This window comes from Engystomops pustulosus, chromosome 2 (assembly GCF_040894005.1).
Source record: "Engystomops pustulosus chromosome 2, aEngPut4.maternal, whole genome shotgun sequence".
In the NCBI taxonomy this organism is placed as follows: Eukaryota; Metazoa; Chordata; class Amphibia; order Anura; family Leptodactylidae; genus Engystomops; species Engystomops pustulosus.
In genome coordinates this window covers 195,941,752-196,085,930 of record NC_092412.1, presented here as the reverse complement: position 1 = coordinate 196,085,930, position 144,179 = coordinate 195,941,752, and the positions used below count along the sequence as shown (strand labels likewise).

Sequence of the window (144,179 nt, the reverse complement as noted above, 5' to 3'; positions counted from 1 at the left end):
TGGCTCCCCATCCACTCCCGTCTGAACCCCGCTCCGCTAACGTACCCCCCCTCCAGGCTCTCGGCTCCCTGCTCCCCCTGCCCCTGCTCAAGGTCCAGGCTCCCTCGCCCCCCCCCCCGCTCCCGGGTCTTGACCGACCCGCTCCCGGCTCCCTCACCGCGCCACCGCCGCTGCAGGATAAGGAACAGAACTTTCCAAGAACACAACAGAGAGGTAAGGTTACTTTATCTTTGCATTATTTATCTTTGCAACCATGAACGTGGCATGGTTGTTGGTGCCAGAAGGGCTGGTCTGAGTATTTAAGAAACTGCTGATCTACTGGGATTTTCACGCACAACCATCTCTAGGGTTTAAAGAGAATGGTCCGAAAAAGAAAAAACATCCAGGGAGCAGCAGCTCTGTGGGCGGAAATGCCTTGTTGATGCCAGAGGTCAGAGCCGAATGGGCAGACTGGTTCGAGCTGATAGAAAGACAACAGTGACTCAAATCGCCACCCGTTACAACCAAGGTAGGCAGAAGAGCATCTCTGAACGCACAGTACGTCGAACTTTGAGGCAGATGGGCTACAGCAGCAGAAGACCACACCGAGTGCCACTCCTTTCAGTTAAGAACAGGAAACTGAGGCTACAATTTGCACAAGCTCATCGAAATTGGACAGTAGAAGATTGGAAAAACGTTGCCTGGTCTAATGAGTCTCGATTTCTGCTGCGACATTCGGATGGTAGGGTCAGAATTTGGCATCAACAACATGAAAGCATGGATCTATCCTGCCTTGTATCAACGGTTCAGGCTGGTGGTGGTGGTGTCATGACTGCACATCCATGATGCAAATCTCCCGTTCCACCACATCCCAAAGATGCTCTATTGGATTGAGATCTGGTGACTGTGGAGGCCATTTGAATACAGTGAACTCATTGTCATGTTCAAGAAACCAGTCTGAGATGATTCCAGCTTTCTGACATGGCGCATTATCCTGCTGAAAGTAGCCATCAGATGTTGGGTACATTGTGGTCATAAAGGGATGGACATGGTCAGCAAAAATACTCAGGTAGGCTGTGGCGTTGCAACGATGCTCAATTGGTACCAAGGGGCCCAAAGAGTGCCAAGAAAATATTCCCCACACCATGACACCACCACCACCAGCCTGAACCATTGATACAAGGCAGGATGGATCCATGCTTTCATGTTGTTGATGCCAAATTCTGACCCTATCATCCGAATGTCGCAGCAGAAATCGAGACTCATCAGACCAGGCAACGTTTTTCCAATCTTCTACTACTTCTACTTCTACTGCTGCTGTAGCCCATCTGCCTCAAAGTTCGACGTACTGTGCGTTCAGAGATGCTCTTCTGCCTACCTTGGTTGTAACGGGTGGCGATTTGAGTCACTGTTGCCTTTCTATCAGCTCGAACCAGTCTGCCCATTCTCCTCTGACCTCTGCCATCAACAAGGCATTTCTGCCCACAGAACTTCCGCTCACTGGATGTTTTTTTTTTCCGGACCATTCTCTGTAAACCGTAGAGATGGTTGTCCGTAAAAATCCCAGTAGATCAGCAGTTTCTGAAATACTCAGACCAGCCCTTCTGGCACCCACAACCATGCCACGTTCAAAGGCACTCAAATCACCTTTCTTCCACATACTGATGCTCGGTTTGAACTGCAGGAGATTGTCTTGACCATGTCTACATGCCTAAAAGCACTGAGTTGCCGCCATGTGATTGGCTGATTAGAAATTAAGTGTTAACGAGCAGTTGGACAGGTGTACCTAATAAAGTGGCCGGGGTGTGTATATATATATGTATGTGTGTGTGTGTATGTATTGTGAGACACTGAAGGGGTTAACTGTGGATGGGCGGTATGTTTCCCCTAGGTTTTGCTATTATGCAAGGCCTTAGTGCTGAGGTTTGTGTCCAGCACCTTGGACACAGGTGATGGGAGCAGCCCAATCAGTCTTTTTTTTAAACCGCTCAGCAGAGCTGGAAGGGTTGTCTCTCTCTGCAAGGAGGCTGGAGAGCACACAGCCCTGACCTCTGTGCCTGGAGCAGCCAAGTGATTTTGTATAGTGGTGAGTTAGTGAATACCTGTATAGTTAGCACCCTGACGGGTAGGATTTTTGTTTGTTTAATGCCTGAATGTAAAGGCTGTTTTATTTTGCTGCTACAATAAACGCAGGCGAGACCTGTTTTGGACTGTACCTTGGTGTCACTGTCTTGAACTGCATCACAGCACCCCGCTACCACGGTCTCTACTGGGCCAAATCCCCACATATGGTGCTTCGGATTGCGGGCAGTTCAAAAGACACACACCTGAAAGGCTCACTACATCCTGCAACATTGCATGGCCTGGGTGAAAGCAGCAGGCAAATTGCAGGATAAAGCCAAGATGGAGGACTTTATTAAATACCTGCAAGGGGAGGCCAGAGCTAATCGGCAGCAGCAGCAGGCCATGCTCCAGCAGCAGGAGGAGAGGTCCCGCCAGCAGCAGGCCATGCTCCAGCAGCAGGAGGAGAGGTCCCGCCAGCAGCAGGAAGAATCCCAGGCTAATCGACAGCTGCAGCAAGCCATGCTCCAGCAGCAGGAGGAGAGGTACCGACAGCAGCAAGCCATGCTCCAGCAACAGCAGGCAGAGTCCCGAGCCATGCTCCAGCAACAGCAGGAAGAGTCCCGAGCCATGTTCCAGCTGATGATGGAAAAGTTTTCTGGCGTTATGGCAGCACCGCAAGCGACGACTACTGAGGGGTCCCATACTGGTTTGCAAGGGTACCCGGTTGTCCAGCATTCCGCACGGGCTGCAGTGCAGAAGGCTTTACAAAAGATGACGGCGACCGACGACGTGGAGGCTTATCTCACTGTGTTCGAGCGAGTAGCTGAGCGAGAGGAGTTACCAGCTGAGCAGTGGGCAGATGTCCTGGCGCCGTTCCTGACAGGCGAATCGCAGAAGGCCTACTACGACCTGAGTGAAACGGAGGCCCGTGAGTACCCCCAGCTAAAGGCGGAGATTCTGGCTCGTCTTGGGGTCACCGTTCAAGTTCGTTCCAGCTGGGTCCACCAGTGGGCATACTCTGAAAAACTACCTCCCAAATGCATGACCTGATCCATCTTGTCCGGAAGTGGCTACAACCCGATGACTGCACCCCAGCACAGATGGTCGAGAGAGTGGTTCTTGACAAGTTCACCCGTTCTCTGCCCTCTCGGCTCCAGCGGTGGGTTGGACAGGCCGGTCCCACAAATGCTGAGGAACTTGTGTCCCTAGTAGAGAGATATCGGGCTACGGAGGATCTTCTACTTATCCCTCCCACACGAAGCAGTGCCAGTGACAAGGCCATTAAACCATCTGGTAGGACTGCTACTGCAGAAAAAGGGAAACAAGTCAGGTTGGGAGGGGGTACACTGGGGGGCTTGGATACACAGAAACCCAGTGAGGCTCGTGACAGAGGTCATGGCCGTATCCAGTGCTGGCGATGCCAAGAAATGGGCCATATTGCTGCCAACTGTCCCCTGTCAGTGGAGCCAATGGACTGCAACCAGACCCGGCGAATGTCACTGTTTGCCCGGCCGGTTCTGGCTGCCGAGTCAGTCACGGATGCAGAACCCCAAGTGTGTATGGTCACAATCGGTGGTCACACGGTGAAAGCCTTGCTAGACTCAGGGAGTCTGGTTACCCTGGTGCGGGGAACTTTGGTTGATCCTAGACTGTACAGTGGGCGTAAAGTGGGAGTGTTGTGTATACATGGGGACACTCGCGAATATCCCACTGCTGTCATCAACCTACATACACCTTGTGGTACTATTACCCATGAAGTGGGGGTGGTGGGGGCCCTGTTTCATGAGGCTATTATCGGCAGAGACTTACCAGTGTTTTGGGACCTCTGGAGACGAAGACCCACCTCAGGTGCTGTTGCAGATAATGGACGTCAGGTATGTCCGGCCTTGGCCCCTGAACCCTTTGAGGCCGATGTACCCACACCAGCAGTAGGGGTGACCCCATGTGATGAATTGTCTCCCCTAGAGGTCCTAGCTGGTGAGGTCGAGGGCCACGAGGAGGTGGCCGACATGCCGGACCTTGAGTTTTCCCGTGAGAATTTTGGGGCTGCACAGCTACAGGACCCTACCTTGTTTAAAGCACGGGAGAATGTTAAGGTGATAAATGGGGTACTCCAAATACCAGGGGCTGACAAAATATACCCCCGAATGGTGATTGTTGGGGAGCTGTTGTACAGGGTCGACCAGATACGGGGTGAGGAGGTTGAGCAACTTGTAGTACCCCAATCTCACCGTAGGCTGGTGCTAGAGTTGGCACACAAACATGTGCTGGGAGGGCACTTAGGTGCTGAGAAAACCCGGGAGAGGATCCTGCAGAGATTTTTCTGGCCCGGGGTGTGGGAGGAGGTAAACCGGTGTTGTAGCTCCTGCCCCGAGTGTCAACTTACTGCCCCGGTGTCCCACTTCAGGAGTCCTTTGGTCCCGCTACCAATCATAGAGGTGCCATTTGAACGGATTGCAATGGATCTGGTTGGCCCCATAGTAAAATCCTCAAGGGGGCACCAATACATCCTGGTTATCCTGGACTACGCTACGCGGTATCCCGAGGCGATTCCATTAAGGAACACCTCCTCCAAAAATATTGCTAGGGAGCTGTTCCAGGTATTCTCACGCACAGGCCTCCCCAAGGAAATCTTGACTGACCAGGGTACCCCATTCATGTCTAGGGTAATGAAGGAGATGTGTAAGTTACTGCAGGTTAAACAACTCCGCACCTCTGTGTATCATCCTCAGACAGATGGCCTAGTCGAGAGGTTTAACAAGACCTTGAAGGGGATGCTAAAGAGGGTGGTCAGCAAGGATGGGAAGGACTGGGATTGTTTGTTGCCCTATTTGATGTTTGCCATACGTGAAGTTCCCCAGTCCTCCACGGGTTTCTCACCCTTTGAGCTGTTATATGGCCGTTCCCCACGTGGGCTTTTGGATATAGCCAAGGAGACCTGGGAACAGGAGAGGACCCCCCACCGTAGTGTGATAGAACATGTCTCCCTTATGCAGGACCGCATAGCGGCAGTAATGCCCCTTGTAAAGGAGCACATGACAAGGGCACAAGAGGCCCAGTCTAGGGTCTACAATAGGTCAGCCAGACTCAGGACCTTTAACCCAGGCGACAGAGTGCTAGTTCTGGTGCCCACCGTTGAGAGCAAGTTCTTGGCAAAATGGCAAGGACCATATGAGGTCATGGAGAAAGTAGGTGAGGTAACCTACAAGGTATCTCAGCCGGGGAGGAGGAAACCCGAACAGATATACCACGTGAACCTCCTAAAGCCATGGAGGGAAAGAGAGTCCCTGATGGCCGTGGGAGTAGAAAAAGCGTCTGTCCCCAAGAAGGGGACACCGGAGGTAGGTGTACCCGATGCCAAGGTGCCTGAAGTACGGATCTCGGAGTCCCTCTCCAGGGCCCAGATTCAGGAAGCGAAGGAGTTTGTGCTCCGAAATGTGGATGTGTTCTCTAAGTTACCGGGACGTACTTCAGTCATCAAGCATGATATCATAACCGAACCCCACATCCGGGTACGCCAAAAACCCTACCGGGTCCCTGAAGCGCGCCGGCTTGCCATATCCGAAGAAGTCAGGCAGATGTTAGACCTGGGGGTTATCGAGGAGTCTAAAAGTGACTGGTCGAGTCCTATTGTGTTGATTCCTAAACCTGATGGTTCCCTACGGTTCTGCAATGACTTTAGGAAGTTGAACGAGGTGTCCAAATTTGATTCTTATCCCATGCCCAGGGTTGACGAGTTGATAGAACGACTTGGACAGGCTAGATTCTTCTCCACCCTTGACCTGACGAAAGGGTATTGGCAGGTACCCCTTACTGACAGGGCCAAAGAGAAGACCGCTTTTGTTACTCCTGATGGGCTTTTTCAGTACGTGGTACTCCCCTTTGGGCTACATGGGGCTCCCGCCACATTCCAGAGGTTAATGGATCTCGTGCTAAAACCTCACCGGAGATATGCCTCGGCCTATCTGGATGACATCATAGTTTATAGCAGGGGTCCCCAAACTTTTAGCATAGGGGGCCGTTCACTGTCCCTCTCAGACCATTGGAGGGCCGGATAAATAGCGGTACATTTGACCACATCCGTAATACACTGGGCCACCCCTCAATTAATTATTTAAAATACTGCACCCCCTTGTGAACTATTTTATATATTGGCCAATTAATTAATTCATTGCGTCAATTAATTATTAAATATACTGGGACACCTCTCCATTAATTATTTCCCATGCTGCCCCCGCCCCATTAATTACCAGACTGTCTCCCACCATTAGTTATTTTATATGTCCCCCCACCATTAATTATTTTATATGTCCCCCGCCACCATAAGTTATTTTATATACCCCCACCATTAGTTATTTTATATACCCCCCCACCATTAGTTGTTTTATATGCCCCCCCATTAGTTATTTTATATACCCCCCCACTATTAGTTCTTTTATATGTCCCCCCCACCATTAGTTGTTTTATATGTTCCCCCTCACCATTAGTGATTTTATATGCCCCCCCATTAGTTATTTTATATACCCCCCACCATTAGTTGTTTTATATGTCCCCCCACCATTAGTTGTTTTATATGTCCCCCCGCATCATTAGTTGTTTTATATGTCCCCCCGCATCATTAGTTGTTTTATATTCCCCACCCCCACCATTAGTTGTTTTATATGTCCCCCCCCCCCACCATTAGTGATTTTATATGCCCCCCCAGTAGTTATTTTATATACCCCCCACTATTGGTTGTTTTATATGTCCCCCCCACCATTAGTGATTTTATATACCCCCCACCTTTTTTTTTTTTTTTATGTTGCTCCTATAATGCATTGTTTCATATATTAGGGTCCCCTGGCCGGCACAATAATTTTATTTTAAAAAAATAAAAAATCCTACACTGCGTCTTCTTTCTTCTTGCGGCTGTCGAACAGAAAAAGGTGCGCAGCCGCGTGATGACGTCATCACGCGGCCGCGCATGCAATTTCAAAGAGCGATGTGCGCCGGGGTGGTTTTCCGGCCACATCGCTCCACCTGCAATAATAGTGCTCGAGCGGCCGGAAACGGCCGCATCGAGCACTATACAGTGACGGGCAGGAGCTTCCTGTCCGGATGGACGGAAGCCCCTGCCTGACTGCCGGTGGCCGCGGCCGGATGTGATGGGGGCGGCAAAGAAACGGTCCCGCGGGCCGTAGTTTGGGGACCCCTGGTTTATAGTAACGATTGGGAGAGTCACCTGGCCAAGGTGCAAGCAGTGGTAGACTCCCTGAGGGCAGCAGGGTTGACAGCGAACCCCCAAAAATGTGCACTGGGTCTGGAAGAGGCCCGTTACCTGGGGTACCGTATTGGGCGAGGTGTCATCAAACCCCAAGTAAATAAAGTGGAGGCGATCCAGCAGTGGCCACGACCTATGAGCAAGAAGCAAGTGAGGGCTTTCCTAGGCATAGTGGGCTATTATCGCCGATTTATCCCCGATTTTGCTACCATAGCGGCACCCCTGACTGACCTGACCAAGGGTAGCAGGGCGGTGATGGTAAAGTGGAGTGAAGAGGCTGAGGGGGCGTTTCAGCGACTTAAGACGGTTTTGTGCGAATCACCCCTGACTTCACCAAGACTTTTATTGTGCAGACTGACGCTTCTGACGTGGGCTTAGGGGCTGTCCTGTCCCAAGTAGTGGAGGGTGAGGAACATCCCGTGACATTCCTGAGCCGCAAGCTCACACCTCCTGAGAAGAACTATAGCATCATTGAGAGGGAGTGCTTGGCGATAAAATGGGCTCTGGAATCCCTGAGGTATTACTTAGTAGGGCGACAGTTTACACTAGTGACCGATCACTCTCCCCTCACCTGGATGAGTCAGGCCAAAGAGAGGAACGCCAGGGTCACAAGGTGGTTCCTAATGTTACAAAATTTCAAGTTCACGGTAGAACATCGAGCAGGAAAGCTGCATGGGAATGCCGATGCCCTGTCTCGTACCCACTGCCTGATGGCCAAAAGTGTTCGCCCCCACAGGGTCAAACAGAGGGGGAGGGTATGTGAGACACTGAAGGGGTTAACTGTGGATGGGCGGTATGTTTCCCCTAGGTTTTGCTATTATGCAAGGCCTTAGTGCTGAGGTTTGTGTCCAGCACCTTGGACACAGGTGATGGGAGCAGCCTAATCAGTCTTTTTTTTAAACCGCTCAGCAGAGCTGGAAGTGTTGTCTCTCTCTGGAAGGAGGCTGGAGAGCACACAGCCCTGACCTCTGTGCCTGGAGCAGCCAAGTGATTTTGTATAGTGGTGAGTTAGTGAATACCTGTATAGTTAGCACCCTGACGGGTAGGATTTTTGTTTGTTTAATGCCTGAATGTAAAGGCTGTTTTATTTTGCTGCTACAATAAACGCAGACGAGACCTGTTTTGGACTGTACCTTGGTGTCACTGTCTTGAACTGCATCACAGCACCCCGCTACCACGGTCTCTACTGGGCCAAATCCCCACAGTATATATATATATATATATATATATATATATATATATATATATATGTATGTGTGTGTGTATATATGTGAATATATGTTTGTGTGTTTATATGCTGTATGTATATGCAGCATTTGTGATATTTATCAGGGCTTCTATTTTGTACTACATGGCGGTACTCCGTATCTATTTTATACTACTTGGTAGCACACTGGATGTATTTTATAGTACATGGTGATATGCTGTATGCATTTTATAGTACATGACGATACGCTGTATGCATTTTATACCACATGGCGGCACGCTGGATGCATTTTATACCACATGGCGGTACACTGTATGCATTTTATACTAAATGGCCGCAAGCTGTATGCATTATATACTACACGGTGATATGCTGTATGCATTTTATACTACATGGTGGCACGCTGTATGCATTTTATACTACATGGCTGTATGCTGTATGTATTTTATACTACATGGTGGTACTCTGTATGCATTTTATACTACATGGTGGCACGCTGTATGCATTTTATACTACATGGTGGTACACTGTATGAATTTTATTCTACATCGCGATACGCTGTATGCATTTTATACTACATAGTGATACGCTATATACATTTTATACTACATGGCAGCACGCTGTAGGCATTTTATACTTCATGGCGGTACAATGTATGCATTTTATTCTACACTCCCCGATATCTTACATATATGGGCGCGGGGGGGGGGGGGCGTCTCTCTATGGCTGGCTTCAGACAACAGACAGGCTTGGTACAACCCTGCCTACTGGGCATAAGAAAAAACTTGATCAAATTTGTGGCTCCAACCTTCCAGAGAACTCAATGGGGAAGATTTACTTACCCGGTCCATTCGTGATCCAGCGGCGAGTTCTCTGCGGAGGATTCGGGTCCGGCCGGGATTCACTGAGGTAGTTCATCCCGATGTCCACTAGGTGTCGGAGTGCACTGAACTTCACCGTCCTACGCTGGGTGCAGGTAAGCGACACTTTTTTTAAAAAAATGCAGCGGTTTTTCCAAATCCGTCAGGTTTTTTTACAGCCATGCCCCCATTTCCGTCACGTGCATGCCGGCGCCGATGCGCCACAATCCGATCGCATGCGCCAAAATTCCGGGGCAATTCAGGGAAAATTGGCGCAACTTGGAAATATTCAGATAACCGGTCGGAAAAACGAGATTCGCGCCCTTAGTAAATGACCCCCAATGAGTTCTGTGAAAAAAAACAAATGAGACATTTGCCTCCCCACCCCTGTCAGCATCCTCATTTTATCATCGGAGCATCAATATCCACCCCAGCAGCCCTATTGTTTTGCTTCAACCTCATACTCTCCCCATGTCTGGTTTTTGACATGATCTCCACAAACTCAGGCCCTCTCAACAAAGGGAGATGCAGGAGGGTTCTGGTCCTTCAACATCAGCTCCGTTTACAGTGCATCCACTATGGTCAGTGTTGTGGTGATGGCAGTTACACATCATTACTATGGTAACAGAGCAAGAAAACCTGTTAGATCATCACTGGGAGCAGGGCATAAGAGGGGGGAGGAGTTACTGAGAACTAAAGGATCATGGAACTTGTAGTTTCCAGTGGCGGCCATCTTAGTGATAACTCCGCCTTCTTTAGAGAGGCCATAAATTTGGTAAATCATAAAATCAAATTATTTAAGCTCCGTTTTGTGACTAATGACATTGAGTATTGTTGTATTCATTTATTTATATCATCATGGGTTTTTGCGTCAGACGTTCATATTCCCGGAATACCCCTTTAAGTATAAGCAGAGTTTAGTTTTTGTATCTTGAGTAAATACGGTATCTGTTTTATTTTTTGGGAAAAAAGCTTATGTCGAGCCCTTGTTGTCATATTGGAATTGTGGCGTTTTATTTTTTTCCATTTTCAAATGGAAATTGTCACAGGTGCCCCCGCGACCCACACCCGGGGTCATGGGCGCAGCTATGCCTTCCTGCGGCCCCCGGCTCCCCTCTGTGCCTTACATGCCCTGCACCTGCAGCCTTGGGCACGCGTGCGCCGGCACTCAATGATTTAAAGAGCCAGCGCACCACTAATTGGTGCTGGCCATTTTAGGAAACTGATATAAGCTGGCCTCTCCCAGCATTCCCCACCGGATCTTCATGCTATTGCCCATGAGAAAGCTGTTCCCTGTGCCTCATGCTTGTGTTTCGATTTCCTGTTGTGAACCTGGACCTGTTCTTGACTTCACTCCTCTGCTGCCAGCCCTGACCTCACATCATTGCCGCCTGCCTTGACCATCTGCCTGTCCCCTACTACAAGATTGCCTGGTGATTCTGTACCTCGACCTGCTGCCACTGCGAACAATTTGCCCCTGTGGAACGACCTGGTGGTACCATACCGCAGCAAGACCAACCTGCTTTGCGGCGGACTCTGGTGAAGATTGGGTGCCACTTAGATTCTGGTCCCAGGTTTCGGCTTGTGTCATTGTCCGTGGTGGTCCAGGGGGTTCACTAACCCCGAGCCTTGACAGCAATAATGTACCATATATACTTGTGTATAAGCCGAGTTTTTCAGCACAAAAAATGTGCTGAAAAATGTCCCCTCGGCTTATACACGAGTCTATTACAAAAAAAAAATGCACTCACTTAAAAAAAAAAACTTATATACTCACCCTCCGATGTCAGCGCGTCCCGTCTTCTTTCTTCTCCGCAGCTCCTCTTCTTTCTTCTCTCATGGACATGGCCATGTTTTCTTCCTGGCCGCGCATACTATGACATCAGCAGCGGCCTGCTAGAAGAAAACATGGCCGCGTCCATGAGAGAAGTAAGAAGAGGAGCTGCGGAGAAGAAAGAGGACAGGACGCGCTGACATTGGGGAGGCGCACTGACATCGGAGGGTGAGTATACAAGTTTATTTTTTTAAGTGCTGTGGGGGCTGGCTGTATTCTACTAGGGGCAGGCTGTATTCTACTGGGGGCAGGCTGTATTCCACTAGGGATAGGCTGTATACTACTAGGGGCAGGCTGTATACTACTGGGGGCTGGCAGGCTGTATACTACATGGGGGCTGGCAGGCTGTATACTACTGGGGGCTGGCAGGCTGTATACTACTGGGGGCTGGCAGGCTGTATACTACTGGGGGCTGGCAGGCTGTATACTACTGGGGGCTGGCAGGCTGTATACTACTGGGGGCTGGCAGGTTGTATACTGCTGGGGGCTAGCAGGCTGTATACTACTGGGGGCTGGCAGGCTGTATACTGCTGGGGGCTGGCAGGCTGTATACTACTGGGGGCTGGCTGGATGTATACTACTGGGGGCTGGCAGGCTGTATACTACTGGGGGCTGGCAGGCTGTATACTACTAAAGGCTGGCAGACTGTATACTACATGGGGGCTGGCAGGCTGTATACTACATGGGGGCAGGCTGGCTGTATACTACATGGGGGCAGGCTTGCTGTATACTACATGGGGGCAGGCTGGCTGTATGCTGCTAGGGGCTGGCTTGCTGTATACTACAGGGGACTGGCTGGCTATATACTGGGGGGGGGGGGGGGTCTGTGACCAATGCATTTCCCACCCTCGGCTTTTCCCAGTTTTTGGTGGTAAAACTAGGGGTCTCAGCTTATACTCGGGTCGGCTTATACTCGAATATATACGGTAGTATTTGGTGAATTAATCAAACACTGGTTGTTTTTTTTTTTTTTTAATCCATGGTTATTATTTGCCTAAAATCAAAATATTTGCATATACCTAAAACCTTGCCTTTTGAATTCAAGAGGTCTTGGCTTATGTTGTTTATATTTTGAAAAACGTCTTTTGATAATATACTCAGTTTTTTGTATTGGAAAAAAGAAGTTTGAAACAAAAAAAAAAAACTAATTGTAAGCTTGCAACCCACGTCAATGGGCCTCATGCTTGTCCATAAGTCCACATGTACCAAAAAATTAGCAATGAACAAAGCAATTAATATAATTTTAAAACCAATAGGTGTCATTTGTTATTGCCACCATCTGTCCAGGAATGGCCCCCTCTGGTGGCATGAAGTATGCTGCATTTTGGGTTTAATCTAGGCGGATGTTTTCAGCCGATACTGTCTCTTGCAAATCTGTATCTGATGGATCCTAACAAAATTGTGCAAAAAATAATGCAAGCCTGAATTACTAGCTTGGCAATGTTAGGATTTAGCTGGATGGAGAATAGGAACACCCATCACTTGCTGCTTTAAAGAAACCAAAGGCACGCTCCACATACCGTTGCACAGGTGTGAGATGGTAGTTAAAGATGCTCCTCCGCCTCTGCGCACCAAGCTACGACAAGGAAATGGTCACAGCACATGGTGGGAAAGACCGAATCCTTCATGAGCATGAAAGCCATAAGGGGCCAGGGGACCCTGTGACGCAGGCAAAAAACTGCAACAATTCCGCTCACCCATTGTGGAAGCCTAGAAGACTGCACCTGCAAAACTCCCATATCACCAATATCAACAATTGTAAACCTATGGTCACAATCACATGGAAGGTAGGCCCCTCAGTTATAACATCAAGCAACTGCGAAAATCATTCCCACTCTTTTCACTGTATTATTATTGTTAATTGGCAATAGAAGGTCATTATAATATAACGCTAGCTCATAGACAGACACATTTTTGTAATTAAACATAAAGTAAATCTATTTCAATGTATGCAATGTTTCCAAAAGACTGCACTGAACTATTGCCTGGATAAAGTCACCATAAAACATGCTGTGCTAAAACATGGAAATAATAGCTGCATGTGCTGTAATTCATAAATAACCTACCACTGTTTAAAGCTATATTCACCTTAAGAGAGAACATGTCAAATAAACTAACCTGTACTAACTAAACATATCTTTAAAGCCTGCTATTATTAAGCAGTACAGCTGTATTACCCTTTGGCTATAAAGTTTCACAGTCCATTCCTAAAGTTGACTCAACATCTATGCATATTCATGTTCTTACAGCTCAGCTCCAGCTTCCTGACCTGACAAGGGACATGCTTTAATTTCACTGACCTGCTGAAGAGAAATCAACTCCCTCACTCTCTTCAGCGAGTCACACAGTTTCATTCCTGTGCGAAGAGGGAATGAGCTGGAGTTGTGGCAGAGTATGGAGGTCATGAATATGCCCAGACTTGGCTCAAAGGAAAGATGATGATGTGACTCACATACAGGCATTGGGAGGAACAATGTAAAGATAGTTGCTTATGAAAAACTGCTGTATAATATCAGTTTTCAAAGATATGTGTAGTTAGGTTCCCCTTAATGCTGCTGGGTAGTTCCCTTAAGGTGAATAGAGCTTTAATTAACTTTAATCTTCAAATAAATACAGTGGAAGGGCTCTTTGGGGCATCTATAGAGCCCCTGTAGTCTGCAGGGCTCAGGTACTTACATGTCCCCCTAGAGCACATCTCCCCCCTCCCCCCTTCCCCCTGCTCCTTCTGTACTCTTGCCTCCTCCCTCTACTTGCTGTAATTTCAGCACAGGCAGAACATTCTTTGTGCTGCTGTGAGTTTATAGCAGGAAGAGAGAGGGGGGAGTGCAGAAGGAGTAGGGATGAGGAACTCCGCTGATGCCCCAGAGCCCTTCTACTTAATTTACATGAAGATTAAGGTTAATTTTTTAACAACTACAGGAGCAGTGCTCCTAATGAACTTATAGCTGTATTCACCCTGCTGGGGGCTACCCGGTAGCATAAAGGATGAATACAGCTGTAATGCCAGTGGTAGATTTCCTTGAATACTTGATTATGATTGATTTTAAACACTGTGATCATAATGTTTAATATGTCAGAGCTGATGGAAATATGCTTCACCTATCTAGTGTTTTTTAGTTAAAGATTTTGATATATTCCTACCATTTTGTCGGAAATAGATAAGGGAGCACTATAGTACATATTGTCTAGTTCTACCCAGCAGCTTCATGCATTCATTGACATCTTGGTGTTCTTGCGATCAATGGGATTCACAGAGGCAGTGACTTGCTGATTGAACGATACATCTTGCTAAGACCTATGATTGTAGAGAACATAACAATTCTTCAAATCCTTTTTTCTGAAATGAACTCTTTGAGGAAGCAGAATGAGCATGCATGTCCAGATTTACTGACAGGATGAACATGCTCGTCCTGCAGATCATTACTTATAGTCCATGCGTAATCAGCAGCAGTAAACTGATATACAAGCTTCTTCTGTATCTGTACTGAACAAAGAAATCTCAATTCATGCAAGGTCAACATTAACTGTGGCATCTAAGGAGTAAGACACAGCAAAGGGTTTCCCTCTATCGTGATTGCTGGGTGCGGTGGGGCTTCCACAGAAGCAGATCAGCCTTAGGTTGAGTCTAATAGGCCGAATATTAGCATGAAAATAACTTTAGTACTGCCATACAGAAATGTTATGGTAAAATATAGGGATCATGCTATTGCATAAAGGGAAGCTGTCATGTGGGTATAGGTCTATAAGCCACCATCAACCTATGCAACTATGCAGATCAATGGCCAAATCACAATAAAGTTCTTCTATTCTAGGAGATTTAGCATTGTGCATCAAAAGATCTTTGAATGATATATCAAAAGGACCTGTAAGGAGTCATGGGGACAAAGAAGAGTCTTGCTAGGTTGTCCACTACTGGCTTGTCCAACAGATTGGGTTTATTTACTAAGGGTTGCGCTGCTCACTTTCGTTGGACTGTGCGCCTTTTTCGTGGATTACATGGCTTGCACAGGTATTTAACAAGTGTCTGCGCTGGGATTTTGGTGCACACCATCATTTTTTGGCGCAGCTGCCTTCCATGAGACACAATTTAGGCGGCGTGTCATCGGACAACCCAACTGATTCGGACTGAGCGCGGGATTTAACTTTCAAATTGTGTTGCAAGCCCAAGCACTTACAAGCGCCACTCAGGGGCGCACCTGCCATGAGGCGAGTTGAGAATCTCGCCTCAGGCGGCGCGCCACCTGCAGGACGAGGGGCGGCATTGTGCGCCCGGCCGTCCATGCTACCATCCGCCAGTCTGCCTATGCTGCCGCTGGAACCCCCACCCGTGCTGCCGCCAACCGGACCTTGCTGCCGCCCGCCGGCCTGTCCTGCCGTCCACCTGACCACCATCCCAGGCTGACACCCCCTCTGCTCTATTCCGCTCCGCTCCCCCCCTCTCCTCCACTCTGCTCCGTTCCGCTCCCTCTGTCCCGTTCATATCCGCTCTCCCCCTCCTCTGCTCCGCCCCCCCTCTCCTCCACTCTGCTCCGCTCCTTCTGTCCCTTACATCTCCACTTCCTCCACTCTGCTCCGTTCCGCTACCTCTGTCCCGTTCATATCCGCTCTCCCCCTCCTCCGCTCGGCTCCCCCTTCTCCTCCACTCCGCTCCTTCTGTCCCTTTCATCTCCGCTTCCTCCGCTATGCTCCGCTCCGTCCTCCCCCCTCCTCCGCTCCGTCCTCCCCCCCTCCTCCACTCTGCTCCGCTCCCGGCCTCCTCCGCTCCGCTCCCCCCTCCTCCGCTCGGCTCCCCCTGCTCTCTTTCATCTCCGCTTCCTCCGCTATGCTCCGCTCCGTCCTCCCCCCCCCTCCTCCGCTCCGTCCTCCCCCTCTCCTCCACTCTGCTCCGCTCCCCCCCTCCTCCGCTCCGTCCTCCCCCTCTCCTCCACTCTGCTCCGCTCCCCACCTCCTCCGCTCCGTCCTCCCCCCCTCCTCCGCTCCGTCCTCGCCCTCTCCTCCACTCTGCTCCGCTCCCCCCCTCCTCCGCTCGGCTCCCCCTTCTTCTCCACTCTGCTCCGCTCCTTCTGTCCCTTTCATCTCCGCTTCCTCCGCTATGCTCCGCTCCGTCCTCCCCCCCTCCTCCGCTCCGTCCTCCCCCTCTCCTTCGCTCCATCCTCCCCCTCTCCTCCGCTCGGCTCCCCCCCTCCTCCGCTCGGCTCCCCCTTCTCCTCCACTCTGCTCCGCTCCTTCTGTCCCTTTCATCTCCGCTTCCTCCGCTATGCTCCGATCCGTCCTCCCCCCCTCCTCCGCTCAGTCCTCCCCCTCTCCTCCACTCTGCTCCGCTCCCGGCCTCCTCCGCTCCGCTCCCCCCCTCCTCCGTTCAGATCCCCCCCCCTTGTACGCCCAAGCCCCCCCCTCCCCCGCTCCTGGAGAACCTTCCTGGAAAATAAAAGAAAATAAAGTAAGTTTATCTGTTTATATGTATGTGATTTGTGTATGTAATGTATATGTATATGTATATGTATGTCATGTGTCTATGTATGTGTGTATATGTGTATATGTATGTCATGTGTGTATGTAATGTATATATATATATATATATATATATATATGTATATGTATGTGATGTGTCTATGTATGTGTGTATATGTGTATATGTATGTGTATATGTATGTCAAGTGTGTATGTAATGTATATATGTATGTGTATATGTTTGTGTACATGTATGTGATTTGTGTATGTAATGTATATATGTATGTGTATATGTTTGTGTACATGTATGTGATTTGTGTATGTAATGTGTATATGTATGTGATTTGTGTATGTAATGTGTATATGTATGTGATTTGTATGTGTATATGTATGTGATGTGTATGTGTATATGTACGTGTTTATATGTGTATATATGTATTCCGTATGCATTTTATACTACATGGTGGCACGTTGTATGCGGTTTATTCTACATGGCGATACGCTACATGCATTTTATACTATGTGGCGATATGCTGTATGTATTTTATACTACATGGCGATATGCTGTATGTATTTTATACTACATGGCGATATGCTGTATGCATTATATACTACATGGCGATATGCTGTATGCATTATATACTACATGGCGATATTCTGTATGCATGTTATACTACATGGCGATATGCTGTATGCATTTTATACCACATGGCGATATTCTGTATTCATTTTATACTACATGGCGATATGCTGTATGCATTATATAGTACATGGCGATATTCTGTATGCATGTTATACTACATGGTGATATGCCATATGCATTATATAGTACATGGCGATATTCTGTATGCATGTTATACTACATGGCGATATGCTGTATACATTTTATACTACATGGTGGTACGCTGTATGTATTTTACACTACATGGCAATATTCTGTATGTATTTTTTACTACATGCCGTATACGCTGTATGAATTTTACACTACATAGCAATATGATGTATGTATTTTATACTACATGGGGGGGGGGGTGCTGTATGCATTTTATACTACATGGGGGGACGCTGTATGTATTTTATACCACATGGCAATATTCTGTATGCATTTTATACTACATGGTGGTACGCTCTATGCATTTAATACTACATGGCGGTATGCTGTATGCATTTTATACTACATGGTGGTATGCTGTATGCATTTTATACTACATGGCGGCATGCTGTATGCATTAAATACTACAGGGCGGTACTCTGTATGCATTTTATACTACATGGCGGCATGCTGTATGCATTAAATACTACAGGGCGGTATTCTGTATGCATTTTTGCATTGCTTTATTTTCACACCAAACCAATATGATGGATCTGGTCCTGACACTCCCTGAAATATTACATATATGGGCGTGGGGGGGGGGCGTCTCTCTATGGCTCGCCTCAGGCAGCAGACAGGCTTGGTACACCCCTGGCGCCACTAAAAAGAATGTGAACTCTGTCGGACCTGAGTGGGGAAGTGACACATGCAGGATATCGGGCGCACGATCTTAGCGGATCGCGACATTGCACTTTCAGTGAACTCCGGGAATGGGTTAAGTAAATGTGCCCCAATTTGTGCCATATCCAGTTTTTCCATTAAAATAATAAATACTTATTTTAGAGTAGGCAACCTGTTTAGAAACATTCAAGAGATAATAAAAGTGATAACTACAAAGAAAAAAGAATGTAAAACAATTTTCACGCACAGTATGAGTTTGGAAACTTGGAAAAAATGATTTTCAATCTTGCAAAACACCAGTGTATCTGAATGTAAAAGATTCAAGATGTTTTGAAAATAAGCCAAGATATAGCTGAAAGCCATCTGGAGAACCAAACTTTATGGCAGAAAAATGTATTAACTACATATTTCACTGTTTTACGCTGACAAAATAAGTGAATTCCACTTAAAATGTTCTATTCAGATTGTACAATACTATTGTGAAAAAGCACTGGACGATGGGGTACTTGGATAATAAGATGTATTAATGTGCCAACCTTATGTGTATAGTACAGATGAATGCAATTCTGTAGCTGCTCTCTGCATAAATTACATAAAAGATACGCTGTGGTCCTAGAGCTGCTCTGAACCCCTAGTACAGTGATGGCAAACCTTTTAGAGACCGAGTGCCCAAACTACAACAAAGACCCGCTTATTTATCGCAAAGTGCCAACACAGAAATTTAATTAGTGATTTATACTCCCTTCTCTGTCACAGTTTTCATTGATACCAGCACCTGAGGCACCAATAAAGCAGAAAAAAGTCCCAGGTCGAGCTGTCACTTTAATATAGCTCTGTGCACAGCAATTCCTGGGCTGTCTGGGACTGCAGGAAGGTACCTGGAGTCATCTCTGGTGAGTGCCCACAGAAAGGGCTCCGAGTGCCACCTCTGGCACCAGTGCCATAGGTTAGCCATCACTGCCCTAGTACATATGTATGCTCAGTTGGTTTAAATGTGACTAAATATGGAGAGAGGTGTTGAATGTTGAACAATGTTGAATTGTAGCGTACCACTCATGTACTGTACAAGGTCAAACAAGACCCTACATAGTACCAGAGGATCCTAATGCAGCGTGATGGGGTGTGGAAGAGAGTGAAAGTAATAGAGAGGATGATGCGGGTAGTGATAGCAAAGTCTGTAGGTTTCTAGGTTTCTCTCTACCATGATTATAGTGCTGAGCTCTGGATTAAGGGGATGCAATGAGTGACAGGGTGAGAGTGGTGCTGTTACCTGCAGGATGGCTGGGCCTTGTGGTGCATCGCAGCCTTACTCACTGACCTGTTATAGTCTCAGGTGGACACAAGGCTTACACAGAAATGGACTACTCTCTCCATGTAATCTCTCTCTCTGTCTTCTGGGGGGCTCTGTAGAGGTGTTAGTGGTGGCTGCACTGATGTTTGTGGTGGTCAGCGATGTGGACCAAAGTAGTTCCCCCTGGGGCGAACCCCTTATACTGCTGTCTGGCAAGATGGCCTATGATGATGGTGCAATGTGGATGGACCAGACAAGAGGATGCCAAGGAGGTTACTATAACTCTTTTACAGGCACTTGCACAGTCCAGTTACATACAGGCGGTCACCTACTTAAGAATACCCCACTTACAGACGACCCCTAGTTAAAGACGAACCCCTCTGCCCACTGTGACCTCTGGTGAAGCTCTCTGGATACTTTACTATAGTCCCAGGCTGCAATGATCAGCTGTAAGGTGTCTATTACGAAGCTTAATCCTTGATCCCATTACAGCAAAAAAAAAATTGAAACTCCAATTGTCATTAGGGCAAAAAAAATATTTGTATGGACAATTACCACTTACATACAAATACCTATGTTGTATGTAACCCGAGACTGCCTGTATAGGGGAGATTTATCAGTGCTTCTAAGCCAGTTTTCTACGTCACCTTCACGCCATGTGAGCGTGGAGGGGGCATGAAGTGACGCAGCTGCCTGCAAACAACTCTGCAAATATTCAGCTCCACTTATCGACGAGGGGTTCTGACTGAGGTATCTCAGACCCTCCGTTTTTGTGATCTGTGGGGGTCTCATCACTGAGACCCCACCAATCAGCATGTTAGATCCTATTCTGTGGATACGGCCTAACTTGTTTCCCAGAAAACTCCTCTAAGATGTGCGGATAAGAGATAAATAACTGACTGCTGAGAGTCAAGAAGAGTTGAGGTTTCAGGGGTAGTGTATCCCTTATCTTCTCTTCTGTAGTATGCTTTTTGTGTTATATTAAAGATCTCATCTTTCAGATCACATCATGTTTGTGGTTCTAATAACCACGGAAATGGAGATAGGGACATCTAAATTGAATTATTGTTCTCTAATGAGGCATTTAAATGTAAACTTTCAACAGATTTTAGCCAATTAAACTTCTAGCACCCTCAAGTAGGATATGACATGTAATTTCTTGCATTCTATCTTTTATGTGAAATCTCACCCTATCTTTTCCTCCAAAGCCATGTGAATGAGCAGAGAAGAGTCATATTTTGCCTGAGTTGAGTAAAGTTTAGTGGTTGTAGGGGGATTGTCAGTTGAGATGTAGAAATATGCTTTGTCATTTTAAAGATAAGAATCACATAAGATTTGTGGTTCTGCGAGCTACAGAGCCAGGAGGTTAAAAAAGGAGGAATTGAATCTTTAGCTGAAGCTCAAATTTGCTAATATGTCTTTAACTGCTTGTTTCTCTTCCCCCTGCAGCCACTTAACTTGACTAAGCTTAAAAGCAAGATGTAACGCTTCTCTGCTCATTTTCATATTGCTCTGGTGGTTGGAGATTTCACGGAAAAGAGGGAATTCTAAAAAGGACATATCAAACACTACATGAGGGGAACTAGTAGTTTAATGGGGTAAAATCTGGTGACAGGTTCCCTTTAAACTTTAAAGGAAATCAACCATTATAAAAAAGGAAAAAACACCTACACATCCTCATCTACTCTCCTCTTTATCCTGGCGTTTGTTTTTGCTAATTTTGACATGCCGGAATCACCTAAAAAAGAGAATTTTTTTAGGTGAGAAAGTAGGCCTGGCTGCTAATTATTTATCCCCTGATTGACGCCACCTCTCTCTCCAACAGGTGTGAATGATTAGCAGCCCGGAACGCTGGACATCGCTCCCCTGTGTTCGGGTCTGCTTTTCATAAGTCTGCTTTTCAAGATGAATGAAGGCAAGGGCTGAGATCGGGGTGAAGAGGTGAGTAGGTGAGTATCTGTAGTGTTTATTACTTTTATTAAATGGTTGATTTTCTTTAATCCTGACAACCCATTTGCTTTTAGTTCAGACAAAATAAAAGCATGTTTTTTATCAAATGTATATTTTTTTTTTAGATATACAGTACTTCCAAAAATCATTCTCAGAATTTACATTTTAGACATAACCTATGCTATAACATACATTTATTGGTAGAACACTTCTCTTAAAATACGTCCCTTGAGATATCCTTACCAATTTGCAGCAGGCAGTGTGTAAGCCTATTTGAAACTGTAGTAGGTGAGAGGTGTTATGCTGTAATTTGTAGTGATAGAGTCCTGGAATATATTAAGATTTGTTTACCATGCACAGTCATTTCTCATGTGATGTTTAAAAGTCTAGTCAGACGCTGGAAGAAACGCACAGTAATTTACCTTGAGCAGCAATTTTCACAGCAGAACTTGCTAGTTTAGAGAAATAGCTCTGGGGTGAATATAGGAAATAGAATAATACGCTGTTATATGGGATTGCATACAAATTGTTGAGTTGGCAAGAGTAAATGCAGTTTATGGGAATAAAACATGTGGATCTGGTCTGTGCATTTTATATCTTTTGATCTTTAGTCCTTTTGGATTATGGACAGATGAAACGATAAAAACAGAACAAGATAAAAGTATGAATAAGATTGGGTGTAAATAGCTATTTTAATAGTATATTAAAGGAAATTCTATCCGAAGAGGTCTACGCTGTGTCATATTGTTACGTTGATAAGTTAGTTCATGCATGTAAGAACATGGAATAATCAACCTTACATTCTATCAGCCCTGGCATAGGGAGAGAGGAAAAAAATGAAATAGAATTCCTGGTGTTTATTCATAATGTTAATAAATTGTCAACATTTATCAAATGTTAAGTTACCTGCTTAAAAAAAAAGTTTTCCGTAACAGTGGAATTAAAACAAGACTCGCCATAACCCAAAGATACTTTCTGTAGGATTTTGTTTTGCAACCATGTTTCAGTGCAATAATATAAAGTATATATTAATGCATTGTGGAAGATTTGGCCCAGTAGAGTCTGAGGTAGCGGGGTTTTGTGATGCAGTTCAAGACAGTGACACCAAGGTACAGTCCAAAACAGGTCTTGCCTGCATTTATTTCATCAGCAGGAACAAAATAAAACAGCCTTCACATTCAGGCATCAAAACAAATAATATCCTACCCGTCTGGGTGGTAACTATACAGAGATTCTCTAACTCACCACTAACACAAAAGACTTTGCTGCTCCAGGCACAGAGGTCAGGACTGTGTGCTCTCCAGCCTCCTTTCAGAGAGACAACGCTCTCAGCTCTGCTCAGCAGCTTTATGCAGCCTAATTAGGCTGCTACCACCACCTGTGTCCAAGGTGCTGGACAACACAACCTCAGCATTAGGGCCTTGCATAGTAGGAAACCCAGGGGAAACATACCACCCATCCACAGTTAACCCCTTCAGTGTCTCACAGCATGTATAGACATATAGATCCTCCTTGAACGAGGACAATCGGAAAATCACTATTTTACATATAAAAAAAAAATGAGAATTCCAATTACTCTCCATCTCTACCAAACAATCTTCTTTCCAAAGGCTCACCTCTGTAAACTAGATTGAGCAGCTGTCCCCACACTCCACCTCACCAGTTTTCCTCAGGTTTTCCTTAAATATTTTATATTGTCAGTTATGATTGACATCACAGCTAACATCCATTTGGATTGACTGGGAGATGCCTTAAATCCATTATGGGGAAGCCTATCTCCCTTCCGTCACAGGATTCAGCTTTTGGTAAACTTATGAATCAATTATGCTCATCTCCACCACCTATTGTTAGCATTAGTCAATAACATCCCCTATATGTGGGCAGGTACTCTAGTTTCTCTATCGATTCCAGACTCACATCAAAGCTCTCATATAAATCAATAGGTATATCAAGAAAATATTCACTGGGGTGTGCATTTTTCTGTATTTACAGTCATATGGAAAAATACTGTAGACATATACAATAGGAGAATCATCTGGGATATGCGCCAATCATACATGTGTGAAGTGCACCTAAGTGCACAGCAGCTGTGGATTGGGATGGTAATAGAAAACAGATAGATCTTCAATTATTGCCACATCAGCAATCCATAAATAAGAAGCCCCCTCACTGTTCTTGTCCATGGCTTCTGTGCTCCTGTAGGGTGTGCTGGCCCTTTGATAAACTCTTAACCTGGAAGACGGCTTCCAGCCAATCTCCTGCACATGTCGGCTATTTAATATGGCTTCTCTTACAGAAATATGTATCAGCAAAAGTTGTCTAGATTTCTAGGTCTTGTGAAGGATATTGTCTTCATTCATTCTCATGTTCATTTTCTTCCATTTTTTGATGACAGTAGTTCATCTGAATACAATATGCTGGCGATCATACTGCCATGCTCATTCAAGTTGATGTGGTTACAATCAAACATCTTTAAGGTTTCCTTTTTTACGTTGAAATGGTGATTGATAGCACTTTTACCAATCGAATGCATGGTGGCTCGTGATATTTGGCCCAATAATTGAATTGCTTATAGGTCTGTAAGAAGAATTGAGTGTTGCCTGATCTTGGTAACAGGTTGCAAAGAATGAATCCTCGGAGAACCACTTCCTAGTGATACTGAAGTTTAGGGGGAAAAAACATGGTCATGTGTGTGATCTGTTGGGTGCTCTCTCTAAATAGGACACCTACATGATAAGAAGGTGCACCAGTGACGAATATTTTTGTGTCATTTATTGTCAGAACCTAAAGATTTTAGTGACTCTGATATAGATACTTGGGAATTATTAAACTGTGTACTTATAAACTTTAATGCAGGACGCTGAAATGTTTCCACCTTAACAAACTAACATCCAATTACATTGCTCTTCATTTTTTTTCTTCTGTTAAACTATGACACACTGCACTTGGCTTAAGATACAGAACATCTGGAAACCAAATGTTCCTTTGTATAAATAAGAGCAGGATCAGAAAGTGAGTCCCATAGTGTGTGCCAGGATCACAGACAACATGATGCTGTTACTGCTTTGTGTGCTGCTCCAGTTGGTGGTTGCAACATGGGCACAATATGATTATTATTACTCCCAGCAAGACTACGCAAATGATGATCAGTGGGTTAACCTTTTTAGACAAGGATTTAATTTTCAGTGCCCTCATGGACAGGTAGTGGTTGCCATAAGAAGTACATTTAGCAAAAAAGATGGATCAGATAGAAGATGGAATTATGGGTGTATGCCGACCCCTCATGAACTTGGACAACCTACAGAATGTTGGTGGGAAGATATCAACAGAGCTGGACTGGAATGGTAAGAAACAATTACACAGTAAATGTGCACTGCAGACTTTCCATTCTCATATATACGGTATATATATATATATATATATATATATATATATATATATATATATATATATACATGTACATAATCTGGATTATTGCAACCATACATAACAGGCAACAATGTATTATTATGTGGGTGCTTGGAGGTATGTGACTGGGTAAGTTATGTCACTTTGCTAAAAAGAAAAATTTTCTCCAATAATAAATGTGGACGGTCAAATAGACATGATGTTAAAGTTAAGGTCATAAATGTAAATCATCGGAAGATCCTCTCACCACATTACAATAATGATGAAATGCTTGACTATTCCTGAGAGCCAAGTGCTACAAAAGACCCATCTTTTTCATTGAATGCTAGTTAATGGAGTGTTTTTTATAATACAGTAAGTAGTGTGAACTTCTTCTTAATGTGTGTTAGGATTTCTGCATGTGATTATCTCTGGCAGACATTGCGTATGTGTTTCTGAGGATGATTAACTATTAATCATGAATATGTGAAATATGAGTTCATGTGAAAAAAGGTGTTAAGACAACTACAACACGTATAGATTTAATTTGGTAAAGGGTTGTCCAGCAAACAACCAATTATCCACAGAATAGGGGCTAACGTAATGATCAGTGGGGGTCTGAATGGTGGAACCATCATGGATCACGAAAATGCAATACCCTGCATAAAGAGATCAGCTAGTTGCCCTGGTCCTCTATTCTTCTCTATGGGGCTGATGGAGATAGCCGGGCACCTTACTTGGCTATCTCCGTCAATTTCATAGACAGTAAATGTAGCACCAGTGCACATGTCCGACCTGTCACCCCATTATTTTGTGGATAGGGGCTAACTTTTTGTGACTGGACAACCCCTCTAAGAAGTTTTCCAGGATAATATGGCAAAGGGAAAAAATTGCACAAAATAACTAAAGAACCAATGATCACCAGACACATTATTGGTTTCCTTTCCACTGGTCTTAACTTGGCTGCTATAATAATAATAATAATAATCTTTATTTATATAGCACCATCAAATTCCATAGTGACAGTTCCAACATAAGAGTTTAGGCCATTGACCATTGTGGCCAGACCTCAGTAGTCCCAGGGATAGATGGGATTGGCAGATTCTTTGCCACCCATGTTGGACTGGCATATTTCCACCACTAGTATCTTAGTGGACCATGGAAAACAAAGTTGCCCCACAGGGGGGCTGTTACAAAAGGTTATTATTACTTTAACAAAGTACAGTTAGGGCATTATTATTGCATAATTATTTTAAACAAGTTAATTTAAAAAAAATAGAGGAACTTACTGACTGGAATGATGGGGATATTATTTTGTTGTGGGGCAAACTAAAAGTGATAGCATGGAGAGGGCATGATTACTTTGTGTGTGTGTGGGGGGGGGGGGGTCACAAATAGACTATTCTGTGGTTATAAAAGAGCAGACTCTGTGATGGTGCAAAGTCAGCCATTGTGTCCCTGTATTGTAGTCACTGTTACTATATTGCTCATTACTTGATCACTTCAATAATTCATGTGATCCTTATTTCATTTCATATTCACATTTTTACATTATTGCTCACTTTCAAACATGTAAATTGTATATGAATAATAGCTGTTAACTTTTGTTTTAACATATTATTTAGCTTTAGCATGCTCTCAGTCCTCCAGTTTGAGGCAACTTCTATCGTGCTGACTATTATGTGATATGTTAAAAGGAAACTGTCAGAAGTTTTGACCATGCAAATATGTCAGAGTGTTACCACTTTAACTGGGATCTGTTTAATCATACCTCTGTGTATGTGTTAGTAGCAGCAGGACTGTAAAAAATGCATTTATATTCCAGGATTGTAGCTGGACTTGTTGCTCTGATGTGTGAGATCTATTCAGTTTACTGCTTGGCAGCCTCTCCCTTCTGCATCACAGCTGTAGCTATCAACCAGGAGCCTGCTTGTGCTTTCACTCAGAGCACAGAGGAGGGGCTGAGCAGAAGTTTGAATGCAGAGAGCTACCGTCCTACTGTATGCAGTTTTTATGATCAAACTTGCTGACAAATTGCCTTTAAGTAAGACAAGTTCCAGTGAAGCAGGGTTTGTTTTTCTTTAAGATCTTAGAAACAGGGCCAAAAGCACTCTCTGCTAGAACTTCATCAGTCTGGAACAAACCCAGTCTGGCGCCAACACAAATCAGCGTTAGATAAATTTAGGCTACACTTATGGGGAGAGAATATGATCTCATCTGCATTTTTCACATGGTCTCTAAATGAGTAATACAGAACATGTACAGTAATTGTTGGAACCCCTCATCGGCTGGGACCAACAGCATAGTAAGAATAAGAGCTATATTTCCAACTTTTTAAAAAAACAAACACACCATTCCTTTATGTTTAAGGTGTATGTGTTTGCTATAGATAACAGAGATATCTACTTTCATGTTTTATAAGTGTCCCTGATCCTTAAAGACCCTTGCAGCTCTGCTAATGTACACCATTGTATCTGCTGTTTCTGTTAAATGGATGGATGAAACAAAAGATCTAAATGGAAGTGCAATCTATATAAGAACTATTAATGTGGTTACCTTGACAAACTAATATCCACATCAATTATTTTTTAACCAGCCTATTAAAGGGACTGTGCCGTTTAGAAATGTAGATGATTTTGAGTAAGTCAATGGGGTTCTTCAGGATAGGATCCTCATCTGTTGTATGGGTGGGTACATAGAGGTTGTCTTGATGTTTAATGTTTAAAGAGAACCCATCATGCAAAATAATCCCCTAAACTAAATATATTTTCATAAACTGCCATTAGAGAGCATTGCCTCTATACCTTCATTGTCCCTCTACATGCCTGTAAACCTAAGCAATGAGGTCCTAAAGCTGTATGCAAATGACCTGTGAAATGTCTAATGAGTCATTAGCATATTCAAGCTGTCCAGCTTATTCATGAGTGGGAGGCACAGCCACAACCCCAGTGCATGACTGACAGCTTGTATAATGATGTGCTTCCTGGTGCTGGTGACCACACCCCCTGCAGCCTGCGTGTGCATGTGTGTGTGTTTAGGAGAGAGCAGCTCCAGGATGCAGCCATGTTACAGTAGAACATGTCAGATTCATGTGTAGCTGATGTCTGTGTCTCTCACCTGTGTATTAGGAGGATGCAGCATGTCAGCAGATGCAGCACACACACTAGCAATACTTTACACACAGACATGAGCAGGGCAGGAGAGGGGAGGGGGAACAGGGATGACATCACTGCCTCTGACCATGTGACCAGCCTCAGTTACATGATAAAAAATAGATTATTTTATGATGATTAATGTATGAAATAACTAGATAAAGGCTGGGATGGGATCCGTGTGAGCTGCTCCAACAGGTAGTAGTGACAGGACTAGTGACACAGACCTGATGACAGGTGTCCTTTAATAATTTAGTTAGTTTAGTTTCATTTAGTTAGTTACATGGGCAATGGTGCTTGTTGTAGAGTGTAAATAGTAGTGTAATAGACAAGACAGGTTATCAGTCACATTGCTATCTCATCTAAAAATGAGAATTGCAATCTCATTGGCTGCTAGTTTTTCCCTAATTCTTGTCTCTCTTTAATTTGTAAAGTAGAGGTGCTACACAATGCTTCTACCCGCAAGGATTTAAAGGGGTTTTCTTGAAAAAACTATTCTTACAAGTGCACCTGTTAAAATTTTTTCAAAAATTTACTAAAAAATTCTGACATCATGAATAACAATCAGTGACTATAGCAGTGTTTATATATATATATATAATTTAAAACTCCTACGGAAAACTGTGAGCATTCATGCTACATATCACAAGTCCTACCTTTTTATTATATTAACAAATTTTCTTTTGTTTTTACTTATACACAAATTGTATAGTTACCTGTGTATTTGTGTTACCCGAGTCTTGTCTCCTTGCCCTTCCATGCACATTGAAACCATTACTAGGATCTCAACTTTTGTTGGATTTGCTGTTTTGTTGGATTTGCTGCTAAAGCCATTTAGAGAAATGAGAAAAAAAACTTTACAACAGACATTGCATTAGAAGCCATTGAAGAAAATGTAATATAAGACAAAGTATACGTTCTGTAAGTGTTGAGAGTATATGAATAAACGATGTCTATTAAGCTATGCATTGCTACTCTCCCAAAATTAGTTATGTATCTCATGTCTCAAACCACTGTAAATGTAGCTATCGATTAATACAGAGATTTGTTCAAACTATTTCATTTTATTTCAATATTATTATGCTACTATTTTTCCTCAAACAACACCTATCATTATTTTTAATTTTAATTTGTTTGTTTTCTGAGAATCCGCATTTTATGCCTCAGTGCTATTGTTTCCAGTTTCTTCCTACTTAACTGTTTTGTAGCCACCAAAATGATACAGAGAAGGATTACAAGGTTGTGATGGGATCTACAAAAACTTCCAGGAGCCTGCATTGTCACACATATCAATGATGCAATTCTCTCTGTGGATCTGCATAGCTTCCCCTGTTGTAAAGGCCAGGATTCATTTTCACTATTTTTTCCAGGGCAAGGGCAAATATGCATTAGTTAGATCTGAAAAATGAGTAGAGTCGTGTGGGGGAGGGGTCCTGATAGGTTATACATTGAAAATGTCACATCCCAACATTTATGAGTTCAGGTATCACTATTTAAAGGGGACCACAAACATTGATGATGAGAGGAATACCGGAGCAAGATTGGCATAATATTATAAGACAGAACAGTTACCTGTGTAAAAAGTCTTCACCACAACAAGTAAATAGAAACACTATGGAAATTTTACACTAAATTGCACAAAAATATGACTGAACCCCCTTGTTCTCCCCTCATCAGTCTTATTGTCCGGTGTCTGGCTATAGGACAAGTGAGTGAAGCAAAAGCCAGGCTACATATACCTTGCCAGTAAACTCTACATTTAATCTTAATTCGCAGCTAAATTTGTCTTGAGAAAATTCAGGTGAAATTTCAGCCCAATGAAGCATCACGTTACATCCTTCCCATGAAGTGTATGGAGATTGTTGAGGGGCTTGGGGTTAGGACTGAGCTGCTGATGGAAAACAGGGCTGGAGTAAAACAAGCACAAGATGCATTCTGGTATTCCTGTAGAATAAAGAGACTGATAATCTCATTTTACTGTGTGCTCTTCTAAGAGAGGAGGTAAATGTCACATACAAGTCATATAATAAGCATGTATAATGCAGCTTCTCAAGTATACACATAGAATGTTATTCTGAAAATCACTAGAAATGACAGATAAACTTTACAAATGGAATCAATGCATACCTGTGTAATACATGGTAATAAATATCCTGCTAAATCACTATATTTATGAAGACTACATTGTACGATGAAGATTGGTTTAACAGTCCCTTCAAATGAGCAGTGCTATGAATCTCAAAGACATCATCCAGGAAAAAGGGCAGCTTTTTAACAGACCGAAAGATCTACGTAACACAATGCCTCTACAATTGCATAAGTTCATTGACATAAATGAATAGGATATAAAGGACACTTTTTATACATATAATAAAAGTGCATATATTTTTAAAAGTGTGTATATATATATATATGCATATAAAAGTGCATATTTTTCAGACTATAAGGCGCACAAAAAATCCTTTGATTTTCTCAGAAATCAAAGGTGCGCCTTATAGTCCAGTGCGCCTTATATATGAACCATACTTATAGACAACAGCTGCCTTGAACTGTGCCCAGATCTGCCACCTGCTGGTCATTCATCCTTACAATCAGGTACGCCTTATAATCCGGTGCGCCTTGTATATGAAACTAGGCATTTTTGCAGGCATTTATTGATGTTGTGCCTTATAATCCTGTGCACCTTATAGTCCGAAAAATACAGTAGTATCTAAATAATTGCATTGTCTGCAGTTTCTTACTGTCATTTTCTCTAGATCAGCACAATAATAACACAATGATTTGGATCTTATTAAGGCCACTTGGTCTGAGTAGCAAATTGGAAATTAATTTCTTGATGTGTGTCACGAACTCTGCACACTGGAATCCAAACATAGGGTGCACCTACTTTATGGAGACCCAGAATATAGCCCTTAATCTCCACCCACTTCCACAAAATGGCATCCTTACACTAAATATACTCCATGCACTCAGATCCAGTCACTGCCACCATGCACAAGTTACTTATACAAAGAAGGTCGTAGGCACCTTAACCACACAATCAACGCACACTGAAGATTTACGCAGAATATGCAATCACTACAATTACTACATATACTATGTCAAATGACCTGATAACATTATCCCTTCAGAAACTTAGATCCTTTAAGGCTTCAAGCAGACACTTATTAAAGTTATACATAAAAAATACAATATGCTCAAAACATAAACTATAGATAAAATAAAAGCAAAAGAATTTAAAACAATATACATACAATACATACAAACAGTTATAGGGAAAAGTTAACAAAATAGCCTTACTAGCACATGACACCTTGGATGGAGGACACAGCATGGAGAGATTAGACCAGCCTTCTAATGAATAGAGTCTTTAGAACTGAGCAAGGTCTTGTGGCCATTTTACTTTTTGACCCCAACCCCTGGTTGTGATGTTACTGTGAGGGGGAGTTTTTCATATCCCCCTCCCTTCAGGAGATGGCACAACTGTGCCATTGCTTCCAATCACCAGGGTACCTCACTATCTTTCACCCCATGACAAACTTGGGGTGTCTAGGCCTGACATTAGGGTTTTTTTGCAATTGGCTGGGTCACCTGCAGCTAAGCTTTTGATACTCGGGCCATGAGCATATTTAGATCCTATAAATCTCTCTTATAACTGGGGACCCATCATTATGAATTATTCCCCAGTTATGGACAGCTATGATATTCCTTTGTCTTCGTCCTAACTTTTGGAGGGGAAGTAACACACAGTCTACTTTCCCTTAGATCTCTCCTTCCCCAGAGATGAACTAGCAGAGGTGTCTCCTGGAGTGTCAGGCCCAAGATAGCACATAATTTCCTGGCTAGTTGTAAAGGTAATTAACATTTGCTCCTTCAGTCAGTAATAAAATTAACAAGATACAATAAAGAAAAAAATGTACAGTTAGTGCAATATTATCACAATGGGGCAAGTTTACTTACCCGTCCGACAGAGTTTACCGAAAGTGCATTGTCTGACTATAATGCACTTTGCCGCAATTCACTAAATAACCTGCATGTGTTGCTTCCACGCTCAGGTCCGACAGATCATCTTCTTTTTAGTGGTGCATCTAAGTGCATTGGATTGCGACACAGTTTGAAAGTTAAATCCCGTGCTCAGTCTGAATCAGTCGGATTGTCCTACGGCATGCCCCCCAATTTTTGGCGCATGGAAGCCAGCGCAGTGTGCGACACAATCATATCGCAGATATCTGTTAAATACCTGTCCACGCCGTAAAATCCCTGAAAAAGATGAACGGTCCAACAAAAGTGCGATCCGCAAACCTTAGTAAATGAGCCTCTATGTGTATGTAGGCACACACTGACAATGGGCTGCATTTAATTCTGAGGACGGTACATGAATGGTGAATCATGATACTTGACTCCATATGTACATATTTATTCTATTTCACTACGGTTCCCTTAAACTCCTTTGGGGGGTTTTTTAGATCCAAAATCGAAATGGTAATATATAACATATATCAACTACATAACTATTGCAGTTATAGATGCAGTTATCATCTGCATTTTGTAATACATAAAAATGTTTTGTGTTATCTCAAGAAGAAAGCTCTTTATAAAAGAAGGATCCAGCCCTAGGCATCAAATTGCATGATATTCAGTGGCAAAACCAAACACAACGAGGCACATATACTTACCCAGTCCGGAGGAGATCCCGATAACAATGCACTGTGCCGCGATTCAATAAGATTGCACGCCCGATTTCCTGAATGTGTCGCTTCCCGAAGACCCTTAGTAAATAAGCCCCAACATGTTAGCACAAACATCTCATAACAACTATCAAGCACAGCAGCAGGGGTGGTTTATGCTTGTTTTGCAGTCAGATAAGGTTCAGGTTAGCGGTAATTCATAAGTAATTCAGAAGTTGTAAACTTTGCATCCTTCTATATTGGTCTAGTTCCTTAACCATTCCTCTACCGTTAGTTCACTTGGGATAATAGAATTAGCCCTTTTAATGATCACGACCTAAAGGGATATCAGCATCATTCTTTCAGCCTGAAAGAGGTCATGTCAATATTCCAGAACACCACGTTTGTTGGCTTTGACTTCCTCAATGGTCTGTGAACTTTCTTCTAACTCTGTATTGTGCATAAAACAGCATATAATGCACATTAGGTCCTACAAATGCGGACTATTTGTGCTGACAATAAACAGACTGCAAGTGAATTTAGAGGAAGGATTCTAGAATTAATGTGAATGTGTCAAACAGTCATACTTACCATCCGCTATAAGACTGTTCAATATGGTACATGTATTTAGATAATTATGACTTTAATAGTTAATGTTTGTTGTAGTCTGTTATGTCTGGGCAAGCACTGTATACTTTGCTGGGCAGTTATCGGTGCTTCTACACCAGTTTCTGGCTTAGAAACACTGAAATAATCACAAATCACAATTACTGCTTGCGGCTTTGCCAACTTGATCATAGGTTTTTACGCGAAACATAGTTTTGCCCAGCAGTGCGGAGGAAGCCTCTTATGAACATTGACTCTCGAGTTCAATCACGGGGTAAACTTACGCTAGGGAGTCCTCAATAAGCGGATGCTTATTAAGGTAACTTAAATATACGTGAAGGTACAATACACTCATAAAAATATGAACGTGTCAGATAATAAAAAGGTTACAAACAATATACATACAATATATACAAACAGTTATGAAAATAAAAATGGGATAAAAGAAACAAAAAACCCTTCCTATGGAATAGTTAGAAATACTTCGGCTGTGGGAATGCAGCAAAGACAATTCGGATGAAATAACCAAAGGGGTTCCTCTGGATTCACATGGTTTTTGGCCTCCATCCCCTGACTGTGATGTCACTGAGAGTGGGATGTCTGCATTACTCCCTCCCTCCAGAATGGTACTCTCCGTGTCTGATTTGATTATCAAATTGCTTCCAATCAACGGGGTACCTTGCTACCTCTCTCCCCATGTCCAAGTTATGTGACAAATGTGATTTTCTTTTGTGTCCCTTTGTGTTTTTTAGGCGGGAAAGAAGCACACAAACTTTTCCCCACCTTTGATCCCTTTGCTCAGGAGATGTGCCTGGAAAGATGTAACTGTTCGCACTCCATGTACAAACCGGCTTTCTCACAACCTATGAAGGGCAGGGACCCCCTCCCCCCTAGGGTTATCAGGCCCCAAGTAAAGCCTCCCCCCTGGCAGATCCTGTCTGGGCTGTAAAGGGTAATTAAGAAGGGTCAGTTTATGAACGGCTATAGCTAAAGGGGTTGTAATTAAAGGACTGGACACAGCTGCTTAAAGGGGTATTCTCACCTGGGCATTCACATTCAGTTTAACTAATCTTCCATTTATAAACATTTCTTCAATTGGATGTTATTAAAAAAAATGATCCTGTGTGAAGATAATTTCTCATAAATGTAGTCATTCTGTCCCTTAGAAACGAGATGGCTTCCTCGGATACGACCACGTCACACTCTGGCAGCAGTGGCCAGACATGCGCTATAGAGTCCTGCCTGACCTCCTTGATTCAGCAATCATTACCACAGGACGGCTGTGGGACATGCAGTAACTCCCGGACATTTCAAAAACCTTTTGTTTCTTTGTGCAATCCCTCCAGCAGAGGTGGCCGTATCCGAGGAAGCTATCTCGTTTCTAAGGGACAAAATAACTACATTTATGAGAAATTATCTTCACACAGGAACATTTTTGTTAATAACATCTAATTGAAGAAATGTTTATATATGGCAGATTTATCAAAACGAATGTGAATGCCCAGACGAGAATACCCCTTTAAGGCTAATTTCATATTTTTTACCACACGGCCTATGCCTCATGATCTGGGGGGACATGCCTATCTATCTATAGTTATACAATCTCTCTATTTACTTCACTGGTGTTAGTTCAGAAACTCCGATGCTGCACATGGCTGTGGGGGTCATGTAAAGGGTCATGTAAAGCTGTATTGAAAATGTTGTTTTTTATTGCAATGTTATTCTATTGCCTGAACAAGAATGATGCTCAATAAAAAATCTCCATTCCTCTTCTTAGTAGTAATTTTTCCTCAATGGTAGCACATTTCGTACATTACTTTATACTTGTTTCAACTTGAAAACACTTTTGACATTTATTAGTCAGAAACGCCCTTCTAATTCACTGCTCAAGATGAGGTTTCATGTTGTCCTACAACTTTCATTTCATTGATGAAAACAAAAACACATATCTAATATATATAGCTGGATGTATGTGTGTGCATGTATGTATGTATGTCCACTAAAGGAATCTGCACAAAATTTTGCACAGTTGTTGCCTGTGACTCAGGGAACAACTTAGACCATGTTTTGAGCCAAAATTTTCACCCCGCACTTTTCAAAATCCACTTTTTACCCACCATATACAGAATACATTGTCTGCTGCTGCTGTGGCAATTGGAAGCTGAGCTGTGATTGGCTGCTGTTTTGCCACAGGTCATTAATATGAGCTCTGAGCTTTGACTGGTTACTATAGACAATGAGTGTAATACCCTCATTTGTGTGGTAAACTGGATAGAGATATATAGATAGAGATGCAGATTTATCAATAGTGTCTGAGGTAAAACTGTTACATCACGGGCAGCGGCAATCTCAACAAAGATGACGGTGCCCATGCGCCGCTGTCTTTTACATGCCATCGGCAAGATGCAGCAAGCCCCATGTCTGTATGAAACCCCATGTCTCTTCATACATCCTCCATAGCTTGCTGATGGATATATCCATCTATCCAAAACTATTTCTTGGAGGAAATAATATACATTGTTGACATTACTTTTTTCAAAATCACATTCACTGTAATACTGTATTACACTGCAGAATTTCTGCACAAGGCATGCAGACAACCTTAGGGATCTTTCACGTTGGCATTGGTGCTCAGCTTCAGTTGCGTGTCCGTTTTCCTTCCATTTTGTCTCCGTGTCCACAAAAAAAACTGGAGGTTTAACATTGCTTTTAAAAAATCACACCTGGTTTTTAACAAAAGGAGCACCTTGCACTCAGTATACAGAACCTCGCAGCAGATAGATGACACCAACTAGAACAGCTAGACAATGTTACAAATATATGGCACTATGCTTGATAAGTAGTAAAGAGGTTGCAACACTTGTCCGAATATCTGGAATACTTGTAAATAGCCAAACAATTGTTGTGATATTAATGACCAATCTTTTCTTTAAATTTATTTCATCGTGAACCTGGGAGTAAACAGACTTTCTAATAAAATAAAAAGATTTGAAGATACAAATGAAGATTCTAATGTTTTTACTGCTGTGAAGACATTGCTCAGAAAATGTTAATTATACGTATTTTTAAAGATTTACTCTTTAGTTTTGCATGTACAATTCTTCAGAAACAATGTTTCTGTACTTTATTTACTTTGCTTCTTATTGATAGCACAGTCATTCATCTGGAATTAGACAGACAGGATCTCAGCTGAAGCATTAAATTTGTACTTGTTTGAAACAAAATATGTTCAGTTCCCAATCAGCAGTATGTGCATTCACATGTCCTACCAACAATAGCTGCAAATCACTCCCTGTTCTGTAAGAAAGAATGAAGTATCAAATAGCAGTTTTCCAATGGGTGTGCTTCAATACTACATCCTGGGAAATAATAGGTGTGTCTCAGGCTCCGACAGTGCAGTGCTGGTCACCACTAGTCTTGTCACAGTATAAGGCTGTCGAGTTCTACTTTTAGACCTGTTTGCAGAAGGTCTAAACTGTGCGCCAAAATGGTACATCCTCCTTACTTTTCCATATGACCACGACCCTTTCGCCAAAACTACGCACCTTTCCCAAGACCACACGTCTTTGCCGCACAAGTCTGAAAACAGCCAAAAAAAATGGTCTTGGAGCCTTAAAAATATGTGCCAGAAGCCCTTTAGACAGCTTTTTGGGGGGTACAAATCCATCATTTTTGGGAATTATGAATGATAAATATGCCACAATGAACATATCATAGTACCTAAATGGATAATTAGCAGTTGCAAAAGTAAAGCTTATTTTAACGTGGTAAATGCAGTCCCCTACTTAAGAACACCCGACTTACAGACAACCCCTAGTTACAAATGGACCTCTGGAAGTTGGTAATTTACTGTACTTTAGTCCAGGCTACAATAAATAGCTATAACTGTTATTAAATATGTATGTAGTTAATAATTTATTGTTAATCCTGGTTCTTACGATAACCCAACATTTTTAAAATCCAATTGTCACAGAGACCGAAAAAAATTTGGTTGGGGTTACAATTTAAAATATACAGTTCTAACTTACATACAAATTCAACTTAAGAACAAACCTACAGACCCTATCTTGTATGTAACCGGGGGACTGCCTGTATATAGTTTCTAGAAACTGTGGGAAAGTATGTTCTAGAATGCAAAACCAGTCATGCAGAAATGAAGTATTGTAGAAGCGTAAAACATGCACAGAATAGTAATGACATTGACAAGAGACCTGATTGCATTCCATGTGTACTGTAAGAACAAAGCATTAGTTTTTGTTTCATTAAATACATTTTAGCATCATGTTCTGCAGTGAAAGCAACTCTTAGGAGTTGCAAATGTTCTTGCAAAAGTCAATAAAATCGGGCTATTTCAAAAGTCATGAAATCAGTACATAATATATTATCAATGGTAGAGAAGATTTTAGAGGGAACTTGTCAGCAGATATTTATGGTGATCTAGCCCCAGACAGAATGAAATACAGATAGATTCCTAATTACAAATACACATATCTCTGAAATATTTTAGCGTTTCAGAGAACTTAGTTTTGAAAACAGACGGCACCTGGAAAAGAATCAACTGGCATCTTACCGCAGGCTTCTTCCTTACCAGCTCTGCTTGATTAAAATGTATTTTCTTACAAGTAAATAGGAAACAACCTGTCAGTCATTCCTATAGTTAAATACTCACGTGTTGTTCCTAGAAACATTTGACAGTTTCTTCCAGCAAACTAGTTGTTTTACCTCAAGAAAAACACCCCTGACAAATGTAGCTGTCATGTTGGAATTTGTTTCTTTTAGGCCATTGTTATTTTTTTTTAAATACACACCAGTGATACCTGTATAATAAAAGTTATGCAACTTTATAATATTCTGTAATGCTGAATCTGGGACTGGACAGGTGACACAGAGACAGTGGGAACTTTACACTAAACCCCTTTCCAGCTTTCACTCCCTATTGCCCTTCCTACCCATGGTGTTAAGTAAACAACTAGAAGACATTCCCTCCCTATGCCAAAGTGCAAAACACAGTTATATAGACAAGACAAACAAACTGTCCAGAGCCAGATTACAAGATGGCAAACACAATACAAAATCACAAGAATAGAGAATAGTCTAAACACAAGCCTAGAGTCAGAATACCAGAGGACAGAAATTAGAAATACAGGATAATAGGGAGCATGCTAATAAATCTCTATAACAGACACATATTACACATCAGGAGGAGCTTATAGGAGAAACCATAGTTTCAGTCCACAAGGTGATTCAAGAGAAACTTTGTCAATCACAGCAGGTTAACTCTATGAGAACAAGACCAGAGTTTGCAGGAGACAGATGGCTTTGGTACAAAAACAATCAAGTTAGCCAACAAGTATAAAACAGTATTCACATTATCAAAGTCAGAGTGAAACACAATGATACAATCAGTGCATCCTCAGGATAGAGGGTAAGACTGGTACAGTTTTTTTTTCTTTGTTTATTGATTGATCCTGGTCGTGTACATCAAGGCAGGCGCATGTAACCTAGTCATAGTCCATGTGGCTGTAAATTAACTACATGCTTAAGTAAATTAAGTACAAGTACATGCTCTCCTGAATAAAGAACCACTAACATTTTCTAGGACTGTGGCAAGGAACATAAAAATATGGGGCTATATGTAGGGCGCTAGAACGGCTTTGTAAGGTGGAGTGTTTACACCAGAAGAGGAAGGAGGAGGACCAGTGGACGTTTTATTGAGGATAAAATAATAAACAAGTTAACAGCTAAATCATTGTCCATGTTTTTCAGTCAGATGAAGGATGCATTCACGAAACGCGTCACTTTTTGGACACCTTTAAGACTCCATATGATCCTATTTTAATTATTTTGTATATTCATTTAGCTGTTTACTTGTTTATTTATAAAATAGTGTTGATAGTTTAGTTAGCCCTTAAGAATATCTGAAAATAATCCACTATATTTTTTAATGCAACTTTTCTTTGGCAACCTGCCAAAGTGTATAAGTTTAATGTTCCCTAATAAATGGATTACACTCTGAGCAAAAGTTCACTTTCTGTGGAGGATGACTAGTCATTAAAGCCACATTACAATTTCATCTCTGAATTGCTTTAGGATACTGACATTTCACCATAGATTTGGATGGAGTACATGCTTTCAATTTCAGAAACAATGTCCCACTGTCTGCAATGTAACCTTACCATCCTACTTTGATCACAGAGCTTGCAAGGAGCTGAAAGCTCGACTCATTCATTTAATGTGACTGTGTGCCAGAGGATGTACAGGACTCGCAGAGGAGCTCTGTGATTACACAGGCCTTGTAAACAGAGGAGAGACATTGTTATGGTAAGACACATAGTTACATACTATATACATTTCACTGGTTCACAGGATTTAATTTCCTCCACTAACATCCATTCATCCTTGATTTCAAGCTGTTCTACTAGTAAGATCAAGTCAATGAATGAAATAGAATCCTCCTACTTGTTATGTCATATACCTTGATTTTTTTTCTAGATTTTTTTGAGGTCAAAGTAAAGTTTCGTCAGTATAGTGGATTATGGTGGGGGGCTCACCTATGGCACAGTACTAACAGATCAGTGTCTGTCCGTGTATTCAGGGAGAGCTACCTAGGGACCTGACCTAAGTTTGCAGTATCCTGCAGCTATAATGTCCCTGGCCTATGGTTTCAGAGCACTTTATGGCCTCAAATAATGGTAGCAAGCACATGCAACTGTGAAAGGTTAACAAAAATCCAAACCTGCTGGAATTCAGTGCAGCAAAATCTATTTGCATGACAACTTGATCTTATATTGTACTGTTACTGTATGCAGTCCTAACAGATACCTCTGGTTACTCATGTTCCCATATATATGGACAACAGCGCTAAGGCTGGATAAGTTATTTGACTTCATATACTTGCCATAACAATGGCTTGTGTTTTGCACATTTAACTTCATGATGGATTATCCCAGGACAAATTCCAATGAGTTCTGCAGTTTATACAAGTCATAATACTAATCCTTGGAGGGATGAGATTCAAAAATCTCCTCTGTTTTTTTCACGTGTTCTTTCTGTGCCTTAAGTTTATGAAAAATAAATTGTCCTAGTCATTCACTGTCCTCCCATTAAGGTCTCCATCTTTGGTAGCCATGGACATACAAGACATCTTCTTGCTACTTAGAGCTAAATCTAAGCTGCATCTAAAGCTGTGATCATGACTGTTTCATAGCTAAGAACCTCAGCCGTTTAAGACCGTTGCATACAAGCAAATTTGTTCCAACAAATGGACCAAGTCTCGAATCACTGAACTGAATGGACCTGCTGAGTTAAGTTCATTGATTTGTATTTTGGTCCACTAAATCCAACAAGTGCATGGTGTGATTTTGTCCGAACAAAATTGCTCAGGAACAATCATCTTGAAGCTAAGGCAGAGTTGGTGAAACAATCTTCAAATGACTGGATCACTAAATGGATCCATTCGGCCCTGACTTATGGCCAGGACCAGGGATGTTGAAGGCCTACTGTGAGAGACGTGGAGCCTTCTTTCTTCATATAACTGTAGATGACCCCAGTTCAAATGTATTTTTAACTTCTTATATACAGTATTATCTGCTTGTTCCATATTAAGGGTCTTGTTTTGAGCTCTTGTTCGTCTTACCGCTCCTTTAACCCCTCAGGGACATGGCCCTTTTTCATTTTTGCATTTTCATTTTTCACTCCCCACCTTCAAAAATCTGTAACTTTTTTATTTTTCCATGTACAGAGCTCTGTTTGGGCTTGTTTTTGGTGTAAAAAATTGCACTGTGTGATGGTATTTATCATTCCATGCTGTGTATTGGGAAGCGTGAAAAAAATTCAGAATGCAGTGAAAATGATGAAAAAACGCATTTGCGCCGTTTTCTTGTGGGCTTGGATTTTAAAGCTTTCACTGAGCGCCCCAAATCACATGTCCATTTTATTCTTTGGTTCGGTACGATCACAGGGATACCAAATTTGTACAGGTTTTATAATGTTTTCATACATTTAAAAAAATTAAAACCTTTTTCATACTTCATTGCATGGAGCTGTGGGGGGTTTCATTTTTTTTTTTACTTTTGATGACATTTTTAATGCTATCATTTTGAGGACTGTAAGGGCTTTTGATCACTTTTTATAGAATTTTTTATATTTTTCAAAATGGCAAAAAAGTGGCTAATATATTTTGATAGATCGGACATTTTGGGACGCGATGATACCTAAAGTGTTTATAATTTTTACTGTTTATTTAAACTTATATCAGTTTTAGGGAAACTTAGGGTGATTTATACTTTTACTTTTTTTTTACTATTTTTTAAAAAAAAATTTTAAAATTTTTTACCATTATTTTAGATCCTCCAGGGTAATTTAACCCTGCAGGGTCCGATTGCTAATACTATATACTGCAATACTACTGTAATGCAGTATATAGCTATTTTGCTATGATTTTTAGTAGCCAGCCCTCTGCTGGCTATTAGAAATCATTGCACATGGCAAGCCTACGAGTCTCAATGACTGCCCACCGATGAGGTTCCAGGGGGCAGCGATCGGCCATCCAAGATGGCGGCGCACATATAACAGTAAGTTAGGTGCGGGTTCGCCACGGCACTTAACAGGTCAACTGGCGCGATCGGTGACAGGTGGGTGTTGGCTGTTTTATACAGCCATTACCTGGTGTGTATGAAGAGAGCTCAGCTCGTGAGCTCTTTCCATACACCCTTTGCCGCACAAAGATGATATAGTTCGTCCTCGGTCGGCAAGGTGCTAAAAGTTCAAATCACCCTCCTTTCCCTAGAACTGATATAAAATATAATAAACAGTAAAAATCACAAACACATTGGGGCAGATTTATCAAGCAGTCTGAAAGTCAGAATATTTCCAGTTGCCCATGGCAACCAATCACAGCTCAGCTTTCATTTCACCAGTGCTCATGAATATTTTAAAGGGGAGCTGTGATTGGTTGCCATGGGCAACAAGAAATATTCTGACTTTCAGACTGCTTGATAAATCTGCCCCATTAGGTATCGCGGCATCCCAAAATGCCCGATCTTTCAAAATATAAAACCAGTTATTGGTGGCGGTGGCCTTCGAGGTGGGAAATGGCTCCCAAATGTCCGAAATGTGACTTTTACAACTTTTTACATTACATAAAAAATGTAATGAAAAGTGATCAAAATGTCGCACAGACCTCAAAATGGTAGCAATGAAAACGTCGGCTCATTTCACAGAAAATGACACCTCCCGCAGCTCCGTACAAGTATGAAAAAGTTAGAAGCTGGCAAAATTTTTTTTCCTTTTTCGTACACATTTGTTTAATTTTTGAAAATGTATCAAAACGCAATAAAACCTGTATAAATTTGGTATCACCGCCATCGAACCGAAACAAAGAATAAAGTAGAGGTGTTATTTGGAGCGAAGAGTGAAAGTCGTAAAAAATGAGCCAACAAGAACGTTACGCACATGCATTTTTAAAAAAAAGTTTTCCACATTTGGAATTTTTTTTCTGCTTCCCAGTACACAGCATGTTATAATAAATAACATCACGGGAAAGTAAGTTGTTACGCACAAAATAAGCCCTCACACAACTCCGTACTCGGAAAAATGAAAAAGTTATGGTTATGATTTTCGAAGGTGGAGAGCGAGAAATGAGCAAAAAAAACCTGCTTCCTTAAGGGGTTAATATTTTATTAATTTTTACATTTTTTTACTTTTTTTTCACTATTTCTTAGACCCTCTAGGGCAGCGATGGCGAACCTATGGCACGCGTGCCACAGACGGCACGCGAAGCCGTCTCTGTTGGCACGCGTACCGTCGCCGGTAAGCCTCTGCCCGCTGCCCGTAAAAATTTGTCTATGCGAGCGGTGGAACTACGCGCCACTCCATAGACAGAACTGCAGAGTTTTCGCGCATGCGCGGTAACTTGGGAAGGGCTGAAAGTTTCAGTTGCTCCCATAGAAACCGCGCAGGGAGCGTTGACTGAATTGCCCCTCCCATAGAACCCGGGGCCTGTGCCGCCGCCATGGCTGACACCCCATGCATGCCGGCTGGCAAATCCTCTTTCCCGCCAGCCGGCACATCCTTTTACCCACCGGCCGCCACATCCCCCGGAGCACCTCTCTGCTCCCTCCCGGTCCGCTCCGCTCTGCTCTGTTCCAGTCCGCTCTGCTCTGTCCCGGTCCGTTCTGCACTGCTCTGCTCCCTCTGTCCCGTTCCACTCCGTAGCCCCCCTCTCCTCCGCTCCAGGTGGGAGTGGAGAATGCATACAGTGTAACCTGCATGCATTCCTGGAGTACCTTCCTGTAGAAGAAAATAAAATAAAGTAAGTTTATCTGTGTATATGTATATGTATGTAATGAGTATATGTATGTGTATATGTATGTAATGTGTATATGTATGTGATGTGTATATGTATATGTATGTGTATATGTATGTAATGTGCACATGTGGGTGTATATGTATGTGTATATGTATGTAATGTGCATATGTGGGTGTATATGTATGTGATGTCTGTATGCATTTTATACTACATGGCGACAAGCTGTATGCATTTTATACTACATTGGGGCACACTGTATGCATTTTATACTACATGGCGACAAGCTGTATGCATTTTATACTACATGGCGACACGCTGTATGCATTTTATACTACATAGCGGTCCGCTGTATGCATTTTATAGTACATGGTGGCATTCTGTATGCATTTTATACTACATGGTGGTACGCTGTATGCATTTTATACTACATGGCGGTACATTATATGCACTACCTGATATATTACGTATATGGAGGGGGGGGGCATCTCTCTATGGCTCGTCTCAGGCAGCAGACAGGCTTGGTACACCCCTGCATAGAAAAACTTATGACAGATTCCATTTTAATTGATCAAAAGCACATAAAATGCAAACCTTTGAGCTCTGTTGATAGTGTTTTTATTGTAACACTAAAGATTGTAACGTTTGAGCTATGTTTTCTCAATTAAAACCTTGTTATTCTAGTTAAATTTTTGTGTTGGCACTTCGCTTCAAGTCAGAAGGGTTTGGGTTGCATCTTGGGCACTCGGCCTCTAAAAGGTTCGCCATCACTGCTCTAGGGTATATTAACCCTAGATGGTCAGATCGTTCCTACCACTGGCCCATTGTAAGGAATCTGCAGAAGCCACTCAGTCTCGGGTCAGACAAAGACCCTAGGCTGTAATGGCAACCGATCACCGCCCCCCGGTGACGTTCGGGGGAGCGACGATCAGAGTTAACATGGCAGCGCCCATGCACCGCTATGCTTTCAGTGGCGCCGGCGACACCGCAAGCACCGACCGTGGGTGTTAGCGATGGGTCTTTGCTGCGATATGCAGCAAAGCCCATCTCTGTATGAAGAGGGCTCAGCCCGTAAGCCCTCTTCATACACCCTTCATAGCTCTGTGGGGGATATATCCGTCACAGAGCGTGAAGGGGTTAAGGCCGCCTTGTAGGCATTATAGCCATGGATGCTCCACTTGGGCATCCAGGGAAAACATGCAATTAATTTTTCAAGGGAGCTGCTTTACAAGGTAGCTAAAAGAGGCGTGGTTTTCCTTATCCCATCTTGCAAAACTTATTTGCATGTTTACCTTTGTTTTGTATTTTACACACCAAATAGCATAGCTAACATGATGACTTGTTGGACTTGTTCTATAGAATGAAAACTAATTTGGAGAGAAAAATTTTGCATTGCTGCCTATTAACGGTGTAATGTTTTTAATATTTTGCTGATTGAGCTGTTTTAGCTATTTTTGCGGGACAAGTTATTGGTTGGGGTAAAATGTGACTTTTTGATAACTTTGTTTTTTTCTTTGGTCGGATGCGCAAAAATTTTAATTTTTGCTGTGTTTTCATTTATTTAAAACATTCACCATACAGTTTCAGTAATTTATTTTATTGTACAGGTTGTAATAGGATTGTTTGTGTTTGGGAATTTTAGACCATATGGGGCATTTAGTAGATTTTTATTGTGTATTAAATGTTATTTTTATTATTATTATTTTTACTTTGTGTTACAGTTTTTTTTGTCCCCCTCTAGAACTTGAACAAGTGATCAATTGATCACTTGTTTAAATTAATACATTGCCATACTGACGATTGGCAGTATATTAGAACAGTCAGCCTATGCATATGCATAAACTGACATTGGCACTGCTCGGTCCTGCTACAGGCAGGACTTAGCAGGAAGTCAAGTAACGCAGTTCTGGGGTACTTCATTGAACCCCAGAGTTGCCGTGGAGACAGTCAGCACCCCCGTACTAGGCGCAGGGGTCAAAATTGCCAGTTGAAGAGGCGGACAACCCCTTTAGGTGATGCGTTCATGTTTGATCACCTAAACAGCCTAAAGGGTTAAACAGCCAGGATCGCAACTATTGCGATTGTGGCTGTTTGTGCAGCGGTTGAGTTGTCACATACAGCCGGCCTCCTGCACGGATGGCACAGGCTCTACTTCTGAACCCTCTCAATGTCAAGCACACCCTGACGTTCCCCAATGTCATGGAGGGGTGAGGGGTTAAAGTGCAACAAAACTGTTGACAAAATTTTGTAAATCATTAGTGTAGATAATAATGATGAATTGAGTAATATCCTTCATGAAATAAAATACCGTAGGTTCCTGTGTCCCTGTTTTTCCTCACCCTTCTTCCTTATTTAGGCAGTTTCTCTGCCCTTTATCCACTGACAGCTGAGAGATAAAGGAACCTGATAATGGAAGAGCAGAAGAAAATACATAAAGTACACACAGAAGCTGCAGTACTCGGCCACTAATAAACATTACCAGAGCAAGTATAAGATCCTAATAAGGTTACCCATTTTGTACTATACCTGGTAAAGTTTGCTTGGAGTTCCTGGGAGCCGAGGGTCAAGTGACCTGCTGTCTTCTCATGAATGGAGGGTGCTATGCAGTCATCACTGTTTCCATGCCCTCTCTGTGATAACCATTCCCATATGGATAGCTGGGGAGTCCAGAGTCCTGCTGCCAGCAGGTGACCCGTGTAATACATAGAAACCAGGTTTAGTATAACAAGGGTGACCCTATTAGGGTCTTGTACATACCCCGGTGTAGTTTGTTATTAGTGACCAACCCCTATAAGACTACACGTCGGCGCCAGGGAGAGGAGGTCACCCCCACCCCTCTCCATAGAGGAACATTGCGCACGGCGCCATATTCCGGGAAATGATAGGACATGTCCTTTCTTTTCACAGGGTACGGAACAGTATAGTACCACACGGCACCGTACCACTCCCGTAGGGCACTGTGCGCCCATTACCATCTATGGGAGCCGTATATACAGTGCCTACAAGTAGTATTCAACCCCCTGCAGATTTAGCAGGTTTGATAAGAAGCAAATAAGTTAGAACCTTCAAACTTCAAACAAGAGCAGGATTTATTAACAGATGCATAAATCTTACAAACCAAAAAGTTATGTTGCTCAGTTAAATTTTAATAAATTTTAGACAAAAGTGTGGGTCAATTATTATTCAACACCTCAAACCACCAGAATTCTGTTTGTGCCTGAACTACTTCGTAATACTTTAGGGGAACCAAATTTTTCTCCCGTGCCGAGGCTAGGCTTGTCCGAAGAGTCAAGGCTAACCCAAGGACAACAAGGAAGGAGCTCCGGGAAGATCTCATGGCAGTAGGGACATTGGTTTCAGTCAATACCATACGTAATGTACTCCACCGCAATGGTCTCCGTTCCAGACGAGCACGTAAGGTATCTTTAAAAAGCGTCATGTCAAGGCTTGTTTACAGTTTGCTCATGATCACTTGGAGGACTCTGAGACAGACTGGTTCAAGGTTCTCTGGTCTGATGAGACCAAGATCGAGATCTTTGGTGCCAACCACACACGTGCGACCCCAAGAATACCATCCCTACAGTCAAGCATGGTGGTGGCAGCATCATGCTGTGGGGCTGCTTCTCAGCCAAGGGGCTTGGCCATCTGGTCCGCATCCATAGGAAGATGGATAGCACGGCCTACTTGGAGATTTTGGCCAAAAACCTCCGCTTCTCCATCAAGGATCTTAAGATGCGTCGTCATTTCATCTTCCAACAAGACAACAACCCAAGCACACAGCCAAGAAAACCAAGGCCTGGTTCAAGAGGGAAAAAATTTGAGGTGTTGCAGTGGCCTAGTCAGTCTCCTGACCTTAACCCAATTGAAAACTTGTGGAAGGAGCTCAAGATTAAAGTCCACGTGAGACACCCAAAGAACCTAGATAACTTGGAGAAGATCTGCATGGAGGAGTGGGCCAAGATAACTCCAGAGACCTGTGCCGGCCTGATCAGGTCTTATAAAAGACGATTATTAGCTGTAATTGCAAACAAGGGTTATTCCACAAAATATTAAACCTAGGGGTTGAATAATAATTGACCAACAATTTTATGTTTAAAATTTCTTAAAATATAACTAAGCAACATAACTTTTTGGTTTGTAAGATTTATGCATCTGTTAATAAATCCTTCTCTTTTTTGAAGTTTGAAGGCTCTAACTTATTTGCTTCTTATCAAACCTGCTAAATCTGCAGGGGGTTGAATACTACTTGTAGGCACTGTATACGTCCTCCATACGGCTGTGTGAATGCAGCCTAACAAAGTATATAACCATGTTTACTATTATCTGCTCTATTCATTTATGAAAAAAAACTATTGCCCCAAAGTTTACTCACTCTTTAAGGGACCACAAGGACAGCTTACAGGACAGCCAATCCCTGAAGTGCTCTGCATTATATCAGGGGGGGCTTGAAGTACTGTGCTTTGCCAGTCGGGGGGTCCCAGCAGTGGAACCCCTCACAATGCGCGATTTATCCCCTAATCTTTAAGCATAAATCGCAAATGTACAATTATTTTCCAGGAATTAAGTTTTTTTTAGCATTTGAATTGAATGTAGCAGGGAAATGAAAACATGATATCCAGGGGACAAACAACTGCCTGCAAGCTGTGATTTGTCTGCGATTGTTAATTAAGCAATCAAGAAGACATTGTTACAACTTGTGTGATATGGATGTTTTGTCTGACTGCTTCACTCGTTGGCAGCTTGTATGTGTCACACCATCTTCCCTGGAGACCACAATGTAGTGACCAGCGGAGCGCAGAGAGTTAATGTACAATCAGAATGTTGCATATGATTCCTTTTATTTTTTTATTACTTTCTAAGCAATTTTGTTAAACATTTTACTTAAAGGACACCTGTCATCAGGTCTGTGTCACTTGTCCTGTCACTACTACCTGTTGGAGCAGCTCACAAGGATCCCATCCCAGCCTTTATCTAGTTATTTCATACATTAATCATTGTAAAATCATCTATTCTTTATCATATAAATGAGGCTGGTCACATGGTCAGAGGCAGTGATGTCACCCCTGTTCCCCCTCCCCTCTCCTCCCCCTGCTCATGTCTGTGTGTAATGTATAGTAAAGTATTGCTGGTATCTGTGCTGCATCTGCTGACATGCTGCATCCTCCTAATACACAGGTGAGAGACACAGACATCAGCTACACATGAATCTGACATGTTCTGCTGTAACATGGCTGCCTGGAGCTGCTGTATCTCTCCTAAACACACACACACACATGCACACACAGGCTGCAGGGGGCGCCAGCACCAGGAAGCACATCATTATACAGCCTCACATCATTATACAGGCTGTCAGTCAAGCACTGGGGGTGTGGCTGTACCTCCCACTCATGAATAGAGTGGACAGCTTGAATATGCTAATGCTTCATTGGACATTTCACAGGTCATTTGCATACAGCTTTAGGACTTCATTGCTTAGGTTTACAGGCATGTAGAGGGACAATGAAGGGATAGATGCAATGCTCTCTAATGGCAGTTTATGAAAATATATTTAGTTTAGGGGGGTTATTTTGCATGACGGGTTCTCTTTAAATAAACAACTGATCTAATACATGTGGCAAATTTTTAATCTATCAGCGCCATCTGCTGGGGAGGAGAAAAGAATACAATTCATTTAGCATTCATCACAATGCTCCACAAGCCAGTGATTCAGCAGCTTTGGCATCCATAGTGATAGGCCGGCTCTTCAGTGCCAGTGAAGAAAAGTATTTGTATCCAGGAGCATAAACCTCCTCACATTAAATCATTGCAGATTATTCTCATGTCCTCCAGAATACATGTCCTGGTGGTGTTTTCCAACACTTCTTTCTTCTGACGTCTACTGTATTCATTACAAAAAAATTGTAAACAATGCAGAGTTAATTTTTTTTAAAGCGTGGTCTGCCTTGTATTAATCCAATTAACGTTGGATTGTTTTAACGGGCAGCAAACACCCTTATGGGCTTATACATGTGGTCTCCATGGTCTCATGTATGAGCCAACTGCCGGAGCTGAAAATTTTAGAGGAGGTCGTATTTCTACCCATTGCCAATTCAGCTCTTTATTGCGGTCATCGGCCATTGGTAGTGGTATAACTTGCAGCTGATGGGTCCCAGTGCATAGTCTATACAAGGCCCGACTATAATGTGCGGTTTATAATACTACCGTATTTTTCGGACTATAAGGCGCACTAAAAATCCTTTGATTTTCTCAGAAATCAAAGGTGCGCCTTATATATGAACCGTACTTACTGACATCAGCTGCCTTGAACAGTGCACAGATCTGCCATCTGCTGGTCGTTCATCCTTATAATCAGGTGCGCCTTATAATCCGGTGCGCCTTATATATGAACCTAGATGTTTTAGCAGACAGTTATTGATGGTGCGCCTTATACTCCGATGCACCTTATATATGAACCTAGATGTTTTAGCAGACAGTTATTGATGGTGCGCCTTATACTCCGGTGCGCCTTATATATGAACCTAGATGTTTTAGCAGACAGTTGATGGTTCGCCTTATACTCCGGTGCGCCTTATATATGAACCTAGATGTTTTAGCAGACAGTTATTGATGGTGCGCCTTATACTCCGGTGCGCCTTATAGTCATAAAAATACTGAAGTCTTCTCGTATAGGAAGGTGACACCACCTTATTGGCCCTTAAAGGGGTTATGCCACGAAACAATTGACTACAAAAAGCTGTCAAAGAGGTTAAAATATTTCAAAAATCTATTTGTAATGGTTACCTGGAATTAAAGATACCTTTCTATTTGTTATTATGATGCTTGTTCAGCCTCTATTCTGCTCCACACAGAAGCAGATGTGGGAGGGGCCAGGCACATGCACAGCACTGACAGAAGCAACTCACTGGCCCCACCTCAGTGCTACAGAGCGCTCAGCCTTCAGAGTCTCCTTCCACCTGCTGTGCTCAAATAGTCCCTGCATTTACTGATCCAATAGAAGTCCAATTGAAATGTGTCATACGCCCCATGTTAAAAGTGCACCAAAAAAGTTGGTGCAGTCTGTCAAAGCAGTGCAGGGGGCACCAGATTCATGAAGAACGTGCGCCAGAAATCCTGAATCTGGCGCCCCCTGCACACTACACATTACACTGCACATAGTACACATGTACTATGTATTCTCACAGCATCATGGTCGGTCAGGCTGACATGCATGGCGGAAGTCTAGGTGGGTGCAGGGGAGGCAAACCCCACATGTATCGTCACTCCAAAGTGACACTTACCCCTGAGGAAGTCACTTTGAAGAGAGGATACGCATGGAGTTTGCTGTCCCTGCATTTTTCTAGACCTCCGACATATTTACACTTTACTGTCCGCCTGACCGACCATGATGCTGTGAGAATACATTGTTTTGCTCTTCTTGTATGCACTGATTGATTGTACAAAATTAGGTGCAATAGTTGTTTTTATAACTTTTACTAATAAACTTTTGTATTTTTGCATGTTGATTGAATCTCTTTCTGTGTATTTTGTAAGGAATTGCAACCAAATCACTAGATAGATAGATATGTGATAGATAGATAGATAGATAGATAGATAGATAGATAGATAGATAGATAGATAGATATGTGATAGATAGAGAGATAGATAGAGAGATAGATAGAGAGATAGATAGATATGTGATAGATAGATAGATATGAGATAGATAGATAGATAGATAGATGGATATGTGATAGATATGTGATAGATAGATAGATAGATAGATAGATAGGAGATAGATAGATAGATAGGAGATAGATAGATGGATAGATAGATAGATAGATAGATATGAGATAGATAGATGGATATGTGATAGATATGTGATAGATAGAGAGATAGATAGATATGTGATAGATAGATAGATAGATAGATAGATAGATAGATAGATAGATAGATAGATAGATGGATATGTGATGGATATGTGATAGATAGATAGATAGATAGATAGATAGATAGATAGATAGATAGATAGGAGATAGATAGATGACAGGTGATAGATAATAGGACTTGGATAGATAAATAGGTGACAGCTTCTCACATGTTGCTGATGTTTAGCGACTTCCCTGCTAGTCAGGCACAGGGGCCCCTTTGCAGGAGAGCAGGGTAACATGGAGGGACAGTGCATGGAGGAGAGTACAGGAGGAGGACTGCATCAGGAGAGGTCAGAGCTCAGCCTGTTACTTGTGTTATCTCTGCAGCCTCCTGTGTGACCTGACTAATGGTGGAGGGAGGAGAGGGCTGCTACATTGCTATGATCCATGTTAGGGGAGGACTCCTCTGAGCAGACATGTCTGGCTGCAGTTACCTTGTATCTGCTGCTGTAGGCTCCTGTGTGACCTGACTAATGGTGGAGGGAGGAGAGGGCTGCTACATTGCTATGATCCATGTTAGGGGAGGACTCCTCTGAGCAGACATGTCTGGCTGCAGTTACCTTGTATCTGCTGCTGTAGGCTCCTGTGTAGCTGGTGAGCAGTGGCCATCACAGCACAATCTCTGCCCCTCCTCCTCTCTCACCTCCTATTGGCTGCAGTGTGTCAGGTGACCTCTCAGTGTGCAGAGGAGCTGTGAGCCCGTGGAGTGATCTGTAGTGGAGAACAGCTGACTGACTCCCTGTGCGCAGACTCGGCCAGATCAGCTGTTGCTCAGGACGGGACACAGCTACCACCGGAGGGCGCCAGCAACCAGAACAAAAGGAGTTATCTCAGTAAGCCTGCAGATTTTGTAATAAGTGTAAATGGTGAAAGTACTTTTAACAATGCATTGGACCCAATTACAGCAATGTGCAATGGTGACACAACCCCTTTAAGCCTCTTGGGCCCGGTTGCAACCTCTGCACCCTATACACCCCCTCAAGTTACGCCGCAGGTCATTGGCACATGAGCGGACCTCATGTGCCAATGACATACAAGCCCCAACAGACCATTTTGTTTGGAGTCTGGGAGCACACAACATTTGTGTGCAGGTAGCCTTTGGGTGATTCCACACGTTAGCGTTTTGATTCGGTTTTGTAACGGAATCAAAACGCATTGGGGGGGGGGGCATGGGCGATCGCATATGCGTTTCTATGCAAGCGCATGCAATCGATAATCAGCACCCGGTGTCTCGCATTTACGCAATACAAGACACTGGGCACCGATTGCAAGCGTTTGCATAGAAGCGCATATGCGATCGGCCGCGGACTGCTCTGGTGCGTTTTGCTTCCGTTATGTGGCATCACCCTTACTGCCTCCAGCTCTAGTCCTTTTCCAAAGTGTTTCGGACGTAACTTGCATTAAACACTGACCCATTGTATTCAATGGATTTTGTCAGACATACATGCGCACACGTGCATGAAAAATACCCTATACAAGTCTATACAGATCCTTTAAAAATGCAGTTTGTTTTTCGAAGATCAATTGCAATACATAAGAGTGACCACAGTCATCAACCTATTTTTTACAAAAGTTTTACGTACATTGTATGCATGTAATAAACTCAGCAAAAACTGATCAAAATGCTTGTGAAAAAACTGACTGAAAACTGATTGAACTCTGATGGAAAGTGTCACAAATTTCACTGACCAAACCCTGATCGACCTCTGCAATGGTAGAATAGTGTGAAAGTGGCCATACATTCCTACTTATTGTCCAATCAGTCTATAAGAATGGTTAGGCCCATGAAAGATGCATATCATGTGATGCAAGATCATTTTGGTGTGTTTTTTAATCTCTCCACCTGTTCAAAAGTTAAGCCCCCCCCAGGAGTTTATTTGATATTTGCCTCATAGAAGCCAAGAGAGTATTAACCTTTTATTTTCTCTTGAGTTTTGTCTACATGTGATGTACGAAAATAAAAGGTCAAAGCCCCCTGGCTCATATTCTGTAATTCATATATACATTTTTGTCCAAATTCTTTTGTCATTCAGCATTTTTTACATGTTTCTCTTTAGGCTCTTTCCAGTAAATTTTGTGGTTCTATGTATGTTTACAGTTTCTGAAATACATTGATAAGTTTGCACAAATGCCAAGTTATAATTGTTCTCTTGTCTTGTCAGGTATCAGACATGTTCTAATAACGGATTGGTCGCTGGATTCAGTAGTCAGTACTTTGATGCCGTCTTGGATAGAGAATGGCAATTTTATTGCTGCCGTTATAGTCGAAAATGCTCTTATAGCTGTTGGTAAGTTTGTATTAAAATGATAAATAAAAAGGTACATTGACATATATCAGACAGACTGTATTGGCTCCATCCGATGAATAGGGGTCTATGTGTACATATTACGTATGCCCTGTGACTGAGCATTGTGTTTTGTTCGGTTACAGAACTATAAAATAGCAGGTGCTCTTAGCAAATGAAACACCTAAATTCCCATATAACAATCAAATGAAATTTCCAGGCACACCTGATAAATTTCTTAAATGCAAAGATTCTTTATTAAGCCGGCATTGATATTAAGTTGACATCTTGGCACATTGTGAAATTGAAAAGTGAAGCAAAACGGCGCAGTGGTTTGATTTGGTCTTAGCCTACTGGAACTTGTCATCATTGAAAATGACCTTCTTGATGACAGGTTCCCTTTAAAAAAAAATTCCAAACATAAATGCACCAAATACATCAGTAAGACTAGGTGCACATCTAGTTTTCTTCACACACTTAGTGTATACATTGGGAAAGCTTCTGAAATTGAGCATACTGAAAGACATATGCTGGCCAATGGATGCCTCCATCTGCACAGTATAAACCATACGGAAAGTATTCAGACCCCTTTAAATGTTTCACTCTTTGTTTCATTGCAGCCAATTTGCTGTCACACTCATATTTAACTCACATGCTGTCCATTTCCTTCTGATCCTCCTTGAGATTGCTCTACCCCTTCATTTTGCAAAAAAACACATGAAGGACTCCCAGGCTATGAGAAATAAGTTTCTCTGTCTGATGAGACGAATTTTGAAATTTTTGCTGTTAATTCTAAGCGGTATGTGCGGAGAAATCCAGGCACTGCTCATCACCTGCCAAAAACAATACGTACAGTGAAACATGGTGGTGGCAGCATCATGCTAGGGGATGACTAGTTGCAATTTAAAGAAAAATGAGTGCAGCAAAGTACAGAGATATCCTGGAGTGTTAAAATGAGCTAAAATAACAAAGAAGTGGCTTCAGAACAACTCTGTGACCATTCCTGACTGGCAAAGCCAGAGTCCTGTCATAACAACCCTACCTCAAAAAGTGCTTCTACTCAATACTGAGCAAAGGGGCTGAATACTTATGACCATGTGATATTTCAGTTTTTCTTGTTTAATAAATTAGCAAAAATATCACAATATGGTGCATAGTGTACATTAATGAGCAGGAAAAAAGTTACCAATTTGATGCAATGAAACAGAGTGAAACATTTTAAGGTATCTGAATCCTTTTTTTACCCACTGTATATGGTCAGCAGGGCCATTGAAGCCTTTGGGGGATGGATGTTGCATGGATACTGCATCACACTGGTCTCCTCTAAGGAAGGTCACTGTCCATATACTGTCTCATTACTGGCTGCTGTGGTTGTTCACTTCCCCTATCACTCTCAGGGGGAGAAGGAGGAACAGGGCGACGGAAAATGAAACACCTAAAAAACAGGTGATCTCAAAACGGGAATTTCCACTGCTGGACCGGAGAAGCATCACGGAAAATAATGGCAGAGATTTCTATTCATTCTACAGGAATGTGATCTTTTAAAATACAATATGTCTTCTTTTCTTCTAAACAGGCTGACACAAGATTATCCTGGACATTATGGAGAGGACGTGGACATGGTGCTATATTCCTATGGCTATTACATAAGAGGAGCAACCACAACCTTCTCTGGAGTGGAAAGGTTACTTTATTTTAATTCTGTTACTATTTTTTCAGAAAAAAACAAAACAAAATAAAGACATTACATTATATTCCAAACAGCAGATTTTTAATACAGTTCTCAGATAGTTTGACTAGACCAGTGGTGGCGAACCTATGGCACGAGTGGTAGCACATTTTAATGAAAGGGTTAAAACGAGACAGCCTTGGGTCTTCGGAAAATCTGAGGCAGTCATGGCGACAGATCGCTGCTCCCCGATGAGATCATGGGGAGCGACAATCCTTGGCAAGATGCCGGTGCCCAAGATGGCGGTGATCGACGACATAACACCTGCGATCAGTGCTAGAACCAATCGTGGGTGTTACCGGTAAGTCTTTGCTGCAATATGCAGCAAAGACTTACCAGCTATGGAGAGGGCTCAGCTGGTACTATTACGGTGCACGTCGGTAAGGGGTTATCTGAAATCTACCATCAGTTTTACTAGCTCCCCAGTTGAACTATGCATAAAACTGAAGGTAGATGCCCTTTAAATATAGTGGTTCAACAAAAACACACTGCAAAAAGAAATTATAACAGCCCACTAGAATTATGTTATTTGTCTAGTTATAAGAATTTAAAGGAAGCTTTGTCAAGTTTAGCATGCAGGTAACATCAAGCAATGTTGGGCTTATGAGTCCAGTTATCCCCAAATATTTAAGTTCTACTCTTAAAGAAAACCTACCATTGAATTTGATGCATAATGAAGCAAACATACCTTGAGAATGGTGTAGCTTGGTTAATCCCTGAGCTGAGTGGTTTTGCTGGTAAAACAAGTATAACTTTATGATAATGAAGCTCTGCCCCTTCTATGACTGCTCCAGCACTTGCTTCTGCTTTTCTTGTAGCAGGAGAGTTTTTCTCTGCAGGAGATGATGGTGCAATCACTTTTCTCCCTGCCAGAAAGAATAATCAATTTCTGCACCATCCCCCAGCTGCTGCCTATGAGGGACCCAGCTCTAGTTGATTACTCATGCGTAGTCATGCTTGACTAACCTCCATTTGTAATTACAAGCTCAATGTTGATTGAGACAGCCATGCTGATCCAGCTTTCCCAAGGTCCTGAATGTTACAATTGTTTTTGTAACCACTCAGCTCAGGGATTAACCAAGATATGATGCTGCATCAGTATGTTGGCTTCATAATGCTTGAAATCAAATGGTAGGTTTCCTTTAAATTCCTCCATGAGATTAAAGGGGTATTCCCACGAAGACAGGATTCTTAAATATACTCAGGATATTCACTGTTATTAACAAAAACACAGCATTTCACAGATATAATTCCATTCTGTTTCTATCAGTCCTGGTGTAAACAATTTCGGTTGCCTACGGAAGTCTACGGTTGGACAGGGTACATTGTTATCCTGTGATGCTGCAATGAGCTCCTTTCTGCATCGGCCCCTCCCCTTACATTCCTAAACGAGCTTACACACACAGACTTCCTGCCGGGAAGCAGTGTGAGGAGAGTAAAGCTACAAGCTACCAACAGTTGAGGTCTTTTTTTTAGGGGGAGGCACAACAAAGCTGACAGTGTATGTTATGTGTAATACGCATCTCATGGATCTCATCATCTCTTATTTATGAACTGTCTCATCTCTCTTTCTATGTTTCAGATACTAGTGAATGTTCGGAAGCTATAAAAAGTGTATATAAACCTGTACCCTGATAATCTAAGCACATTGTCAGCATCTCATGGCACTAGATGGGTCATAATGTGTCCCCACCCAATTTTACACTGACCGTCACTGAGTGATAGGAACTAAAACAGAACAGAACTTTGTAATTAAAAAGAACTAACCCCTGGTACACCTGCGTTGGATTATTCTTTTCTCCCTTCGCCAGTTTAAAATCCATGTACTATATCTTCTGTAATAACAGGTTATCAAATGAAAGGTTTATTCAAATATTTACCAAAAATGGGGAATGTTTTCAGAATCTTTTTGTGCAGATGTAGTTTTTGGGTAGTTCAAGCGATCATACTCCAGCAGGAGATATTCTAATAATGTTTCCCATTTTCCTCCTTGTAAGGCTTCATAAATGTAACCCTTTATACTTCTGTATTATTTTCCAGGGACCGCCAATGGAAGTATATCGTTTGCAGAATGACAGATTTTGACTGCGAATTTGAAAACTTCTAAAGAAATCTGTGAATCTATGTCCAATTACATAAGAAAACTAACACGAAGTTCACTTCTTGCCTTTGCTTGTTTGATTATTTTACTGAACTAATAGTATCCATTCTTTGAGGCAAATGTATAGTTATTACCCTTTGCCTCTTCATAAGAACGAGGGCCTCAATCCTAGTACAATAAAAAAAAGAGACAATCCAAAGACACCAACCTGCTTGCAGCTTCCCTCTCCCCACTGAATGTGCACGATAGCAGTGATCCGAGGATTGCTCAAGTTGTCTGCATTAGTTTAAGGTGCAATGAATTTTTAGTTTTTTTACTTTATGGAAAAACAATGATGTTCTTGGGACGTGCAGATCCCCCTTTTCACTTATATTTTATCTGTCATGTGTACTGTAGATCTAGACAATGGAAGAAATATAGCGATTTGTAAAAGCACACGACCTGTATCAGCTAAAATAAACTGCTTTGATCATATGTTTGTTTCTTTTATTAGGTCAATGGTAGATAAAACTACAAAAAATAATCCCTCCTTTCAGTCCACTCTCTTCTCTACCTCAACCAATGCTTCTCCAGGTGGGACACGTGGAACACATGTAGCGCCACAGAGTAGAGCATACTGCTATTGGGTACAGCAAACAGGAGTGTAACGTGAGGGCTGTACTAGCACACAGTGCCTGCCGCGTCAAGGGAAACTGTCAGCAGAAAGATAACAAACCATTCCCCCAGTATGTTGTCAAGCAGCTCAAGATTTTTCAGATCATGACCCTCATAGCCCAGTGTGCTGGTATCATCTAGAAAATCAACTTTGAGGTGCAATGTAATTGGTTGTATAGAGTCGCAGAGGTGGAGAGTTTAGCACTGAAGTCCAGCTCTCCCCGAATCAGAATGCCCACTATGCTGTATATCATGCTCTTATCTCCGGGGACATCAATAAGTGGCTCTACTGAATTCTGGTGAATGAAATCAATTAGAGCAGAGGGGCTTTCTGAGAAAGGGGGAGCTTGACTTCAGTGCTAAACTCTTCTTCTCACTGAAAGTTTACATCTCACTTCAAGGTAGATTTTGATTTTGCCATACTGGGCTATATGAAACCTGCTCCGGAAGGTGTTGAACTGCTGGATAACATATCAGTAGTCTTACTTGAAAACATGGGCAATTAGCATTTTTGTAATGTAACTGATCCCATTATGTCTTATATTTGAAGCAGACTTGCCACAAGACTGTGAATCACATAAAGACTAATAGCAAATAGCGAGGTTACAATACGTAGCTCCCCTGCCACATGGAAATCCTACTCACCCGCTGTGGATCTCAAACTGACCAGGAGGAAGAATTTTTGGCTCCGGAACATGAGAGTCACTATTCTAATGTACACATAAGGGTAAGGGTAAAAAAAAGTCACATTTATCCCAAACATTGCAATAAAGGTTACAATTTTTCCTCACAAAATAAAATAAAAGGTCTCACACAACTGATGTAAGAAAAATGGGAAACGTTATAGGTATAAGTTATAGGTGCAATTAATTGTTCCAACTAGTTCTGCATAAAACAAGCCCCTATGCTCGCACATTGATTAAAGAATGACAGAAAATTACTTTTAATATAATGAAAGTAGATTTTGCTGTGCAGAAATCTTGCAGGTTTGGCTCTGTATTTATACCTTTTTTTTTTCATTCTAATTGACACCTTCATTATATTCCTTGGGTTGGTATGATAACGGGGATACCAAATGTATATAAGTTTTAATATATTTTAAGAAATTAAAACATTTAAGCATAAAAAAATAAGTGTAAAAAAAATTCTTAAATTTGCCATCTTCTGGCGCTATAAATTTTTTCACACTACAGAGTGTGTACAGATTGCGGGATGAGATGACGTTTTAATTGCTACCATTTTGGGAACTGTATAACCTTTTGATCACTTTTTATGATTCACGAAATGTCAAAAATCGGCGAAGTAGTGGCGATTCGGACACTTGGGTGCTATTTTCCGTTACGGGATTCATCACTTGAAATAACCGTTTTTATATTTTGATAGTTGGGCATACTGGGATGTGGTGATACCCAACATGTTTATGATTCTTTTTGTTTATTTTTATATCAGTTCTAGGGAAATGGGGGTGATTTGAAGTTTGAAGTGCCTGATTGCTTTTACCATATACTGGAATATTGCAGTATGTGGCAGCTTTGCTAGTGCCTCCAGCAGACACTTAGAGATCAGGCTGAATGACAGGCCTGGGAGTCTGGTATAGACTCCCGGCTGTCATAGTACCAAACTAATCCAGTATGGCGGTAAATGCGGGTGTTACCGGTGGGCGTTTCCTGCAATATTCTCCCAACCCACGTCATACTATTACGGTGCATGTCGATTAGGGGTTAAAAATGGTATAAAATAATTTAATGAGGACCATTCTGGATGTCCAATTTTAGCACCAGACTTAGAGGTTTTCAATAAAAATCCGACCTTTTTATAGTAAAAAAAACCCATGTTTTATTAACATATGAAATTACGCATTTGGAATGCTATGAAATGTGCAAATATTTACAGGTACGTAGAAAACAAACTACAGGCGGTCCCCTACTTAAGGACACCCGACTTACAGACAACCCATAGTTACAGACGGACCCCTGTGACCTCTGGTGAAGCTCTCTGGATGCTTTACTATAGTCCCAGACTGCAATGATCAGCTGTAAGGTGTCTGTAATGAAGCTTTATTGATAATTCTTGGTCCAATTACACCAAAAATTTCGAAACTCCAATTGTCACTGGGGCAAAAGAAAAAAAATTGTCTAGAACTTCTATTATAAAATATACAGTTTCGACTTACATACAAATTCAACTTAAGAACAAACCTCCAGACCCTATCTTGTATGTAACCCGGGGACTGCCTGTACATGCAAATAAATGGAATACAAAACAAACACCGTTCAACGTCGGCAAAGATTTAAAATGCAAATTTTCTTATAAAAGATAAGGCAGCAATAACAAATTCAATGATTTGGGCACTTTCATACAGTGCTGGTAAAACTGATAAAAACAAAAACACATCACAAATAATTATAATGTACCATTAAAATCCAGCATGATAAACCAGGGGCACTCATACATCCAGGCACTGTGACTGTGGTAACCTTATTATATTTGTTATCCAAGGCCGGCTTCCTTCTAAAATCAACGCTTAAAATTATGCTGATGAGTCAGAAGGGATCTGGGGCGTGTTACTAGAGTTCCTGCAGTAGCTTCGCAGGCTGTTACACTTCCCCCTCCTACTGTGTGATTACTGCTTCTGATATAACAGGTGGTAATGGAGGGAGGAGTCATGCTTCTGCACAGCCTAAAAAGCCTCAAAAGGTTAAGCGACCCAGAGCCCTTCTAGCTCATAAGTAGAATAAGTACCCCTGGTTTATCATGATGGATTGTGATTTCCTTTAACATTCCTTTTCAATGCAGTTTAGGGTATATATTTTCTGCCGAGGGCCTTGTATCTTCCACAAGATGTAGAATACATCTACTAATCTGAAAATGAAAGGAATAAAAAAGGAGAGGTTTACAAAAAAAACCCAGTTGTATAGAAAGCATAGCCTTGTGACAGCAGCATTTCAATGTAAAGGACATACAAAAGGGTAGTGACTAGAGTTCCATTTAACAAAAGTAAAAAATTCTGCATATTAACACTTTTAACAATGTCCAAAGTTGCACCAAGAAAAAAAAAAGGTAGGTACAGCAATGAGGAACCATGTCCAGGGGTTCAATGGTTCCACATCTAAAATATATCAACTACAGAGCAAACTGCTAAGCACAACATATAGGGGGGTGAAGTCCTCCTATGGTATACACCATTCTGTACTACACTATGGATATGGGGAAATGTAGCACCAGAACCTTTCCTCATCTGTGTACGAAGACCAGACTGGTTCTTAGAAACCAACCCGCCTGGTGTGACACGTGTGCAATGATAATATGGCAGATAAAAGCTGGGTTGCCATTATGTAAGAAATGAGGGAAAGACAGCAGCTACTTCATACAACTCCTCGCTAGAGGCTGTAACAGGAATAGGATTGTCTGCTAGAAAACCACAAAAAATAAGTTTTACTTTGTTTAAAATGAAAATAGATGCAACCTATTATTAAAGCTTAGTCAAAAGGTTTTCCATCATTTTCTAATTATGTTTTTATGCGGATCAGACACTAGGCTACTGATCTGATTTTTGGGCCTGGCTGTATAGCGCTACTGTAGGTTCTGCTCCAATTCACTTCAATGGCAGCCAATCATTGGGAAGCTTCTAGTTCACAGGACTATGTTCTGCCAGGCCTGAAGAGGTGATCTGTGCAGAGGCTTGGTGTCAGAAATTAGTGGCCTACCTTGAGCAAATACTAGACAAACCTCCAATAAAGGAGAATGTAAATACTGAGTTATAGATTTGGAGAACAAAAGCTGTGAACAGTGTTCGCTATTGGCCCTGGAGATCTGTGTAACCTTGTGATGTTAGTAGCATCTGGTGTATGAAAAATGAATTCATATTCCAGGATTGTGGCTGGAATTGAAGCACTGGGGATTTGTCCTCACACTGCTGTGCATTCCTCGATTTGTACTGTTCCATGGCTGCAACTCTATGCTAAACGCTATAGCGGCCAAATATGTGGAAACTAGAGCAGTTGTGCAGGGGGAAAGGGCTGTGTAGCAGTACACTGAAGAGATCTCACACGTCAGTGCACTCCAGCTACAATCCTGGAAAAAAAAATCCATATTTTACACTGATCTCCAGGATGGCTACCTAACAAGAGCTGGTTCTGTCCTCAGCGTGATCCAATATACTGACAGTATAACGCAAGGTATACACAGGATGTGATCCTGATATTTTACCAAATGCATTTTGGCCTTTTCTGTATATCTAAGTGAGACTTAGCCCTAGGATGTAGGGAAATTGATCTTTTTAGGCTCTCTGAACTTGACACAGCCTCAGTATTTGTATGAGTTTCTATATATTTTCTCTCACATCAGTATTAACAGACTTTATGTAATGTAGCATATGGAGTTAAGTTATAATCGGTATTGTCCCCATTTACCTATATCTTGATCATGAGTTATTGGTTCGCTCTTTGGAGCTTCATGTTTCCCCACTTTTTAGGGAGAAATTTTTGCTTTACATTTTGACTTGTTCTCCATGTGATAGCTTTCATAATAAATTCTATGTATAATGTAATGATGAATTAAAGGAAACCTACCAATACGGATCTACCTATTAAGGTAGATTCGGTGGTAGGTACATCTAACATATGTAAGGATAGCCCTTTTTAGGGGTAACCCTTTACTCCCCTCTATATTTTCTAATATTTAATCAGGGTAATACAGGCGGTTCCCTACTTAAGGAAACCCGACTTACAGACAACCCATAGTTACAGACAGACCCCTCTGTCCCCTGGTGAAGCTTTCTGAATGCTTTACTATAGTCCCAGACTGCAATGATCAGCTGTAAAGTGTCTGTAACGAAGCTTTATTGATAATCCTTGGTACCATTACAGAAAAAAATGTTTAAACCCCAATTGTCACTGGGGCCAAAATTCTTTTTGTCTGGTTCTACAATTATAAAATATACAGTTTCGACTTACATACAAATTCAACTTAAGAACAAACCTCCAGACCCTATCTTGTACGTAACCCGGGGACTGCTTGTATGCACATTTTCTAAAGAGGCTACTGGGGCGTACAGTAGCCGGTGCTGAGGCTACACCGCGCGGCTACTCCACGCCCCAGTAGCCTCTTTTCTCCTCCTACCCTGACATCTTCAGTGCACAGTAGCTCCGGCTTGGGAGCTGAGATAGCACAGCTACCGGCCTTTGTCTGCACATGCTCATAACTCCGGCTTCACGAGTGCGCGCAGATACAAGGCTGAAGATGTCTGGGTAGGAGGATCAAAGACGCTACTGGGGTGTGAAGTAGCTACACAGTGTACCCTCAGCTCCAGCTACTCCACGCCCCAGTAGCCGCTTTAGAAAACCGTAGTGGTAGGTTTGCTTTAAAGTATATACTTTTATTTAGTTGTTGGTAGTCTTTATGCGCTCTCATCTCTTGTTGGTGGATATTCTTTGGCCTTTTGGTTGCATGAGCAGTACAGTGGTTGGATAAAATACTGGTAGGTTGATTAGATTGTGAGCCCCATCGGGGACAGGGACTGTTTTGGCAAGCTCTATGCAGCTCTGAGTAATCTGTGTGCGCTATATAAATAAAGGAATTATTATTATTAATTATTATGCCCTTTATTGAGGTTTGTGTAGGTTTAAAATGGCAACCTAATATTACCTGCAGCTTTGTATGGCAATACCCACATGTAGACCCCCTGTAAACTAACACTGATTAGAATTCTTATCACCCACATGTCACAGCACGGGGAAGATCATGTGACTATTAGGGGTGGTCCTTCCAATATTAAAAAGGTGTATGCACTAATAAAGTGTAGATCAAAGGGTGATATTACCGTGTAGACGATGGTAACTGGGGAGAGAGGATATCCCACGGGCTTCGTCAGGGGAGCCGGGCGATACGCGTGGGGCATCCTCTCTCCCCAGTTACCATCGTCTACACGGTAATATCACCCTTTGATCTACACTTTCAATATATGTTGGGCGTTACTATTACAATATATTTTCATTAGAATACTACCATATATTTTTGAGTCCCGACCTCTGTAACCTTTGTTCTGGATGGTGTAGCCGTGTATTTACCTGTATGTATCTGCTTTGACATTTTTGTGCTATGCAATTTTCTTACCTTATTTGAATTTTGGGGAGTATTTTTGTTATTTCACCGTCTTGTATAGGGTTTTTAATTGTTTTTATGATCCACACTTATTTCAATAAAAATGTGTTATTTGTTCACCCATATACATCTGCCCTTTTTCTATTTGTGTTTACAAGTACATCTCAGATGTGGGACCTACTATTTATACTTCTACCATTACCCCATTTTTGTGTTTTTGCTCACATCTTTAAAAAATAAAATAGCAGCTCCACCGCTTTGCTATTAGTTTACCATAAAATACTCTTGCTGTACCTATTGATTGATAGACATTACAGTTACCTATAGGAATTCTTATTGCCAATGTATTCAATTGCTATATAGGATTCTTGTGCCAAAATCTTAATACTGACATGAATGATTTGGCAGTACCGTGTATTGAAACGTAGTGTAAAGTCATTTTCCTATGAAAAAATAAATAGCACTTTCAGACCAGGAAGTACCAAATATCATATAAAAAAATAAATATATGTAAACAAAAGCTCTAGTGCTATCAAAGAACACATATTGTTTGGAGAATATAAAAAAAATTGTGTGCTGCAGTGATTATAAACCAAACCGCATTATATCTAAAAAGCAACACCCAGCACCAAAATATGTATAAAAAAACCCTTACAAAAGTAACAAAACCAATACTACTGGTATGTAACACTTTGCCTGACCAATACAGCGCTAGAGACGTCATTCTCGTCTCTAAATAGAAGTGGTTGAGAATAGGCAACATAGGATGGCACAGCCATTGAACAGAAGGAAGTTGCCCAATATTCAGGCTATATGAACACTTCAAGAACCCTCCTTATTACCACTATACAGGTATTAGTGTATGTATGGTCACACCGTTCCTTCCTCAATGCTTTGTAGTACAACCCTTTGCTTCTGGAAGGTGTGGTTCCTGTTTCCCCGGTTCATTCCAGAGTTCAAGGTTTGTGTAGTAGGGGGCATTTGTATTAATTCTTCTCCAAACAAGCTGATTTTTGCATCCATCTCAATAGTTTTGGCCAAATTGATAGCAAAAGATTCTAAGGTCCCTGTGGATATGGTTTCTTCAGCTGGTGCTTTTTTAGCATCTGTAAAGACAAATATTTTCAGCAATTGTTAGAGGACACACAGTATAGAAGAGATAAAGCGCATTAAAGGCAAGTAAAAGACCATAAGAGGGTCACCCATATTGTACCTATAACGTTTTGTTTTGCTGTGGTCTGCAGGATCCTTTGGTCATGTTATCTGTTGGCAGTAGGACGCAGGACATCCTGTGACGTCCCATATCCTGCAATCTTCAGGTGGATTAGGGGGCTCTGCAGTCGTTATGGTCATGGACACCTCCAGCACCTTTAACCACTGATATGGGTTCGGTTGTACGGAGGCGGCGTGCAATCAGTAAGGCCTGCTAAACTCTTACTAGTGGCCTCTTTATACAAAACATCTTGTCTGATAACCTTACCATTTTTCTGCTCTATTTCATCTTCAAAAGTGACAGAACTTTTTCTTCTGGAATAGAGGATACGAGAGTGCTGGGCACTGTCAGAGCTGTAGTCGTCCAGTAGCATGACATCAGTACCTACCCATTGAAAGTTTAAAAAAAAAAAAGAACAGTAAATGATAGATTGTTGTGGCCCCACATCCCGCAGAAGTCAGTGACACCTTGAATGACGTAAAGTGGTGCTGCACCTCCTAAGTTTACCTAGTACCTAGCTTCTCCTTGTTACATAGATGCACAGAGAAAGGCAGTTTCCTGCACAGCATGTATTTGGACATGTTTGACTGGGAAGACATAAAAGGCACTGGAGCAACACACTAGAGGCGGACCCTTTTATCGGTCGTCAATCCAGTGGTTTGCCCCCATCAATTTTGAATGAGAAACATCAAAAAGATGTGTAAGTATAGCCCATAAGTAACAGAACAGAACACAAACTGTGCTTAATGATGGGTCGGATGAGAATAAATTCACCGGTCAGTGTCCCGAAAAAAAGGGGTAAAGTGAGTGACTAGTGACTGTTACTAGTAGTGATTATTCTTTTTTTATCTGCATTACATTCTATTGTATTTCAACACCAAGAACTCCAGCACTTCCACATAATATGGAATAAAACTTTGTCTTTATGTTTTGTCTTTAAAGGAAACCTACCACCACGGATCTACGTATTAAGGTAGATCGGGTGGTAGGTGCCTCTATTGGACGTGAGGATAAGGGTTAATCCTCACATCCTCTGTATCTTTTGATAACTTTTATTTCCCTAATATGCTAATTTTCTAAAGAGGCTACTGGGACGCGGAGTAGTCGGAGCTGAGGCTCCATGGTGCGGCTACTTCACGCCCCAGTAGCCTCTTTGATCCTCCTACCCACATATCTTCGGTGCTCAGCTACAAGGAGCAAGAGTTCTGCACATCCGGCAAGCGCCCGGCTTTTTGGACGAGGACGTGCAGCTCCTCGTAGCTGCGCGCTGAAGATAAGGGGGTAGGAGTATCAAAGAGCCCTTAAAGGGGCTATCCTAACGATCAATAGAGGCACCTACCACCCGATCTACCTTAATCTACCTTAACTGGTGGTAGGTTTCCTTTAAAGCAGCACAACAAAAGCAGCTTCATTCAACCAACACGATTCATCCAATATGGACGTAATCATGGTTACAAACTGAACATGTTGGTTGAATGCATTTTGTTCGGGTGTTGTACAAGTTGCTCTAGTCATGCTGTTTGAAAGATGAAAAATAAAAAAACTAAGTTTTATTCATTCTTCCAGGGAAGTGCTGGAGTTCTTGGTGTGAACATTGTGGAGGACCACAGAGGAAGTGTACAGATTTGCAGATGGAGTGGCGAGATGGATTCCACTTTTTTTTTACATTATATTGTACATTTGTCATTTATTCTCGCATTTATGGATTTACTCCATGTTGATGATGCTAGCAGACTGCATATGGTCAGTTGTCATACAGCATTTGGCAGCTGCTGGATGTGGAGGGTCTGGGTTACACTGATTTATTCTCACCAGACCCATGATTGAGCACAGTTTGTTGTGCGGTTTAAATTGGTTTTAGGGATATGCTTTAATAAAATTTGACTTTCTGTATATACTCATGAGTGACGTTGTAATACTAATGGGCCTTTACTTGCACACCAATCTGTGTTGTTTCTCATCTGTGGTTTCGATGGCGTGGGCTCAGCATTGCTAACATTTATTATTTTCTTGTACCAAGTGTTTTTTTGAAAAACCCATCAATCATAAAGTGACAGAATATGCCATCACCCGAACGCTTCCCTTTCACGACTATGGATACTGAAACAGCTAATACTAAAATAGTAAACGGTCATGTACATATTACAAGCAGAATAAAGCTTTAGATGTAACACTACACGGACCACAGGATTTCCACCCTTCCAGATGAAATGTATTACAGCTAATATCTGATTTTCAAATATATTTACTTCCATAAAGGAGGAGACAGGTGTAAGTGTTCTCCCTTTGTTTCAATAGGGAGAACACTAGACCCCCGATTGAGGTGGGTGCGGATTCCAGCAGGGGACCCCTAACACTCAGTCACATATGTCCTATCCTGTGCAGAGGAAAGAGTTGTTGGTACACAGTAATTACCTGAGTCATTGGAATAGCTGAAACCAGTGTTTGTCGTAGTGCTCTGGTGATCCGAATCCTTCCCACTTGCCATTAGAGCTGTCAGATGTGGGGATAATCCAAGATCTAGAAGACAAAATGATATTAGTAAACATATTTGAATGCTGCAGCAGTCTGTGTATACATTACTAGGTGAGGATTTTTGAAGTGGACAGTACCTGTTATCCTATTAGATATGCTGAACATTCGTAAGGTTCTGTGCTGCTGGTGAAATGGATCTCGGTACCGTTTGCCAAAGCACATGCTGAGAAGTTCCTTGCGCACAGTTTTGTTCCAAAGTCCATAAATAAGAGGGTGGCAAATTGCACTTGTGAAAGATAGCCATGTAGCCATAGTCTCCATCACAGGAGAAACACTATTCTTCCCCCATAAGGCTTCGATACTTATAACAATCATGTAAGGCCCCCAGGTGAGCACAAAGGCCCCAATAACAACCAGTATGGTTATGAAGGCTTTACATTGGTTAGCTGAATAGACAACACTGGAAAATCCATTCCTTCTGCTTCCTGAAGACGACGTGGATGTACTGGAATTCTTTCGGCCGTTCTTTTGGGGGGCATCCTGAACAATTATAACAGTGCCGCAGTGAATTTTCCGGGCCTTTATGCGAGCCACTCGAAAGATGAATCCGTAACATATCATCATAGTGATAAAAGGAAGCAAAGCGCACCAAATCTGCCAGAAGGCCGTGTATCCAGCTTCCTTGTGCCACGCCGCCACACACATCCATTTAAAGTGATCAAACTCCAGAGACGACCAGCCAAAAAGAGGTGGAAGGCATCCGATGAGGGAATGGAGCCACACGTATGCTATAGCCAATACTGCCCGGTTCCCCGTTATCTTCATAGGATATACCATTGGATACAGAACAGCATAATACCTATACAAAGGAAAGAAAGGAAATGAATGTGCTGCAATATACAATGAGGGCATTGTACCTTAATTACAGCCATTTCTCTGATATGCAAACGAGCTTTTGTGACTCATGTCTGGTATCTGTGACTCTTCTCTCTCTCAGGTTTGCAGTAAGCCACGCCCCATTATTCTGACTGACAGCTCTGTGTCTCTTAAAATTACTGCTCTGCCTCCTTGTACTTAGGGACAGTCTGCGAACATTCAACTACAGACATATAAAGCTCTATGTACAGATGGGAAATATTGTGTCAATCTTTTTACATGGTTCCTTGTTACCTTCATGACATGTGATCAGTGACATCATCGCAGGTCTGTCAGCCTTCTAGGAATAAAAAAACTGTACACAATGTATGTGATGAAATTAAATCACAGCAGTCTCCATGGAGGATAGAGAGGAGTAGAAGTCCATGGAGGCTGCTGTGACTTCATGTGGTCAGATACATGCATGGGGTACAGTTTGCTATTATTAAGAGGCAAAAGTACTTGAGATGATGTCATTCTGGTCACATGACATGAACTGTGACCAGTAAGGCGGAATAAGGCATGGGGGAGTATTAGATGGGAGGGGACCGGATGAGCAGGACACACCCCCTCTGATGCCAGTTAATATAAGATAAACGGTGATTTATGTGGACGTAAGCAAAACAATTTTCAGCTAAAAGAAGGGGGTCAGTCAGTTAATAGAGTTTCATAGGAACCAGTCGCTGGCTGTATATTTGCAAATGTGGTGACAGGTTCCCTTTAAGTTCCAGTGAGGCTGCAGACATGGCTGTTCAATTTTGGGCTGGTTTTTGGGAAACAAATAATAAACGGAATATTGGTTGCATTTTTTCACTTTGACAGCTGATTTTTTTGTGCTATTACATAAAACCATAGAAAATTACATTTCTTTCTTATGACTGTATATCAAGGAGTTACACCTGTTATTTAAGCTCCTGCAACCTCTTTTCTTATGGCCCACTTCTGGTTATTGCTGGAAACACCATATACAAAAACCTGAGTATATTTTCATTCCCAATAGTCAGCAGCAATTCTTCTACTCCAACACTAGTCTGCAGCACAGGACTGTGAAATATATTGGAAACTCTTAACAATACAATCCTGCACTATCTGATGGTGAGTGAAAGCCAATTTATAAAAAGGCATATAATGTGGACATCAGGTGATCACTGCCGCAGACATGAAGAGCTTTCCAGTAACACATCATACAAAGACACATTTGTTCTCAGCAAGAATGTCCTTTAAAGCTCTGGGCTGGGAGCCATGTCTTAAGAGCATAATGCCAATAAACACGTCTGGCTGTAATCCCTGGCCAAATATCATCCACAGCTGAACTCCTACTCTTAGAAAAATAAACTTTCCCTTTTAAAACCTACACACTAAAAGGAAGCAAGTGTCAGAGGCCGAGATACAACAGCTGTGGACATTGCATTGTACAACATATGTTTCCTAGTCCCAAAGCCAGAGACAAGACATGTCTGTTTTGTAGGAATGATGGTTTACTGCAGCCATAGCTTTAGTTCCAGTCAATTCTAATAACGAGATCTTAGCGCAAAGTCTTCAACTTTTACAAAATTTCAAAGATGGTCGATTAAATGGTAGTCTCTTAGGCCTAGTTCACACACCGGGAAACTTATTTAAGTCAATGGGGGAATGTTGGGTTGTTTCACCCTCTATATTCCAAGTGGAATTCTCTAGAAATACAAGGAATGCAAGTAAAAATCCAAGGTGGAAAGTGTTTAACAAATTCCACTGTGTGAACTTAACCTAAATGCCTTTATAAAGCACCAAGGTAAAAGGACATCATCCACAGCCACAATGCCATAGACTATAGTCATGCTTCAAAAAAAAAAAAAAAACCCTAGAGCCCCCCCATCCCCCACATAAAGAATGGGAGAAATTAATCGTTTGCAGGTGCTTGTGTGCCGCCGTTATAATAAAGTCCTGGTGTATTCTGCGCGGCAGGGGCATAGAACTTTGCTACGGTCTATGAAGGTTCACTCGTGACAGTTTGCAGGCTGTGGCGAGTGCACAAGGCAGAAATGCTCTGTAGCGGCCCACTCTGCTGCCGCCTGCGAACCATTCACGCCCCTCCGAACCTATTTCGCATGGAGCAACTAATCGCAATCACTGGTGGTTCGCTTGTAAAAATGAATATTACAGGGCTTGCACACTAGGAAACTGGCGTGCGAGCCCTGATAAATGTTCCTCAATGTCAGTGAGTATGTGAGTATGTCAGTTAATTCAATTCCAATGGGCTCATAAAAAAGGCTTTGGCTTCCTCAGCCCATTGTGTGAACTGAATGCCTTAGCGGTAATGTGTCAATGGCCTAAGAGAAAAAAAATCCTATTTAATTAATGGGTTATAATTGATTAACAGCCTGTATCATGACATATGGAGATTTACAGGTAATAGTACATAAACATTACTAACCTGTCAATTGCTATAATTCCCAAGGTAAGCATACTGGCAGAGCTGATCAGCATGTAAAGGAGTGCAGAGAAATTGCACCACACCACTCCAAAGATCCATTCTCTCAGAATCGAGCTTACCACAACAAATGGAAGCACCAGCATAGACAGCAGGAGGTTGGAAAGAGTCAAGCTGAAGACAAACTTGTTGCTGAGCGACAGTAAATAGGACTTCTTGTACAGCGTGATCACAATGACCAGGTTACCCAGGCAGATGAGAATGTCAATGATAATTATAGCAATAGATTCTGTTACAATGGTAGCTCCATTCTCTGCGCTAGATTCTGTTTCCACGCCATTTCCTCCAGAAGAGTTGATGCTCATTGTCAATCGCAATGAAACCCTATCTGAATCATGCTGGGAACCTGAAGGAAAAAGAACATAATATAACTCAAAACAAAGAGTTTTATAGAGGTAAACTTTATGACCTGTGTGTAATCTGTAATGTCTGCAAAAACGGTCCATGTGTCATCTGATTGTCATCCATTTTTGCAAATCCGCAAAAAATATTATAAAATGGTAAAATGTCACTTGCTTATCTCTTGACGATGTATTTTTCATGTATCGGCGGGCTTCAATGGGAGGACAGAGCCACAAACACCGGCAGAAATAATATCCCGAAAAATAACAGATAGCACAAGGACGGAAATAACAACCACGTGCATGTGGACAGAACTTCACGGAAGACTGCATTGATTGCCTAGTTATCTGCTCAATACAGCTACCTGGGCTAATCTTTAAAGGTGGAGGTGAACGTTCAGAGTAATGTATCTTCTTTCCACAAGAATGGCCACATGTGGTCCCGGTAAAGTGATCTATGTATCATTTCTTTAACTGTGAGTCTGCACCACTAAATACACTACATCACTGCGGCCTACAATACTTTGAGGGTGTGGTCACTCGTCGCGTTTAAAAACCCATTGCAACAGCTGCAGAGAGATTTGCCTAATTAAACAGCTGTTAACACATGTGTTTACAAAACGCAACCGTTAACACATGTGTTAACATTGCATTAATGCATGCATTTGTTAGCGCAAGTGTTAATAGCTGTTTAATTAGGCAAATCTATCTTCAGCAGTTGCAATGCGCTTTTAAACGCATGCGTTAAACGCAACGTGTGACTGCACCCTGAGGCTAAGCATGAACATGTATGGACTGGAACATCTGAACAAGGGAATTGTATTTTCCTGTTTCATCATGATTTCATAAGCTGTGATGGATCCATAACATGACATCATCTAGCCCCACTGTCTCCATTGAGTTTTGTCATGGTGTTCAGCAATTATCAGATACAGTATAGACCCTGTGCTATTTAAACAATGGGAATCTATGAGAGCACAGAAGTATAAAATTCATAAAGAATGTCTAAAATGCATATCATGCACCCAATTAGTTTGTCTATAAAGAAACATCAGAAGACTTGGTAGAGACAACCATCTGATGTCCCCTTGCGGAGACTCACACAGTGACCTACATAACCGAACTGGCCCCTTACCACGATAGTTTGCACAGATTCCTCGTGCAAAAAGTAGAGGAAAAGAGAGGAGACTCAAATCCCCACCATTGTGCAGATGTTGTGGTATACTCACATATTGACTGAAAACAGCAAGTCATGAAATATGAAAATCTCAAGCACTTTATGGCTACTGCATGTCGCTGTGTATAGGATACCGACAACTTTATGACAACCCACCGCAATTACATCCTATAGGTTTTTAATCCAGTAAGTGATTATGCTACATGTAACCAGAATGTTTGTACTGGGACATCGTCTTACTGTGTGCACAAACCCAGAGACATTTTGGAACAATGTATGAATACATGCCACTTTTTATTCTGCATATGTTTGCTTTGTTTCTGCAGACTACTGTAATAATGTGCAATCTGCTGCACATCAGATGATGCACGGGTGCCTCTATCCAAAATACTGCACCCCTGTTACTAGGAGTAATGTTATTACAAATGTTATGGATTTGTTAGTACAGCAGTTGATATATATGCAGGACACATAGCAGATTGCCCGGATCATGTCTTTGTCAGCTATGGGATATAAGCGCGCCCCATGCTGTATGTAGGGAGTTTCTGCGTGTAACATAAGTCTATTGCCTCCCATTGTGTTATGCACATTGCATTCTCCACTAACCGTATACATTTCTATCTACTCAGTCCTGCAGTACAGACAAATATAGTTCCCTACCTTTTGTCCCGCGGCTATCTCATACACAGCATGTCCACAGGCAGCGCTCCTGCGACACCCCGGAACTACAGGCCAAGTCTGGAGCTACTTCCGGCGCGTGGAACGCAAGAGTGCGCTCCACAGCGCCAGTCACCGCATGTCGTCATCAGTGTGCGCGTGTCGTGTAAGATTCAGGGTACATTTTGCCCTCACTTGGGCGTCTAGTTGTCATGATATTGTTTTGTTTATAGCGCTACATTTTTTCCACTCTTTTCTTAGCAGTCTCTTTTGTATAGTGCCTTCCATGTTAGCCCTCTTGGAATATTATAAGTTGGTATACATACGGACTGATATTATCCACAAGAATGTAGGGATGCGCCTAATAATAAGAGTTTTCATTTTAATTCTACATTCTAATTTCCACTTGGGATGAATTTGGAACAACACATCTCCTAACTATTAGGAAAACGGAAAAAGGGACAACTGTGAATTATGTAGCTTTCTTTACTGGCTATGCCTTTAACTTAATCATAAAAAGGGTTAGTATCTCAGGAGGCCACAACTCCACTGACTAAAATAGGATAAGTGGCTGGTCCTCAATAAAATCTGTAAGATGTTATGCCAGCTGCACATAAACGTGTACAGGCTGTGGGAATGGACCCGTATCTTGGTCTGATCCCACAGCTGAACGGAGCCCAGTTATCAAGAATAGTGCAATAGACAGGAGTCCTTGCATCATACAGGAATATGATGCAAGGACTCCCGGTCTGCCAGCCAAAATGCTGCACCAGAACTATAGGGTCAACATCTACAAAGAGTTTGCATGTTTTCTCCGTGTTTGTATGGGTTTCCTCCCACACTCCAAAACATACTGGTAGGTTGATTAGATTGTGAGCCCCATTGGGGACAAGGACCGATTTGGCAAGATCTGTGCAGCGCTGCGTAATCTGTGCACGCTGTATAAATAAAGGAATTATTATTATAACGCTTTATAATACCGGCACTGCAGTTTGTCGTCAGACATGTATTAAAAGTGGTGCTTCTATTCTATCTCCCTCAATATGTTTTACCCCAAAGACTGCACTAATTTGAGAAGCAAACAAAAGGCATCGGGTCACTGACTGACCTGCAGAGACCCACAGCTCAGTTGAGAGAATTTGTCCTTTATAGAAGAGCTGCAAGAAGAAACTCATTTTTGGAAGCAAACCATAATATCATGGGGCACATGTATCATCGTTTTTCTGCTGCATCTTTGCAAAGTCACCACTTGTTCGCTCTTTTTGTGTGTTCTTATGTATAAAAGGCCAATGTAATATGGCAAAAGCTATTAACTGTTGTAGCCTTAACATGCCCAAACTGACACACACACATGGACAAAGGTTCTTTACTGTAAGAGCAGTGAGACTCTGGAACTCTCTGCCGCAGGAGGTTGTTATGGCGGACTCTATGTACATGTTCAAGAGAGGCCTGGTTGTCTTTCTGGAGAGAAAAAATATCACGGGTTATGGGGATAAAACATTTATTTAATTCTTAAACATTGGACTTCATGGACTTGTGTCTTTTTCCAGCATTTTATACTATGAAACTATGATACCAGCAAACTTCTTATCATAAATATCACAGCCATGCTAGGGGTGTAAAGCTGCCTGATTGGGTGCTCTGCAGCACAACAAGCCACATGCCTGGGTTAGGTGGAGGTGCTGAACAGAGGACGCCGAACTTAAAGGAAATAAACCATTTGTTTTTATGCTCATACCTAGAGAATGCTGTAGCTATACTGATGCAGAAATGTATCTTGTTTAATCCTTGAAATGAGTGGTTTTGCTCAAAAAATAATTATAAAATTCATGTGGCTGCCATACATAAACACATTGGGGCTTATTTACTATAGGTTTGCGGAAGCACTTTCATCGGACTTCCCAACGTTTTCGGGTTTTGCACAGCTGTGACAGATATCTAACAGGGGATTTTGGCGCAGCTGCGCTAGCTTTCTTTCTACAGAAATTGGGGGGCGTGCCATTGGATGATCCAACTGATTCGGACTGAGCGCGGGATTTAACTTTCAAATTGTGTCACAAGATCAAGCACTTACATACACCAGGAAGAAGAAAGTGATCTCCATGAGCGGGGAAGCGACACATGCAGGGTATCGGGCGCATGATCTTAGTGAATCGTGGCACAGTGCATTATATTCAGACAATGCACTTTCTGTGAACTCCTCCGGAAGGGTAAGTAAATGTACCCGATTACTTCCACATACACAGGAGCTGTCTGAACTGTCCAGACAGGACTAATCAACCTGTATTATCATGCAGAGCTACTAGACGCATCAGAGCAGCTAAAAAGACGAAATTTGCCCAATTACATTGCTGTTTACAAAACGCATATGTTAATGCACATGTTCACGCATGCGTTTTGTAAACGCATTGTTGACAGCAAGGTAATTAGGCAAATCTCCTCTTCTCTTCTGTTAACAAAACGCTACGTGTGAACCCAGCCTAAAAGTTCATTATGTCTTGGTTGCACTTTATAAACCTTAATGGCAGTAAAACCAGCATAAGGGCTCTTTCCCACAAATGTAATGGGAACCGATATGCAGCCGCAGCTGCATACATGTCGCCCATACGTCCGTGTGCATGGACCCTACGGTGGAAAATCGAGTACACACTAGTCATGGATTCTGCATTAGTCTAGCACATAGATGGCAATGGTTTATTCCATGCAAATACACAGATGTAATCTGATTAAATGTAAGAAGCTTACATCATTAGAGATGTTATTCCTCCCTATATATTACTCATGCTTCTCATGTACACAGCAGGAATGAAATTATTGTTATCTGTGGATACATATAGCCTTCCTCTCCTTCCAATCACGGTAAGTAGATTGCAGATCTCTGCGTTGCATAACTGAAAATATATAACCCCCCTCAACAATGTCACTGATCAGGACTACATGGCTCAGCAATTACATGTTTCCTCTTCAGTACTGCTTCTAGGAAAATGTTTAACTGCTGAGGCTATCTTCATGCGTTAATTGCTACTTATTCACACATCATTAGTTTATTCATGGCACCTATGCAATCAGTAGTGTCAGTGTGTAATCCAGGAAAATCTCAGACTACACACTAACCTCAGTAGTGGATTATAATATAGGTGGTTTGCACAGTAGCCAATGCCCACCCAATCCACCCACCAAATTGTATACCAAGAAGCACCTACACCCTTGAAATCCTTGTACATCTGTTTGATTGAAAACAACAGAAGATATGCCTCCTCCATTCCCCAAGAATGATTCCAGTACTATATGTAGGAAGTGATTCCATGTAGGAAGTGATTCCGAACCTGTAGGGTCTATAATATTCATACAGACCAGGGCCCATGGCAGAGTTAATCCACCCGACTGACCTGTCCTATTGTCATCTGGCAAATCAGACCAGTATAGGACTTGCTGCAGCTTCTTTAAGTGGCTATGGCTCCACAATAGTAATTCTAGGATTTCCAAACCAAAAGGTGTCTGATGTTTCCCCTGAACCCCAAATTCCTGTAGGTATACTTGTTGTGCCTTGTTATACCTGCATCTACCACCTGGACTTTTTTACATCAGGGATTGTGGTGTTTTTTACATCAGGGATTTTTCACTATACCCATTTAGCTTATAGACACATACAGGATTGGTTTTCTCTTCCTGGCTTCAGTGATTTGTCACTGATGTCTTACTGACCGATTCTTTTCAATGGCCTTTTTCATACTTCAATTTTTTCCCTGGTCAATTTAGAACCTGTTCTGTTTGTGTTCACTGATAACATTGGATCAGTGCAAAAAACTAGTGCAGTGGTGGCGAACCTATGGCACTTCATTGACTGTTTGGAAAAGTGAGAAGGTGTTGAAAGAAGTACATTATCTTTGGAGGTCACCCTGCTGGACCCACCATTCCTCCTGTACAGAGAGACCCTGGAGAGAAGCTATATAATGATAATCTGAATTTGCCCTCCTTTCAACTGTATTGGTGGCCTCAGGCTAAATGAAAAATCACTGATGTGAAAGAAACAGCAATATGAAACCACCTTTATATTTACCTACATCTATACTTACTGTTATACCTACAAGTGATCTACAATTACTTAGGCTGGGTTCACACAAACGTATGCCACCGGGCCGTAGCTGGGCAGATACAAGTCCGGCGTGAAGGAGATAATGAGGGACGACCCCTCCCCTCTCCATAGAGATGCACGGTGTACGGGCCGTTTACACGGGGAAAGATAGGATATGTCCTATATTTTCTCCATGTATAGACCAGTACAATTCCGCACATGTCTGGCAGGTATCACTCCTTGCGGTCATTGCTTCTATGGTGAACGTATGTACAGCTACAAGCTTGTGGCCGTATATACGTCCCCCATACGGTCGTGTGAATACAGCCTTAGGTTGCATTCACACACATGTATGGGGGACGTACCGCTCCGTAGCCCGGGAAAAGATAGGACATGTCCTATCTTTTCACGTATTACGGCGCCCTGGCCCATATGTTCCTATGGAGAGGGGTGGGGGTGAGCAGCACTCACCTCCTCCTCTCCCCGCGTGCTGCCGTGTGCCCGCTGCGCTACAGTGCGGCGGGCAATGGCAGTGTGCATGTAGCCTTATACTGTACCTACATTTACATTTGTACACGTGTATTCTCCCTGCACATAGATATACTGTATCTCACACTAAAAAATAGGAACTTTTCTGAGACTACACATTGTGGGGGGGATGAAGGGGACAGAGCACCATGTCTGCATCCGCAGTCTATGTGTCATCAGTATGTGCTGAACATCATATGTATGTTTAACATCTGCTCAATTTCTGCCTTTTTGTGATTTTTTTGCACAGGAGATTCTCAGATACCTCAAACATAAAATTGAGCAAAAACTTCCGCCTGTAGTAACAATGCACCCACTTACCCCTCCTCCTATGTCAGTGATCCTTTTAGCAACCGAGTGCCCAAACTGCAACCTCAAACCCTCATTTATCGCGAGGTGCCAACCAAGAATTAAAGCAGTAACTTACTGCTGCCTGTTCTTCAACAATGTTCAATCATATTGGCCTCCTGTGGACACATCATTTTAGCTTCCTTCCAGTATCCCTCTGTACAAAGAGAATCATGGGACCAGCAGGTGGTCCTCCAAAGATAATTAGGCCCTTTCTACACATTCTCCCTCTTTCTACAGTCCCAAATAGCCAAGTAAGTATCACTTTAAAATATCACTTGCTTGGAACTGCAGGAAAATTCTTTGAGTCCTGTCTGGTGTGCTGGGGAGATGGCCCGGGTGCCCACAGAAAGGGCTCGGAGTGCCGCTTCTGGCACCCGTGCCATAGGTTTTCCACCACTGTCCTATGTGGTGTAGTTTTGCGATTAAATTTGCATTCTTTTGACAATTCTCAGTTGATAAATGTGGTGCTGCATACTCTGTGGTGTATTTTTTCCGCCATTGTGTGACTTTAGAGTAGCATTTTTTTTCGCTAAAAAAAACCCCGCAAAAATTATGCTTGTGCAAAAATTTGTGACAATTATACGCCAGGAAGCTACATAGGCCTGAATCTCCCCCCATAGTGTCAACTGTTTCTGTTCTCAGGCTGCAGCAATCATATCATTGAATAGGGAATGTACAGAGTGTGTGTTTTTTATTGTCCATACTGTGACCTGCTAAACTGACACCTCATGACATGACCAGGTCTATGGGATTAGAGGTCCCTAACCCTAACATAACAGCACCATCAGCAAACTCTGCAGCACACAATAATGGGAGCCACCACCACAGGTTAACGCATTCCTACTAGATGAACCACCTGCCAATCACTCCACGCAGCCAATCAGGATTGTCACCATCTCAGCCACTTTGATTCTGCCGGAGGCGGGGCTAACAGTGGTCAGCTGATGCCTGGTTGTCTTCCAGAGTCGGAAGCTAGAAGAGTCTTCATGGCTGCAGGTACTCAGTGTAGGGGACGGGGGATTGTCACAGCTCTGCTGGGAATGCACCATAACACAGCAGTGTAGTCATACAGAGGGCAGCCTACAGCAGAGCCACAGTAGCATTGTCTATGTGATCCCTGCTGTTCCATATGTGGCTGTACATATGACACTATACTATATGACAGTATACACTAGACAAGCTGCTATCTATGTGCCTGGTCTGTACATGCACGTCTATATGACAGTATACACTAGGCTAGCTGCTGCCTATGTCCCTGGTCTATACATACAAGTCTATATGACAATATACACTGGACTAGCTGCTGCCTATGTGCCTGGTCTGTACATACATGTGTATATGACAGTATACACTGGACTAGCTGCTGCCTATGTGCCTGGTCTGTACATTCAAGTCTATATGACAGTATACACTGGACTAGCTGCTGCCTATATGCCTGGTCTGTACATACATGTCTATATGACAGTATACACTAGACTAGCTGCTGCCTATGTGCCTGGTCTGTACATACAAGTTTATATGACAGTATACACTGGACTAGCTGCTGCCTATGTGCTTGGTCTGTACATTCAAGTCTATATGACAGTATACACTAGGCTAGCTGCTGCCTATGTCCCTGGTCTATACATACAAGTCTATATGACATTATACACTGGACTAGCTGCTGCCTATGTGCCTGGTCTGTACATACATGTCTATATGACAGTATACACTGGGCTAGCTGCTGCCTATGTGCCTGGGCTGTATATACAAGTTTATATGACAGTATACACTGGACTAGCTGCTGCCTATGTGCCTGGTCTGTACATACATGTCTATATGACAGTATACACTAGGCTAGCTGCTGCCTGGTGTATACATACAAGTCTATATGACAGTATACACTGGACTAGCTGCTGCCTATGTGCCTGGTCTATACATACATGTCTATTTGACAGTATACACTGGACTAGCTGCTGCCTATGTGCCTGGTCTGTACATACAAGTTTATATGACAGTATACACTGGACTAGCTGCTGCCTATGTGCCTGGTCTGTACATACAAGTTTATATGACAGTATACACTGGACTAGCTGCTGCCTATATGCCTGGTCTGTATATATTAGTCTATATGACAGTATACACTAGGCTAGCTGCTGCCTGGTGTATACATACAAGTCTATATGACAGTATACATTAGGCTAGCTGCTGCCTATGTGTCTGGTCTGTACATACTATTCTATATGACAGTATACACTAGGCTAGCTGCTGCCTATGTGCCTGGTCTGTACACACAAGTCTATATGACAGTATGCACAAGACTAGCTGCTGCCTATGTACATACATGTCTATATGACAGTATACACTGGACTAGCTGCTGCCTATGTGCCTGGGCTGTATATACAAGTTTATATGACAGTATACACTGGACTAGCTGCTGCCTATGTGCCTGGTCTGTACATACATGTGTATATGACAGTATACACTAGGCTAGCTGCTGCCTATGTCCCTGGTCTGTACATACAAGTCTATATGACAGTATACACTGGACTAGCTGCTGCCTATGTGCCTGGTCTGTACATTCAAGTCTATATGACAGTATACACTGGACTAGCTGCTGCCTATGTGCCTGGTCTGTACATACAAGTTTATATGACAGTATACATTAGGCTAGCTGCTGCCTATGTGCCTGGTCTGTATATATTAGTCTATATGACAGTATACACTAGGCTAGCTGCTGCCTGGTGTATACATACAAGTCTATATGACAGTATACACTGGACTAGCTGCTGCCTATGTGCTTGGTCTGTACATACATGTCTATATGACAGTATACACTAGACTAGCTGCTGTCTATGTGCCTGGTCTGTACATACATGTGTATATGACAGTATACACTAGGCTAGCTGCTGCCTATGTCCCTGGTCTGTACATTCAAGTCTATATGACAGTATACACTAGGCTAGCTGCTGCCTATGTGCCTGGTCTGTACATACAAGTTTATATGACAGTATACACTGGACTAGCTGCTGCCTATGTGCCTGGTCTGTACATTCAAGTCTATATGACAGTATACACTAGGCTAGCTGCTGCCTATGTGCCTGGTCTGTACATACAAGTTTATATGACAGTATACACTGGACTAGCTGCTGCCTATGTGCCTGGTCTGTACATACAAGTTTATATGACAGTATACATTAGGCTAGCTGCTGCCTATGTGCCTGGTCTGTATATATTAGACTATATGACAGTATACACTAGGCTAGCTGCTGCCTGGTGTATACATACAAGTCTATATGACAGTATACACTGGACTAGCTGCTGCCTATGTGCCTGGTCTGTACATACATGTCTATATGACAGTATACACTAGACTAGCTGCTGCCTATGTGCCTGGTCTGTACATACAAGTTTATATGACAGTATACATTAGGCTAGCTGCTGCCTATGTGTCTGGTCTGTACATACTATTCTATATAACAGTATACACTAGGCTAGCTGCTGCCTATTTGCCTCGTCTGTACACACAAGTCTATATGACAGTATACACTAGGCTAGCTGCTGCCTATGTGCCTGGGCTTTACACACATGTCTATATGACAGTATACACTAGACTAGCTGCTGCCTATGTGCCTGGGCTTTACACACATGTCCATATGACAGTATACACTAGACTAGCTGCTGCCTATGTGCCTGGGCTTTACACACATGTCTATATGACAGTATACACTGGACTAGCTGCTGCCTATGTGCCTGGTCTGTACATACATGTCTATATGACAGTATACACTAGACTAGCTGCTGCCTATGTGCCTGGTCTGTACATACATGTCTATATGACAGTATACACTAGACTAGCTGCTGCCTATGTGCCTGGTCTGTACATACAAGTTTATATGACAGTATACACTAGACTAGCTGCTGCCTATGTGCCTGGGCTGTACACACAGGTCTATATGACAGTATACACTAGGCTAGCTCCTGCCTGGTGTATACATACAAGTCTATATGACAGTATACACTAGACTAGCTGCTGCCTATGAGCCTGGTTTGTACATACAAATCTATATGACAGTATACACTAGGCTAGCTCCTGCCTGGTGTATACATACAAGTCTATATGACAGTATACACTAGGCTAGCTGCTGTTTATGTGCCTGGGCTGCATATACAAGTCTATATGACAGTATACACTAGGCTAGTTGCTGCCTATGTGCCTGGGCTGTATATACAAGTCTATATGACAGTACAGTATACACTAGGCTAGCTGCTGCCTATGTGTCTGGTCTGTACATACTAGTCTTTATGACAGTAAACACTAGGCTAGCTGCTGCCTATGTGCCTGGTCTGTACATACTAGTCTTTATGACAGTAAACACTAGGCTAGCTGCTGCCTATGTGCCTGGTCTGTACATACAGGTCTGTATGGTAGTATACATTAGGTTAGGTGCTGCCTATGTTTTATGTAATCATACAAGTCTATAGGCTAGTATAAACTTGGTTAGTTTCTGTCTATGTGCCACAATAACCCACTCATAGCCGCCTAGGTCCTGTGCTTTAATTACAGCTATCCATCGGATTCATTCTCCGTCCTCTCGCATCCCCACTGATCACAGGAATGAGGGTCCTGTGTACCCAACAATCACATTTACAGATGGTAGACCGTCCTTTTATTACTTGACCATAAAGTTTTCTAAGTGATGGCACCGGTTTTTCTAAAATCTTGGGTCAGCCGGATACGTGTTAATGCAACTTTCCAAAATAAGCACAGGAGCCTCAGGTACTCCATCCGACTTCATAGTAGAAAAGACTAGAAAAAAAAACATCAGTCCATCAAGTCCAACCTATACATTATATTGTGTAGGTTGGACTATCCAAAGGAAGGCAAGACAGAAGCTATTAACAAACAGTTTTATTCCCATACAATATTATATTAATGCTCTCCAGAAAGTCATCCAGGCCACTCTTGAACATGTTCAAATTATCAGCGATAACAACCTCCTGCGGCAGAGAGTTCCATAGTTTCACTGCTCTTACAGTAAAGAATCCCTGCTTACGTCATCACCAGAAGCCTGACAGTTATACTGTCCTCTTCCGTGTTTATTACTTTACAGAGCCTAGTATCATCTGTAAATATTGAAACTCTTTGTAAACCCTCTGAAAAGTCATTAATAAAAATATTAAAAAGAAGTGGCCCCCAATACTGACCCCTGTGGCACCCCAATCTGACATTGTGCCATTAAAGACGACACTTTGTTATCTGAAAGGTAAATCCATCAACCAGACAATAGAAAAATGCAAGTAAAAATAAAACTCTTCTGTTTATTTCTTTCTATTAAAAACATTGCAATGGTACCATGAATCACTAACCCACTTGCCTACCCAAATACACAGACTTTCCCCTAGTACCAGCAGTACCAAGGGGTGTATGCCGTCTGGGCCTGGTGATTTGTCTATTTCAGTGTTGTTGAGGCGGCGCTGTACCTCTTCCTGGGTTAAGCAGCTAAAATTTAATGGAGGATTTACATGGAAAGGAAAAATTCAATAGATTGGCCCTTTCCTCATCCCTCTCCACCAGGAACTTTTAAGAATATTTTTAAAAACATCCCATTTATTTTGTGTGCTTTTATTTTTCGGAACATTGTCCCATTTTACGACTATAAGGTCTTTCCTTAGCTGTTGAAAATTTGCCTTTTTAAAGTTCACAGTTCCTGTTGCATCTCTTCTGAAAGTCACATTGAAGAATAATTCAAAGTGAATGATGGTGAGGTCATGGTTATTTATGTGATCCTCAACCTGACCCTTTCAGGTCATTTGGTCAAGATAAGGTACAGAAGTGCCCCCCTGTTGGTCTTGTGCCAGTTATGACAGGTAATTGTCTTTTCTTATTGCCAAAAGCCTGCTGTCTTTGCATGACATACAAGCTTTTGCCCCCCAGTTTATATCAGGGTAGTAAAAGTACCCCATGATAAGTACTTCACCATGCTTTGAGACTATTTGACTTATCAGCAGTTCCTCAGCTGCCTCTATCATATTTGGAGCCTTATAACAAGCTGGTAATATTTTGTGATGACTTTCAGTTCCTCCATCTTGTTTGTGAGGCTTCTGGCATTAGTGTACATACACTTCATATTGTTCCCCCCATCCTTATTCTTTTGGCTTCTATGAATTTAACTTATTCCACTGCTTGTCAGATTATTTGCATTTTCTAACAAACATTTATCTTTTATACCTATATATTTCTTTGGTCTAGCTGTATTCTTGATTCACTCCCATGTTGCTTGTTAACCCATTCCTCCTCTAAAAACCCTCCCCCCCCTGTAGTTTCTCTCTCTGTCTTCTCTATCTGTATAGTTGTCCCCCCCCCCCCCACATCCCAGTTTAAAGGCTCCTCTAGCTCCTGCGTCCTCCCCATTTAGGTGCATCTCATCCCTAGCAAAGAGTCTGTAACCGACAGAGATGTCGTCCCAGTTCTACATGAACCCAAACCTTCCTTTCTGCACCGTTTTGTAAGCCGCTTATTTTAAGGGGTTGTCTGACTGTGTTTAAAATTTTGTAAGTGGGCTGGGGAGGGATTTTTAAAAAACAAAGCTGTACTCGCCTCCTGTATCGCTCCAGGTGTCCCGTGCCACACCCACCCATCCATATTCCCAGCACTGTATCAGGCACTGAGATATGGGGACGGTGGGCGTGGCTGGCCACCACGGCCTGCAGCTTAACTCAATACAACTTCCATGCGCTTATTTGGATAAGTAACTGGCTTAGTGATAGAAAACAGAGGGTCATCATTAATGGCACATTCTCAGATTGGGTTAACGTCACCAGTGGAGTGCCACAGGGGTCAGTATTGGGGCCACTTCTTTTTAATATTTTTATTAATGACCTTGTAGTGGGTTTACACAGTCAAGTTTCAATATTTGCAGATGATACTAAGCTGTGTAAAGTAATAAATACTGAGGCCGATAGTTTAGCATTACAGAGGGATTTGTGGAAGCTTGAGTGGGCAGAAAAATGGTTTATGAGGTTTAATGTAGATAAATGTAAAGTTATGCACTCGGGCCATGGAAACAAAAAGTACAATTACTGTATATACTCGAGTATAAGCCGACCTGAGTATAAGCTGAGACCCCTAATTTTACCACCAAAAACTTGGAAAACCTATTGACTCGAGTATAAGTCGAGGGTGGGAAATGCATTGGTCACAGACCCCCCCCCCAGTATATAGCCAGCCAGTCCCCTATAGTATACAGCCTGCCCAGATTGCCCCCAGTAGTATACAGCCTGCCCCCAGTAGTATACAGCCACCCCAGCTTGCCCCCAGTAGTATACAGCCACCCCAGCTTGCCCCCAGTAGTATACAGCCAGCCCAGCCTACCCCCAGTAGTATACAGCCTGCCCCCAGTAGTATACAGCCTGCCCAGCTTGCCCCCAGTAGTATACAGCCACCCCAGCTTGCCCCCAGTAGTATACAGCCAGCCCAGCCTACCCCCAGTAGTATACAGCCTGGCCCCAGTAGTATACAGCCTGTCCCCAGTAGTATACAGTCTGCCCAGCCTGCCCCCAGTAGTATACAGTCTGCCCAGCCTGCCCCCAGTAGTATACAGTCTGCCCAGCTTGCCCCCAGTAGTATACAGCCTGCCCCACCTTGCCCCCAGTAGTATACAGCCTGCCCCAGTAGTATACAGCCTGCCCCAGTAGTATACAGTCTGCCCAGCCTGCCCCCAGTAGTATACAGCCTGCCCCAGTAGTATACAGTCTGCCCAGCCTGCCCCTAGTAGTATACAGCCTGCCCCCAGTAGTATACAGTCTGCCCAGCTTGCTCCCAGTAGTATACAGCCTGCCCCATTAGTATACAGCCTGCCCCATTAGTATACAGCCTGCTCCCAGTAGTATACAGCCTGCTCCCAGTAGTATACAGCCTGCTCCCAGTAGTATACAGCCTGCCCCCAGTAGTATACAGCCTGCCCCCAGTAGTATACAGCACAGCCCCAGTAGTATACAGCCTGCCCCCAGTAGTATACAGCCTGCCCCCAGTAGTATACAGCCTGCCCCCAGTAGTATACAGTACAGCCCCCAGTAGTATACAGCACTGCCCCCAGTAGTATACAGCACAGCCCCCAGTAGTATACAGCCTGCCCCCAGTAGTATACAGCCTGCCCCCAGTAGTATACAGCCTGCCCCCAGTAGTATACAGCCACCCCCAAGTAGTATACAGCCACCCCCAGTAGTATACAGCCAGCCCAGAATTAAAAAAAACAAAAAACTTATATACTCACCCTCCGGTGGCCCCGATGCGCAGCGCTGCTCCCCCGGTGTCCAGGCCGGTCCTCTTCTGGCTTCCGCGCCCGTCTTCTGTCTTCTTTAATATCGTGCTGGGCGCCGCCATTGTTCTCTAACGGGCGGCAGGCACATAGTATGACTCGCCGCTGCTGACGTCATACTACAGAAGACGCACAATGTTACAGAAGAAAGAAGACGGGCGCTGAAGCAAGAAGAGGAGCCGGGAAGCCAGAAGAGAAGCCGCGATGCCATCGGGGGAGCAGCGCTGCACATCGGGGCCACCGGAGGGTGAGTATATAAGTTTATTATTTTTTAAGTCCATTGACTCGTGTATTGACTCGTGTATAAGCAATTATTTGGTAAAATTGGAGCTGAAAAGGACTTGGTGGATGGTAAACTTAATTTTAGTGACCAGAGCCAGGCGGCTGCTGCTAAAGCAAATAAAATAATGGGATGTATCAAGAGAGGAATAGATTCTCATGATAAAGACATAGTTCTGCCCTTATACAAATCCCTGGTCAGACCACACATGGAATATTGTGTACAGTTTTAGGCCAGTGTATAAAAAGGACATTGTGGACCTCATTACAATGTTCAAATACCTGAACGGGAGGTACAAGGATATCTCCAAAGGTCTTTTTATACCTAGGCCTGTGACCAGGACAAGGGGGCATCCTCTACGCCTAGAGGAGAGGCGATTCTTCCATCAACATAGACAAAGGTTCTTTACTGTAAGAGCAGTGAGACTATGGAACTCTCTGCCGCAGGAGGTTGTTATGGCCGACTCTATGTACATGTTCAAGAGAGACCTGGATGACTTTCTGGAGAGCAAAAATATCACGGGTTATGGGGATAAAACATTTATTCAATTCTTAAAGGTTGGACTTGATGGCCTTGCGTCTTTTTCTGGCCTTATATACTATGATACTATGATATGCATGTACATAGGGGCAGTATTATAGTACTAGCAGTCCCTGGGTCCATAGGTTTGTTCTTAAGTTGAATTTGTATGTAAGTCGAAACTGTATACCTTATAATTGTAGTTCCAGACAAAATTATATTTTGCCCCGGTGACAATTGAAGTTTCAAAATTTTTTTGCTGTAATTGGACCAAGGATTATCAATAAATGTTCATTACAGACACATAACAGCTGTTCATTGCAGTCTGGGACTCTAGTAAAGCATCCAGAGAGCTGCACCAGAGGTCACAATGGGCAGAGGGGTCCGTCTTTAACTATGGGTCGTCTGTAAATCGGGTGTCCTTAAGTAGGGGACCGCCTGTACTTATATTCTTGTACATAGTGGGCGGTATCATAGTAGTTATATTTCTGTACATAGGGGGCAGTATTATAGTGCTTATATTCTTGTACATAGTGGGCAGTATCATAGTAGTTATATTCCTGTACAAAGGGGACAGTATTATAGTAGATATATTCTTGTACATAGGGGGCAGTATTATAGTAGTTATATTCTTGTACATATGGGCAGTATTATAGTAGTTATATCCTTGTAAATAGGGACAGTATTATAGTAGTTATATTCTCGTACAGAGGGGGCAGTATTATAGTACTTATATTCTTGTACATAGTGGGCAGTATCATAGTAGTTATATTCTTGTACATAGGGGGCAGTATTATAGTAGTTATATTCTTGTACATAGGGGGAAGTGTTATAGTAGTTATATTCTTGTACATAGGGGGCAGTATTACAGTAGTTATATTCTTGTACATAGGGGGCAGTATTACAGTAGTTATATTCCTGTACATAGGGGCAGTATTATAGTAGTTATATTCTTGTACATAGAGGGCAGTATTATAGTACTTATATTCTTGTACATAAGGGCAGTATTATAGTAGTTATATTCTTGTACATAGGGGGCAGTAGTATAGTAGTTATAATCTTGTACATAGTGGCGAGTATTATAGTAGTTATATTCTTGTACATAGGGGGCAGTATCATAGTAGTTATATTCTTGTACATAGGGGCAGTATAACAGTACTTATATTCTTGTACATAGGGGGCACTATTATAGTATTTATATTCTTGTACATAGAGGGGCAGTATTATAGTAATTATATTCTGGTACATAAGGGGCAGTATTATAGTAGTTATAGTCTTGTACATAGAGGGCAGTATTATAGTAGTTATATTCTTGTACAAAGGGGGCAGTAGGGGGCAGTATAACAGTACTTACGGTATATTCTTTTCACCTAGGCAGAAAAAAGGCTAGAATCGGCCTGTGCAGCAGATAATAAATATGAATACCTGGTTGGCTGCTACATGGGTTCAGATAATTTCCACCACTAATATGGTCTTGTTTGTGCCCTGTATTGTAGTCAGCTGTAGGGTCTGTGTTACTTATTATACAAATGCAGTATTATGCAGTAGTGGTTTCTGGGAGGTATTTTATACTCATCCTCATTGCTACATATGGTGTAGTCACTGCTGCTGTAGATTTCTTTGCATTCCCCTTTGTGAATATTCTTAACTTTTTTCCTTTACAACTAGAAGGTCAAAAAGTCAAATTTACAACTCATTGTAGATTCTTCTAATTATATATTAATCACCGTATATACTAACATATTATTTCTGGGTTTAGAAGCAAAAGACGTCAAGGAGCCTCCCACCAAGTTGGAAGATTCAGAGGTAAATGACTTACAAAGTTCGTTGTTTTTTTTTGCACAATTTCTGCCATCATTGATCATCTGTTACATGCGCTTTACTACTTTTGTTGTTAGAAACTATATCAGTGGTCTTTAGCTAAAGCCAAGAAAGAATCCGATAAAGGAAATACATCCACTATTTTCATCTTATCTGAAATCAAACTGAAATTTATGAAGTGACATACAGTATAATTATATAAATCTGAGAAACTGTAACTACCTAACTTCTTTTTCCAGGATTCCGATTCCAGTGACGAAAACAGTGGTGCTTCAGAAAGTAAGATATCTGCACCAGAATCACTATTGTATGTTTAGTACAGCAATTAGGTTAAGTGCACATGGCCGTATATTGGGCCGGAAGTTAGCCTCACAAATTACGGCGAGCTCACAGCCCGATTACCGGTCTATTGTACACTGGCACAACATGTATCACCAAACTGTGACCGAATGCGGCACAAATTATAGAGCAAGACCTATTCCTGGCCGGATTTGTGGGATGGCTGCACAGCTCTTATGGCTCGCCCTTCCTCAACCTAGCTAAAATGGGCCAGACCAGGGTACTGCAGTTTATTTAATTAGGAGCTAATAAGCATGACTTGGTCCAGCCCCTAGACAGAAAGTGCATGTACAAGTACCTAATACCTTTACCTTTTTTAACAGCTTTAGCCTTTCCCTGTTCTCACTGTGCTGCCCTCTGCATATACACACAACTTCCTGTTTCTCACTCCTACAGTCCATCCTAATAGCGTGTGCCTCTTTCTCTTACTGTCTCTCCTCACTGACAGAAACAGACATAAAAGAGGTGTGGAGCAGGATGAGTTATAATCACCTGCCGCAGCCCCTTCTATGCATCAGTGCTAAGACAGGTAAACAAAAATCCATTAAATGTTTACAGATAGCACTAAAGTAAGTAGCAGGAATGCTGAACCACTTGATAAATAACTCCCCACACTCGGGATTGGCTGTAGAGGAGAAGGGGGCGTCGCTAAGCCAAGTGATGGGTGTTTTCATATATTTAAAAAGGTCACATGGAGTAGCTGTTCCCCAAGGGTGGGGGTGGACTGCTCCTTTCCAGACCCTCCCAATAGGCAACTGCCTAGTCACACAGCACATGCTAATGAAAGGTACCATATAACATATCTTTTTTTCTGTAAAACCAATTTTTTAATACAAAAACACTGGCAGTGTATGTACTATGCTCTGTGGGGACTGGGGGGGGGGGGGGTGCTAAAAATGGGTCTCCTAGTGATAGGTTCCCTTTAAAGTCTATAAGGATGAGGGGATGACAGAAGAGGTATAAGAGCTTGTATAATGGTCCAGCCATTCTTTATAAGGGAACAGAAAAAAATAATTTAATAAATAAAAATTCTGATGCTTGACTATATATCTCCACATCTTTTTGTAGTTATAGCTCCATATACTGCGCTATATAAATAAAGGAATTATTATTATTATATACCTGTATGATATGGCTGTAATAAGGAATACAGCTATTGAGGCCTTGAGGCTGAGAAAGTCTGATAACAGTCTCACATACTATGATGCTGCCTCTTATACCAAGGGTCTTCAGTTCCAATGATTAGAATTACTGCAATGAGTATAGTGGTCTCCAGAACAGTGTGGGTGATCAGAAAAGACTGTAGCCCAACAATGAAGCTGTAAAAGTTGTAATTATGGTTTTTTTACATTTGCTTCACTTTCTCACTTTTCGGCACACACTTCTACTAGCCTGGCCCTGTTGGATCATATCTTGCTGTATGAGCTGCTATTACACACATCTTCAGCAATTTAATATTTGTGTTTTATGTCATGTTTGGCACAAGGATTCTTGAAGACATCAAAAATGAACAACATGGTGTCTGCATATATAACACAGGCATGGTATATAACAGTGGTGGCGAACCTATGGCACTGGTGCCAGAGGTGGCACTCGGAGCCCTCTCTGTGGGCACCCAGGCCATTACCAGAGAGGACTCCAGGTATCTTCCTGCAGTCCCAGACAGCCCAGGACTTGCTGTGCACAGAGCTATTTTAAAGTGACAGTGCTATCTGGGACTATTTTCTGCTTTATTGGTGTCCTCAGGTGCTGATATGAATGAAAGTTGTGACAGAGCAGGGAGTATAAATTTCTCTGGTGGCACTTTGCAATAATTAAGTGGGTTTTGGTTGTAGTATGGGCACTCGGTCTCTAAAAGGTTCGCCATCACTGGTATATAACGTTCCTCATTATAAAAACAAGGGAAAAGAAAAAGTTTCTACCAGTAGCTGCAGTTTTACATTTTTCCTTAAGGCCTCAAACAATTGAGAACATCAATCTGATAGGTTGCTACGGACAAGTTTGCTACATCTTTTTTACCTGTATTTATTTTACACTCTATTCATTTCTTTCCAGTGGATTTCCTTCGTGATCTTTTCAGCCGAACCCTGGGTATAGGAACCCCTGAAAAAGTCCTTGATGAACTGAGCCTAGAAGGTGTAGGCAGGTTCCTGCTTAGTGGTAAATGTAAGTCATACTGTGTATCCTCTACCGCATTTCTAATGGCATAATAAATGAAAATAAAATTATTGGAAATCTATTGGCTTATGCTGATTGGCCTCTTTACTGTGATGTAGGTGATGCCAGGATATCCACCTACCTCACTATAACAAGCTCAAATATCTTATTGATTGCCAAAAGTAATGACACTAAAGGCCTGTTAATGGTGGAGGTGGTGAAAGGTCCACTTTAACTTTTATTTTATTTTATAATCCTTATGTTGTTTGTGTTGCAGGTAAAAATGTAGTATTTATGGTTGGAGCAGGCATCTCAACATGTGAGTATAGGTATTTGTGTGTCTCCATCTGCTCTTATAGTATAAAATAGCATCCCCAACACAACCACCGAAGATATTAAAAGAAAAAGATCCTCTGTGCAGTTGCATAGTAAAAAAAACATATGTTCCTCAGAAGATCTTGAAATTAGGTAAATAAAACCTCAAACAAACAGCGAGGACAGAATGCAGAAGAACTGTGTGTAAACAGGTGCAATCCTTACAAGCTTCATAAAAATTAAGAGGAAAGCAGCAGCCAGATGTTGGTAATCAAATTACCTTTGGTTAATTGATCATTAGCAAGTGTGTCCACCTCTATAAAAGGATCCATTTTGATTGTTTGCTGGTTCGGACCATTCAGTCTGTAGACAAAACTTTAAAAAAAATAGTCCAAACAACTGATGATTAGATAAAGATATTGGTCCAAGTGCAGTTCAGTGGTAAAGTGGTCCAGATTTATACATGCACTAATTACTAAGTTAATAAAGTGTGTATGACCACATTACCTTCAATGGTGAAGAGTGCAGTCCAATTCTAGTATTTCACAGTCAGATTCTTTAATGACTGTCAAACCCAGATGTCATACAGTCAACAGTCATCCTGAAAAATATTTGGTTGTTGGCCCCCAGACACAAGACTGCCAACTTTGAATATACATGCAGTCGAGATAAGAACATACCTAAAGAACCTAAGTTGAATTTGTATGTAAGTCTGCTGATCATTGTAGCCTGGGACTAAAATAAAGCATCCAGAGAACTTCACCAGAGGTCACAGTGAGCAAAAAGGTCTGCCTGCAACTAGGGGATGTCTGTAAGTCAGGTGTCTTTAAGTCGCAGACCACCTGTATGTGAATAATATATTCTAAGAATTTGAATTACAATCATATTCTTTGGCACAATCGGAAAGCTGTAGGAGAGGAAAACACATGCAGCTAAACAAGCATCTGGGCTCCTTAAATAATCACTAACTTTTCAAAAACACCCGACTTATAGACCACCCCTAGTTACAGACGGAGCTCTGTGCCCAATGTGACCTCTGGTGAAGATCTCTGGATGCTTTATTTTAGTCCCAGACTGCAATGATCAGCTGTAAGGTGTCTGTAATGACATTTAATTGATAATCCTTGTTCCCATTACAGCAAAAAAATTTGAAAATCCAATTGTCACTGGGACAGAAAAAAAATATGCCTGGAGCTACAATTATAAAATATACAGTTCCAACTTACATACAAATTTAACTTAAGAACAAACCTATGGAACCTATCTTGTACGTAACCCGGGGACTACCTGTATTTAGAAGTGCACTTGACTACAATATATGCATAATATATCTTATCTTATTCCAATAGGAATCCTATTTCTGATGCACTTTCATTAATCACCTCTCCCATTCTTTTTGTAGCTGCAGGAATTCCAGATTTTCGTTCTCCAGGTAGTGGATTGTACGCCAATCTACAAAAGTACAACTTACCATATCCAGAGGCCATATTTGAAATAGGATTCTTCAAGGTAATAATTATTAAATGCAGATAATGAAGGGTAAATATAAGTAATTTGCGTCCCTTTGTTATGTAAATATGTACAACATGTTGGATTGTTTGCTGATGGCCATACACTGACTTATGTATATAAGCACTCTAGTGCATATGTTCAAAAGGTATAAAGTCATTGAAAAAATGTGATTTTGTACAAGATGTTTGTATTAATGTTGAATTCATTTCTTTCACATAGCAAAACCCTGAACCATTCTTTGCTCTGGCTAGAGAGCTGTACCCAGGACAGTTTAAGGTTAGTCCATGCCAACTTTTCAGAATTTGTCAGTAACCTATAGAAGGGAACAGGCCCTCTATGTTCCATGTGGTGCCCTCCAGGGCATTTACATGCATCTCTCACTGCATCTCCCATGTCATGCAAGATGCCGAACCCCCTATACACCTCTCCCAGTCTCTGTCTTATCTTGCAGAATGTATATTTCTCCTTTTAGGCCTTTATCTATCTTATAGCATTTTCTTCTCTTTCAGCCAACTATTTGCCATTATTTCATCAAGCTTATGAAAGAAAAGGGTCTTCTTCTCCGATGCTACACTCAGGTATTACTGCTGGTGCTACTGTTCACTCGCTGTGTACTATTCTAAGGATGTTCCTAATATTTATCTCTTCTCATAGAATATTGACACTTTGGAGAGAGTGGCCGGCCTAACCACTGATGATTTAGTAGAGGCTCATGGAACTTTCCACACCTCTCACTGTATTGGAACTTTCTGTGGAGAAGAATATCAGCTTCCTTGGATGAAAGGTACTTTATTGTTTAACACTAACAGGAGGATTTCTGCACACAAATGTCTTTTTTCTCTTCTACCCCTACCCTCCCTCTGCCCCCCACCAACCCCCATCTCACCAGTTTTATCAAGGTGGCCAAGACCTGGCAAATTTACTCCAGACTTACTCCAAACTTACTGGCACATAGGGGTCCACTGATCCAACTGATTGCAGTTTCAGGAGTCTAAATAGATTTCTGCTTGAGGGTCATAAGAAATTCCTTGTGTTTCTTCTCTGATACAATATTCATCATGGCATGAAAAATATTTACCTTTTGTTTAGAGATTATATGATATTATAGGCTCTTCTTATCTATATTGTGACTGCAAAAATGCATCTGCTATATTTATATAGTAGGTGAAAGTCATGTAATAATCATTTTGATAATCTTTTCAGAAAAGATCTTCTCTGATCTCATCCCAAAATGTGATAAGTGTAACAGCTTGGTGAAACCAGGTAAGATAGTTCAGGTGTAGAGTATTAATGTTATTTTTTGCCTTTGCCATTAAAGGACATCTATCACCAGGATTGTAAACCAAGCACACTGATATACTAGTGTGTGCTCCCTCTGGCAGGATCCACTCTTCTTTTAGCTTCTTATGCCCTCATTATTTACTAAAAAAAGCTTTTTAAAATTATGCAAATGAACCTGAGGGTCTCCGGCTCCATAGGTGTTAATGGAGCCCTTCAGGCAAATTTGCTTAATTTTTAAAGTGTGTCAGTGTGTATGTCAGTGTGCTTGGTTTACAATCTTTGATTAATAATTGGGCTTACACTTAGTAGCAAGTAGAGGTGCAGCCCAGCAAATACACATGTGTACCGTGTACCCTGAGTGTAGAAGCTCTGTTCTCCAGGGGTAATTTAGCAAGTCTATATCAATTCCACAGCGCCTAAAAGAGTTGTCCAGCAGATTTTGTAAAAGGTGTGATCTATAGAACTGGAGATACAGGCAGTGAAAGTACATGGTAGGAGCTGGATCTTTATCTGCAGCTCACATTTCTATGAGATTTATCAGAAGTGTCTAAGAGCAGAACAGTTCTAGTTGCCCATGGAAACCAATCAGAGCTCAGCTTTCATTTTATGATCAGTCGTGGTAAAATGAAAGCTGGGCTCTGATTGGTTGTCATGAGCAACTAGAACTGTTCTGTTTTTAGATACTTCTGATAAATCTTGAACCCAAAGTCTGATGGGATTCTTATATTTAATAATCATTTATATAGATATTAATGCATGATTTCTTGATATTAATGCATGTTTTTGGGTACTATATGACCTAAAACTGGGGTGTCTGAAGTGTTGTTTCCTCTACAGCCTTTAACCCCTAAGCCTAGTGACTAATCTAAGGCAAATTGTGTTTTCTCTGCTCATTTTCACATGACATGGAATGGCAATAATTCATATATAGGAAGGAATTCTAGCCTACCTAAGTTTATGGTATTTTAATGGGGTATAATCTGTTGACATATTCCCTTTCTGTTGAGAGAAAATAATCAACATGGACAAAAACAAATTTTTATTGATCCAGCTCTTGGTCGGATAAGCAGTTTCTTTATTTAGCACTTATTGAGGCATTAAAAGCATTGTCTTAGTCATGAATAAGAGCACATCGGGTGCTTGAAACGCGTTGACATAATATGGAGTGTTTTTGACAATGCTTTTAATGCCTAAATTACTGCTACATAAAGAAACTGCTTATCCGACCAAGAGCTGGATCAAGAAAAATGTGTCTTTGTTTGGTTAGTCTACACCTTGCAGCAGGGGATACGTGCTCAGGACATGTTCAAGCAACAAGTCTACAAAGAGCTGGTATTTGAAATTTTTCTCCATTAAAATATTCAACATGTCCTATTTTGCCAGAATTTCAGTGATGGAATCAGTACTAAAACCACTGCGGATGGCTTACATGGTTAAGCCCATAAGATTGTATCCACAGCAGAAGCTCAGCAGATTTTTACAGTGAATACTACCTCAAAACTAACCCAAAGTACTGTATGACCCTACAATACTGTTCATCACAAAGTATCTCTGGATTCAATCCACCATTTCAGCACAAAGTACACAACCATGGTGTAACAATGAAATCTATGTGGGTGGTCCTCACATAGGACCACACATGTTTTCATAAAGTCAGTTATATAAGATACTTTTTTAATAATAAATTAAAGAATGCAAATAAGGAGCAAAGATTAATGTCAATGTGACTTTCTTTTTATTTTTTAGATATTGTGTTTTTTGGAGAAAGCTTGCCATCCCGATTCTTCTCTGCCTTAAAATCTGTAAGTTGTTAGATATGGTATATTGAAAAGTTCAAAATGAGAACTTATCGAGGACAGGCTTCTACAATGAGAAAATATCTCCTTGCACATGTGCTAAAGGAACTGTTCCAAAAAAAGGTTGTGCCATAAAAAATATAGTTTTTTCTAAATCCAGCCCACAGTTAAAACATTTTTGTGTATGTAATGCTATTAAACAAAGCTTGTATCTTTAGTTATTTCAGGAATAAAGTTATAATAACTCGGGGGAAGAGTCAGAGACAGCGTTACTGCAGTTGCATTTGTCCAGCATCTGTTGATACCTAGATCCCCACCAATTAGCTCTACACACGGTGTACTTTGCCCCCTACATTGTATAGTGGCTGTGCTTGGTATCGCAGCTTACCCTTATTAAAGGGGTTGTCCGAGAGTTGCGAAAAAAAAATAAAGGTGGCCGGAGGGGGGCTGCTTAAAAAAAGAAAGATCTATTTACCTTCCGGCGCCCTCCGGTGTCCAGTTCTGCTGTCGCTCCGGTCCGGGCGTCATGTAAACAAACATGGCCGCCGGAGCAGCGCAGGATTCAGCTTCCGGGCGGACCCGACAACCTTACGGCCCCCATACACAATGCTGTGAATAGGCCGGCCGGAAGCTGAATCCAGCACTGCTCCGGCGCCCATGGTTGTTTATATGGCTCCCGGACCGGAGTGAAAGTAGCGCAGGACACCAGAAGGCGCCAGAAGGTAAGTGGATCTTTATTTTTTAAGCACCCCCCTCCGGCCACCTTTAGTTTTTTTCACAATTCTGGGACAACCCCTTTAACTTGAATAGGACTGAGCTGCTCAGTCCACTTGCCCGCCTGATGTAGGTTATCAGTATCTAAATCCTTGAAATAACCATTTGTCTCCCTAGGATTTCCAAAAAGTTGATCTCCTTATTGTGATGGGAACATCTTTGCAGGTGCAGCCATTTGCCTCACTTGTTGGCAAGTAAGTCTTTGTGAAGTATTTTATGTCATCATATTATTCAAAGGTAAAGTAACTTTTAGGGTGGAATTCATCTAGAGATGGCACATCAAGTATACACAAAGGGACTTCTTAGTATATGCATTGTGCCTGGGTTAAGGCTGCATTCACATGACCATGGGGGGGTGGGGAGCGTATGTACGGCCGCAAAGACGGCATGTGCGGCACCATACCTATCTGTACACAGGAAAAAGATAGGACATGTCCAATCTTTCCACGTGTTACGGGCCGTAGCCGTGCGGGCATACGTCAGTGTAAATGCAGCATTATTCTATTCCAGGTTCTGTGCGGCCATAGAATTGTGCTATAACCTGTAGTTTTCTATAATTTGTGTGTAAGCACCCCCTGCCCACTTGGTGTTAGGTGGCTGAGGGGGGAAAAAAAGTTGCGGCCGTGCAGAAAACTGGTGTACAAGACATGATACATGGCTTGTATATGTGAGACTACATATTACAGTTGTTTTCCCAAAAGAGCACTTCCATTCATTATGTTAGATATTACCTACATGGTAAATATATACAGCAGAATATGTACAATATGTACAATAGCAGGCAAGTGGACCATTGTTTACTGTGGCGATAATGTGTTATATTAACACGTGACCTCTGCAGCAGATTGCAGGTTGCAACGATCACATTATTGCTGTAGGCAGACAGATAGAAATCAACAGGGGGCCAGCAGTGGGAGCAGCATGGGATTGATGCATGAACAAACTGCATCATATGCTAACTTCAATGTGCTCTTGGTCAAATTTGCCACAGAAATCGCATCTTTATTTTGCCATGTTTAGTTATGGTGTTCTATGTTGCCATTGTTACTGTATAAAGCTCATCATATTTCCCAACATGGTTAAACTGGTTCTCAACAATCTCAATGAGTTTTGGACAATAAATAATCCTTTAATTGTACCGAGTTTTAAAAAAATAAACAAATTAAACAAAAAGTAACCAGTGTTTTCTGTCTTCAGGGTTCCTAGTAAAACCCCCCGTCTACTAATTAACAAAGAAAAGACTGGTGAGGTAGGTACATATGAAGACAGATCTCTGTTTTATGTTTAGTAACAAATATATTTAGTATCTCACTTTTCTTTAATTTGACTCCTCAGGGAGACTCATTTTTTGGACTTCTCGGTTTGGGAGGTGGCATGGACTTTGACTCTGATAAAGCTTACAGGTGAAACATTATTTTTCTTACCTTAAAATGAAATATCTTATCCTGACATATTTACCAGTTGTTTACTTGCACATGAATTGTTTATTATATCCTATACCCTGGCCATAATAAAGTATAGACCCGCAATCAGTAAACCTGTCAACTGGTCGACATCTCCTGCATGGGCACTAAGTCTCACATAGCATAAAAACTCTAATTATTGCTTATGTCTGTCTAAAGGGATGTGGCCTGGCTTGGAACCTGTGATGATGGTTGTCTTGCTTTAGCAGACTTCTTAGGATGGAAGGTATGTGCAGCTCTTTTGTGGCTGAAGAATATAAGGTATAACATTATAGTTTAGATCTCTGTCATTCTAATTTCCTTAAAGGAATTCTAACATTTGCTTTTATGCATTATGAACCAAACATACCTTGAGAATGCTGTAGCTACACTGATTGGTTTTGCTGAAAAAACAATTATAAAATTATGATAATGAGGCTCTGTTGCTCCTGTGACTGCCCCGGCGCTCTCCTCTTACCCTAATTATGCACTGCTCCAGCCTTGTCCTGCCCAGCATAAGCCTATAATATATAATCACTGTGTTCTCCCTGAGAGGCAGAAGTAATCAATCGCTGCCCCATTCCCCCAGCTGCTGTGTATGAGTCATCCAGCTCACGTGGATAAGTCCTGTCTGGACAGTTCATGCAGTTCCTGTGTATGTGGAAGTAATGTGTTTATGTACGGTACCCAGCTTTCCAAAGGTCCTGAATTTTATAATTGTGCAAAACCACTCAGTTCAGGGATTAAACAAAATATGTTTCTTCATCAGTGTTGCTACAGCATTCTAAAGGTATGTTCACAGTGCATGAAATCAAATCCTAGACTTCCTTTAAGTATATATAAAGTAGAGAGCTACTGGGGAAACTGGTAAAAATATAAAAATACTCTGGATAGCATGTTACTTTTATAGAGAGTAAGGCTATGGAACTCTATAAAAGTACAGGATCATACTTTATAGATAAAAAGATATAAAGACACATTTAGACTCCACTGATGGAAAAGATGATCTACAAATGGTATGAGAGATGACAACCATAGACCTTATTAGAGTAATTTCTGATGGACATGTTAACCTCCCCGTGTCCTTGTTAGAGATATTAGATAAACCATATGCTGCAGATGCTTCAATGATTGTTCTTCCAGATTTTTTTTATACTATGATACATATTTGACATAACTACAATGCAAATGTGAGCAGCAATCTATGTGTATTTCAGTAAATAACCACTAGATGGCAATAGATGGTGCATTTCTGACACCAATGATCACCAAACATTAGTTTAAAGGGGTTGTCCAGTTTCTGTAAATAAATGTTATGATTTTTATAAGGTTATACAAATTTCTGAAATACTTCTGTATCAATTCCTCATGGTTTTCTAGATTTCTGCTTGCTGTCATTTGATAGGAAGCTTTTATGTTTACTTCCATTGGATAAAAAAAATCATAGAAGCCAGCAATGAGGGGGAGATTTATGTGCCTTCTCTGGCAGAAATCTGGTGACATAGGGATAATGAATCTCCCCCTATGTATCAAGACCTTACATGTATCTGTGTCTCTCACCATATATGATGTATGTATGAAAGAAGCAGATATATCAGTGCCAGCAGGAGTATAATGACAGTGTAGGTTTTTTGAACCTTAACCCCTTAAGGACCAGGCCCTTTTTCGTTTTTGCGTTTTTATTTTTCACTCCCCACCTTCAAAAATCTATAACTTTTTTATTTTTCCGTGTACAGAGCTATGTGATGGCTTATTTTCTGCGTAACAAATTGCACTTCGTAGTGATGGTATTAAATATTCCATGCCGTGTACTGGGAAGCGGGAAAAAAAATTCTAAATGCAGTGAAAATGATGAAAAAACACATTTGCGCCATTTCTTGTGGGCTTGGTTTTTACAGCTTACACTGTGCGCCCCAAATGACAGGTCTATTTCATTCATTAGGTCAATACGATCACGGGGATACCAAATTTGTATAGGTTTTATAATGTTTTCATACATTTACAAAAATTAAAACCTCCTGTACAGAAAAAAAATTCTTCATTTTGCCGTGTTCTTGCGCTAATAACTTTTTCATACTTCGGTGTATGGAGCTGTGAGTGGTGTCATTTTTTGCGACTTCTGATGACGTTTTCAATGCTTCTATTTTTAGGACTGTGCGACCTTTTGATCACTTTTTATAGAATTTTTTCTATTTTTCAAAATGGCAAAAAAATGCCATTTGCGACTTCGGGCGCTATTTTCCGCTACGGGGTTAAACGCAGTGAAAAACGGTTATTATATTTTGATAGATCGGGCATTTTCAGACGCGGCGATACCTAATGTGTTTATGATTTTTACGGTTTATTTATATTTATATCAGTTCTAGGGAAAGGGGGGTGATTTGAATTTTTATGTTTTTTTAATATAATTTTTTTTTTTTTACTTTTTTTTATTTTTTTTTTTCACTATTTTTCAGACTCCCTAGGGTACTTTAACCCTAGGTTGTCTGATTGATCCTACCATATACTGCCATACTACAGTATGGCAGTATATGGGGATTTTGCATACCATCTATTACAATGTGCAGATCGCACATTGTAATAGATGGCCTAAAACATGATAGCCTCGGATCATTGTGTGATCCGAGGCTGTCATGGCAACGGATCGCCGCTCCCCGGTGACGTCACGGGGAGTGACGATCGGAGCCAAGATGGCGGCGCCCACGCGCCGCCGGCTCTTTAATGCCGCCGGCAGCTTTGCCGGCGGCGATCAAAGGGTTAACACCCGCGATCGGTGCAAGCACCGATCGCGGGTGTTAGCGACGGGCATTTGCTTCATTATGAAGCAAATGCCCGGTGAGTATGAAGAGGGCTCAGCCCGTGAGCCCTCTTCATACTCCCCCATGCGCAGTAAGACGTAAGGGTACGTCTTATTGCGCTATGGGCAGGGGCGCACCTACCATGAGGCGAGTTGAGAAACTCGCCTCAGGCGGCGCCTCCTGGTGGACGGTAGGGCGGCATCAGGCAGGTCACTCACCGCAGCTCGGCCCCTTCTGTCTGCGGCCGCCTTCTGACCCTCCTCTCCCGGACCCCCGGCTCGCCTCTCCAGTCCGTGGTCCGCCCCCCTCTGCCTCTGGCCGGCCGACGTCTCCCATCCGTGGCCCGCCTCCCCTGTCCGCGACGCGACCGCCCGCCTCATGCATCCGCGGCCCGCCCACCTCTCCCGCCACTTCCGGCCGCCCGCCTCACACCTCCGCGGCCTGCTCACATCTCCCGGCCGCCCGCTTCACCCATCCAGGGCCCGCCACTCCTGGCCGCCCGCCTCCACGGACCGGCCGCCTTCTTCACACCTGCGCGGCCCGCCAGTGTCTCCCGGGCGCACGCTTCATTCGTCTGCGGCCCGCCACCCGCCTCCGCGGCCCGCCCGCCTCTCCCAGGCGCCCGCTTCAAGCCTCCTCAGCCCGCATCTCCCGGCCGTCCGCCTCATGCCTCCGCGGCCCGCCCGACTCTCCCGGCCGTCTGCTTCACCCGTCTGCGGCCGCCGTCTTGGTAAGTATGTATTTATTATATCCTAAGATGCATATAAATTTACATGTGTATACATGTATATACACATATATATACACACACATGTATATTTATATGCATCTCTGTATACATGCATACACTGCACGGTTAGTGTGTGTTTGTATACTGTATGACTGTATATAAGTGTGTTTATACTGTATGTGTTTGGTGAGTGTGTGTATATGCATGCTATATGAGTATATATGCTGTATATATGTGTACATGCTGTATGAGTGTGTGTGTATACTGTGTCATATATATATATATATATATATATATATATATATATATATATATATATATATAATATATATATATATAGCGGCTCGCTGTATGTATTGTATGGTATATGGCGGCACAATGTGTGTATTTTATATAACATGGCGGCACGCCAATACATACAATATACATATAATACATACAGCATACCGCCATATAGTATATAATACATACAGCATACCGCCATATAGTATATAATACATACAGCATACCGCCATATAGTATATAATACATACAGCATACCGCTGTATGTATTATATGGTATATGGAGGCACGCTGTATGTATTATATGGTATATGGGGGCACGCTGTATGTATTATATGGTATATGGCGGCACGATGTATGTATTATATGGTATATGGGGGCACACTGTATGTATAATATGGTATATGGCGGCACGCTGTATGTATTATATGGTATATGGCAGCACGATGTATGTATTATATGGTATATGGGGGCACACTGTATGTATAATATGGTATATGGCGGCACGCTGTATGTATTATATGGTATATGGCAGCACGCTGTATGTATTATATGGTATATGGGGGCACGCTGTATGTATTATATGGTATATGGTGACACGCTGTATGTATTATATGGTATATGGGGGCACACTGTATGTATTATATGGTATATGGGGGCACGCTGTATGTATTATATGGTATATGGCAGCACGCTGTATGTATTATATGGTATATGGGGGCACGCTGTATGTATTATATGGTATATGGCGGCACGCTGTATGTATTATATGGTATATGGGGGCACGCTGTATGTATTATATGGTATATGGCAGCACGCTGTATGTATTATATGGTATATGGCAGCACGCCGTATGTATTATATGGTATATGGGGGCATGCTGTATGTATTATATGGTATATGGCGGCACGCTGTATGTATTATATGGTATATGGCGGCACAGTGTATGTATTATATGGTATATGGGGGCATGCTGTATGTATTATATGGTATATGGCGGCACGCTGTATGTATTATATGGTATATGCCAGCACGCCGTATGTATTATATGGTATATGGCTGCACGCTGTATGTATTATATGGTATATGGCAGCACGCTGTATGTATTATATGGTATATGGAGGCACACTGTATGTATTATATGGTATATGGGGGCACGCTGTATGTATTATATGGTATATGGCAGCACGCTGTATGTATTATATGGTATATGGCAGCACGCTGTATGTATTATATGGTATATGGCGGCACAGTGTATGTATTATATGGTATATGGGGGCACGCTGTATGTATTATATGGTATATGGGGGCACGCTGTATGTATTATATGGTATATGGCGGCACGATGTATGTATTATATGGTATATGGGGGCACACTGTATGTATTATATGGTATATGGCGGCACGCTGTATGTATTATATGGTATATGGCAGCACGCTGTATGTATTATATGGTATATGGCAGCACGCTGTATGTATTATATGGTATATGGGGGCATACTGTATGTATTATATGGTATATGGCGGCATGCTGTATGTATTATATGGTATATGGCGGCACGCTGTATGTATTATATGGTATATGGCGGCACGCTGTATGTATTATATGGTATATGGCGGCACGCTGTATGTATTATATGGTATATGGAGGCACGCTGTATGTATTATATGGTATATGGAGGCACGCTGTATGTATTATATGGTATATGGGGGAACGCTGTATGTATTATATGGTATATGGCGGCACGCTGTGTGTATTATATGGTATATGGCAGCACGCTGTATGTATTATATGGTATATGGGGGCACGCTGTATGTATTATATGGTATATGGCGGCATGCTGTGTGTATTATATGGTATATGGCGGCACGCTGTATGTATTATATGGTATATGGGGGCACGCTGTATGTATTATATGGTATATGGCAGCACGCTGTATGTATTATATGGTATATGGGGGCACGCTGTATGTATTATATGGTATATGGGGGCACGCTGTATGTATTATATGGTATATGGCGGCACGCTGTATGTATTATCTGGTATATGGCAGCATGCTGTATGTATTATATGGTATATGGCGGCACGCTGTATGTATTATATGGTATATGGCGGCACGCTGTATGTATTATATGGTATCTATTATATATTACACGGAGGACGCCGGATGTATTTTATAATATATGGTGGCATGATGGATTGATTTTATATTATATGGCGGATTGTTGTATGTATTTTGTTCTTTATGGTAGCTCGCTGTGTGCATTATATAGTACATGGTGGCACGCTATTATGTATTTTGCATTGCTTTATTTTCAAATTAAACCAATATGATTTGGGTCTGGTCCTGACACTCCTTGATATAATACATATTTGGAGTGGGGGGGGGGCGTCTTTTTATAGCTCGCCTCAGGCAGCAGAAAGGCTAGGTTCACCCCTGGCTATGGGGTTAATATAATGAAAACACCTTACAAAATGACATGTTGTAGTTATTGGTAGTTTTATTGGTACCATTGGATCTTTTACCATAGAGACTAAATATTGTGCTACGTTATAGACCAGGTTCTAGTATGTGTTTGGGTTGTTTTTTGTTCTATATTTTAATGTTTTTTTTTAAATTGTATTATATTTTAGTAAAAAAAATTCTTTAAAAAAAAAAAATTACAATTTTTGGAGTTTTAAATGTTCCCCTATGGCGACTTAAACATTTCATCTTAATTCACTGTTGGAATAACAGACAAGTAGACCATTATAACGGGTAGCACTGATGACCACCACAGATGAGACACACACCTCTGCCATGTAGAAAGACCTTGAGCTCAGCACTCCTGTTTCCCTGTATGTGGCTTGCGCGTAGGACCTTGATATAAGATGATTCACCCTAGCATTGGGATGAATTTTGGACTGCCTATTCACATCCTAATGGGATATTGCCCTGATAAATAGGGTGTGTACATTGGAGTGAAGTAGGTGTATTATAAACCAGAAAAAGTTGCACATTTACCGTATATATTTAAGTATAAGCCTACCCGAATATAAGCCGAGGTACCTAATTTTACAAAAAAAAAAACTGGGAAAACCTATTGACACAGGTATAAGCCTAGGGTGGGAAATGCATTGGTCACAGCCTCTGCCTTGGGCGCACAGTAATCAAGAAGAGGACCTGTGGGGGTGTTGAAAAGATCGGCTTATACTTAAGTATATACGGTAATTTTGATATTAACCCCTTTCCGACAAGTGACGTAGTACATCATGGTCGGCAGTGACTTGCTAACACGAGAAGTATTACTACTATATTACCTTATATACTCATGTATAAGCCGAGTTTTTCAGCACAAAAATGTGCTGAAAAACATCCCCTCGGCTTATACACGAGTCAATAGCGATAGTCAATGGACTTAAAAAATAATAAACTTATATACTCACCCTCCGGTGGTCCCGATGCGCAGCGCTGCTCCCCCGATGGCATCGCGGCTCCTCTTCTGGCTTCCCGGCTCCTCTTCTTGCTTCAGCGCCCGTCTTCTGGCTTCTGTAACGTCGTGCTGGGCGCCCAGCACGATGTTAGAGAAGACAGAAGACGGGCGCTGAAGCAAGAAGAGGAGCCGCGCGGACATCGGGGGAGCAGCACTGCACATCGGGGCCACTGGAGGGTGAGTATATAAGTTTTTTGTTTTTTTTTAAATTATGGGCTGGCTGTATGCTACTGGGGGCAGGCTGTATACTACTGGGGGCAGGCTGTATACTACTGGGGGCAGGCTGGGAAGGCTGTATACTACTGGGGGCAGGCTGGGCTGTGCTGTATACTACTGGGGGCAGGCTGGGCTGGCTGTATACTACTGGGGGCAGGCTGGGCTGGCTGTATACTACTGGGGGCAAGCTGGGCAGGCTGTATACTATAGGGGACTGGCTGGCTATATACTGGGGGGGGGGTCTGTGACCAATGCATTTCCCACCCTCGGCTTATACTTGAGTCAATAGGTTTTTTCAGTTTTTGGTGGTAAAATTAGGGGTCTCGGTAGAGTTCTGGTAGCTACTGACCAGCTCTGTCAACCAAAAAAAAATGTTATGTCTCCGAAAAGATGGTGATTCGAAAATAAAAGAGATTTTCTCGTTATGAGTCTTTCTTCAGTAAGATAATAAAAATATATAAATGAGCTATCACCGTAATCGTAATTATCTATAGAATAAAGATGATAATGATTTTTATGGTTCGGTGAATGCCTCCCAAAAAAAGGGAAACCAGAATTGGCGATTTTCTTTTCCTCCATACATTCAAGAGTCAAAGAGGACCTGTCACCTATAACAAATGCACTAGGGGCTGCTTACTGAAGTAGGCAGCTCCTACCACTACCCTATTTTTAGCAGTGATAAACTGCTAGCTTTTCTGGCACTGTACAATAGGAACGCCGGACCGAGCTCACAGCGCTCCTTGCCACATGAAGCTTGTCCTGTGGAGTGGGAGGGGCGGTCCGGGGAAGAAGCAGCTTCGGACCACTTCTTCATGAATACGCTGGACTGCTTTGAGTTCGGTCCAGCATTCCTATTGTACTACGTGGCCTATTGTACTAGTGCCTTTGTTATAGGTGACAGGTCCTCTTTAATAAAAATCTCATCAATAAGCTGACAACCCACTAAAATGAAGTATTTTAAAGTGCACCTAAACTTTCAGAAAATAAGCCCTTATTTGTTTACATTGCCAAATTAAAATAAAGATTGTATTGCCTCTAAAAGGTGACAATGGCGCACCTTCCCTTCAATGCCCTGGCGTGTGCCCATACAGCAGGTTACCACCACATATTGGGGATTGTTATACTTGGGAGTGAGTGAGTAACAAACTTTGGGGAGCATTTTCGTATTTTATCCACCGAAAATGTGTAAAGTTTTTGAAAAATGCATTCATTTAGCCCAAAAAAAAAAAAATTCAAAATTGCACACGATTTTGTTTTAACCCATGTAAAGCAATTATAGGGCTAACAAACTTCATAAAAGTTGTCTTACATACATTGAGGAGTGTGGTTTTTATAATGGGGTAATTTATGGGATTTTACTATTATTTAGGCCTCTCAAAGTGACCTGAAACCTAAGCAGATCCCTCAAAAGTTTGATTCTTTTTATAAAAATGTGAAATATTGCACCTTAAGTTCTAAGCCTCATAACATCCTACAAAAATGAGAGAATGCATAAAGAACCATATCAACATAAAGCAGACATTCGGTTAATGTTAGTTATCAAGTTAAATACGTCTATATATATCTACCGTATTTTCCGGACTATAAGGCGCACATAAAAGCCTAGGATTTCCTTAGAAATCCAAAGTGCGCCTTATAGTCCGGTGCGCACTATGGAGGAGGGCAGCGGACCCTACTTACATAGGTCCCCGCTACCGGAGACAGCAGATCTCCAGCGGGAACTGCAGACCACGCGGCACAAACAACTTCTGCCGCGTCGGTCTGCAGTTCCCGCTGGAGATCTGCTGTCTCCGGTAGCGGGGATCTATGTAAGTAGGGTCCGCTGCCCTCCTCCACCTGAACGGACCCTCTTCCCCGGACCGCTAACCTCTTGCCGCTCTCACCTCCGCTCCATTTTCTGCCACGCCCCCGGACCTCCGCCACTCCCCTGGCCACCTTGCGCCTTATAGTCCGGTGCGCCTTATATATGGAATTTTTCCATATATAAGGCGTTTTCTACTAATGCGCCTTATAGTCCGGTGCGCCTAATGGCCCGGAAAATATGGTATATATATTTATATATGACTATGTATGTCAAAAAAATACAAAATGTTGAATTTTGAAACCAAGAATTTATTTTTAATTATTTCATATGTGCCAAACATATCACCCAAATTTTTTCAATTAACATGAAGTACAATGTGTCACCAGAAAACCATTTCAAAATCCAATGGATATGTTAACTGGTTCACGACCGCCCGCCGTGTATTCACGGCGGCGGTCGTGTCCCGCTGCATGGAGAGGGCTCACGGGCTGAGCCCTCTCCATAGCCGGTAAGTCTTTGCTGCATATTGCAGCAAAGGCTTACCGGTAACATCCGCGATCGGTGCTAGCACCGATTGCGGGTGTTGTCACAGCTATCGCTGCCGGCAGCCTCAAAAAGATGGTGGCGCACGGGCGTCTCCATGGTAGCCTCGGGTCTTCCGAACTCTGAGGCTATTTCGTTTTAACCCCTTTATTACAATGTGCTGAATGTACAATTGTAATGAATGAGGAGGAAAATCCGCATATACTGCCATACTGTAGTATGGCAGTATATGATAGGATCGATCAGACAACCTAGGGTTAAAGTAAAATTTTAAAAAAGTTACAAAAAAAATTAGAATAAAAAAACCTAAAAATTCAAATCACCCCCCTTTCCCTTGAACTGACATAAATATAAATAAACAGTAAAAATCATAAACACATTAGGTATCGACACGTCCAAAAATGCCCGATCTATCAAAATATATTAACAGTTTTTCAATGCGTTTAACCCTGTAACGGAAAATAGCGCCCAAAGTCGAAAATGGCACTTTTTTGCCATTTTGAAAAATATTTAAAAAAATATATAAAAAGTGATCAAAAGGTCGTACAGTCCTAAAAATGATATCATTGAAAATATGATCAAATGTCGCAAAAAATGACACCACCCACAGCTCCGTACACCAAAGTATAAAAAAGTTATTGGCGCCAGAAGATGGCAGAATCAAAAAAAAAAATTTTGTACAGGAGGTTTTAATTTTTGTAAATGTATGAAAACATTATAAAACCTATAAAAATTTGGTATCCCCGTAATCGTACCAACCCAAAGAATAAAGTAGACATGTCATTTGGGGCGCTCAGTGAAAACCGTAATATCCAAGCCTACAAGAAAAAGTCGCAAATGCGTTTTTTCAGCATTTTCACTGCATTTGGAATTTTTTTCCCGCTTCCGAGTACATGGCATGGAATATTTAATACCATCACTATGAAGTGCAATTTGTTACGCAGAAAACAAGCTGTCGCATAGCTCTTTACGTGTAAACTAAAAAAGTTATAGATTTTTGAAGGTGGGGAGTCCTTAACCGGTTAAAGCGTTCCAAAGCTATAACCACTTATAGTGGCACATGGCAGATTTTTAAAAATGGGCTGTGTCAGGAAGGTGAAAAGTGGCTTAGGTGGCAAGGGGTTAATCTTAGTCTGATCTTCTTCAAGCATGTTTTTTTCACTGAACCATGGTATGTGAAAAAAAAAACAGAAAGCTATGATTTTGTGTGCTGTCCATGGAGAACATGTAGAAAACATGGACAGAAATCAGTAATGTGAATAAGCCCCGAGTACTGACTCACAATATGATATAGAAGTGATATAGAGGGAATCTGGGGATTGTTACACTGCATCTGCCATAATACAATTCATTTGTAGGTGTTCAGTTTCACAAACTGAAATATGTCTGCAGCTTCCTGAGAAACGTGGAAATGTCGTAATGTTTCCACCAATTCTTGTAACTATATGACAACACAGACTCCACTGCAACTCCTTAAACTCCTCACAGCCAATATATTTCATATGTATCCCCACCTTCAAAAATCTATAACTTTTTTATTTTTCCATGTAAAGAGCTGAGTTCTTGTTTTCTGCATAACAATTTGCACTTCATAGTGACTGTATTTAATATTCCATGCCGTGTACTGGGAAGCAGGAAACAAAATTGGTGAACAAAATGCATTTGCGACATTTTCTTGTAGGCTTGGTATTTACGACTTTCACTGTGATCCCTGAATGACAAGTCTCCTTTATTCTTTGGGTCGGTACGATTACGTGGATACCAAATTTGTATAGGTTTGTATAGGTAATGTTTTCATACATTTACATAAATTAAAACCGCTATAGAAAAATTCTTCATTATGCCATATTCTGGCGCTTATAACTTTTTTATATGTCAGTGTATGGACCTGTGTGTGGTGCCATGTTTTGCGAGATGAGATGCCATTTTCAATTCTACCATTTTGAGGACTAAACGACCTTTTGATTTACATTATTACATTTTTTATATGTTGCAAAATGGTGAAACTGTAGCATTTTTTGACTTAATTATATTTTGATAGATTGGACATTTTGGGACACATCGATGCATAAAATGTTTATGATTTTTACTGTTTCTTTTTATATCAGTTCTAGAGATTTATTTAATTTATTTTTTAACTTTTTATTTTTTACTATTTTTCAGACCCCCAAGGATACTTTAACCCTAGGTTGTCTGATCCTACCATATAGTGCAATATTACAATATGACAGTATATGGGGATTTTCCACATCATCTATTACAATGTTCAAATTGCACATTGTGATAGATAGGGTAAAACGAGACATCCTTGGTTCTTTGTATGACCCAGGGCTGTCATGGTAGCAAATCCATGCTCCCCGATGACATTATGGGGAGCAAACACCCACCTTGTACGGAGAGGGCTCAACCTGTGATCCCTCTCCATAGACCTGCAGCCGATGAGTGATGTACTAATATGTGACACACATCCGTAAAAGGTTAAGGTCTTCCAGGCAATGTACTGGAGATTGTTGGCCTATCCAAGACCATAGTGGTAATTTATATCATAAATCTACACGACTGTTTTCACCTTGTACTTTTCTGTTTTTGCATCTCCATTTGCTGCTCCCGTCCTCCCAAAAGCCAGAATTTGTTTTTATTTTTCTGTGTGACAAATTGTTCTTCCTAGTGGCTCCATTCAATATCCCATGCAATGTATTAGCCCCTTACTGACATGTGATGTAATACTACGGGTGCGGGTGCATGGAGAGGGCTCACGGGCTGAGCCCTCTCCATAGCCCGTAAGTCTTTGCTGCATATTGCAGCAAAGACTTACCAGTAACACCTGCAATCGTTGCTAGCACCGATCGCGGATGTTACCACAGCAATCGCTGCCGGCAAAGCTGCCTGCAGCTTCAAAAAGATGGTAGCGCATATACCGTATTTTTTGGACTATAAGGCGCACAAAAAATCCTTTGATTTTCTCAGAAATCAAAGGTGCACCTTATAGTCCAGTGCGCCTTGTATATGACGCGTACTTACAGACAACACCTGCCTTGAACTGTGCGTAGGTCTGCCACCTGCTGGCCATTCATCCTTATAATCAGGTGCGCCTTGTAATCCAGTGCGCCTTATATATGAACCTAGAGATTTTAGCAGGCATTTATTGATGGTGTGCCTTATACTCCGGTGCGCCTCATAGTCCGAAAAATACTGTAATATCCCATGCAATGTATTAACTCCTTACTGACATGTGATGTAATACTACGTCGGTAAGGGTAATACGTCACATGCCGGGTGCGGGTGAATGGAGAGGGCTCATGGGCTGAGCCCTCTCCTGAGCCGTTAAGTCTTTGCTTCAAATTGCAGCAAAGGCTTACCGGTAACATCCGCGATCGGTGCTGGGGTGTTTTCCTGCTGATCACCGTCGGGCGCCACCATCTTTCCGAGGATCATTGCTCCCGTGGCGTCATCAGGGAGCGGCAATCCGTCGCCATGACAGCATCGGGTCTTCCGAAGACCCGAGGCCGATTTAGGTTAACCTATTCATTACAATGTGCACATTGTAATGAATGAGGAGTAAAATCCCCATATACTGCCATACTATAGTATGACAGTACCCTAGGGAGTCTGAAAAATAGTAAAAATTAAAAAAAAAGTAAAAAAAAAATTATAATAAAAAAACCTAAAAACTCAAATCACCCCCCTTTCCCTAGAACTGATATAAATATAAATAAACAGTAAAAATCATGAACACATTAGGTATTGCCGCATCCAAAAATGCCCGATCTATCAAAATATAATAACGGTTTTTCACTGCGTTTAACCCTGTAATGGAAAATCGCGCCTAAAGTCGAAATGGCCCTTTTTTGCCATTTAAAAAATTTTTTAATATTCTATAAAAAGTGATCAAAAGGTGATCCTAAAATGATATAATTGTAAACATCATCAAAAGCGAAAAAAACGACAACTCCCAAACTCAGTATACCAAAGTATAAAGTAGTTATTAGCGCCAAAAAATTTTTGTAGAGGTTTTAATTTTTTGAAATGTCTGAAAACATTATAAAACCTATACAAATTTGGTATCCCTGTAATCATACCGACCCAAAGAATAAAGTAGACATGTCATTTGGGTTACACAGTGAAATCTGTAAAATCCAAGCCCACAAAAATATGGCACAAATTTTTGCCAATTTCACTGCATTTGGAATTTTTTTCCCGCTTCCCAGTACACGGCATAGAATATTAAATACCACCATTTTGAAGTGTAATTTGTTATGCAGAAAATAAGCCATAACACAGCTCTGTACATTTAAAAATAAAACAGCTTTTTGAAGGTGGGGAGGGAAAAATGAAACCGCAAAAACGAAAAAGGGCTGCGTCTGGAAGTGGTTAAGAAGCTGGAAAACCTTACCCCTCTGGTACTGTAGCAGTTCTAGTTTCCTACTATTACTAGAGAAGTAGATGAGTGTGACATAACACGCTTTCTTCACACTATGATTACTCCATACATCTTTTTTTGTTATGTTCCTGTTTTAGGCTGAGTTGGAAGAAATGGTGAAGAAAGAGCATGCAGCGATTGATGCAGCCTCTCAGGAAAGCTCCTCTACAAAGACAGAGAAAAAGACTTCCCCTGAGAAGAAGGAGGGTGAAAAATCTACAGAGTAAACCCTCAAGTCAGATCTCATCTCCATGAATGCACCCCGGCTCTTCATACAGGGTGTTACCTGGGAACTTTACAGGCACTTTTTGCACAAAGTTATGGAAGAATGATGAAAAGTTGTAAATTCTAGAAATTGACTCGCCCTTGTTATAGATAAAAGACAATGGGGCAGATTTATCTCTAATGTCGTAAGAGCACAGTTAGAGAATCCACTCTTACACTGCACCAGGTTTCTCACTGTCTCTGATGCTGGATAATAAATCTGGTGCAGTATAAGATTATCTAGTCATAGCACCTCTTGACAGTTTGCTTAGTTTACACCAGAAAACTGTGCCAAAGTTCTGATATAATAGCATTGTTTTTGGCCCATGGATTTTTTGGTGTGAGGCCCGACCCCCTTTCCATAGGCCGTGCCCCCTTTTGCTTAATAGTCGTAAAAGTGTATAAAAACTGTCTAAAACCCTTGATAAATGTGGCACAGACAGGTTTTTTTGGTGCAAAAACAGAAAATCTGCCCCCATATGTATTTCTGGAAGGTCTGTCAGCCAAGGAATCTAAATACAATCACATTATTAGGGTCTATATGAAATAGTAATGCTGTGCTGTACCAGGGCTTTCATACTATATATACATTGATGACATATAGGTTTATATACTGTCAACATTGTTAAGTTGTAGCCTGGTGGTATAATTTACTGTTCTAGTAGCAGCACAGTCACATTCACTTGGCATGGCTATGGCATTCATTCCCTTTAGATCGCCTGGCCAGAGCGCCACTGTTTCTATAGGACCCTCATCAAAATCGACAAATTACACTTGTCACCTATGAATTAGCTTCCCAAAAACTTATGAAAACAATTCTAATTTAAAAGTGTATTTTGAGAGAGAAGAAAAGCAAAACAGATAAATTTACCAGAAATATCTGATTTATGAATGTTTTAATTTGGTAAGAAATCCTTTTACCATCAGAAGAAAAAAAAAACAGATTATTAATAAAGAAAAATTTTGTAACTCTAATATATGGCCAGCGCTATACATATGTAACAGGTGCACATTGTGTAAGTGCCCACCGTACTTCCATTCTACTCCCAGTGATTGTCATCTTCACACATACACACTTCCATATCTTCCAAGGTTATGTGTTTGCTGTGTTATGTCTTATAACATATATTCTGATAGTAATGAATTGGGCTCATATCTGTAGCTCATCCTAAAGTAGCTTGCCAAGAATTGACCTATTGGTAACAGGCCAGTGGAGTCACTCTCATTACCCCGTCCTTGTTTTCCGAGTGCAAGGACGGACCCCAATGATCTTATGTTGATGACCTCTCCCAATGATAGATCATTGATCTAAACTCTTACCCCGCGAGGTGACATCACCAGGATGATATGGCAGCACTGTCCTCTGCAATAACCACATAACTGTGACAAATAGGAACTTCACTGTGGACCTTGTGAAACAAAAAACATTGGGGGTCATTTATTAAGGGCCCGATTCGCGTTTTCCCGACGTGTTACCCGAATATTTCCGTTTTGCGCCGCTTGTACTTAAATTGCCCCGGGATTTTGGCGCACGCGATCGGATTGTGGCGCATCGGCGCTGGCATGCGCGCGACGGAAATCGGGGGGCGTGGCCGAACGAAAACCCGACGTATTCGGAAAAACCGCCGCATTTAAAAACCGAAAATGTGTCGCATAAGGACCGCTTACCTTCACCTGGTCCAGCTCGGTGCATTCCGGCGCGATGAGTTTACTTTCAGCGCAGCAGCGCCACCTGGTGGACGGCGGAAGAACTACCTTATTAAATCCCGGCCGGACCCGAATCCAGAGCGGAGAAGCCGCCGCTGGAACGCGAATGGACCGGGTAAGTAAATTTGCCCCATTATGTGTTTTCTGAAGAAACAATAAAGTCCACTATGTTTTTAAAAACCATCTTTTGGGGGTTAATGAAATAGTCTTCTAATTAATTACACATAGTAAAAGTGACCGTCAGTATATAGACAGATTCAGTACTGGACATTTTAACAAAATGACAGTGTTCTGTAATTGTGATTATTTCAGGGTCAAAAAACTGGCATAAAAGTCCTATATGTCCTCCTGTATCTCAGTGCTGATTAAACATTGTTTGACAGACCCTATTGACAAGCAGAAAGGCAACACCCAGGTGTCAGAATACAATGAGATTGCTCAGAATACAATAAGATGTCCTGTTTTGCCTGCAGTGCCTCTTCTGTCTTTTAATAACCTTACTCCCTAACTTCTAGTTTTAATATAAGATTTTATTTAACACTGAGATCAAATTTGATGTGTACTTTTTTTTTTCTAACCTGAAATCTGTCAATGTCAGTCTCTACTATACTATATAGCAGTAAAACAATTGTTGTTGCGGTGCACAATTTGCCCCTACGGAGCTACTCACAGAACAAGACCGGTCCACAAAGTCTCAATGATAAAGCAGTTTTTTGAAAGAAAAACCTTGGAGGTGAAACCCTGGGTCGGGCAGCTTGGTTGAGCTAGCGTCCCACTATTAATTTTGAAGCACAATTTTACTTATGTTTCAATATCATCTGACAAGAATCAGTTAAGAGACGAAAGGGGAACAAACGTGGTGGTGCTGGTCTGAACTGAGGCATAGTTTCATCAGAAGGATCTGTCATTGCTAATGCTGGATTTCATTGAATGGATATCTAACACTAAAGGAGAATAATTAGAAGAACTCTGGAGCTCCGGCTAGAAGGAAAATTGATTATTTTCTTTCAAAAAACTACTATATAGCAGTGGCGGCGAACCTATGGCACAGGTGCCAGAGGTGGCACTCAAAGCCCTTTCTGTGGGCACTCAGGCCATTGACCCCAAGACAGAGCTCACTAAACAGGACCAAATTCACCAAATCTATCTGAAGACCCAGGCAATTTAAGAGATGCTGTAATCAGCGCTATTTTAAAATGACTCCTCATTGGCTGTTTGGAACTGCGGTAAAAGTAAGAAAGTGTTGATAGAACTGAATCTTTGTAGGTCATCCTACTGGACTATACATTCTTACTGTATAGAGAGAACGCTGGTGAGAAGCTACAATGATAGTCTGGATGTGCCCTACTTCTTTCAACTGTATTAGTGGCCTCAAGGTGCCGGTACGACTGATAGATGTTGAAGAGCAGGTAGCAATAAGTTACTGCTTAAAATGCAATGTTGGCACTTTGCGGTAAATAAGTGGATTTTGGTTGTAGTTTGGGCACTCGGTCTCTTAAAGGTCCGCCATCACTGCTATATAATATAGAATATGTCAGAATACAGTCTGACATATTCAAACAACTGACATTTTTAAACGCCTTTGGGAAATTGTCATGGACTCGGTGAAAAGGGGCTTCCTCAATGTTCACCAAAACCTTTGGTGCACAGTTTAAAACTAGGTCTAAAATAGGAACCGACAGTCTATAATGCACCAGAATTTATCATCACAGCATTAAATCCAGTGCAGCAAAGGACTAGTGTTCTCTAGTTAGAAACTGGCAGAACCCGAGATACATTGTTAAATTTCCCCATTGTGTTACAGAATCTGCCAAATGCAGATGTGAACTTAGCGTAAGAAAGGTGCAACATTGGGTAAACAAGATAGGACCTATACTTAAACTGGTCCATACGTTTTACATAATTGGTTTGGTTAAGTGGTGTCTGTTTAATACACTGGAAGGAGAGGAAAACTGTCTAAAAAGCTAATTCTTTTTATAGAGAATAATAGATTTGCAATCAGGAAGTCCTCATCCACATATGGCTGAAACCATCAGATCTGGACGATACAGATCTGATATGTATTACCAGCTTTAGATATTGTATTAATAGTCCTCTATGTAATTCAGTAAGTAATAGATCTGTTATCTTCAATACTTGTTTTCATTTGTCAGAGTTTTACGTTACAATATCAACAGCATTATAGAAAGCAGTCCTTTTGATCCCTGTGAGGCCGTGTTCACATTTTGTGTTTTATTTGCCATTTACAGTATGTTAACATTAAATGTAAATGTTTTCAGTTATTTTCAGCAGTTTTTGGTAGCCATTATGACGTGTCCAACACAGAGAAGAGATGCAGGTCTTTCCATTAAGCTACACATGAACATATTGGGGCACATTTACTTCGTCCGATTTGTGTTGCATGAAAGTTCCCCGAAAAGTCGGAAAACCAGACGGAAGTGGTGCAGCGGAACCCGTAGTAAATAAGCCCCATTCTTTTCACAGACTGCAAACAACTAATCAACATGTATTCATATATGGCATGTCATGTCGTCACATACAGTACATCAGAATAGCAATCCGAATCACAACTGCTCTAACATCCTTATAACTTTCTCTGAATTTCATGCTAGATTTCCGTGACACCATTCACAATTGAAATGATTGGACCCAATCTCTCATGTTTGACAATAGAACTTTCCTTCAATGAGCCCTTCTTGTCTGGGTATCCCCTCATAGCTCAACAGTCAGTGATTTCATCCCATGAATTGTTCCACAATGTCACAACCTCTTGCAGTATCCTAATAAACTACTAATGCTTATGTATGCTGTGGGGGGGTAGCAATGACCAGTGCTAGGTCTTAGTTTTAGGGGAGGCCTTATATTTCTAAGCTAGAAAAAAAAATATTTTTTGAGTGTCTAAATTTTGGGGAAACAGGTAGTTGCTGGAAAAACATGCACCTGTTCTGTGTGTTTCACCACTCCTGCTTTTAGATCACAAAAACTGATGAACTGAAGACCTTATGAGATGTGAAATATGCTTTATTTTTACATATGTTTGCTCTCCGAGTCTTCCAGATCCAACACCACAGATCTGTAGAGATAGTATTATGATTTTATGCATTCTATGGGAGACATTGATCAGGGCTGGCATACAGCCCTGAAATAATTTCAGTGCCTAGCGGAGTGCCAGGTGTTTTTCGGTTATTTTGCCCTTTATGCCACCTCCACGGCGGTGGAGAGGGCCGGTGTTGGGTGTTCCTGCAACCGTTCAAGCCTGAAGCAAGCCTGGCAGGGCCTGGTGTACAATTGTACGCCATGTAGACGTCCACCTAAATCATTAAGGGGCTCCAGTCTTCTCATGTATCTGGCAACGCCGGAGGGGCTGGTTTTATCACAAGCATAAAGTGCCAAATGATAAATGTCCCCCTGTGACTTTATTTGTAAACATAGCGGATATGCTTCCACACATCAGATTGTGTACTGGAGACTGATATAAGTGATTGTCATTTCATTATTGTATTAAAATAATTTAAACTTTTTTTTCTGCAGTTACTATTCTGCCATTTGATATTCCATGAACTGTACTGAGAAGCTGGAAAAAAATTCAAAATCCCGTACAATACAGTACAAAAAGTAAATTGCATAGATGTGAATTTTTTTTTAAGGGCTTCATAGGTACGGTTTATGACACTCCTTCGCGTCTGTAGATACCAAATTTATATAATTTTTGTTATGTTTTAATGCATTAATTTTTTTGATAGATTTAATCTTTTTGATCACTTTTTATTGAAATTTTTACGTGTGGTGAAATGGCAGATTTGTGTAGATTTGAATCTTTGTTTCCATTATAAGGTTCACTGAATAATAATTGTAATATTTTGATATATTGGGGCATTTGGAACACAAGGCTACATAAGATGTTTATAATTGTGGGTTGTTTTTGGGGCCCCTAGTTGCCATTACTTTGTACAACTAACACAAGACTAGTCAGAAATATGCTACATGTGTACAGAGCATTATAAGGAAACAAATTAAAATTAGCTGACCTCATTGGTCATGTTATCCCGTTAGGTACTGGTCAGGAATGCTAGGAGAGAAACACTTGGTCTGGTCAAAGGGTGACACGTGAAGCAAAAATTTAGAAAAATATCAATCCGCACTACCAAAAAAATGTTAAAAACTAAAAAAAACCTTTATTTTAGAAATATGTTTTTAAAAATTACGATCGCATAAAAAGCAGCAGCAATTCATACCTAATGACAAAGCACACAAGCCAAACATTTATGGAGTTGGACGGACGTAACTGAAAGTAGTGGAACACTCCCTGTGCCTCATTCTGATAGAAGTCACATGACACATGCTGAAATACTATCTCTCACCGCATACCGTAGCCGGGGAGTGCGTATGTCCTACAATTGCAACTATATGCAAGAAAATGGCAACTTAATGAGTGACTAAACTCATAAAACTGTGACTTGATAAGTGAGTGATGTTTATGTTACCAAAGAAAGAGAATTATGTTACCAAAGAAAGAGAATAAACCTCATCATCAAAGGCCCAACATGCATAATATATATCTGCTGAGGGATCATATCTGAAGAGAAACTATTTCTGAATGGATATAGGGTAAGTCATTCTTGTAATTCGGCCCTCCTAGATAACAAGCGTCAATAGATTTACACGTCATGGATTATTAAACACGGTCATGGATTTTTTTCTTGCTGTGACCGGCGTTCTGCTGTATTTAAGATGAACACCCATTGATTGAATGATAAAGCTACTTTGGTCTCACCTATCTTCTTGTGTTTTATATATAGACTGTATGGACCATGGATGGGCTGTGTGAAGTAATAACCTAAGTCTCTCAAACCCCTGTTTAATTTGGTTAAACCAGAAAAAATATTTCATTGTGCCCTATTTATGTAAATGATATATTATGCCTCCCTAATGAATAATACTATATATAGTGCCCCTAATGAATTTTATAACTCAATCCCTTAAGGGGATTATTATATATATTGAACCCCATAATTATTATTATTATATAATAAATTGAGACCCATCATAGAGGCTCTATCATATTATTATTCATTATGTGTCTGTGGGCTGGGATGATGGGTAGGCCGAGGTAGGCGATTGCTTAGGACACCACCTCTGCTCTGGTCGTGCAGGGGGTAAAAAAAAATCACAGTCGTCAATGATATAGCAACACCGTATGATTCAATGGAGAGGAACATGGCACAGCAGCTGCTCCCAACTGCTGCCCAAGCCACCACTGTGCTGCACACTTCCTCTTCTACAAAACTTCATGCTTCCGACTGGGCTCTGCTTTACCTGTGCCACCGACACTGAATGATGAAAGCCAGGGAAGGGCGAATATGGGCCCTGGGCTGCATAAAGGTTAAATTTGTGTCCTGTTCCCGTAGACCTTCTGTTATTAGTAGCAGAATTTTTTTGTCATGTCCGATTCATTTGCGCCTCATTTTGCACCAAATTTGTCTCTAATTTTTACCCTACAAAGTAGATCTGATTTGAGACTAATAATGGAACGAGATTCAAAAAAGGTGACAGAATGCTCAGGGCTTAATTTTTACACAAAAAGGGATTAGCAATGTCCGGACTACATTGTGAGCAAATGCAGGGAATAAAAGTTACAGATATGGGAAAAAACTATTCTTGCTCAAATGAGTCTTTGCCTTTTTTTATTATAATGTACAGGAAATGGAGTCTGATAATATCTGTACAATAAGACAATAATCACTCACAGAGATGATCCTATAGAAAATGATGAAGTCATTACTGGAGAAATATTACATTTTAAAACTGCTCCGAAGTATTTTTTATGTTGCATAGAGGTAATTTTTAATTTGGCAAGTGAAAACCTTTGTTTTTAGTAATGAAAAGTGAAGGTTTTTTTGAAGTGCACCTGCTCAGAGAAGGTGTATTTTTGTGACTTTTCAGGCACAAAATTGTGATAGATGCTGTGCAAACATCTGTATAACAGCCACTCACTATGTCAGATAAGGCGCAGGGACTCAAAACCACTAAGTGGCGAACTTTGACGTGCTCCTGAAAATGTTGCAAATATGCGCCAAATTAACTAACTGCTCCAGATTTTTGCACAAAATGTCAAAAACAGTCTAAAAAACGAGCTCTTCTACATTTAGGTGCAGTGTTTGGGGCTAGCGGTATGATTCTGATTTTCCTTTACAATAGCATTACATATTTTGCAGGAGAGGGATGCATGTTTCCTGTGACAGTATTTCTCCAATGACAGGTCATAGAGTCATATGAAAGGGAAAAATAATCCCCTCCGCCATTTTTAAGTGATCCTGACTTTCCTGCTGTCATGAGGGTACCCTTGATGATATCATGGGGGTGATGATTGGCACCAATATGGCGGCACCCACTCGTTAGCCCTCTCCATACGCATTTAACAATAATGTGATGTATAGTTACGTCATATGTTGTCTGTGCTACTCATAGATTTTTCATATTGATGGTGTCCCATCCTCAGTGGTTCAGAGCGGGGCCCAAGTGGGCCCCATGTTTGGGTCCTCATTTAAAAGACAGATAAAAGACAGAAAAGAGGTAAAAGACAGAAGGCTGCCAAGAAAGCGGTGCAGAACTATTAATAGATGTAAATTGCTAAATTACCTAATATCCTGCCCCCCACACTTATACACATTACAAAAAACACCAACCCATTGAAAAGAATTGGTGACCATGCAGTACATGACCTGAGTGAATCCACCAAACCAGGAGAGAGTCAGAGAAAGACTATGAGCTCCAAAAGAAGAAGACTCACTGCCAATATGCCCTCCATTGTAATAACCACATTCTCAATATGTTCATTTAAATATCCTGGAGGAATAACAGAGGAATAGCATATTAAGACCTATAAGTAAAGGGGCTCCCAAATTTTTCTTTCCTGTAAAGTATTCACTAAAGCTGATTTCGTGTTGTGACAAGTCTATAGTAAGTGTCCCCTAAGGATAGTGGAAAGATATTCTGAATTATGAAACACCTTTCTATTCAGGGCGTCTTTATGTGGTTACTATACAGTCTGCATATCAGCAGCATAGGAAGTGAAGAGGAGGACCTGCAGTATGTAGATTCCAGTAAAGCTTTTGTTTTTTACTGCGACAGTACCCCACACCTCCCATTCATACGACACTTCTGGTCCCACAAGGTAAGCATTTTTTGTATTTTTTGCACCATTACAGGAAGACAGATTTATATATGAGCAGGGAGTTTAAGATAAGTGAATAAAGAATACTAAAGTACACCGAAACCTGGAGTTGAACAAAATTGCATTGAAAAGTTGTATTTTAGGGGAAGTCTTCTTAGAGAAGATGGTCACTAAGTTTTCTATAGAAACTGGAGGCCATTTGGAGGGGTTCATTTTACTTGGAAAAGGGTGTGTCTCTAAATAATAGATGCACTGCTGAAATCTCCCAGCCTGTTGCCTTATATTTGTATGTGTATAGGTTTATAAATCATACCTTGCAGGGCATATGGTAATATCAGGCATACAAGAGCCGGGTTAAAATATGTAATAAACACTGATAAATAAATTAACATCTGATTAGTTCTGAAATTGCCTTTTGTCCATCATACTTATATTCTTGTGCCCACTACAGCACACGCCACAGAGCAGAGGACATTCTGGACTGGAGCATGGCGAGTTGAATTTTTTTTCCCTGAAATGATTAGCAATGAGTGATGGGGAGAATGTGATGTACCTACTGTACACCAACCACGTGGCACTGTTGTAGATTACAACCCAGCCATTTGAAGTAGTAAACATCCACCTTAGTGACTATTAAAGGAAAGCTGAAATACCCAAAGCAAATGGGGGATGGATAATTATGTTACATTAGTTCTTTGCCATGTATGTGTCTCAAAATTATTGGCATCCGTAATACACCAAAAGAGGACCCAACACATTCCATAAAAAACATACCCACGGAATAAATTTGCCCCAGGATGACCATCTAGAACACCAACTGGAAGCAGTGATTTTGGTATGTTGCCTTTCGTTGGGAAAATTTGTTATTACTGAAGCACCAAATGTACATCTCTCCGATAGAGTAAAACAATTATTATTAATTGAAAAATAAAAAATGGTTGGTGTTTGTGAACTAATTCTTTGTTTAATGAGTTGCTCTTGGTGTAACTTTGCAGCCCCACAAATCTTTTCTCACACCTCTGTGTATGGCTCAGTAAATAATTGCCCCTGTACCTTATATGTATTATCCTGGCAAGTACTGTGAGTTTATTTCTAGGTAATGGTAGCTGAAAATAGATCTATTACTTGCGTCATAAATAAATATGCAAGTGTTATTGAATGTGTCTAGTGCCGTAGTCCATCAGGAAATAAAAACTGTGTCTTTATTCCTTTGTGTATCCTGAATTTCACTTTGTACATTGTAAAATGATTAGGTGGGCAGAAGGTGTGCAATGTTCTGTTTAACCTGTGGTCTTATCTGCAATCATCATGTTATAGAGAAGGAACTATGTTGTAGATTGATATATAGTCTACAGAAATGGGCTGGCATAACTTTTAACTTCTACATTTAAGAAATGTCCAGAAATGTCTGGTGGGGACTACTACTAAGTGATTGATACCTATGTATGTATGCATGCTTATAAGGGAAGGCTGACAATTATTATATTGTATGTATGTATGTATGCATGCTCATAAGGGAAGGCTGACAATTATTATATAGTGTGGTTAAAGGTGTATGAAAAGGGCTCAGGAAATGAGCCTTATTGGTACATTGCTGATATTTGGGGAGGAGAACTACCCATTACTGTTTTGCAGATCAACATGGTGGGCAGTATGGATAAGTTATCACAGCCGAGAGCCTCTGAATAAAATATACTAGGAACCTGTCAACACATTATTCACAAATACAGCTAGTGGAAGGTTCCCATAGAGTCCTAGTAACTAACTGACACCCTTATTTTAGCTAAAAATTGTTCCCCTCAGATCCCCATATATTCAACTTTATAGACATGCTTGGACACAAGGTAAAATTATAGAGTGTCAAGGTGGGTGTGGCCCCCTCAGGCTGAATCCAGCAGCTCCTCCCTTTGCTATCTCTGCATGCAGCAATAATGTCATGTGACTAGGGTGACATCCTCGCAGGTCATTTAGCCTTCTAACATTAGAAAATGGTACAACAAGCATATATCTCATGAAATCAGAGCAAATCATATGATAGGAAATCAAAGCAGCCTGGATGGAGAGAAGTAGAAGTCCATACAGGCTGCTGTGAATTTTTTTAAATGTGATTAGATATGTGTATGGGGTACAGTTTGCTGTAGGGGCCCTAGTTGTTTTAGATCTAACAATCTGATACTGCGGACTTATTTATGAATACATCACCAGTTTAGTCGGGAAAACCCACAAACTGGAATCAGACCTTCCTAGCTGTTAACAGTTGAAATCGGTATACTCCTTTAAAGGGGTTGCCCGGGATTTAAGAAAACGTTTTATCCGGCCTAGATGGGAGGGGTTGTAAAAACAAAATAAAAACCTTATCCTAGCCTTCTCCAGCATTCCCGTTGTCCCAAGCTGCAGCCCATCAATGCCGTTCCTCTGTTTGTTTACAGAGACAGCCACTCCCGTCCTACTACTTCTGCTCACCTGATACAGTATTGAATCTAATGTCGCATCTGGCGCGCGGCAGCGCATGGATGCATGTGCCTGCCTCTGTAAACAAGAAGGGGTACAGCACTGATGGGCTCAGCTTCTCCTAATCTATAAGATGCTGCCAATACTTTAGATAAGATTGTCATAGTGGAAGGTAAAGTGATAAACCCTTTATACTTGTACGCAGGGCCGGATTAAAGGCCCCCACCAGTTTCCAACGGTCAGCAACTTAGCTCTGTGTGCAATGCGCAGCGGCCCGTGGCCGCTCGCAATACACATAGGGGTCTAGGATGACAGCTGTGGCATTGAGACACAGCTGCCTTCGCTGGGGGAGATCGTCGAGATCGCCATTTTCTGCAGGGGACTGGCGGCTAAAGTCTACAGGGGGCTGGTGGCTGTATACTACAGGGGTCTGGCAGGCTATATACTACAGGGGTCTGGCAGGCTACATACTACAGGGGGCTGGCAGGCTATATACTACAAGGGGCTGGAAGGCTATATACCTCCAAAAACATTATTGGAAGGGCCCCCACCAGTTTGCGCCCAGGGGCCCCCACCACCCTTAATCCACCCCTGCTTGTACGGCAGAGAAACAGAGTAATTTAACCTCACTCTGCATGTGCAGTGCTAACATTTTTTGCCCCAGGGCCTCCACCAACCTTGATGCAGCCCTAACAATGGATGCTGTTTTTCGGTGTATACATTAATAGGGTCAATACCACTAAACATATAATGTTACACATTGTACCTGTACAAAGCATCATCCAATTCATAAAGTGGGTGGCTAAAAATCAATTACCTGGTTAATGTTTGGACGGTCAGGTATGTCAGCAAGTTATTAACTTTCGGTTACTAGTTATACTTTGTACATTTATTGTATCAACAGACAAGAGTGAAAAACCACATAGAGAAGTGCAATGTATTGTAAAGGAAATACAGGGAGGAGGGAGAGTGGACCGACTGAACTGACCCCTTCCTGTTAAATGATTTTAGGAAGTCAAGCATTGTTCAGTTTCAATGCAGCATCCCTCATTTTACCGCATACCAGGCACTTGGGTAAGTAAAGAGGCATACCTTAAATACTTATCCATGGAATATCTGATGTATAATTGTGTGATGTTGAGTATAGTAGTATAATATCATGTAGACCTTTGTATGAATGATCTTTAAGAGACTAAGCTAAATGTATCAGAATAATGTATCAGTGTGCTCCAGAAAATCATTTTTTTATGCCTTATCCTAGATGTATCATGTGTATAAGACACTTGTTGTTCCTCACTTAGAACAAAAGGCTTGGCTGCAGTAAACTAAAAAGTAGAGTAAGGAAGATCCCTAATATGCGGAGCTACTGAAGCAGAGAAAGTCAGTGGAGAAAACTGACCATCTCTATGTGCTGGGACTTTTTATGCATTTTTAGAATTTTGGGAATTTTTGAAAAGCCACTTTATTTAATCTTATGGGCAGCAAAGCTCCAAAAACAGACATAGAACTGTGCCAAGGAGCCTGCCTCATGATAAATAACCCCCATACAGTTGTATATTAGCATTTTAGTAACCTCCCTCGGTCTGCCCAGTGCTGGGGTGATCAAATGCCTAATTTATATAGAGACCTATGCTCATACTGAGTTAGAAGCATTCTTTTCTCTCTATATGACAGACTGTTAATTCTGTGTAATAAATTTAACAGGACAAGGTAGGTTACATCCCCTCCAATGAGAAACGTCAAAGAAGCAGAAAGAGCCATGTGCCCAAACATGTAACTTTTTGGATACATTTTCAATAGTAACTGGTAAATAAAGAATTCCCCTCTTTATGTATATGCTTGCTTTGTTGCTTTCTTTAGGTATTTTTTTTAAATGTATGTTATCTTTAATAGTAAAAGATTACTTAGAGAAAAATAGGGACCTACCTAACAAACATAGTAGATCACACAACTTGTCCCCATACAAGTTACATTTTTAGCAGCTCATTGCCCTGTGTTCATAGGGTGATGTCCTGTTGATAATCAAGCACTTTTTATGATTCATAAAAATGCAATAACCCAAGAAATAAATGTTTGCTCATTTGGTTTTGTGATTGTTGGCAGATCTATAAGGTTATCGTAAATGAATGAATGTGACTATAAAGGTTTGTTCCTCAACCTTTATTCTTCAATGTCTCCTTTCATCTATCTTTCCATCGCTGGTTCATCATGATATATGCAATATAACTTTTAACCCGTATTGACTATAAAATATCAAGGAATATATTACCAATTTCAGACTCTTAAAACCCAAATGAGTCAAGAGGAAACACTTCCTATATAATTAGCGTGAAATAACATTGTATAGAAGTGACATCACAATCTGATTTCTGAAGAAGTAAACACCCAGTTTTGAAATATTTCTTGTGACAGTGAACTCAGTTACAACAGTTTAGCTACAGTTTCTTAAAGGAACAAAAAATGCAAAGTATATCCCACTTATAATTCTGGGATATAAATGCATTCTTCACAGTTCACATAAAGGTAAGGGTACACAGATCTCCAGGACTGCTAACTTACACTGTGGTCGGGAAGTAAGAGTTCTCCATATGGAGACTGACAATTAAGGCCACCGTGTAGGCGTGTAGAGTCTTAAAGGCGTTCATGTCCACTAGGGTGATTCTGGGAAAATATGCAAAGTTTTCCAGAACGAGATTAAGAAAACTATGGGGCACATTTACTTACCCGGTCCAGTCGCGATCCAGCGGCGGGTTCTCCGACGCTGATTCGGGTTCTGCTGGGATTCACTAAGGTCCGTGCTCCGATATTCACCAGGTGTCGCTGCTGCGCCGAGGTCCGCTGGAGTTCACCTGCTTTTTTCTGGTGTATGTGAGTGCTTGATCTTGCGACACAAATGGCTTTTTAAATTCTGCGGTTTTTCCGAATCCTTCGGGTTGTCCGGTGGCCACGCCCCCGATTTCTGTCGCGCGAAAGTCGGCGCGATTGCGCCAAAAATCGATCGCGTGCGCCAAAATTCCGTGAAATACAGCGCAAAGAGGAAATATTCGGGAAAAACCCGACGGATTCGCAGCTGCGGACCCTTAGTAAATGTGCCCCTATGTCTCTTTTAGCTACCTTGATATCAAGCATGACCTACAAGAGGTCTTATGACATAATGCAGGATTAAAACCACATCATGTCATAAGTAGGTCTTGTAAGTCATGCTTGATATCAAGGGAGCTGCCTTATAAGGTAGCTAAAAGAGGCGTGGTTTTTCTTATCCCATTCTGGAAAACTTTGCATCCTGGAAAACTTTGAATCATTTTAAGTCTGTCTGGAGATGTTACTACACTTTTCCTGCCTCCACTTTACAGGAGTTAAAGTGCAACAATTTAGCGACCTTTTAAAAAGTTTTACATGATCAATAAGGTTTAATAGGCTAGCCACGTCAGCTGTCCCATCTAGGGGCTTAAACAAGTAAAAATTTGCAACTTTGTACTTTAGTGATCCCCAAAACGTCACATTTAGCCTTATTTTGGAACACTTTTGTCACAGAGGTCACGGGTGCCCCCGCGACCCATATCTCTGGTCACGGGCTCACCCGTGCCCCTCTCTGTGCCCCAGCGCCCAGCAGCTGTAACGTACCCATCCCTGCTCCTGTCTCCAGTCCGTCAGCCGCGCGTCCCAATCTCCTAGGGTGCACGCACGCCGGTTTCAGAAGATTTAAACGGCCAGCGCGCCATCTGGGATGGGCGCCGGCCATTTCCCAGAATCCCTTATAAACCAGCCTCTCCATGCACAACCTGCCGGATCTTCGTGTCTAGCTTGTTCCCTGATGCCCTGCGTTCTTAGTGTGATTTCCTGTTGTTACCCCGGTTCCGTATTTGACGCTGATCCTGTTCCGCCTGCCCTGACCAGTTGCTTCGTCCCCGACAACAATTCTGCCTAATGTCTGTGTACCTCGTCTTGGCTGCCACTGCAGACAAAGTCGCACCGGAGGAACGGCCTGGTGGTACCACTTCGCAGCAAGTCCAACCTGCTTTGCAGCGGGCACTGGTGAAAACCGGGCACCACTCAAATTCTGGTCCCAGGTGTCGGTTTACGTCATCGTTCGCGGTGCTCCAGTGGGTCCACTACCCCTGGAGCCTGACAATTTTGAAGCAAGAATTCTGGAGTGTTTTTTCTTTTTCTCACATCATGAATATAAAGTATATTATGGGATTAGTCACTCAATATATCATTTACTACTTCCTGAAACCTCCTGAAAGGGGAAGCAATAAATATTGTCCAGAACAACAACATATTAGCGGTTACAATGTTGCCTTCTTTTTTCGAATTTAAGTTTATTAACCTCAAAAGTAAGCAGTCTGGAGCACACCTGCTAAAAACATTGCAAACTGCACTATGTGCAGTCTGCCTGTGTAGTGTGCAGTGGGCGCGAGATTCATTAATCTGCACTGCACTGGAACAGTGCACCACATTTTTTGGTGCAACTTTAACATGGGGAGTGCAGCACACTTCTGTTGGACTTTGCACATTAAATGTGCCGCATGGTCACACTGAGTACCGGAAAGCCCATTTCAATGACGAAATTTGCGTTACATGAAGAATAGTGCAGCTGCGCCACAAAAGGGCTATGTGCGACACAAATGTGGGCGGGCACTTCTTAAATACATATGCATGCAATTTGCACCTAAAAGATCTTGCAAAGTCCGCTAGAAAACAGACCTTAGTAAATGTGCCCCTCTGTGTCTAATCTTACCCTTTTACCTGTTATAAACTGTACTTCATTGAAAAGCTTTGATAAAGCTCTTGCCTCTTATCTGAATAATGCAAATCTTTTTAATCTACCATTAAAAATCAGTAGTGATGAGTGGACCCGTTAAAATTCGGGTATGGACGAGTAATGGGGAAAGTTTTAAAACCCTGCTCGGACCCCCCACCAATGACACCTGTGATCGGTGCCGGCACCAATCATTGGTGTTCATGATTTAAATGCTGCTGGCATTTAAATCAATATGGCCGCATGCACTTCGGTACAAACACATCATTGGGGAGTGGCGCTGCCGGCCTGTGCAGTTTAGCCATATAAATGCAGAGTTAAAGTCTATTACTGGTTTGCTGTACCAATCACAGGGTTAACAACAGGGGTGTTTGAGCTGAAACCGTCCTGAACTTCTAATGAAAGTTTGGACCTTACTGTTTGGTTTTCATCATCACTAAACAAGAGCTTTTTGCACCAGATACACTGATTCACTGGTAGACATTATAAGAATATCTGTCCCAGTATTTTCTTCTCCAAGTACATAATAGATATAATGACAGTGCATAATATCAGTTTTCTAATTAAAAGTATAATTTGATACTTCCTTAAATTTAGAAGGTATAAATATTACCCAAAATAGACTTTAAATAAAAATTAAATATGATATCTTTTTATAAGTCATAAAGTTCTGTATTGTGAAAAATTGTAAAATAAATCGATGATCTATCCTTCCATCCACCATATGCATGCATTCTATTGCTATGCGCTCTAGTTAATAATATAGTATGACTTACACCTCTTCAGGTGAATGTATTCGTAAAGTATCTGTAAAATTTTCATTTTATCTGTACATGAGGTTAGTAAAAAAATGAAATTCTCTAATTTTATTCTCTGTGTCTCTTTTGTGCACTTAAGAATCTGGAGAACGTTTATGAATTACCTGGAGGATTTGATATATAGAGCATGAAACTGGATTTGACACAAAGCAACAAGCAGGAACAGCAATACTGTTCCATACGGGTCACATCAGAAAATGGCGCCCTCTTTATCATCAATCCACTATTTTTGCATGAACATGGCGACAGATGGCTCACGCATTTGTCAGATATGTCCATCACAGATAAAAGAAAGAGTGTGCCATGGTGCTTTCAAAGGAAGATTGAAAAAACAAACTGTGAACCAGCTATAGAAGGTAGGTGGAACCCTTAGACCATGAAAGATAATTCATGGCATTTCCCTTTTCTTAACATGCCTGAATGTCAAATAATGGTCCAAGTTATTCACCTCCCTAAAATAGAGCTTGTATATTATAACATATTACTGGACAGACTACACCTCCCAGAAACACCACTGAACAAACAAGGATTGTTGGTTGTTTCAGCTCTGCAGGCTGGAGGATTGTAGGATCACATCTATATATAATGGCATTCAGGAGTAAACATTTAGTAAAGTTTCTTTTAAGTGGGTTTGAGTTGTAATCATTATCCTAATATTATTTCTGTAGATATAAATGTCCCTCACCACCATGATACAGAAGAACAATCAAACCTTTGCCAACCACCCACTAGGGAAGACATCATTGATATATGCACTAATCAGAAGACTCCTGAAACAGAAACATGTGAAGTCCAAGAGCATTTAACATCACATTTCCGGAAATCCGCACTTCTCAGGAAATCTGCCGTAAGAACACAAAGTGGACCAAACAAAGTGGACCCATTAAAAATTTTACAAAGTCCAGAGGAGGCCACATCAAGGAAGGTCCATGAAAAGAGATATTCCCTTATTCCTCACAGAGTTTCATGGATTGAAGAAGCAGAACGTCTTTCGGCCAGCAGTTTGTCGAAGTCTAGCTCTGACTCTTCACTTAACTCATCCGACAGCTTTTTACTGCCACCATTGCCAGAACTTGACTCTGTTTCTATTAGTAGTGTTGAAGAAGAGGGGGAGCACAGCAACTTGAGGCAGAAAAGGAAACATTCACATGCAATTGGCGACATGGTCAGACACAGCCTTTTAGCAGTTAGTACTGCACTAACTGGACTTGTCTCCACTGAGAAACATCTTGGGAACAGAATCCAGCTGCTTGCAGAAGACTCATCCACATATCTTGGAAGTACTCTTCAAACCTTCATAAGTCACATGAAAAAGGGCTCTGTACAGTACATTTCGACCACAGAAATGCTACAAACCCTACGTCAGCAGATCACCAACATTAAAAGTTATCTGCTTGTGAGCAATGAAATTTGGGAATTTGTGGACCATCAAGAAATGGATGATTCAAAAATTGGTAAGAAATTGGTTGTGTTAATATTACCTTAAATTTCTGATACATGTTCTAATACATGATATATGAGTCTTGTATACCACAGGCAATATGTCAACGATCACCTGCGGCACAATTCCAGCACTGACATCTATAAAATACCTGTCATGAAATCCCGAAAATGCTGGAAAGTCCAAAAAGAGTGCGTGCAAGGACCCTTAGTAAATAAGCCACTCTGTGTTGGAATGGATATTGTTGGAATTAATCCATCTATGAGTTTAGACATAAAAAAGGAATATCATTCCAAAAACTTAGTAGGTCAGGGATTGAAATACAGGGTAGTAATGAATGACATGTCCTCAGAAAATACATACTCTTGTTTTGGAAACCACAAAACCAAAAGGTGACAGTCCAGCATCCAGGCAGAAATGGTACGTCAATCAGATAAAAATCCACTTTGTTAAGAAAATTAGTTTAAAAACATGTAGTGACGTCGTATAACATAGTGTTTCTGACGGGTTTCAGACCGCTCACGGTCCTTAGTCGTAGCCTTCTCAACTACTTTCTTTAACATAGCCTTCAATGTCTTGTTAAACCGTTCCACCGGCCCATTTGTCTATGGGTGGTAAACTGAGGTGTGTAGTTGAGTAACCTTCGGTACCTTACAGAGATTTTGTATCACCCTGGACATGAACAGAGTCCCTTGGTCCCTTGGCATAATCCATTAGCACTAGTGTATAATGGTGACTTCTAGCTGACTTTACCAGAAACCCTCCCAAATCCATGGATACCGTCCCAAAGAGTACTTTGATAATTAGCAATGGTATTAGGGGGCTGCAGAAGTTTGCAACTGGGGAAGTTACTTGCCAAGTAGGACACGACTGACAATTATCTCTTCCGGTACCTTTCTGCCCAGTAGAATCCTCTCTATTTTCTTATCTGCCTGCAGGTCACCTCCTAAGACTTATGTCCTCATAGACTTTGATCACTCGTTACAACAAATTATCATTCATGGCAAAGTGAGGAAATCTTTTGTCTGCCCTTACCTCTTGTGGAACCCCATTAATTACCACCACATTAGTAAAGGCACCTTTTAGGACTTCATCTTGAAGTTGGGCTGTCCCAAAGTTTTCCCTAGCCACCTCCAGGTTAGAGACAGTATCCCCAATAGCTGACTCCTCCTCCCTGTCCTCTAACGTGACAGAGAAAGGAAATTCGGGAACTTCCGTAGTGTCCCCCCCTATCCCAAAGACCCCAGAATAAAGGACAGTCCCGATCAACAATTATGTCATGCATCAGCTATAGTATAATATTATACCCCCATCTGACTTTAAAGTGACATGGGCCACTGAGTACACCTTGGTATCCCCATGTATACAAGTGACCCCCATAGTCTTTTCAGGGATCAACTCCTGATATACAACACAGTAATTACTTGGATCCCCACTGGGTTAGGTGCACCTTCTCTTTAGGCTTTCCAATACAGCAAGACCCAGCTCAGTTAGGGAATCCCCCCCTAACACCTGACACTTCTAGATTTACATAGGGCTTGTAAACCCTGACCTGAAAATTGGGAGCAGCCTTTCCACCCAGCTACAGAAAAACCTGTCCCTAATTAGAATCATTCCAGCTATACTAAAATAAAACTGAGGCCAGGCACCTTGGTGACATGTACCTACTGTACCTACAACACCTTGTACCTTCCTACAATGGTAAGACACATATCTCTGTCAGTTATAGGCAGTCTATCGGCAGTTTTTATCAAAGCTACAGACAGTGTCAGCTATTGGCCCTAAAGATTGGTGAAATTATAGCATTGCACTTGTTGTTAGTAGCTCTGGAAGGCTTTCATTTATAATCACCATGAGATGCTTGCTTCTACACATTTATTGAGTTCATTTATGGTAAATTCAGTTAGTTGGAAGGAAATTGGAAAAATGCATCTCTGTCAATTTAAGTTCTCACAAGTCAAAATGCAAAATGCCATCATTAGAAAAAGCACTGCCTGTAGTGTATAGAGAAGCTATTTTATGGAGGCACAATGCTGGAAAAGGGTACAAACATATCCTGCTGTACTGAAAGCTCCCAAGCACAGTTGACTCTATAATTCGTAAATGGAAAAAGTTTTGAAGAACCAGGACTCTACCTGAATTGTAAAGATCCTGTGTACAAAAAGAATAAACTTCCAGGCCAACCATCACTACATCATCCCACCATTCTGGGCTTTATGACACAGTGGCCTGAAAAAAGTCTTGACGACCTGCCAATGAATGTTTACTTTCTTTTGCCCTAGAATATGGACAAGGCATTTCAGAAGTGGATTGCTACCTTTTCTATTAGCTTCTTATATCCTTGTTTTTACATGAAAAAAGCTTTACAAATTATGCAAATGAGCCTTAGGGCTCAGGGCTAAGTAAAAAGCTATGTAGCCCGGAGCCCCTCAGGGTCATTTTTAAAAGCCTTTTTTTGTAAAAACAACAGCATAAGTCGCTAAAAGAAGAGCAGATCCTGCCAGAGGGGTCACGCACCAGCATGTAAGTGTACTTGTTTTACAATCCTTCATCCTGGTGATAAATTTCGTTTAACTATAATTCTTGGAGTCCAGTCCTGACAGTGTTTGTTCTGTAAAATTTTGGAAAGAATGAGGTACATTTACTTCCCCGGAGTTCAAATAAAGTGCATTGTCCAACTATAATGCACAAAGACCGTGCGCCCGATATCCTGCATGTGTCACTTCTTCCCCGCTCAGGTCTGACAGAGTTCACCATCTTTTTAGTGGTGCATCTAAATGCTGGGGCTTGCGACAAAATTTGAAAGTTATACTTCAATTAAACAAGAGTAAAGTTGAACGGCACTCACCAGTTTCTTTCTTCTTATTCCATTTATTTGTTAAATACTCACATAAGTCTTACAAAAACAAGTCCAAGTTTGTTGCATTTTGTCCAGAACTAGAGCACCATCATACTTTCAACATTTGTTTGCCTGGCAACATACAGGAAATGATAACAATGTTCATAGTATCTATTTGACAATCAGATATTGTTTTTATCGTATTAGTTAAATCCTGCATTCAGTCAGAATCAGTCGGACCGACCGACGGCACCTCCCCTAATTTGTGTCCCATGGAAACCAGCGTAGCTGCGCCACAAAAAGGGTTGTGTGCACTACAATCCCAGCACACACACTTATTAAGTACCTGCGCAAGCTGTTTTAGCCCCGAAAACGGTGCAGAGTCCAACAAAAGTGCACGCGTGACCCTTAGTAAATGAGCACCAATATGTTTGTGTGTTTTATGAATTATGATTTTATGTTCTGATCAAACAGATGAGATTCAAATTCTAAGATTCATTTCTGGAGGAAAACCAGGCATATGTACCTGCCGATACATAGAGATGGATGGCGGTGGTGGCAGCATTATGATCTGGGGTGTTTTTTAGCATTTGTGTGTGAGTTTAGAAAAATCTGAAGATTATCTGAAGATATTTGGCCTTATTTACAAAATGTCTGAGAGCAAAATTGTTCTAGTTTCCCATCACAACCAATCAGAGCACAGCTTTCATTATATAAAACACCAGCTGACCTCTGATTGGTTGGATGAGAGAAAGTAGAACAGTTGTGCTCTCAGACTCGTTTGATTAATCTCCCCCATTAGTAATAAAAGTCTGATCTAAAGTGTTCCAGACTTTAGACAGGGCCAAAAGTTCACTTCTAAAAACACAATGCGACTAAGCACTATGCCTTCATCGGTCCAACCAGAGCCTTCACCTGAACTGCACTGCGCATCCTTGGAGGGACCTAAAAATGGCTCTCCCTATTGAAACTGAATTTGAGAGGATCTGCAAAGAAGAATAGCAGAAAATCCATAAAAAGCATATGTGTTTGTCGAGAACCAGTGAAGCCAGGAATAAAGCATCTGTACAGTACTACAGAGTATGTTAGTACTGTAAGCCGAATGTAAATACTTTTTTCATCTAGCACCTCAGCATATTGAGTAGTTCACATTGTCTACATATTCTCTGTAGATAAAAAAAATCATGCGTGCAGTGGTTGTCTGCTCTGGTTAGAGGTAGTGAAGACTGTGTAAGGTCAGGAGGCTCTTTCTCAGAAATAAAATGTGGCTGTGGTGGCAGTTTGTGAACAATGCAAACTGAGACTTCCGTTCTGATTCAGAGCATCAACTTAAGATGTACATAGGAACCTGAACAGCTAACGTGCAAGAAAGTGCATGCTGTTCTCATGTACATATAATGGGGCACATTTACTTACCCGTCCGGAGGAGTTCACGAAGTACGGAGTGTCAGATGATAATGCACTGTGTCGCGATTCACTAAGATCGTGCGTCCAATATCCTGCATGTGTCTCTTTCCCGCTCAGGTCCCCCAGAGTACACCTTCTTCTTCCTGGTGCATGTAAGTGCTTGATCTTGCGACACAATTTGAAAGTTAAATCCCACGCTCAGTCCGATCCAGTCAGATCGTCTCCACCCCCCATTTCCGTCACGTGAAAGCAGTGCAGCTGCGCCAAAATCCGTTTGCGTTCAACACAATCCCCAGTTAAATACCAGTCTCAGCGGCGCAAATCCCGATAACTTCGAAAATCTGACGGAAGTGCTATCCGCGGACCCTTAGTAAATAAACCCCAATGGGTTGTAATAGAGAATGTGAAGAACTGATTAAAAATTTCACCCAGAGAGGTCAGTTAATAATTTAGTTAGATGTTACAGCAATGAATAAATCGCTTAATATGGACACATTGTGCCACTCAACTCATTTGACTCTATTTTTAATATGGACCGCAAGGGTATAAAAAGCAAACGCTATACTCACCTTTTTACCCCATTTTGGGGATGTCTCATAGATTGTACAGAACCAACAGATCCCCACCTCTAAGCAGTCTCAGTTCAGTGGTATTCAGAAGAAAATTCATAAAAAAACCTCTGCACTGGCAGAGAAGAGTAAGAACCGGCAAACTTTATTTAATCCATAATACTTTAAAAAAGTGACATCACTTTAAAAAAGAAAAGCGTATGTGGTAACGCGTTTCCGACCGAAACAAATCGTAGTCCTTAATCTTACCCTATATTCTTTTTTTTGTTAAAGTGATGTCACTTTTTTAACGTACTATGGATTAAATATAATTTGCCAGTTTTTACTCTTCTCTGCCAGTGCAGATTTTTTAAGAATTTTCTTCTGGATATATGTACCTTGGACTCAGACCAAGCACTTTGGACATCCAGCACGGCCATCTACTTTGGGATATGCAACTAAGAGGGTGAGAACCAGCCATTTATTCTTTTTGGACAATTTGCTCAGTTCAGTGGTGTCTGACTTAAACCAGTCAAAAAATAAAATTGTGCGGCAACAAATTAACAGGAAGATATTACAGCAGACAGAACTGATCTGAATACAGGAACACTAAGAGGGAGCATTCATTATTGTCAGTTTTTTCCTCCCTGCTGTGCCTATTGCTCCTTATTACCAATCCAGAAAATCCTCCAGCACTTCACATCTTTGAAAAATATGTCTTTATTGGAGCTTTAAAATCCACACATACATCACAAGAGAATAAGACTGACGCTTTTCGAGCTAACCACTCTTAGTCATAGTCATCACTAAGACTAATAGTGGTTAGCGCGAAACGCATCAGTCTTATTCTCCTGTAATGTATATGTGGATTTTAAAGCTCCAATAAAGACATATTTTTCAAAGATGTGAAGTGCCGAAGGATTTTCTGAATTGGTAATCATACAGACTCTACTCCGGTGAGCCTACCGTGCACACGCTTTCTGGATGGCTGTTTCTTGAGCTGGCGTAAGAGATTTGTACTCTATTTGTATTGCTCCTTATTGGTGCTCTTTAAAATACTCACACATTTTTCAGTTTTTTGGCTCACAATTCAGACGCCGCTTTGGACTGACACTTTTCCTGTGCTTCTAGTTTCTTCACTCTGTTTTTGGTGCAATTTTTTGTTATACCTTATGAACATGGAGACCGTTTTAACCCTTTTCAGTCCTGCAACAATTCATTAACCCCCTGTGCCACAATCAAACATCCCTGTGAAAAGTCCAGAAATTAATTAGCTCAGACATCTTCCAATGGGGTAAGGTGCCTTAAATAAGTTCAGGTTAACAGGGTATTAGTTGGGGAAGAATGCAGAGCATTCGATGGTCCTTTATGGAGATGGCAGGGTGAACATACTGGGGGTCATTTACTAAGGGCCCGATTCGCGTTTTCCCGTCGTGTTAACCGAATATTTCCTGAATTGCCCCGGGTTTTTGGCACACGCGATCGGATTGTGGCGCATCGGCACCGGCATGAACGGGCTGGAAATCGGGGGCGTGGCCGAACGAAAACCTGACGGATTCGGAAAAACCACCGCATTTAAAAAAAAAAGTGTCAGATTCACTACCTTAGTGAATCCCGGCCGGACCCGAATCCAATGCAGAGAATGCGCCGCTGGATCGCGAATGGACCGGGTAAGTAAATCTGCCCCACTGTATGTGTCCCATGAAACAAACTCTGGCCATATGACAAGCCGTCAGCATTATATCATTGAGGATTTGACTTTTGGCATTCCTGCGGATCTAATGTTTGCAGTGGCTGTGAAAGAAATCACACTATCATCCCCTTGCTACATGCCATGGCAGACTCATATGATCTCAATTAGCAATATGTTACCTATAACCTGGATTACTGCTTTTTAGATAAATTAGCTTTACTCTGTAACTGCAGTTACCACAAGTAATGCACATTACTGTAATGGGAAGTAGATAAGTATCAGACTGTAATTCTTCCTGTCTCTCACACATTGTTTTACTAAATATGGCTGCATGTGTGTCATTGTCTCTCCTCCTCCTTCCTGAATCTGGTTTCTATGTCATATATCAAGATCAGATGGTCTTGATGGTAAAGGGTTTCATATCCCTAAATTGTATTTTCACCAGATTCAGCTGCAACTACCATTCATCTAACCTTCACTTTTAGGATCTACTATCAATGTTTATTATAGGGGTTTTCCCATGAACAAAAGTTAGACCCACTCCATGGGACAGGGCCTAAGTTGCGAACCCCTCCTCGCTCCGTCAGACTAATGGAGCAGATGGCCGCGCATGACCATTCTGCTCCATTAATCTCTATGGAGCTGATGAAGATCTGTAAGCTCCAGTGGATAGGGCCTAACTTTTGTTTGTGGGAAAACCCCTTCACATGATACATATACAGCAGTCACCACTAAACTTCTGCCATTATGTTAATTGTTACTCATTTTTAGTACTAGTTTTTAAGATGAATGACCAAATTACCTGTCATATTTATTTCTCTTAGCTTTTATCATTGAAAGATCACTGTACAAGTGTTTGCTGAAGCCCATTAAAAATGTGATCTACTCCCAACTGCTGGAGATGCACAACAAAGATGGCTCCTTGGGCAAGTTGCTAGATAACCAGAAGAAGATGAAGGCTTGTAGTCTAGGTGAACAGAGACTACGTACAGGATTGCCTGGACCAAGTACTATGGAAAAGATCCAACAGAAGTTTGCCCTCATGCACACGGCCTATTCCCCAGAGAAGAAGATACGGTTTTTGCTGAAAGTGTGCAAACTCATTTATGAGGCAATGGAGGCCACCAGTGGAAAAAAAGGTGGGTTAATTGTACTAAAATACAACTGTAAGAACTACCACCTAAAAAAAGTGTTGTGTTCTTGCTCCAAGAAAAATTTGCTGTCTAAATAAGTAAAAAAAAACAATACAAATGTAAACATAGCCACAAAATAAGACTAACTCGTAAACCTATGACCAGTCAGGTTTAAGTATAATCCATGATAGCTGCTTATACAAAATAAATGTTAACTATGTGTACACAGGTATGTTAGGTATAAAAAGTATAGTGCTTACAATCAAAGCCAATGTAATACCTAGATACAGGTGAAATGGTGAATACAATGAGTAAAACTCTTCCAATATATATGTGGACAGAAAAGTAATGTTGGTGTCATTCTTTTATAGAAGCCTTTGGTGCTGATGACTTCTTACCAGTTCTCATCCACGTTTTGTTGGGTTGTGACCTCTCGTCTGTGCAGTTAGATGTGGAGTACATGATGGAACTTCTTGATCCCACTCAGCTTCAGGGCGAAGGTATGTTGGATAGTGTGTGATGCTCTATGTTCACCATAAATAAAGATGACATTTATGGCTTGAAGCCATTATTGTCAAGGCAGTAAACGTCTAGATTTCTGTGCCCACAAGGCTCTATATGTGCTTTGCTATGCCAAGATAATAATTCAACATGATCCAGGCATCATGTGCACCTTCCTTTTTAGCACAAATGAATTTCAATATATTATTGATTTGTGCAAAAAGGATAGACTACTCCCCTTTCTAGATAAAGTAAAATTTTGTCAGATTTTACTGAAGTATAATTAATGCTGAAAAGTAAGCCAACCATGAACCGGTATAAAGTAAAAAAAAGTGTTGCACCATGAGCCACAGGTTAAGGCATCCATGGCTAAGTTCACATAAATTTTATTAATCAGAAAATAAATTTTGTCATGAGCCTACCGTGCACGCACTTTCTGGATGGCTGTTGTCTTGAGCTGGCATAAGAGATTTGTACTCTATTTGTATTGCTCCTTATTGGTGCTCTTTAAAATACTCACACATATGGAGCACTGAACTCCATATGTATAGAGGTATTCAGCCTACCCATAGGAACAATTAATTACAAAGAAGAATATCTTTGCACATAAGGGCAGATTTCTCATGTCTTGTACCAGTTTTCATGGTGCACAGCCAATTGTGACTTTTTACTCCCCTAAGGAGCATGGAGGGGTGAGAAGTAGGCTGGGTACCAGGGCCGGCGCTAGCACTGGGCATACTGGGGCCAGAGCTGTGGAGGGCCCACATATGGCTGTACACAATGAATCCATAGTGGTTAGGGGGGGCTGTTTCTAATAAAACCATAGGGAGTGAGGGGGGCTTATATATATATATATATATATATATATATATATATATATATATATATATATATACACTCACCGGCCACATTATTAGGTACACCATGCTAGTAACGGGTTGGACCACCTTTTGCCTTCAGAACTGCCTCAATTCTTCATGGCATAGATTCAACAAGGTGCTGGAAGCATTCCTCAGAGATTTTGGTCCATATTGACATGGTGGCATCACACAGTTGCCGTAGATTTGTCGGCTGCACATCCATGATGCGAATCTCCCGTTCCACCACATCCCAAAGATGCTCTATTGGATTGAGATCTGGTGACTGTGGAGGCCATTTGAGTACAGTGAACTCCTTGTCATGTTCAAGAAACCAGTCTGAGATGATTCCAGCTTTATGACATGGCGCATTATCCTGCTGAAAGTAGCCATCAGATGTTGGGTACATTGTGGTCATAAAGGGATGGACATGGTCAGCAACAATACTCAGGTAGGCTGTGGCATTGCAACGATGCTCAATTGGTACCAAGGGGCCCAAAGAGTGCCAAGAAAATATTCCCCACACCATGACACCACCACCACCAGCCTGAACCATTGATACAAGGCAGGATGGATCCATGCTTTCATGTTGTTGACGCCAAATTCTGACCCTACCATCCAAATGTCGCAGCAGAAATCGAGACTCATCAGACCAGGCAACGTTTTTCCAATCTTCTACTGTCCAATTTCGATGAGCTTGTGCAAATTGTAGCCTCAGTTTCCTGTTCTTAGCTGAAAGGAGTGGCACTCGGTGTGGTCTTCTGCTGCTGTAGCCCATCTGCCTCAACGTTCGACATACTGTGCATTCAGAGATGCTCTTCTGCCTACCTTGATTGTAACGGGTGGCGATTTGAGTCACTGTTGCCTTTCTATCAGCTCGAACCAGTCTGCCCATTCTCCTCTGACCTCTGGCATCAACAAGGCATTTCCGCCCACAGAACTGCCGCTCACTGGATGTTTTTTCTTTTTCGGACCATTCTCTGTAAACCCTAGAGATGGTTGTGCGTGAAAATCCCAGTAGATCAGCAGTTTCTGAAATACTCAGACCAGCCCTTCTGGCACCAACAACCATGCCACGTTCAAAGGCACTCAAATCACCTTTCTTCCCCATACTGATGCTCGGTTTGAACTGCAGGAGATTGTCTTGACCATGTCTACATGCCGCCATGTGATTGGCTGATTAGAAATTAAGTGTTAACGAGCAGTTGGACAGGTGTACCTAATAAAGTGGCCGGTGAGTGTATATATATATATATATATATATATATATATATATATATATATATATATAATAATCATGAAGGGGCTGTTTGATATGATACGGAATGAGGGAATATTTGGGGGAACAGAAGACTGTTTCAGTTCTGAATTTTTAATGCTGCCACGTATGTTCACTTCAATGGGCCTTCTGAGGCTCTGTTGCCCAGGGGCCTACTGAGACCTGGAGCCGACCCTGCTGGGTACACCCCAGCTTGGTGCATTTGCTTAATCTGGCAAAATAAGTACCAGAATTGTATGCCAGGCCACATATGGAGTAAAATTCACCGACAAAATCGCTCCCACAATATACCAAGAGACCTAAATCCAGGGCATTGGCTACAAACCTCTCCCACCATTCTCCACATGTATGACAAAGACCAGTCTCAAGTTTTCTGAATAAAGATAACATTTTCTTTAACACCAGCTTTTCTCTTTCTCTTCCCAGGTGGTTACTATCTGACTACTTTGTTTGGAGCCATCTATCATATAAGCAGCTTTAACACAATATCACGAAAACTTAGTGTGGAAGCCCAGAATTCTATTCGCCAATGGCAGCGCAGACGGACCATTCATCACAAACATGATCCACAAAAACCTAGAAACTTAAGCTCTGAAATGTGAAAAAACTAGGCAGCTCACTTAGTGTCACTGTGTCTGTAATGTAATATAGAATTGTATGATAAAATATACAGGTGTCTTGTAATAATATCTTAAAATGAATTAAATTACTTTTTACTACTATTTAATACTCCCACTTTCCTACTGTGGACTGCTCACAAGAGGTCCGAAGACATCACCAATGAACAATGCACTGAGCCCTACACCAAATGATTATTGAAATGAATGTAAATCTTAAATATGTGAACATTGCACATTAACCCTTTGTGGATAGCTTTCTAAGAATGTATATAATAAGCCTATTCCACACTGCCCGGGTGTTTGAAATTTATTGTGGTAGGTAGCAAAAACATATAAGCTCTCCCATAGGAATTCTCTTCAGCCAACCACAGCCAGCGTCTCCCTCATTCATGAGGGAAGGGGAATGAGCTGGGGGTGTGGCTGAGAAGGAAGAACATGAGTATACTGACATCAGCTCATTTGCATAGGTGGAGAGTCAACTTTATGACTGTGGAATTTTACAGGCATGGAGAGGAATGACATAGGAATAGTTGTAATGCTGTATAAGAACAGTTTTCAAACATATGTTTAGTTAGTGTGTTTGACAGGTTCCCGTTAAAAGACATCTACCACCAAATTGACTGATGGTAGACTAGCCCTACTCACATGCTGTTTAGGATGTCTTCTGATAGGAACATCTTTTATTATAATCCAGAATTGCGATTTCACCCAAAATAGTTGTAAAAATTATGCTAATTATTTGTCAAATACAAATAATCATATTATATACTCTCTCTACATTTTAAGGACACAATGAAATTAAAGAATGGAGACAGACTCAGAGGCATAGAGAATTGTGTGTATGCTACCTCTGAAGGCTGGTGGCCTATGCGATTTTATGGATTTCACATAGTTATGGCTGCCCATATAAACTGGCACAGTATAATGTAAAGTTAAGGTAGAGTTAAAAATAAGATGACAACTTGGTAACTAAACTAGAAGAGAAATTAATTTTTCAACATTTAAGATTTGCAGCTGGATCCAAGCAAATGTTTACAATGCTAACAATGTTTCTCTTAGATTTACTATAGTACAAAAAATTTGTGACAAAGTCCATTAAAATAAGGACTTGATTGAATATGTATATTTTTGTCCAATGTAGGTAAATCCCTTTTCAAATATACACCTCATAAAAGTTAATTTCTAACCATTTCTTATCTGCTTTTACGTCTTAGCATTGTTGATGTAACATTTGATTATAACATTAACATCGAAACAGGCTGGGAACAGGCTCATATATAAAAGGCTATTGTAGCTTTGTATGTTCCAGCAATGTAAACATAGTTTATTATTTAGATGACAGAGGTTTAGAAGGATGTTTTTTCACTGCCTGGTAGTACCAAATTAATATTACCGCATA

The 144,179-nt window shown here is 41.6% G+C and overlaps 4 protein-coding genes across 6 annotated transcripts; 3 read left to right on the top strand and 1 right to left on the bottom strand.

Annotated features, from left to right (window-relative positions):
• The first annotated feature begins 24,391 nt into the window (after positions 1–24,391).
• Positions 24,392–57,999, top strand: DPT (dermatopontin). The gene is made up of 4 exons (XM_072137735.1): positions 24,392–24,732; positions 53,573–53,698; positions 55,272–55,379; positions 57,465–57,999. Exons 1-4 carry the CDS (start codon positions 24,437–24,439, stop codon positions 57,529–57,531), a joined length of 597 nt encoding a protein of 198 aa, XP_071993836.1. The 5' UTR covers positions 24,392–24,436; the 3' UTR covers positions 57,532–57,999.
• Positions 58,000–64,091: 6,092 nt separating this feature from the next.
• On the bottom strand, positions 64,092–73,649 carry GPR161 (G protein-coupled receptor 161). The gene is made up of 6 exons (XM_072137734.1): positions 73,533–73,649; positions 71,298–71,700; positions 68,107–68,828; positions 67,910–68,014; positions 65,762–65,878; positions 64,092–65,387 (listed from the first exon to the last, which is right to left on the bottom strand). Exons 2-6 carry the CDS (start codon positions 71,657–71,659, stop codon positions 65,152–65,154), a joined length of 1,542 nt encoding a protein of 513 aa, XP_071993835.1. The 5' UTR covers positions 71,660–71,700; positions 73,533–73,649; the 3' UTR covers positions 64,092–65,151.
• Positions 73,650–75,619: 1,970 nt separating this feature from the next.
• On the top strand, positions 75,620–114,525 carry SIRT2 (sirtuin 2). 3 transcript variants are annotated; one of them, XM_072137733.1, is made up of 16 exons: positions 75,620–75,739; positions 89,342–89,388; positions 89,643–89,682; positions 91,798–91,908; positions 92,177–92,218; positions 93,617–93,723; positions 93,946–94,002; positions 94,236–94,304; positions 94,381–94,510; positions 94,930–94,989; positions 96,754–96,809; positions 97,695–97,771; positions 98,775–98,826; positions 98,913–98,980; positions 99,200–99,266; positions 113,385–114,525. In XM_072137733.1, coding segments are annotated over exons 3-16 (1,026 nt in total). In that variant the 5' UTR covers positions 75,620–75,739; positions 89,342–89,388; positions 89,643–89,681; the 3' UTR covers positions 113,514–114,525. The 3 variants fall into 3 exon arrangements, with proteins under 3 accessions (XP_071993834.1, XP_071993833.1, XP_071993831.1); XM_072137732.1 differs by lacking the exon at positions 75,620–75,739 and adding an exon at positions 76,281–76,388; XM_072137730.1 differs by lacking the exon at positions 75,620–75,739 and adding an exon at positions 79,372–79,479.
• A 7,748-nt stretch (positions 114,526–122,273) lies between these two features.
• Positions 122,274–143,838, top strand: LOC140119087 (ras and Rab interactor 3-like). The gene is made up of 7 exons (XM_072137729.1): positions 122,274–122,431; positions 125,787–125,956; positions 130,542–130,818; positions 131,131–131,916; positions 139,215–139,529; positions 139,895–140,023; positions 142,587–143,838. Exons 3-7 carry the CDS (start codon positions 130,590–130,592, stop codon positions 142,760–142,762), a joined length of 1,635 nt encoding a protein of 544 aa, XP_071993830.1. The 5' UTR covers positions 122,274–122,431; positions 125,787–125,956; positions 130,542–130,589; the 3' UTR covers positions 142,763–143,838.
• The last annotated feature ends 341 nt before the right edge of the window (positions 143,839–144,179 follow it).

Bases quoted from the DNA above. Each gene is read 5' to 3' on its own strand.
- SIRT2 (XM_072137730.1), top strand. From the start codon at position 79,428: ATGCCTGGTTGTCTTCCAGAGTCGGAAGCTAGAAGAGTCTTCATGGCT. The intron at 94,511-94,929 runs GTACTTTATTGT...TAATCTTTTCAG, and splicing joins TCAGCTTCCTTGGATGAAAG to AAAAGATCTTCTCTGATCTC. The intron at 94,990-96,753 runs GTAAGATAGTTC...TTTATTTTTTAG, and splicing joins TAACAGCTTGGTGAAACCAG to ATATTGTGTTTTTTGGAGAA.
- LOC140119087 (XM_072137729.1), top strand. From the start codon at position 130,590: ATGAAACTGGATTTGACACAAAGCAACAAGCAGGAACAGCAATACTGT. The intron at 130,819-131,130 runs GTAGGTGGAACC...TTATTTCTGTAG, and splicing joins CTGTGAACCAGCTATAGAAG to ATATAAATGTCCCTCACCAC. The intron at 131,917-139,214 runs GTAAGAAATTGG...TATTTCTCTTAG, and splicing joins AATGGATGATTCAAAAATTG to CTTTTATCATTGAAAGATCA.
- GPR161 (XM_072137734.1), bottom strand. From the start codon at position 71,659: ATGAGCATCAACTCTTCTGGAGGAAATGGCGTGGAAACAGAATCTAGC. The intron at 68,829-71,297 runs GTTAGTAATGTT...TCCTTTGTATAG, and splicing joins GGAATTATAGCAATTGACAG to GTATTATGCTGTTCTGTATC. The intron at 65,388-65,761 runs GTAAGGTTATCA...TTGTCTTTACAG, and splicing joins TGAAATAGAGCAGAAAAATG to ATGCTAAAAAAGCACCAGCT.
- DPT (XM_072137735.1), top strand. From the start codon at position 24,437: ATGATGCTGTTACTGCTTTGTGTGCTGCTCCAGTTGGTGGTTGCAACA. The intron at 53,699-55,271 runs GTAAGTTTGTAT...TCTTCTAAACAG, and splicing joins AAATGCTCTTATAGCTGTTG to GCTGACACAAGATTATCCTG. The intron at 55,380-57,464 runs GTTACTTTATTT...ATTATTTTCCAG, and splicing joins ACCTTCTCTGGAGTGGAAAG to GGACCGCCAATGGAAGTATA.